General features: G+C 52.8%; 3 protein-coding genes across 6 annotated transcripts in view; all 3 read right to left on the reverse strand.

Moving 5' to 3' along the window:
* Positions 1-16,344: 16,344 nt before the first annotated feature.
* Positions 16,345-19,247, reverse strand: HSPB1 (heat shock protein family B (small) member 1). The gene is made up of 3 exons (XM_004045617.4): positions 17,560-19,247; positions 16,781-16,844; positions 16,345-16,658 (listed from the first exon to the last, which is right to left on the reverse strand). The coding sequence occupies exons 1-3, from the start codon at positions 17,921-17,923 to the stop codon at positions 16,469-16,471; spliced, it is 618 nt and encodes a 205-aa protein (XP_004045665.1). The 5' UTR covers positions 17,924-19,247; the 3' UTR covers positions 16,345-16,468.
* A 13,731-nt stretch (positions 19,248-32,978) lies between these two features.
* On the reverse strand, positions 32,979-118,368 carry SRRM3 (serine/arginine repetitive matrix 3). 4 transcript variants are annotated; one of them, XM_055392825.2, is made up of 16 exons: positions 118,169-118,368; positions 85,126-85,397; positions 72,160-72,261; positions 60,424-60,552; positions 60,261-60,341; positions 59,520-59,549; positions 59,016-59,078; positions 58,849-58,884; positions 55,620-55,670; positions 54,965-55,069; positions 52,886-53,063; positions 38,487-38,848; positions 37,383-37,607; positions 37,154-37,291; positions 36,653-36,731; positions 32,979-34,651 (listed from the first exon to the last, which is right to left on the reverse strand). In XM_055392825.2, exons 2-16 carry the CDS (start codon positions 85,356-85,358, stop codon positions 34,439-34,441), a joined length of 2,025 nt encoding a protein of 674 aa, XP_055248800.1. In that variant the 5' UTR covers positions 85,359-85,397; positions 118,169-118,368; the 3' UTR covers positions 32,979-34,438. The 4 variants fall into 4 exon arrangements, 3 of the variants coding, with proteins under 3 accessions (XP_055248800.1, XP_055248798.1, XP_055248799.1); XM_055392823.2 differs by lacking the exon at positions 118,169-118,368 and adding an exon at positions 88,573-88,592; XR_008681424.2 differs by lacking the exons at positions 36,653-36,731; positions 118,169-118,368 and adding exons at positions 34,766-34,840; positions 88,573-88,593 and having other exon boundaries at positions 34,633-34,651.
* A 2,329-nt stretch (positions 118,369-120,697) lies between these two features.
* LOC115935377 (general transcription factor II-I repeat domain-containing protein 1-like) overlaps positions 120,698-140,080 on the reverse strand; it is a 32,692-nt gene continuing 13,309 nt past the window's right edge. Inside the window, exon 6 of the mRNA XM_031013391.2 lies at positions 120,698-121,313. Within this exon, the coding sequence (XP_030869251.2) occupies positions 121,205-121,313 (109 nt within the window). The 3' untranslated portion in view covers positions 120,698-121,204. The remainder of the gene's footprint in view (positions 121,314-140,080) is intronic.

Genomic DNA, 140,080 nt, shown 5'->3' on the forward strand with positions numbered 1-140,080 from the left:
AGAATTAATGGGCATGAGCCACCACGCCTGGGCCTGATAATGGCTTGAGACCAGGCTACTTTACAGTCTCAAGGCCTCACGTTCTGGGTTTGTCCAGTTGTTTGTGCCTATGTCATTTAGCTTGTTTCCTGCCCTTGTTGGGGTACTTTTTTTGTCTTGTGTTAAGAACTTTGCTTTCTCCTCCATTTAACCTTCTCACTGGTTCACTCTGTGTTTTTTTGTTTTGTTTTGTTTCTGAGATGGAGTCTCGCTGTGTCGCCCAGGCTGGAGTGCAGTGGCGCGATCTCGGCTCACGGCAAGCTCCGCCTCCTGGGTTCACACCATTCTCCTGCCTCAGCCTCCCGAGTAGCTGGGACTACAGGCACCCACCACCACGCTCGGCTAATTTTTTGTATTTTTAGTAGAGACGGGATTGCACCATGTTAGCCAGGATGGTCTCGATCTCCTGACCTTGTGATCCACCCACCTCGGCCTCCCAAAGTGCTGGGATTACAGGCGTGAGCCACCGCGCCCGGCTACTCTGTGCTCTTAAGCAACTACCAGCAGCAGAGCCTGTTACCTAAGCGGACAAGGCCAAAGCCACTGCCCTGAAAGGCCAGAGGGATTGGCCACTACCCATGGGGACCATCTTGTTTTCTGACTGGAGTCTTCTGGGCTCGGGGATTTGCCTCCTCAATCCTCTCCTGCCTCCCCTGGATGGGAAAAGTACAGTATTAGGTGGTTTAATAAGCACTGGCTTTGACTCACATCCTCTCTTGGCCCACTGGGTCCTGGTGGTCTGCAGCTGTTCTGCCCCTATGCCTGGGGGAGGTGGGGAGACAGCACAGCCCACCTTATTCACTAGAGTTAACTCAGGAACCAGAAGCATGCCTGAGACACTTCTTTCATACTGGATCTACACTAGGGGAATCACAATCTTGGTGTTAAATTAGTTCTTCCCACTGTGGTCGGCAAATTGCCCTACCATTGGCTTGTAGGAGCTGAGAAGATAAATGAAAGCCTTTTTTTTTTTTTTTTTTTTTTTTTGAGACGGAGTCTCGCACTATTGCCCGGGGTTGGAGTGCAATGGCGTGATACCAGCTCACTGCAACCTCCGCCTCCTGGGTTCATGTTGATTCTCCTGCCTCAGCCTCCCGAGTAGCTGGGATTACAGGCATCCACCACCATGCCTGGCTAATTTTTTTGTATTTTTAGTAGAAACAGGGTTTCACTATGTTGGCCAGGCTGGTCTTGAACTCCTGACCTCGTGATCCGCCCGCCTTGGCCTCCCAAAGTGCTGGGATTACCAGGCATAAGCCACCGTGCCTGGCCACAAGAAAGCCTCTTTTTACTCACTTAACCTGAAGCCAGATTTTAAGAGATGAGGTTTCATTGGTTGTCAGTTTTTTTGTTTTGTTTTGAGACAGGATCTCGCTCTGTTGACCAGGCTGGAGTGCAGTGGTGCAGTCATAGCTCACTGCAGCCTCCACCTCCTGCACTCAAAGCAATCCTGTTTCAGCGTCCCAAGTAGCTGGGCTATCTGGCCTGGCTAATTTTTAAATTCTTTTTGTAGAGACTGGGTTTTACTATACTATGTTGCCCAGGCTGGTCTTGAACGCCTGGGCTTAAGCAATCCTCCTGCCTCGGTCTCCCAAAGTGTTGGGATTACAGGTGTGAGCCACCATGCCCAGCTGGGTTATGTTCTTTAAAGCCAGATAGCAAACTCACTTTTTATTCCATTAGGTTTATCAAAGCAGACTGCCTTCCAAGAGATGGTATTTTTTAGTGTTAAGTTGACAAGGGGTTTTGCCTGCTAAGTTTGCCGAGTAAATCCTCGGACAAGGATTGTGGGTAGTGGGCAGACCAAGAGTGAGAAATATTCTCTTGCCCTAAATCAGGAGACTACATTAGAAACAGACAAGATAGACTCAGGAAATAAAGGCTAAAAGGTATAAAGGACAAGGCAGCTTGTAGCTGACTGCAAGCATTGTGGGGTGAGTCTTTTTTTCATGTAATCTCCCTAAATACCGTCCAAATCTCCAAGGTCAAACAGATGCCACCTCCCGCTGCTGGGGCGGGGCCACATTGAGTAATAATCATTGCTCCCCGTGGTATGTTAGCACTTCGATTTCTTTCGCCTAGTGGCGACAGAGCCAAAATGAAACTGAGTAAGTACAAAACAGCAAAATAGCATTGGCCGCATCCCTCAGGGCCTCATGCACGCACCAGCCACGGCTGGTCTGGCCGCCCTGCCCCATTCCTTGAGCTACAAAATGCTGCAGTGATGCTGGTTTGCAAAGCCCCAGAGCTAGGTGGGGGGATTCAGCATCCCTCCCGGCCCAGGTCTGGGCCCCCTCCCTACCCCAACCTGGGGGCTCTTGCAGTAGGTACCCTGCCGACCCTTCCCGGCTCTGAAGCTGGCTTTCCCGGGGATCGCCTCTTCCAGACCCCGGACTCCAACAGCGTCCTCGAGCCCAGCCACCCCCGCCTCCAACCCACCTGGGAGCTCCATCCTCGGCCCTATCTCTGAGCACCTCCCCTCCCCAAACGCCCAGACCCCCGGCCAAGGAAGCCGCCTGCCGTCTCCCCGAGGGGCCTCCTTTGCATTGGCGAGCCGTTCGTCCCTGGCCCCGGCGTGCACTGGCGCGCCTCTGTCCCCCGGGTTCCTCGACGTAAGACACGTTTCTGGGACGGTGCAGAGGCCAGGGAGCCCGGACTACGCGGAAGCCCGGATGTGGGCCGGGCGGGACCACGGCTGTGTATGTAGCCCCGCCCCGGGGGGCGGACGCCTTCCCCTCGGGCATGGCAAGAGCCAATCACAGGCCAGCGTGTCCCCGCTCCGCCAATGGTCGGCCTGTTGCTAGGGCCTGGGTCCCTGCCCCGAAATCGGCCCGCTTAGCGGCCCCAGGGCTTCATTTGTTGCAGATCCCGCCCTCCAGCCACTGGGGAGCTTTATCTCCCAACTCCACCCGTTTCTCTCTCCTCCGTCTTCCGCCTCCACCTTTGTTACGTGCTTGGGAGAACGGAGCCTTGGGCTCGTGGTGGGCCCTTGGTCCCACGCCTGCCCTTCAGTTTCTCCATCTGAATAATGACGTGATCTCTCGTGTCCCGGCCCGTACTGGTTGGCTATCCTTTCTTACCTACACATCTCTGCTTCTGAAAACAGCCCTGGGAGGTCTGCGTTGTTCCCAGATTGCAGAAGAGGAAACTCCTGGCCCCTGATGCACACAACAGCTGGGCGGTTTCTGGTGGCGACCTGGGTCTGACGGGTTCCATCACTTTACACGCGGGAGCCATGGTGCAACAGTGAGGGAGGGGGCAGATCTGGTGTCCTGGCGACACTGAGGCCAGGTCCTGCCTCTCTTTGGTATCCCAGGCCCTCCACAGCTAGGTCCCAACCTGCCTGTCCAACCTCCGCTGCCCTCATGCCCCAGGTGTTACAGCCCCATCAGCCTCCTGTGCGCCCTTCAAGGTCCTCTGCTCCAATACCCTTCCCTCCCACGGTCCTGATGATGATAACTGAATCGAACAGTGGCGGCCAGCCAGGGCCAGGGCCCTCCCCCATCGTCAGTCCTGAAAGATGTCAGAAATGGAATAAAGACACCCAGTCTCCCCGCTTCCCATCTCCTGACATAGAGTTGTATAATCCCAGGCCGAGAGGGAGATGAGTTGCCCAAGTCACTATCAAGGCTGGATTTAGGAATTAAAAATCAGCTCCAGTGAGGTTGCTGACTGTTTAGAAAGGTGGGATTTCTGTCGCTCAGCAATGTCTATTTTCTTTTTCTTTCTTTTTTAGAGACAAGGTGTCACTCTGTTGCCCAGGCTGTACTGGAGTGCAGTGGTGCAATCATAGCTCACTGGAGCCTCCAAATCCTGGGCTCCGAGTGGCTGAGACTATAGGTGTGCACCACCATACCCAGCTGATTTCTAAATTTTTTTGTAGAAACAGGGTCTCACTGTGGTGCCCAGACTGGTCTCGAGTACCTGACCTCAAGCCTCAGCCTCCCAAAGTGTTGGAATTACAGGTGAAAACCACTGTGCCCGACCCAATGTTTCATTTTCTGAATAAAGGGCTGTTGGGGGACAAAAGCTTAAGAGCTCAGGATTTGGATTCTCATCCCACCATGTCCTAATTAGGTGACATAACCTCTCAAGGTATTTAGCCTTTTAGAGGATCAGTTTCTACATCTGTAAAATGAGAATAATACAACCTACCTCAAAAATGTCTAGCAGTGACTGAGTGCTTACTATCAGCTCTCAGCAGCCTTCTAAAGACTTCACAGTGGCTGGGTGCAGAGGCTCAAGCCTGTAATCCCAGCACTTTGGGAGGCTGAGGCAGGAGGATCGCTGGAGACCAGGAGTTCCAGACCAGCCTGGGCAACATAGTGAGATCCTATCTCTACCAAAATTACAAAATTAGCCAGGCATATTGACAAATGCTTGTAGTCCCGGCTACTTGGGAGGCTGAGGTAGGAGGGTAGCTGGAGTCCAAGAATTCGAGGCTGTAGTGAGCTGTAATGGTGCCATGGCACTCCAGCCTGGGCAACTGAGCAAGATCCTGTCTCAAAAAAAAAAAAAAAAAAAAAAGCCAGGCATGGTGTCTCATGCCTGTAATCCCAGCACTTTGGGAGGCTGAGACGGGTGGATCACCTGAGGTCGGGAGTTAGAGACCACCCTGACCAACATAAAGAAACCCCATCTCTACTAAAAATACAACATTAGCCAGGTGTGGTGGCAGGTACCTGTAGTCCCAGCTACTCGGGAGGCTGAGGCAGGAGAATCGCTTGAACCCGGGAGGCAGAGGTTGCGGTGAGCCGAGATAGTGCCACTGCACTCCAGCCTGGGCAACAAGAATGAAACTCAGTTTAAAAAAAAAAGAATACTTCTTAGGTATTAATTCATATAGTTGCATCATTTGCAGATGAGGAAACTGAGACTTAGCAACATGCCCAAGGTCCCACAGCTAAAAAGTAAGTGGCCAAGTGGGATTGAACCCAGGCAGTGTGACATGAGTTCCTGCAACCATAACTGCGATCCCGTGCTGCCGCTCAGTGGAGTGGGGTTGCTATGAGGATTTAACAAGCTAACGAGTGATTGGCAGCTAGCAGGTGCCTCCTAAAATGTGCCAGTTCTGATTAGGATCAGAGTGGAAACAGTGGTCAACCCCCCTGCAGCAGAGGGTGTGACAGGGTGGGGCAGGAGCCCGGGCTCAGGCCTTGGCTGCCAGACTCTTCCAAGGCAGAGAGAGCAGGCTGGGTCTTCCAGGAGGGAAATTCAGGGAGGCTTGAAGGCCCTTGGAAACTGAAGCCCAGGGCAGAGAAGAACCGGGCTAAAGGCATGCCGGGTGTGGGGCTGGGGAGAGGGGCAGTGGGGAGGTGTCAGAGTTTTTCAAGACTGGGCCTCTTTTTATTTTTGTTGAGACAGGGTCTCGCTTTGTCACCCAGGCTGGAGTGCAGTGGCACGATCTTAACTTGCTGCAACATCCACCTCCTGGGTTCAAGCAATTCTCCTGCCTCAGCCTCCCGAGTAGCTGGGATTACAAGCGTCCGTCACCACACCTGGCTAATTTTTGTATTTTTAGTGGAGACGGGGTTTCACCATGTTGGCCAGGCTGGTCTTGAACTTCTGACCTCAAGTTATCCACCTGCCTCAGCCTCCCAAAGTGCTGGGATTACAGGCATGAACCACCATGTCCGGCTTGTCTCTTTGCTTTATTTATTTATTTATTTATTTATTTATTTATTTATTTATTTATAAGAAACAGAGTCTCGCTCTGTCTTCCAGGCAGAGGAGTGCAGTGTTGTGATCATATCTCACTGCAGCCTCAAGCTTCTGGGCTCAAGCAATCCTCCCACCTCAGCCTCCCGAGCAGCTGGGGCTGTAGGTGTGCACCTACTGCCATGCCATGTCCGGCTACTTTTTCCTTTTTTTTTTTTTTTTTTGTAGAGAAGAGATCTCACTATGTTGTCCAGGCTGGTCTCACATTCCTAGGCTCAAGCGATCCTCCCGCCTCAGCCTCCCAAAGTGCTGGGATTACAGGTGTGAGACACTGCGTCTGGCCAAGACCAAGTCAATTGCCCCTGTTTGCGCTCTACAGGGCTCAGAACCTGGGCAGAGATTCCTGAAGGTTCTGGACTGGGCGGTGTCGGTGCCAGAGGAATTCATCCTCTCTGGGAGGGCACCAGGGGGCAGTCGCTTACTGTCCTGTCTGGGCCTGGGAGTGGGGCGATGTGGGTCCGCAAACCCCAGGGCGTCCTCTAGGGGGCAGTCTCGGGCCTGCCTGCGCACAGCTCCATCCTCCGTGTGGGGGGTGCTGAGGCTTCCTGCCTGATCTTGACTTGAGCCCGGGTGGGGATTGATTTATCTTTCTCCCACCCAGAGCCCACTACCCCCTGCTGAGGGGATCGGTCTGTGGGGCTGCTCCCAGGGTTCAAGGCTTTCAGGCTGGGCAAACCTGGAGAAGAGGGGTCTTTGGGGCCACGGGAGGAATTACAAAGGGATAGTTTGGGCATCAGGGCTCAGAGACAGGTGGGGTGGAATTCAGAGAGGGGAAGGGCCTCAAACAAGGGAGGGGAGCCTGGGGAAGTGAGGAAGTGCAGTCATGGGGTGGGAGCTCAGAGAAGACGGGTGAACTCCAAGAAAGGCCAGGTGAGGCGGCTCACATCTGTAATCCCAACACTTTGGGAGGTGGAGGCAGGAGGATCACTTGATTCCAGGAGTTCGAGACCTGCCTGGGCAACATAGTGAGACCCGCATCTCTACAAAAAATTAGAAACTTACCAGGTATAGCGGCGCACACCTGTTGTCCCAGCTACTCGGAAGGCTGGACAGGAGGGTTGCTTGAGCCCAGGAGTTGGAGGTTGCAGTGAGCTATGATCTCACCAGTGTACTCCAGCCTGGAGACAGAGTGAGACCTGGTCTCTAAAAAAGAAAACAGAAAAGAAGAGGCCAAGCACGGTGGCTCATGCCTATAATCTCAGCACTTCAGGAGGCCAAGACAGGCGGATCACCTGAGGTCAGGAGTTCAAGACCAGCCTGGCCAACATGGTGAAACCCCGTCTCTACTAAAAATACAAAAATTAGCTGGGTATGGTGGTGCACACCTGTAATCCCAGCTAAACTGGAGGCTGAGGCACAAGTATTACTTGAACCCATTGGGAGGAGGCTGCAGTGAGCCAACATGGTACCACTGCACTCTGGCCTGGGCAACAGAGCGAGACTCTGTCTCAAAAAAAAAAAAAAAAGAAAGAAAAGAAAAAAAAGAAAGAAAGAACGGATTTCCTGTTCGAGGAGGGACTTGGTGTTGGGAGGGGTACAATCAGGTAGTGGAGCTGAGTCAGGGAGGGACAGAATCAGTGGGGCAGATGGGAACTCACGAGGGGTCCAGTGAGGGCATGAGGGCCAAGAGAGGGTAGGTGAACCCAAAGAAGGGAGTGATCTCTTCTTTGTTTTTTGTTTGTTTGTTTGTTTTTGTTTTGAGATGGAGTTTTGCTCTTGTTGCCCAGGCTGGAGTGCAATGGCACTATCTCAGCTCACCACAACCTCCGCCTCCTGGGTTCACGCCATTCTCCTGCCTCAGTCTCCTGAGTAGCTGGGACTATGGGCGCCTACCACCACACCTGGCTAATTTTGTATTTTTAGTAGAGATGGGGTTTCTCCATGTTGGTCATGGCTGGTCTTGAACTCTTGACCTCGTGATCTGCCTGCCTCAGCCTCCCAAAGTGCTGGGATTACAGGCGTGAGCCACTGCGCTGGCTGACCTTTTTTTTTTTTTTTTGAGATGGAGTCTCGCTCTGTCACCCAGGCTGGAGTGCAGTGGCTCAGTCTTGGCTCACTGCAACCTCCACCTCCCGGGCTCAAGTGATTCTCATGCCTCAGCCTCCCGAGTAGCTGGGACTACTGACACCCACCACCATGCCTGGTTAATTTTTTTTGTATTTTGGTAGAGACGGGGTTTCACCATGTTGCCCAGGGTGGTCTTGAACTGCTGAGCTCAAGTGATCCGTCCGCCTCGGCCTCCCAAAGTGCTAGATTACAGGTGTGAGCCACTGCACCCGGCGGGAGTGACCTCTTTGTCATCCATCCACCTGATTAAGTTTTCAACCTCCTTATCCTGTGGTCCCACCAGCCTGAAGACATAGACGCTCCCAGCCATTCCTAAGAGGACTTTGAGGAGCCCATCATATGGAGAGCAGAACGACATAGGGAAAAAAGGGGTTACTTAGTGGGGTCAGGGGCCAGACTGAAGGCCTTTCTCACCCAGGCCCTTGTTGGTCATGCACAGAAATATCCGCATATCCTCAAGTCCCCCTGGGACTTCGGTCTTCCTACGATTGTTAGGGGACCTGGGTAGCTTCCACTATTCATGACTCCCCCTAGATCTTCACCCTGCATGGGACTGACAACACCAACAGACAATCAGAGGTCCCCCAGAAGTGAAGTCTCAGAATGGAAACTGAGCCCAGGGCCAGGCTGCACCCCAGCCCATGTCTCCGCCAGGGTGCAGCGGGCCCAAACCAAGGTCTGGCCCCAGCCCTGGGCTTTTTCCCTTTTTTTTTTTTTTTTGAGATGGAGTCTTGCTCTGCTGCCCAGGCTGGAGTACAATAGCGCTATCTCAGCTCATGGCAATCTCTGCCTCCTGGGTTCAAGCAATTCTCCTGCCTCAGCCTCCAGAGTAGCTGTGATTACAGGTATCCGCCACCATGCCTGGCTAATTTTTTGTATTTTTAAGTAGAGATGGGGTTTCACCCTGTTGGCCAGGCTGGTCTTGAACTCCTGACCTCAGGTGATCCGCCTGCCTCGGCCTCCCACAGTGCTGGGATTACAGGTGTGAGCCACCTCGCCCGGCTGGCTTTTTCCTAAACATGGAGCTACTCCTGCCGCCTCAATCAATTCTTTATTTTTTTTAGAGACAAGGTCTTGCTCTGTCACCCAGGCTGGAGTGCAGTGGCATGTCCATAGCTCACTGTAGCCTCGAACTCCTGGGCTTAAGAGATTCTCCCGCCTTAGCCTCCCAAGTAGATCAGACTGCAGGCACCACCATGCCCAGATAATTTCTTATTTTTAGTAGAGCCAGGGTCTCACTATGTTGCCCAGGCTGGAATGCAGTGGTATGATCATAGCTCACTGCAGCCTCAACCTCCTGGACTCGAGCCATCCTCCTGCCTCAGCCTCCTGAGTAGCTGGGACTATAAACATATGCCACCATGCTCAGAATTTTTTTTTTTTTCTTTGAGATGGAGTTTCCCACTTGTTGCCCAGGTGGAGTGCAATGACACAATCTTGGCTCACTGCAACCTCTGCTTCCCAGTTTCAAGCGATTTTCCTGCCTCAGCCTCCTGAGTAGCTGGGATTACAGGCAAGCACCACCACATCTAGCTAATTTTTGTATTTTTAGTAGAGATAGGGTTTCGCCATGTTGGTTAGGGCTGGTCTTGAACTCCTGACCTCAGATGAACCACCTGCCTCAGCCTCCCAAAGTGCTGGGATTACAGGTGTGAGTCACTGTGTCCAGCCCCAGCTAATTTTTAAAAACGTTTTTGGTAAAGATGGGGACTCACTGTGTTGCTTAGGTTGGTCTTGAACTCCTGGGCTCAAGCGATCTTCCCGATTCAACCTCCCAAAGTGCTGGGATTACAGGCATGAGCCACTGCGCCTGGCCTTGATTCATTCTTTAACCCCAATCCCTCCTGGCAGGCTCTGCCCCCTTGTTCAGTCCTGGGGCGGTGGGCAGGGAGGGGGAAGACTTCCTTCTACCAGAGTCAGCTGCTGATACCATCACTGTCATCTTAGGCAGGGCAGCTGCTGTACCCAGCTGAGAAGAAGGGTGGGAGGGGCTGTTATGCTATAGGAACCCCGCCCAGAGGGAGTCTGTTTTTCCCAGGGTCCCCAGCTGTGCTCTTTTCTCCCTGGGCTGAGAGTCGAGAGCCCTGGCTGGACACTTGCTTTTTGTTTGCAGGCCAGCCAGGGAGGTTCTGCCACCCTCGTGCTCCTGCCCGAGGCCATCCCACGAGTCTGTTATTGATCCAGAGCCGTCCCTTCTCAGCCAAGCCAGGGATTCCCGGCATTTGTCACACTGCCAACTCTCCCAGCACCAACTGGCGGTTGGCAGGGCTGTCTCTTGTAAGTAGCCCATGAAAATATGGCTCGTCCTTGGGAGGCACAGTTAGATGGGCACAGCGAGGTCCAAAGTCACCTGGCGAGTTGGAAAGGGAAAGAGAACCAGAGGTCTCGACCAGGAGGAGCGTGCCAGGAATGGAGTGATCTCTGCTCATGCGTGGGTCTCCATCCCTGGGCTCCTCAGCGCTGGCACCCAGGGCATCAGTTGATGGGTAGAACAGTGCACCCTTTGGGGTGGAGTGCACACACCCTGCTCCTGCCCTGCCCAGACCTGCTGGGTGACCCTGGCCAAATGCAGTCCCAGTCAGGCCTCAAGTTCCCCTCTGTAAGCTGAAGGGTTGGGCCAGCCAGTTTCTGGGAAAGGTACCTGCCCAAACGAATTAGTCCACTGGGGCATGGAGGGGAACACCTTTTCTTTTTCTTTTTTTTTTTTTTTTTGAGACGGAGTCTCGCTCTTTTGCCCAGGCTGGAGTACAGTGGCATAATCTTGGCTCACTGCAACCTCTGCCTCCTGCGTTCAAGCGATTCTTCTGCCTCAGCCTCCCGAGTAGCTGGTGAGAGGTGACAGCGTACTGGCAGTCCTCGCAGCCCTCGCTCGCTCTCGGCGCCTCCTCTGCCTGGGCTCCCACTTTGGCGGCACTTGAGGAGCCCTTCAGCCCGCCGCTGCACTGTGGGAGCCCCTTCCTGGGCTGGCGACGCCGGAGACGGCTCCCTCAGCTTGTGGGGAGGTGTAGAGGGAGAGGCGCAGGCGGGAACCAGGGCTGCGCGTGGCACTTGCGGGCCAGCGCGAGTTCCGGGTGGGCGTGGGCTCCGTGGGCCCCGCACTCGGAGCAGCCGGCCGGCCCCGGGCAGTGAGGGGCTTAGCACCTGGGCCAGCAGCTGCTGTGCTCGACTTCTCGCCGGGCCTTAGCTGCCTCTCAGCAGAGCAGGGCTCGGAGCAGGGTTCGGGACCTGCAGCCCGCCATGCCTGAGCCTCCCCACCCCGCCGTGGGCTCCTGCGCGGCCCTAGCCTCCCTGACGAGCACCGCCCCCTGCTCCACGGCGCCCAGTCCCATCGACCACCCAAGGGCTGAGGAGTGCAGGCGCACAGCACGGGACTGGCAACCAGCTCCACCTGCGGCCCCCATACAGGATTCACTGGGTGAAGCCAACTGGGCTCCTGAGTCTGGTGGAGAAACTTTATGTCAAGCTGAGGGATTGTAAATACACCAATCGGCACTCTGTATCTAGCTCAAGGTTTGTAAACACACCAATCAGCACCCTGTGTCTAGCTCAGGGTTTCTGAATACACCAATCGACACTCTGTACCTAGCTACTCTGGTGGGGACTCGGAGAACCTTTGTGTCCACACTCTCTATCTAGCTAATCTAGTGGGGATGTAGAGAACTTTTGTGTCTAGCTCAGGGATTGTAAACACACCTATCAGCACCCTGTCAAAATGGACCAATCAGCTGTCTGTAAAATGGACCAATCAGCAGGATGTGGGTGGGGCCAGAAAGAGAATAAACGCAGGCTACCCGAACCAGCAGTAGCAAGCCACTTAGGGTCGTCTTCGTCAGTGTGGGAGCTTTGTTCTTTCGCTCTTTGGGTCCACACTGCTTTTAAGAACTGTAACGCTTGACGTGAATGTTTGTAGCTTTACTCTTCAGCCAGTGAGACCACGAACCCACCGGGAGGAACAAACAATTCCAGATGCGCCACCTTAAGAGCTGTAACGCTCAACGGTGAAGGTCTGCAGCTTCGCTTCTGAGCCAGTGAGAGCATGAACCCACCAGAAGGAAAAAACTCCCGACACGCCGCCTTTAAGAACTGTAACACTCACCGTGAAGGTCCTTAGCTTCATTCTTTGAGTCGGTGAGACCAGGAACCCACGAATTCTGGACTCACCGGGACTACAGGCGTGCTACCACGCCTGGCCATATTGGTGAGGCTGGTTTCAAACTCCTGACCTCGTAATCCTCCTGCCTTGGCCTCCCAATGTGCTGGGATTACAGGTGTGAGCTACTGCGCCCAGCCGGAAACACCTTTTCTTTGCTCTTTTTAAATTTATTTATTTTTGAGACGAGGTTTTGCTCTATCACCCAGGCTGGAGTGCAGTGGTGTGATCATAACTCACTGCAGCCTCTAGCTTTTCGGCTTAAGTGATCCTCCTGCAGGTGCGCACCAGCACATGTGGCTAATTTTTTTTTTCTCTTTTTGCAGGGGTGAGTTCTTGCTATGTTGCCCGGGCTGCTCTCTAACTCCTGGTGTCAAGCAAATGTCCTGCCTAGGCCCCCCAAGGTGCTGGGATTACAGGTGTGAGCCCCTGCGCCCAGCCTGCAGTGCCTTTCTATAGTTTCCACTACACATTTACAGATCAGGGACACTTTTTTTTTTTCCTGAAAGTTTTGCTCTGTTGCCCAGGCTGGAGTGCAGTGGCCTGATCTCAGCTCACTGCAACCTCTTGAGTAGCTGGGATTACAGGCGTGCGCCACCACACCCGGCTAATTTTTGTATTTTTAGTAGAGACGGGTTTTGCCATGTTGGCCAGGCTGGTCTTGAACTCCTGACCTCAGCTAATCTGCCCCCTTCAGCCTCCCAAAGTGCTGCGATTACAGGGGTGAGCCACCACGCCCAGCCAGATCAGGGACACTTAGAGCTATGATGCTGTTCACTATCCCCCATGTCTTGATATGCCCTCCAGGCCCCAGGGGAGCTACACTCAGAGGTTCCCCCCATATTCCCTGGGGGCAATTTCCCTGGGAGGGGCAGTGTGACAGTGGGGCTTAGCCCCCATATCAGGGATTCTGAGCTTTGAGGGCCAGTGCCAGACTGTCTGAGACAAGCCCAGCCTCACCGGCATCCCTCTGCTCTTCTGCTTTCTTCCTCCTCTCCCTCCCCTGCCAACCTCTGACCTCTGGCACTGTTGCAACCCCCCAGGTCCTGGTGTATGCATGTGGGAATGGTGGGGAGGTGTTTGGGAGGGCCAGCCTGACCCCTGCCCTGCCCTGGGCTCTGCCAGGGTGGCATAGGGCTTCGGTGGTCTGGGGCTTTGTGCCTGGGCTGGAGGTGGTCTGGGGCTCTGTCCCTGGGCTGGAGCTCCAGTTCCCCCAACCCTCCTATCCCTCGGTGGCTCTCCTCCATCACCAAGAGGCTCTTGGGACCTAGCTCTGGGGTTCCCTGTCGCCTTTCTGTGGGCAGCTTTTGCTTCTGTCTCCACCTTCTCAATAGAGCAGTCGAAAGCTGCACCTGCCAAATCCTGTCGATTCTATAGTCGGAGTGATGATGGCGCCTGGAAATAATTCACTCCTGGGCAGCCAAGGCCCGGGGCTGCCTGATCTTACAGACTGTGAGGTCAGCAAGCCCTAGACAACACCCGTCCTGGGGGGGAGGGGCAGTTCCAGGCCTGTCCTGCCTTTTTGTTTGTTTGAGACCGAGTCTCACTTTGTTGCCCAGGCTGGAGTGCATTGGTGCAATCTCAGCTAACTGCAACCTCCACCTCCTAGGTTCAGGCAATTCTCCTCTCTCAGAATTTGAGACCAGCATGGCCAACATGGAGGAAGCCTGACTCTACTAAAAATACAAAAATTAGCTAGGCGTGGTGACAGGTGCCTGTAATCCCACTTAGGAGGCTGAGGCCTGAGAATCGCTTGTACCCGGGAGGCGGAGCTTGCAGTGAGCTGAGATCATGCCATTGCACTCCAGCCTGGCTGACACAGTGAGACTCCATCTAAAAAAAAAAAAAAAGAAAAGGCAGGACAGGCCTGGAGAGGCCCGGAATTGCCCCACCACCCCAGAAGCAGCACAAAGACTCCACAAATCTAACACCCAGCAGAAACCCCCAGATCTGGGCCAGCCTGTCCTGTCCTGCCAGCCAGAGCCCACTATTCCCAGAGGTGCTGCCCCAAGCTCACATCATCTGAGCTGAGCCCTAGAGCGTGGGCTGGGACCTGCTCTGACTCCCCACCCTGCTCCAGATGTGGGTCTCTGGACAGGGAACTCACGAGGGAGTAGACTGGGCTGGGCGCAGCGGCTCTCCCCCGTAATCCCAGCACTTTGGGAGGTCAACGCAGGAGGATGGCTTGAGCTCAGGAGTTTGAGACCAGCCTGGGCAACATAGCGAGACTCTGTCTACCAAAAAAAAAAAAAAAAAAAAAAAAAATCAGCCAGGCTTGTGGCGCGGTCCTGGAGATGCCTTGAGCCTAGGAGTTCCAGGCTGCAACACTTTGGTATGGTGCACCAAGATCCCACTACTGCATGCCAGCCTGTATGACAGTAGGAGACTGTCCCTAAAAAAGAAGCTGGGGCCGGGCGTGGTGGCTCACGCCTGTAATCCCAGCACTTTGGGAGGCTGAGGCGGGCAGATCGCCTGAGGTTGGGAGTTCGAGACCCACCTGACCAACATAGAAAAACCCTGTCTCTACTAAAAATACAAAAATTAGCTGGGTAGGGTGGCGCACGCCTATAATCCCAGCTACTCTGGAGGCTGAGGCAGGAGAATCGCTTGAACCCGGGAGGCGGAGGTTGCAGTGAGCCGAGATCACGCCATTGCACTCCAGCCTGGGCAACGAGCAAAACTTGGTCTCAAAAAAGCAGCAAGGTGGTGTGGGGTGATATTGGGGGTGGTGTGGACATGCTCCAGGCCCTCGCCTGTAGGGTGCCACCCTTCTTAGGGAACCTGGGAAAGTCAGACTGTGGGCTGAGAAAAGAACATGGGAGTATCTTTTTTTTTTTTTCTGAGACGGAGTCTTCCTCTGTCGCCCAGGCTGGAGTGCAGTGGCACGATCTCGGCTCACTGCATGCTCCGCCTCGAACATGGGAGTATCTTGCTACAGCCTCAGACTCTGGGTCCCTCAAAAATTTGAGGACCTTGGGACTGAGCTCCAAAGCTCCCATATGTTTTTTGTTTTTTTTTTTTTAGATGGAGTTTTGCTCTTGTCCCCCAAGCTGGAGGGCAGTGGCACGGATCTTGGCTCACTGCAACTTCTGCCTCCTGGGTTCAAGCGATTCCCCTGCCTCAGCCTCCTGAGTAGCTGGAATTACAGGCATGCGACACCATGCCCGGCTAATTTTTGTACTTTTAGTAGAGACGGAGTTTCACTGTTGGCCAGGCTGTCTCGAACTCCTGTCCTCAGGTAATCCACCCGCCTCGGCCTCCCAAAGTGCTGGGATTGTAGGTGTGAGCCACCGCGCCCGGTCCCCCATCTGCTTTCTACCTCCACAACTTTCCCTGGGCCTGGTGAGAGGGTGGCAGCTAGGGCAAGGGCAGACAAGGGAGAGGGGAACTGGGCCCTTGGAACTGACTACACCTGGAGGGAGGCCAACTGGAAATAAACACAGGCAACAAGAGCTGCTGGCCCAGCCAGCAGCACAGGTCTGAGCCCGTCGGTTGGCCAGGGCTCTGCCCAATCTCCCCACCCCAAGGATCTGCAGGCTCCGTTCTCACCCCAGTTCGGCTTGCCAGTTCCCTTGTGACTGCCAACAGGGATGCCCTGGCCTCAGGGAGTGTGGCGGTGACAGACAGAGACCTCAAAGCTTGCCAGGTCCACTGTGGTGTCCTTGGGGTATGCTGAAGCCGATGCCAAGCTTTTGACATAGTAATCCTCCCATCAGCTCTCCTCCCATCAGCTCTGAGGTGCAATTATCTCTGTGCCCCTTCACCTGGGACCCAACCTAGGTGCTCCTGAGAACTCAAGCCTCAGGTGCTTCTCTTATTTCCTCCTCCTCCCCCACCTTACAGTTTTAATTGCAATCGTGATCTTGCAATCATGACCTTTTTTCTTTTTCTTTTAAAGATGGGGTCTCACTCTTTCTGTCTGGGCTTTTGTTTTGAGACAGGATCTTGTTCTGTTGTCCAGGCTGGAGTGCAATGGCACGATGTTAGCTCACTGTACCCTTCAACTCCTGGGCTCAAGCAATCCTCCTGCCTCAGCCTCCTGAGTAGCTGGGACTACAGGCGTGCAGTACCACACTGCCTAATTTTTATTTTTTAGAGACAGTCTTACTATGTTGTCCAGGCTGGTCTAGAACTCTTGGCTTCAAGCACTCCTCCTGCCTCAACCCCCCAAAGTGCTGGGATTGTAGGTATGAGCCACTGCGCCCGGCCCTAAGACCTCTGTCTTTATGGATGTGAGTCAGCCTGTGTCCAGCAACCTACACCAGTGTACCCACATGGCCCAGCACGGGCCTGAGCAAAGATGACTCCTGAAAGCCAGCAAATGGTAGGTGCCTGAGGCTTCCTTCCACAAACACCAGGGCCTGGGCCAGTGACAGGTGGTTGCTTCGAACTTTATTTGAGAAAAACAGAAGATAAATGTATCAAAAGAACACACCGGTGGCGGGGGAGGCACAGCCAGTGGCGGCAGCAGGGGTGGGCATCCGGGCTAAGGCTTTACTTGGCGGCAGTCTCATCGGATTTTGCAGCTTCTGGGCCCCCAAGCTGGGCCCGCGACTCGAAGGTGACTGGGATGGTGATCTCGTTGGACTGCGTGGCTAGCTTGGGCATGGGGGCCTCCACGGTCAGTGTGCCCTCAGGGGACAGGGAGGAGGAAACTTGGGTGGGATCCACACCGGGGGGCAGCCTGGACGCGCAGAGAGGAAAGGCAAGCGTTACATTACACACCGGGTGGGTCCCTGTGCCCTCTTCCCTGACCCCACCCCCACGCCACCCACCCACCCACCCCGACCTGGCGCCAGAACTCACGTGTATTTCCGCGTGAAGCACCGGGAGATGTAGCCATGCTCGTCCTGCCGCTCCTCGTGCTTGCCTTTGTGGGGAAGAGGGAAATCAGACTGCGGGGGAGGGGACTGCCTTGCGGCCCCGCTAGGCCAGAGGCCCCACCTCCTGCTTGGAAGCAGCCAGGACTGCAGGCCGGTAGGGATTAACAGAGGGGGTTGGGGATGGGGGCGTGCCCGCCGGTCTGGGCTCTCAGAAACTTCCGGAAAGTTCTTCGATTCAGAGTTTTGGGAGGAACGGAGCAGGGCGCGGAGCTGGGGAGTGAGCAGTACGCAGGCGCACTTGGAGCCGCGCACACGCCCACTCCGCGGCTAGAAACAGGCACCGCGCCAGGGAACTCCCCGCTTATCTGGGGATGGGGCTGTGGGTGGGAAGGGAACTCTGTGGAAAAGCGCATTTTCTCTCTTCATCGATGATATTTAAAAAAGGTTTTTTTTTTTTTGTAATGGCGCGGGGTCGGGGCGCGTCTCGCTATGTTGCCCAGGCTAGTCTTGAACTCCTGGCCTCAAGCGATCCTCCCGTCTCGGCCTCCCAAAGCGCTGGGATTACAGAGCAGAAAGCGCCCTTAGAAGCGACCCACACTCCCAATTCCTGAGCAGGGGAATCAGGAATCCTGTTTTTCCCGGTGCTGGGCCAACGTTTAACTCCCCAGGCCCCCGGGACCCCCGTTTCAATCGCACCGCCCCCCCCGGCCCTGCCCGCCCTGCTAGCCTCCTCCTCTCCCCTGCAGGAGCAGGGGGGCTCACCGGTGATCTCCACCACGCCATCCTTGGTCTTGACCGTCAGCTCGTCCGGGGCGAAGTGGTTGACATCCAGGGACACGCGCCAGCGGTCCGCAGTGTGCCGGATCTCCGAGACTCCGCTGCTGAGTTGCCGGCTGAGCGCGCGGCTGTAGGCGGGCGCGGCCACTGCGGGGCTCTCGATGGCGGCGGGGGGCAGGGGGCGCACGTAGCCTGGCCAGCTGCTGCCGCCTAACCACTGCGACCACTCCTCCGGCAGCCGGGGCAGCCCGAAGGCCTGGTCGAAGAGGCGGCTGTGCGGGTACCAGTCGCGGAAGGGGTCCCAGCTGGGGCCCCGCAGGAGCGAGAAGGGGACGCGGCGCTCGGTCATGCTGGCTGACTCTGCTCTGGACGTCTGCTCAGAAAAGTGCGGGGCGCTGGGCTCGGCTGCGCTTTTATGCTCCTCCAGTCGGGTATTTTTAGCAGGCGGTGTTTGAGGTCTCTATTAATGGCAATGACCCGTTTGAGGGCCGCCCCTCGCCATGCACTCCTCCCCCAGCGTTCAGGGGCCGTGGGCGGGGCGAAGAGGGTTCAGCCCTCATCTGGAAACTTCTCTCGTTAAGGAAAGCAAATGAATTCGAGAGCGCGACGCTGGAGCCGTGCCACGGCAGGGCACTTGCCGGCCCTGGTGCTTAAGCGTTGCTGGCTGTGGCCTGTGGCCAGGGCCGTCCTTCTGTTAAGGAGGACAGAGCCAGACAGGTTGGGTTGGGGCATACAACTGAGAAGTGGCAGAGGCAGGATTGGAACCACACGCGTGTGAGATAGAATGTGATAAAAGGAGTCTGGTGCTTGAGCCCAGGAGTTGAGGCTGCAGTGAGCTATGATCTCACCACTGCACTCCAGCCTAGGCAACAGATCAAAGTCTTGTCTCTCAAAAAAATTTTAAAAAGGGCCTGGGTGCGTGGCTCATGCCTGTAATCTCAGCACTTTGGGAGGCCAAGGCAGAAGGGTCCCTTGAGGCTAGGAGTTTGAGACCAGTCTGGGCAACATAGTGAGACCCTACTTCTACCAAAAAATATTTAAAAATTAGCTGGGCATGGTGGTGCATGCCTGTGGCCCCAGCTACTCCAGAGGCTGAAGCAGGAGGATCCTTTGAACCCCGGTGAGTAGAGGCTGTGGTGAGCTGGATTGCACCACTGCACTTCAGCCTGGGCTACAGAGCAAAACCCTGTCTCAAAATAAGTAAATGAATAAATACAAATACAAAAATAAAGCAGTCTGGGCTGGGCGTGGTGGCTCACGCCTGTAATCCCAGCACTTTGGGAGGCCGAGGTGGGAGGATCACCAGAGGTCAGGAGTTTGAGACCAGCCTGGCCAACATGGTGAAACCCCATCTCTACTAAAAATACAAAAAATTAGCTGGGTGTGGTGGCGGGCGCCTGTAATCGCAGCTGCTGGGGAGGCTGAGGCAGGAGAATTGCTTGAACCCAGAAGGCAGAGGTTGCAGTGAGCCGAGATCTCACCACTGTACTCCAGCCTGGGTGACAGAGTGAGACTCCATCTCAAAAAAAAAAAAAAAAAGAAAAAAGCAATCTAGTAATCTGGTGTGGTTGTTAGGCGTGTGGACTTTGAAGCCGGACTGCCTGAATTCACATCTATGTTCCGTCACTAAGCAGATGAACTTGTGCAAGTTAGATTCTTTGTGCCTCAGTTTCCCCATCTGGAAAATAGAGATGATAATGATGGTAACAGTCATGCATTGCATAAAGATGTGTAGGTCAGCAAGGGACAGCAAATATGAAGGTGGTCCCATAAAATTATATTACTGGCTGGGTGCAGTGGCTCACATCTGTAATCTTAGCACTTTGGGAGGCTGATGTGGGAGGATTACTTGAAGCCAGAAGGCTGAGACAAGCCTGGGCAACACAGTGAGACCCCATCTCTACTAAAATTCAGAACAAATTAGGCAGGCATGGTGGCGTGGACCTGTAGTCCCAGATACTCAGGAGGCTGAGGTGGGAGGAGCACTTGAGCCAAGGAGGTCGAGGCTGCAGTGAGCCTGATGGTGCCACTGCACTCCAGTCCGCATGACAGAACAAGACCCTGTCTCAAAACAAACAAAAACAATTACCGTGTTTTTACTGTACATCTTCTATGTTTATTTTATTTATTTATTTATTTTGAGATGGAGTCTCCCTCTGTCGCCCAGGCTGGAGTGCAGTAGCCTGATCTAGGCTCACTCCAACCTCCACCTCCCAGGTTCAAGTGATTCTTCTGCCTCAGCCTCCTGAGTAGCTGGGACTACAGGCAAGTGCCATGACACTGGCTAATTTTTGTATTTTTAGTACAGATGGGGTTTCACCATGTTCGCCAGGCTGGTCTTGAACTCCTGACCTCAAGTAATCCACCCGCCTGGGCCTCCCAAAGTGCTAGGATTACAGGCGTGAGCCACCGCGCCTGGCCATCTTCTATCTTTAGAAACACTAATACTTACCCTCATGTTGCAGCTGCCTTCAATATTTGGTGCAGTCATATGCTGTAGAGGTTTGTAGCCTAGGAGCAGTAGGCTAGACCATATGGCTTAGGTGTGTAGTAGGCTAGACCATCTAGGTTTGTGTAAGTCCACTCTGAGATGTTCCCACAATGATGAAATTGCCTAACAAGGAATTTGTTGAATGTGTCTGTTATTAAGTGACTCATGACTGTAATGGGTTGGCCTGAGGATTTGGTGACCTAATGCAGGTGATGACTTTGGCCCGGAGCCTGGTACATCATAATTATTGTTACCTGCCTGGGATTGAAGAGAGGGAAAAGGAAGGAGAATAGATGGGGTTTGGCCATTTTCCCCCTTCCCCTAACAGTGCAGCTGGCCCAGATCAGAACCTCCAAGGCACAGTGCTGAGAGGGGCCAGGAGGAAGGTTACTGTCACATCTCCTACTATATGTATCTTTCCTTAAGAAGCACTGGTTGGCCGGGCGTGGTGGCTCCCACCTGTAATCCCAGCACTTTGAGAGTCTGAGGCAGACTTATTGCCTGGGTTCAGGAGTTCAAGACCAGCCTGGCCAACATGCCGAAACCCCGTGTCTACCAAAAATACAAAAAATTAGCCAGGCGTGATGGTGGGTGCCTGTAATCCCGGCTACTGGGGAAGCTGAGGCACGAGGATCATTCCAGGAGGCAGAGGTTGCGGGGAGCTGAGATCGCGCCACTGCACTCCAGCCTGGGTGACAGAACGAGACTCCGTCTCAAACAAAAAAGAAAAAGAAACACTGGCCAGGAACCTCAAATGCAGCAAACTTGAATTAGTCTGGACTTCCTGTGTCATTCTGGGCAAATCCCCTCCTTTCTCTAGGCCTCAGTTTCCCTTTCTGCAGATTTTGATGCCCACATCACAGAGGGAGAGGGGAGCTCCAAGTAGTAGAGTCTGCACAGACATGCTTAGAGCCTGGAGCTTGCCCCTTGACCCTACCTCATCCATCTGAACACCAATGGGATCCTGGCTCCTATCTCCCAGCTTGGAGGGAGGGTGCTGCCCTAGGCTCCTGCCACAACCCTGACATTCCCTCTTTCCTGTCTTTGTAGGCATGGCCATTCCAGCCTTCCTTTTCCCCTGACTTAGGTCCCTGTTTTAGTTGTTGCTGTGGTTTTTTTTTTGTCTTTTTTTTTTTTTTTTTTTTGAGCCAGAGTCTCACTCTATCACTCAGGCTGGAGTGCAGTGGCACAATCTCAGCTCATTGCAACCTCTGCCTCCTGGGTTCAAGCGATCCTCCTGCCTCAGACTCCCAAGTGGCTGGGATTACAGGCATGTGCCACCATACCCGGCTAATTTCTGTATTTTTAGTAGAAACGGGGTTTCGCCATGTTGGTCTCAAACTCCTGACCTCAAGTGAGCCGGCTGCCTTGGCCTCCCAAAGTGCTGGGATTACAGGCATGAGCCACCACACCCGGCTAATTTTTGTATTTTTAGTAGAAACAGGGTTTCGCCATGTTGGTCTCAAACTCCTGACCTCAAGTCAGCCACCTGTCTCGGCCTCCCAAAGTGCTGGGATTACAGGTGTGAGCCACTGCACCCGGCCCTGTTATCCCTGGTTTTTAGACAAGGAAACTGCTGTGCACAGAGATTAAATGGCTTTCTGCTGTCTCCGGTAAAGTGCTCTCAGAGCCAACCTCCTGCCTCTCTAGTACCCAGGGCCTCCCACTTCTTCTGTCCCACTGTACTTGCTGTCCCTATCCTGGGACTGAGGCTCCACTTCTCCTACTTCTATGGGGAGCCAAGGCCACTGAAGTCTTGCCCTGCCCAGGCCCACAATCGGGGCAGACTCCAGGCCACTCACCTTGATGAGCTGGGGGAGCAGCAAGTCCTCATGCCTTCTCTGAGCCTCAGTTTCCTTTTTGAGAGAGAGCTCATAAATGCCTTTCTCTCTCTCCTTTTTTTTTTTTTTTTTTGTTGAGACAGAGTCTCGCTGTGTTGCCCAGGCTGGAGTGCAGTGGAGTGATCATAGCTCATTGCAGTCTTGACCTCCTGGGCTCAAGTGATTCTTCTGCTTCAGCCTCCTGAGTCGCTGGGACTACAGGTGTGTGCCACCACACTTGGCTAATTTTTAAATTTTTTGTAGAGACAGGTGTCGCACCATGTTGCCCAGGCTAGTCTTGAACTCCTGGCCCCAAGAGATCTTTCTGCCTAGGCCTCCCAAAGCACTGGGATCACAGGTGTGAGCCACTGCGCCCGACCTAGATGCCTTTCTTTCTTTCTTTCTTTCTTTCTTTTTTTTTTTTTTTTTTGAGACAGAGTCTCACTCTGTCACCCAGGCTGGAGTGCAGTGGTGCGATCTTGGCTCACTGCAAGCTCCGCCTCCCGGGTTCACGCCATTCTCCTGCCTCAGCCTCCAGAGAGGCTGGGACTACAGGCGCCCACCACCACGCCCGGCTAATTTTTTGTATTTTTTTTTTTTTTAAGTAGAGACGGGGTTTCACTGTGTTAGTCAGGATGGTCTCGATATCCTGGCCTCGTGATCCACCCGCCTCGGCCTCCCAGAGTGCTGGGATTACAGGCGTGAGCCACCGGCCCTAGATGCCTTTCTGTCTTACCCACCTGCTCCCCATCAGGGAAGAGCTGGGGCTGGACCATGAATCTGAGATCACTCCTGGAAAGGCCTCTGAACTCCTGGGGCTCTCGGGAGCCAATGGTGGGAGGCAGACAGGACCCCTGCCTTCTACCTCACCTCCCTGGCTGGGTCATTGTCATGAGCCCAGTGGGTCTCATTTGGGAGCTCCTGGTTGACACCCCACGGGACAGCATCAGAAAGCCCCAGGTTTTTGCTCCCCGGTGCTCCCAGCCCCACCCATCCCCAGCTGTATAAAGTCGAGGTGAGGTCAGGAGCCAGGGAGGGCCCTCATCTGCCTCTGCCTGCTCACCTTGGCCCAGACGGGAGCTGGGGGGTGCCCCACCCCAGAGGGAGCTGTCAGGTGTGGTTATAAACACTTCCAGGTGTGGCTCTATCAGGCCCAGCCATGCTCTGGATGGGAGCTGCCAGCCCTTTGTAGACACAAGCTCCCTTCATCTTGCCTGAAACCAGGACGGACTGGATCTATCCCTGCTGCCTGAGAGATTGTGCAACTCAAGGCACAAAACCCACACACTCTGCTCACTCCCTCGGAATTCACGTTCATCTTCAAGGGCTCAGTTTTTTGTTTTTTTTGAGATGGAGTCTTGCTCTGTTGCGCCGGCTGGAGTGCAGTGGCACAATCTCAGCTCACTACAACCTCTGCTTCCCAGGTTCAAGCAATTCTCCTGCCTCAGCCTCCTGAGTAGGTGGGACTATGGGCGTGCACCACCACGGGCTGGGCGCGGTGGCTCACAGCTGTAATCCCAACACGTTGGGAGGCTGAGGTGGGTGGATTGCCTGAGGTCAGGAGTTTGAGACCAGCCTGGCTAAGGGCTCAGTTCTTGAGGGACGACTTTTAGATCACCCACAAGGGAGAGGAGATGGGTGGTTTCTGGCAGCATGGGGGTGAGGTGGGTGGTAGGGCAGAAACTGGGTTTTGGGGACAGATAGGGCTGGGCTTGAATGTGGGTGCTGCTGTCCTGGTGACCACTCTGAGCCCACACGTCCCTATTTGCAAAGTAGAGCTAGCAACGCCCCTGCCCGTCTGACAGCATTGTGGTCAGTTTCAAGTGTGTGAATGTGTGTAAAGTGCTCGGTGCACAGTAAGCGCTCACGGTGACCGCGAGGGCCTTTAATTGTGGATACTGAGCCTTAGAATAATCAGAATTACCCAGTTCTATGTGGGTTTTTTTTTGGTTTTTTTGGTTTGTTTGTTTGTTTTTGAGTCAGAGTCTTGCTCTGTCACCCAGGCTGGAGTGCAATGGTGTGATCTTGGCTCACTGCAACCTCCACCTCCTAGGTTCAAGCAATTCTCCTTCCTCAGCCTCCTGAGTAGCTGCGATTACAGGCACCTGCCACCACGCCCAGCTAATTTTTGTATTTTTAGTAGAGATGGGGTTTCACCATATTGGCCAGGCTGGTCTCTTAGCCAGGCTGGTCTCAAACTCCTGACCTCGTGATCCACCCACCTTGGCCTCCCAAAGTGCTGGGATTACAGACATGAGCCACCATGCCCGGACATATGTGCTTTATAGAGCGTCAAAGTATCCTATCAGAGTCACTTTTTCTTCCTTTCCTTTTTTATTTATTTATTTTTTGAGACAGAGTCTCGCTCTGTCGCCAGGCTGGAGTGCAGTGGCACCATCTCAGCTCACTGTAACCTCCACCTCCTGGGTTCAAGCGATTCTCCTGCCTCAGCCTCCCGCCACCATGCCCGGCTATTTTTTGTATTTTTAGTAGAGATGGGGTTTCACCATGTTGGCCAGGCTGTTCTCAAACTCCTGACCTCAAATGATCCACCTGAGCCTCCCAAAGTGCTGGGATTACAGGTGTGAGCCACCGCGCCCAACTTCCTTTTTTTTTTTTCTTTTAATAGATAGGGTCCCCACTCTGTTGCCCAGGCTGGAGTGCAGTGATGCAATCATAACCTACTGCAGCCTCAACGTTCCGGGCTCACGTGATCCTCCCTGCTCAGCCTCCTGAGTAGCTGGGACTACAGGCACATGCCAACACACCCAGCCAATTTTACAATTTTTTGTAGAGAGGGGGTCTCACTATGTTACTCAGGCTGGTCTTGAACATCTGGCCTCAAGCAATCCTCCTTAGTCTCCTGACTAGCTGGGCTTACAGGCATGAGCCAAGGCATCCAGCTAGGAGTCCCATTTATTGAGATGAGAAAACTGAGGGTCAGAATGGCCCCAGGGTCACAAAGCTGGTAAGGGTCTCAGACCTCCCTATTCTCCATCCAGCAAGGGGGAGACTTCCCAGACAGTTCAGAGAGGGCTGTGGGCTTCCAGGGCACAGGGGCAGGAGTGCATGTCTTCCAGCCTAACCGGGTGCCTTTTTTCTAGGAGGCTGCACTCTGCCCTCCCCACTGGGCAACCGAGCTGGGCAAGGGGGCCAGGGATGGGTGGCAGCTCCCACATGCCCCCCTTCCCAGCTGTTCTCTGTCAGTCTGTGGCTGGCTCCAGCATCCAGAGCACTGAGATGCCAGGGGTGGTTTTTCTGGGATAGGGAGGAAAATGCAGGCTGGGCGCAGTGGCTCACGCCTGTAATCCCAGTACTTTGGGAGGCCGAGACGGGTGGATCATGAGGTCAGGAGTTCGAGGCCAGCCTGACCAACAGGGTGAAACCCCGTCTTTACTAAAAATACAAAAATTAGCCAGGCGTGGTGGCATGTGCCTGTAATCCCAGCTACTCAGGAGGCTGAGGCAGGAGAATCACTTGAACCCAGGAGGTGGAGGTTGCAGTGAGCCAAGATCGTGCCACTGCACTCCAGCCTGGGCAACAGAGCAAGACTCTGTCTCAAAAAAAAAAAAAAAAAAAAAAAAGGAAAATTCTAGCCCCAGGGATTTCCCAGAAGCCACCGTGGAGTGGGGTTGGGGGAGGGTGAGAGGGCAGGTCACGGCCCTTCCCCTTCTTCATTGCCCACTGCAAGGTCTGGGGAGTCCTTCATTGGACGGTCCCTCCCCTCATCTCTAGCCCCCAAATCTGGGGTGCTCAGCAGCAGCCCCAAGACTAACCCCCTTCCTTTCCCTGAGCCCAAGGCCTTGACCACGCTAGCCACGCCCTCTGCAGGCCTCTGCCAACTGCGGCTGAACCAGCCCCGCCTTCGCTGGCCCCGCCTCAGAGAAAGTGCCAGAGTCTCCAGGCAGCTGCCCGAGCTCCCCGGAGAGGCCTGACAGCTGATGGATGATGCCAGCCCCCGGGCCTGCTGGGAATTGAAAATATGGACGACAGTAATCAGAGCGCCGGGGGTGGGGTAGAGGGGACGCTGGGTCTTTCTGGAAATGTCTAGACACTGTCTCTCTGGGAGTCCGCTTCTAAAAACCCACCTCCAGCCTGCCCCACTCCCTGGACCTCTGGTTTCTGGCTGGACTGGGAGGGGCCATGCCACCCCCATCACCACTGAAGCGGGGGCCACAGAGGGGCCAGGTGGGAGGGCTGGGGATCTGTCCTCCCGCCCCTCCCGCTCTGGCTGTCTAGCTCTGGAGTCTGGGGACCTGGATGTCTTTGACTGCAGCCTTGGCCAAGGGCCGGCATCCGTGACTCATTTTCTTGATCTGTACAATGAAACCATTGGACTGGATGTTCTAAGTCTCCTTCCAGGGCCGTGAATCAACAGTTTCTCCTCCACTCTTCCCCTCCCCTCCAGGTCCCCTGCATTACCCACTCCACAGCCTAAATGCTGCAGGACAGGGCTGTGCACATGGGAAGGGGTGACAAAGATCCCCTGTTTGACCAAACTTTACTCAGACTCTGGAACCTCCTAAGCCCCTCTGCATAAATCCAGTCTTCCCCACCCCCCCCCCCCCACCCACCGCCGACAGAGTCTCGCTCTGTTGCCCAGGCTGGAGTGCAATGGCGCAATCTCAGCTCACTGCAGCCTCTGACTCCTGGGTTCAAGCGATTCTCCTGCCTCACTCAGCCTCCCGAGTAGCTGGGATTACAGGCATGAGCCACCATGCCTGGCTAAGTTTGTATTTTTAGTAGAGATGGGGGATTCACCATGTTGGTCAGGCTGGTCTTGAACTCCTGACCTCAGGTGATCCACCCGCCTTGGCCTCCCAATGTGCTGGGATTACAGGCGTGAGCCACCGCGCCCCGTTCGTAAATCCAGTTTTTGCAAGAAACCTGTGAAGTCTGTTTAGCAAGAGCCGCTCACCCTTGAGATCTGATCACCCTCCAATCAGGTTCCTCATCCTCTACAATCTCCCAGGTGGTGTCTGATCTCCCTGGCTGGCCTTCAGCTAGAATCCTGCTAGGTCAGTTGAGCCAGAACCCCCCAGTATTTCCTCTTAGTAATTTTCCATCCACTCACCCCACCCTGCTCCTGGGCCATAAATTCTCCCTTGCCCATGCTCTCTTCAGAGTTGAGCCCAATCTCTCTTCCTCCACTGCACAATCCCATTGCAGTCCTGCCTAGATATCTCTTGTGATGATCCTGAATAAAATGTTCCTGCTCGTGCTTTAACGAGTATCATAGAATCATTTTTTAAACAGTGGAGGTAGGAGTGAGGGGAGGACAGGAGACACTCACCAGGCCTGAGATGGGAACGTTCCCTCCCTGTTGGCCAGCTAAGCCTGGATATGACCTGCGCTGCTTTAAATCAGAGTGAGATGGAGAAAAGGGGTGAATGAGGCAGGAGTCCTCCCTAAGCCTGCGGGAGAGTGGGATTCCTGTCCCGAGATAGATTTAGATTTCCCCCTTAAGAGAGCCCTAGAAAGTGGGTAGGTGGAGGGGGAGGTAGGAGACCCCCAGGCATCCGGGTCTCTAAGATGCCTCCTTGGGTGAGTGGAGGGGGGCCTGGAGGCCAGCAGGTGCCTGGTGATGGGGCCAGTTTGCTGAGTATTCCCTCAACTGAGAGAGGAAGGCAGGAGGCCTGGGGTCTTCTAGAACGTCTCAAAAAAAGGCAGGCAGGCCGCACGAGGTGGCTTACGCCTGTAATCCCAGCGCTTTGGGAGGCTGAGGCAGGTGGATTGCTTAAGGCCAGGAGTTTGAGACCAGCCTGGCCAACATGGTGAAACCCCGTTCCTACTAAAAATACAAAAACTAGGCCAGGCGCAGTGGCTCACGCCTGTAATCCCAGCACTTTGGGAGGCTGAGGTGGGCAGATCACCTGAGGTCAGGGGTTCGAGACCAGCCTGGCCAACATGGTGAAATCCCATCTCTACTAAAAATACAAAAATTAGCCAGGTGTGGTGGTGCACACCTGTAATCTCAGCTACTCAGGAGACTGAGGCAGGAGAGTCACTTTAACCCGGGAGGTGGAGGTTGCAGTGAGCCGAGATTGCGCCATTGCACTCCAGCCTGGCGACAAGAGTGAAACTCCATCTCAAAAGAAAAAAAAAAAAAAACTACAAAAATTAGCCAGGCATGGTGGTGCAAACCCAAAGTCCCAGCTCTTAGGAGGCTGAAGCTTGAGAATTGCTTGAACCTGGGAGGTGGGGGTTGTAGTGAGCTGAGATTGCACCACTCACTGCACTCCAGCCCGGGTGACACAACGAGACTCTGTCTCAAAAAAAAAAAAAAAAAAAAGTTGGGGGTGGTGAGGGGATGGGGGACAGGCTGGGACAGCCAAGCTGGGCAGGTGCCCTCTGGCCTGTCACCCTGTCTGGGGCTGTAGGAAACTGATTAAGGAGAAAGGGGAAAATACAGTTGTGAAAACAGGAAACAGGAAAGCTCTGTCCGGCCTCCTGGCTGCTGTATGTGTTGGAAGGAAAAACGTGGTATGGAGTGGGGGCTCCCCCTGTGCCTTATCTGAAGAGAGAGAGACCACGAGAGGACCAAGTTTACCCCAAACCAGAAGAGTGCGCCCCAGGCTCAGGACCCTCTGGCGAGAAGTGCCCACATCCTGGGGACGGTCTTCTGCCCGCTGCTCTGGGACTGGAGTTTCCTGTTTTCCTGCCGGCCGTCCTGGTCCTATTCTTCCCTTTCCCCAGGGTATAGAACAGAGTTCGGTCGGCTGACTGAGTTCAGACAGGGTGGGGGCTGGTATGCTCCCCACCCCTTCCCCACGAAGCCAGGGCAGGCATGGAGGACGAAGGCTTGGGGCTTCCAGGCTGGGACGAGCCCTGGCCCAGGCATCTCTCTGCTCCAAGCCTGTTGGTCCTGGCTGCATTTTTTTCCTTACTCTCTGTCGCCCTCTAGTGTCGGCTTTCCGCCACCACGCCTCGCCTTTGGTGCCCAGGCCTCCCCCAAAGTTTCTGCAACCGTTCCTCTCCGGGTTCCTTCCTTCACTCGATGACTCATTCAACAAACATTTCAAAGTGGCCTACTTGGGCGATGCAGAGACAAGGAAGACATGTCCTGGCCTCCAGAAGCTCAGAGCTTTGGGGAGAGATAAACATGCTAGCAAATAAATCACTGGAAGAAGAGACTGGGCCCTAAACACAGGCTCCCAGGGGACCCCAGAGACAGGAGTAGTCACGGCAGCTGCACATCAGGAAGGCTGCATGGAGGAGGAGGTGGCTGAGCTGGGCCTTGGCCTGTGAGCTCACCTGAACCCGTGGAGGCAGAGAGGGCATGACGGGCGCCAGCTGGGCTCAAGGTATTGGAATCAAGGGCAGTGATGGGAGATAAGGTGGGAGGGCGCCCCGGGAGGAGCCAAGGATGGCACGTGCCAGGTGGAATTACTCAGAAGGCCTTCCAAGGCCTGTGAGCTGGTGGATGTGGCCTCAGGAGGCAGGTTCTGCATGGCAAGGAGTTCTGTCTCATTTATTCAGTACTGTGTCCTCAGAGCCAGCCACTCTGCAGGGGACATAGAAATTGTTCAATAAGTATTTGTGGAATGAGTGAATGGGTGTTCAGATCTGCATGTTAGAAATAATGGGAGTGGTCAGGCATGGTGGTTCATGCCTGGAATCCCAGTGCTTTGGGAGACTGAGGCAGGAGGATCGCTCTAGGCCAGGAGTGTGAGACCAGCCTGGGCAACATAGCGAGATCCCATCTGTACAAAAAATAATGGCCGGGTGCAGTGGCTCATGCCTGTAATCCCAGCACTTTGGGAGGTCGAGGTGGGTGGATCACTTGAAGTCAGGAGTTTGAGACCAGCCTGGCCAACATGGTGAAACCTCATCTCTACTAAAAATACAAAAAACTAGCTGGGTGTGGTGGTGCATGCCTATAATCCCAGCTACTCAGGAGGCTGAAGCAGGAGAATTGCTTGAACCCAGGAGGTGAAGGTTGCAGTGAGCCGAGATTGCGCCACTGCACTCCAGCCTGGGTGACAGAGCGAGACTCTGTCTCAAAACAAAAACAAGAAAACAAAAAATAAAAGCAAAAATTAACGGCGTAGTGGAGTGCACTTGTAGTCCCAGCTACTCAGGAGGCTGAGGCAGGAAGATCTCTTGAGACCAGGAGATCAAGGCTGCAGTGAGCCATAATGGTGCCACTGCACTCTAGCCTGAGCGACAGAGTGAGACCCTGTCCCAAAAAAAAAAAAAAAAAAAAAAAAAAAAGGAAAGAAAAGAAAAAAGCAGGAGGGATTGGAGAAGGCAATGAGGCAGGCTGGCCAGTGAGGAGGCCGGTAGGGCCAGGTGCTGAGATGGGGTGGGAAGGAAGCAATTGCAATGGCTGGGAGCAGCCTGGCTGTGGCGTGCAGAAGGCAGTCAGGCTGGGCAGTGACGGAATGGGATGGGAGGTTGGGGGACGGAGCAGCCAGACAGCAGAGTCCCTAGGCCCAGTGCCATGCTCAGTGTGAGACAGGCTGAGTTGCAGGCCAACCTCAACTGTGCTGCCACTCAGATGTGCAGATGTGTTTCAGGCATCTCTAGCACAGGGCCAAGTCTGCTTCCCCGTAGCCCAGCCCCTTGCCTTGAGGCGTTTTGTTGAACTTGTTAGAAAGGGTTACAGAGATCACGAGGGCTTCTTTTTGTTATCTTTTTTCTTTCTTTCTTTGTGTGTGTGTGTGTGTGTGTGAGAGAGAGAGAGAGAGAGAGAGAGACGGAGTTGGAAGAGAGAGAGAGAGAGAGAGAGAGAGAGAGAGAGAGACGGAGTTTCACTCTTATTGCCCAGGCTGGAATGCAATGGCAGGATCTCGGCTCACTGCAACCTCTGCCTTCCAGGTTCAGGCGATTCTCCTGCCTCAGCCTCCAGAGTGGCTGGGATTACAGGTGCCCACCACCACGCCTGGCTAATTTTTTGTATTTTTAGTAGAGACGGGGTTTCACCATGTTGGCCATTCTGGTCTTAAGTGATCCACTTGCCTCGACCCCCCAAAGGCCTGGGATTACAGGCGTGAGCCACCGCACCTGGCCAATCACCAGGGCTTCTGTGAACAGCTTCCGTGGATCGGAAACAGAGCCACTGGTCAGGTGCCCCTTCTAGTTTTGGGGAAAAGAAGCTGGAATGGGGTCATGTCATGACACAGCCCCAGCTCTGGGGACTGGGCCAAGGACACCTATGTCATGGCCCACACAGAAGTGGGAGCAGGGGCCACCTCAGCCGCACCCTCATTGGAGGTGGACCAGGGTTCTTAACCGGTGGGATGCTAAAAGCCTTCAGAGTGAGTATGTGTGTGATAGATCCAGTGTTACAAGCCACACTGCAGGCATGCGCACATTCTTCTGGGAGGGTTCTCAGCCTTCATCAGATTCTCAAAGAAGACCTGATTCAAAACAAGCTTAAAACCCACCATTCTAAGAGAGAGAAATGACGGAGAAGAAGGGGAAGGAGGAGAGAGAGGCTAGAGGCAAGAAAGAGGGGAGGAGGAGGAATTGTGTATTTCTTTAGATCTAATAAAAGAAATACAGGCCAGGAGCGGTGGCTCATGCTTGTAATCTCAGCACTTTGGGAGGATTGCTTGAGCTCAGAAGTTCGAGACCAGCCTGGGCAACATGGTGAAACCCTGTCTCTACCAAAAAAAATTACAAAAATTAGCTGGGTATGGTGGTGCATACCTGTAGTCCCAACTATTAGGGAGGCTGAGGTAGGAGGATTGCTTGAGCCCAGGAGGTCAAGGCTACAGTGAATGGAGATCGTGTCACTGCACTCCATCGTGGGCAACTGAGTGAGACCTGGTCTCCAAGTTTGTTTTTTTTTGAGACAGAGTCTCGCTCTGACACCTAGGCTGGAGTGCAGTGGTGTGATCTTAGCTCGCTGCAATCTCCATCTCCTGGGTTCTAGCGATTCTCCTGCCTCAGCCTCCCAAGTAGCTGGGATTACAGGCATGCACCACCACGCCCAGCTAATTTTTGTATTTTTAGTAGAGACGGGGTTTCTCCATGTTGGTCAGGCTGGTCTTGAACTTCTGACCTCATGATCTGCCCGCCTTGGCCTCCCAAAGTGCTGTGATTACAGGCCAGGAGCCACTGAGCCTGGCCCTCACATTTTTAATAAATAAATAAATAAAAAGGAAATTAACTCCTCTAAACCACTCTTTCCAGGCCCCCTGCTAGTCCCTAGCCAGAGGCAGGCACGGGGTTTTCCCTAAGTGGCCACCATTTCTTTCCTTTCTTTTCTCTTTCTTTTCTTTCTTTGTTTTTTTTCTTTCTTTCCTTTTTTTGTTTTTGTTTTTTTTTTTTGAGCTGGAGTCTTGCTCTGTCACCCAGGCTGGAGTGCAGTGGTGCAATCTCAGCTCACTGCAAGCTCCGCCTCCCGGGTTCACGCCGTTCTCCTGCCTCAGCCTCCCTAGTAGCTGGGACGACAGGTGCCTGCCATTACGCCCGGCTAATTTTTTGTATTTTTAGTAGAGATGGGTTTTCACCGTGTTAGCCAGGACGGTCTTGATCTCCTGACCTGGTGATCCGCCTGCCTCAGCCTCCCAAAGTTCTGGGATTACAGGTGCGAGCCACCGCGCCCGGCTGTGGCCACCTTTTAAATGCTCACTCTATGGCAGTCACAGTCACTGAGCTGAGGACTGTCAGAATATTTCATGCCCACCTTATCTCAGCTGTGTGTCACATGGCTGGGAGGCACAGGAGCCAGGATGCATGCCTGCATGCTGCCTCAGGCTGTGTCCCAACCACTCTGCAACACCCCACCATGTTGTGAGGGTCCCCTGTGCCTATGTCCACCCTGTGTCTCCTCCCTCTACCCCATCCCCACCCACTGCTGAAGGTAGCCTGGGTGTGTGGGCTCAGGCAGCCCACCCCGTGGGATGTTCAAAGTCCACCGGGCCTCCAGGCTGGGAGGAAGGTCTCTTTGGGTCCCTGTTTTAGCCTCAAGCTCAGAGGCAGGGGGATAGACACACTGGCTCCTGGATGCCAGCTCTTCTCTCTGGGGTCCCAAGGAGCAGTCTGAGCCTTTCGCCTCCCTCGGAGGAAGACCCCAGCCCCGCTGCCCTCCTGAATCTCCCGGGATGACAACATGCACAGAGGCCTGGTCTCACCACCTACCATCCGGGAACCAAGGGTTTTATTCGAGTCCAATTTTTATCCGCACTGCGGAGAAAGAGGGAGGGGGGACATAGAGAAAGCGGGGAACCCGGACCAGACCCCAGACCCCTCCCCCGACTGGAGCCTGGGGCATCTGCCTGGTTGGGCCAAGGAAGACTTCATGAGATCCCTGAGGGCCCCAGGAGGAGGGGGCTGGGAGCAGCAGAAGAGGACTGGGGGCCACTGCTTCCCCATCGACGCCCCAGGCCAGGGCCCTCAGTCTCTTTCCTCCCCTCCCTTCTGAGGGCTGTAGCCTCCATCTCTACAGAGGCTCGGCTGGCCATGACCCCATCAGACTCCCAAGGTACTCCCTTGGCAGGTCCAAAGCACATGTTATCCTATGCCTGTGACCCTGGGCTGCCATCCAGCCCACGTCCCAGACCACAGGCACACGCTGCCCTCCTCTTGGGTGGGGCTGGGGGCACTGCTGACCTGTCAGCTGCTCCCTCCCCAGGGACCCGTCTCCACTCCCTGGGGGCTGCTCAGTCAGTGAACGACTTTGCTTTTTCTCTTTCCTACAGATTCCACCTCCCATCTACCCCTTTCCTCTCCCACCTCTTGACCTGAACCCCTTTTAACCTCAGGGTCAAATGTACCTGAGGTCTGTACCCCCCACCTCTTGTCATGCAGAAGTCATGGCTGGTAGGACCTTGGCCCAGGGCATGGGGTGAGGAGAGCCTGGCCTGGAGAGGTCAGACCAAGAGTGAGGTGCCTAGCTCCCCAGGCTGGGATTTTGGGGGCCACCCGTCTGGGCACTCCTGGGTCAGTGGAGGAGCTTGGGGGAGGCTGTGGGGCCAGCCACCAGCCCTCAGCCAGGGTCCTCCTGCAGCCAGCTCAAAAGGATGCAGCTCCCCAGCTTGGATGGGGGTGCACCAAGGGTTAGGCTGTTCTTCCTTCTGTCTAGCTCCGATCCCACGTGCTGTACCACCTCCTTGTCTGCCCAGTGATAAGAGAGGAGTGGAGGGAGCTGTGTAGTGCGGAAGAGGGGCTCCCAGGGCTGGCACCTTGCAAGGTGTCCCTGGCTGCACTGAGCTAAGGTGAAGTGACAGAGCAGATCATGGACTCTGGTACCATCCACCGGCAGCAGTCCCAAGCCTGGTGAGTTGGCATCAGCAGGAAGGGGGATGGGGAGATCCCTGTGTTCGTAACGGCTCTTTGTTCCCTGGGCACAGTGGGTGGACAGGAGGTGGGAGAGGACACCCGTAGAAGCAGCACATCTGGCTTCTCCTTGTCCACTGGATGCCCACCCTCAAAGTCTTCCCCGGTCCCATCTGCCCGTGCACTGGCCCTGAGACCTCTTTGTAGCCTTGGGGGCAAGGAGATATAGCCCCCTCCCCACTGGGGTCCTGGGGCCCGCCCCTCGCCTCTCCCAGTGCCAGGGGGGCACCAAGCTGAGTCTGTCTGGGCTCAGAAGCCCCCGCTCTCAGAGCTGCTCCGGCTGTGGTAGCTGGGACTGGGGGTCCTCGAGGGGCTGCGTGTCCGGCTGCGGGTCCCATGGCTGCGACTGCTGTAGCTCCCGTGGCTGTGGCCAGGGCTGGGGCTGCGGCTGTGGCTCCGGGTCGAGTAGTCGCTGCTCAAGCAGCTGGAGGAGGAAGAGGGGCTGGGCCGGTAATATGGAATAGGACGCTTGCGGGCACTGCCGGGAAGAAAAAGCTGATTACAGGCCATCCCAGGCCCCGAGCCCCATCCCAGCAGCGGCCAGGGCTTCCTGCCTCAGTTTCCCCTGAGCCCTGGCCTTAGAGACACCTGCCTTCTCCAAATGGACTCTGACGGTCATTGGTTACTTGCAAATTCCATGTTGATCATTTTGCTTTTCTTCACCTATCTGCAGGGAAAGGAGACCATGTCTCTGCCCGATCCGAACACCTGCTAATAAATACTTGTTGAGGCTGGGCGCGGTGGCTCACGCCTGTAATCCCAGCACTTTGGGAGGCTGAGGCGGGCGGATCACTTGAGGTCAGAAGTTTGAGACCAGTCTGGCCAACATAATGAAACCCTGTCTCTACTAAAAATACAAACATTTGCCGGGCATGGTGGTGTGCACCTGTAATCCCAGCTACTTGGGAGGCTGAGGTGGGAGGATCGCTTGAACCCCAGAGGCGGAGGCTGCAGTGAGTGGAGATTGTGCCACTGCACTCCAGCCTGGGTGACAGAGTGAGACTCCGTCTCAAAAAAAAAACTTGTTGAATGAATGAAACTTGCAAATGTGGACAGCTCCCATCACCCAAGCTGGCGTGTAAGTGTCTGTGACTACGTCCCAGCCCTGCCTCTCTGTTCCCCTGTCCCCTCTGCAATCAAGGAATTTGTTGCTTTCAGGTCACTCGAAAGGAACAAGGAGGGGAGTCCTGGCCGCTGCTCCCCATGCCCACGGTCCGGTCCAGTCCCGCCGGCCCCACTCCTCACTCAGCTACCTCCCGCTGGCCCAGAGTTAGTTGGAAGCCAGGAGGCTATGACCCAGAGAAGAGAAAAGAGAGGTTAAGGGGCAACACTGCCCCGTCGCAGGGTTAATTCTGAGGAACAAAACAGGTGTACGTTAGTGGAGGAGGAGGCAGCCTGGGAGAGGGGCTGAGTGGGTGCCAGGTGGAAGGTGTGAGGGCCTGGCCTACGGGCAGGGTGTGTGACCTGTCTGGGGACGTCCCTAGCCTGGTGAGTTGGCATCAGAAGGAAGGGGGGACGCAGGAAGATCCCTGGGTTCAAAATGGCTCTTTGTTCCTTGGGCACGGTGGCTGGACAGGAGGTGGGAGAGGACATCCGTTAGAAGTAGGACAATTTGGTCGGGCGCGGGGCCTCACGCCTATAATCCCACCACTTTGGGAGGCCAAGGCAGGTGGATCACCTGAGGTCAGGAGTTTGAGACCAGCCTGACTAACATGGTGAAACCCCGTCTCTACTAAAAATACAAAAAAAATTAGCTGGGCGTGGTGGTGGGTGCCTGTAATGCCAGCTACTTGGGAGGCTGAGGCAGGAGAATCACTTAAACCTGGGAGGTGGAGGTTGCAGTGAGCCGAGATTGCACCATTGCACTCCAGCCTGGGTGACAAGAGCAAAGCTCAGTCTTAAAAAAAAAAAAAAAAAAGAAGCAGTAGCACAATCTGGCTTCTCCTTCAAGGCGGTCTGGCTTTGAGCTCTGGGGTAATGCCCACCCCGTGCTTCTTGGTTACCAAGGACTAGGAGGGACTAGTTTGATAATCATACCCTGTTAGAACTGAAAAGATGCTCACGAAACCCTGGTTATTGTACAGATGTGGCAACCGAGGCCCAGAGAGGCACACCGATCTCCCAAGGCTGCCCAGCAAGGCAGTGGCAGAGTTGGGCTCAGAACTTTTTGCCTGTGTTCCCCCCAACCCCCTGCCAGGGTAATCTAGGGCTTCAGGGTGATTTCCACAAAGGCAGACCATAATGTCACCCGGAGACCCAGGCCCAGACAGTTCCAGTCCTAGCAGAGAAACTGATCATGGCTTCACCAGCCACGCCCTGGGCACAGCCCCACAGCTGTGTAGGGCAAGGGGGTGTGGCTGGCTCCTCTGACAGCTGCCCCAGAGACCAGACTGCTGTGCCGCCTCCTCCAAATCCCCCAGGTTAGTGAGAAAGAGAGAGGCAGACAGACGGACAGCTGACCAGGGCCAGACCAGCTCACTTGGGCATCTCCCAGGCAGCCTGTGCAGAGGGGTCCGCCTGGCCCCCAGGCTGACCACAGGCCACTCAGCAGGCTGGACCTTGAGATAAAGGAGAAAAGGAGACATCATTGTCCGGAGACGGATGCAGGGAGGGCGGGAGGGGCTCCGGAGGGATGGCGGGACTCTTGCAGAGCTGAATTCCATGCCGGCTGCGGCCCACCCAGACCCAAGTACAGAGCCCCTTCCCCTTCATAGGCCCTCAGGCCCCCACCGTGGCCCTTCCTTCTGCGTGGCCTCCTGCACCTGTCTCTCTGATAGACCCCAGCACCTCCAGTTCTAGCCCCCTCCTCCCCTGGCCCCCTACCCTGGCAGAACCCACTCATTGTCCCTTAGCCCCCCCTCCCATCCCCGTGCCAGGTTCAGTGGATCCTCAGAGAAGGTCCCCGGGCCGAGGTCTCTGTCCCTGATCCGGGTCAGCGGCCCCAGCCCTGCGCCACCGGCCCCCCCAAGACCCTCCATACCTGGTGATGCGCCGCGGCTCCATGAAGCTTGGCGAGTCCCGGCGCCGCTTGCGGATGGGCGAGTAGCTGCGGGAGCGGCGCCGGGCGCGGGCGGCCTCGGCCTCAGAGTGCCTTGCGCGGCCCTCGCCGTCCTTGTCCCTGCGGGGCCGGCGCGAGGTAAGTGAGCGACGCGGCCCGGCCGCTCCACCCCGCCGCCCGCCCCGTCGGCCCGGTCCGGGCGGGCACTCACCGGCTGAGGGGCTTCTTGGGCGACGGCGAGCGGCTGGGGCTGCGGGGCCGCTTCTCCGCGGAGCGCGAGCGAGATTTGGAGGGCGAGCGGCTGGAGCTCCAGGAGCGGGGGTGCGGGCCGGGGCTGCGCGACGAGCTCTTCCCTTCTGGGCCGCCGCGCCGGCCGTGCGCGCCCGGGGACGGAGAGGTGCTGGCGGGCCGCGCGCGCGGGGGCCGCTCCTTGGCCCTAGAGGAGGGAGACGTAGCGGGATAGGGCTCAGCGACCCGGAAAGGGGGCTGGGGGCGGGGAGGGTTCCCTGGGGCGGGGCTTAGGGCGGAGGGGCGGGGTCCGTGTAGTTTGTGGTCAGTTCACGCGGAGTGCGCAGTGAACGCGGAGCCTAGTGAGGGGCAGGGGTCAGTTCAGGCGGAGCCCCGTGAGGGGGCGTGTTGGGGGAGATCAGTGGAGGAGATTGTTCTGCGGGATGGGGGGAGAGTGATCAGTAAGCGGGGAGCCTCATGGGAGGAGAGGGGGTTCCCTGGGGGCAGTGATCAGTAAGGGGAGACGGATCAGTTGTGGGGAGGGGTCAGGATAACCGGGGGTAGCTCAGGGTGGGGAGGGAGCTCCCTGGGGGGTTGGCATCAGTGGAGGGAGAACTCCGTCGGGGGGCTGGGATCAGTGTGGGGAGGGAAACTCCCTGGAGTTTGGAGGTCAGTGGAGGGAGGGTAACTCCCTAGAGAGAGTTGGGGTCGTCGAGGGAGGGAGCCCTGTGAGAGGGGAGTTGAGATCAGTGTGCGGAGGAAATCCATGGGAGGATCCATGGGGTCCATAGGGGTTTGGGGTCCGTGGAGAGGGAGGAGAGCTCCGTGGGGGGTTGAGATCCGTGGGGGGTAGTTCAGTGAGGAGGGGTTGGGATCCGTGGGGGCATAGATCAGTGGGGAGGGTGGGATCCGTGGGGGGTAGCTCATGGGGGGGTGGAATCCGTGGGGGTAGCTCGGTGGGAGGGGGTTGGGATCCCTGGGGGGTAGCTCAGCGCGGGGAGGGATCCCGTGGGCAGGGATCCGCTAGTGGAGGGGAGCCCTGTGCGGGGTGGGGGCGGGAGTCCAGCTCCGGGTCCAGCACGCTCACCGTTTCCCGTGTCCGCCGTGGCCTCGCTCAGAGCCGGGCTCGGGCCCGGGGCCGGGGGCGCCGCCGCCGCTGCCGGAGTCGCTGCTGGAGCGGGCCCTGCTGAGCGAGCGCGACGAGCCCCGGGGGGGTGCGGGCCGGGGGCGCCGGCGACCCCTGCGGCGGGGCGCGGACGCCGAGGACCGCGAGCGCCGCCGCCTACGCCGCCGCCGCCGCCGCCTGCCCGCCCCGCCCGCCGCGCGGCCTCCGCGACCTTGGGACGACGGCGCCGAGCGCGGGCTCGGGCTCTCCTTCCCCCGCGCGGGCGGCGTGGGTGCGGCGGCCGCCGCCTTGTCACGGACCCTGGGCGAGGGCGAGCTGGGCTTCTGACGGGGAGAGAGGCAGACAGGGCACGGAGGGGGGAGAGGGAGACGAGAGAGACAGAGACAGAGAGAGAGAAGAGAGGAGACAGACAGACGGGAGAGAGAGAGAGAAAGAGACAGAGACAGAGAGAAAGAGGAAATAGGGAGAGACAGAGACAGAAAGAGAGGAGAGAGAGAGAGAGACAGAGAGACAGAAAGAGAGCGAGAGCCAGAGAAAAAGAGACGGAGAGAGAGAATGAAGAGAGACGGGAGAGAGGGAGAGAGGAGAGACAGAGAGAAGAAAGAGGGAGAGAGGGAGGAGGCAGAGAAGAGAAAGAGGAAGAGAGAAAAAGAGCAGGAGAGAGACAGAGTGAGAGGGAGAGAGATGAGAAAGAGAGAGGGCGAAAGAGCGAGGGTGAGAGAGGAGAGAGCAAGGGAGGAGAGAGGGAGGAGAAGGAAAAAAGGGGGGAAGAGAGAAGGGGACAGAGACAGTGAGAAGAAGAGACAGAGGAGAGACGGGGGTGGGGGAAGAGAAGAGAGAGAGAGGAAGAGAGAAAGAGCCAAGAGAGAGAAGGATGGAAGCCAGGGAGAAGTTCGAGAAACAGAAAAAATCCAGACAGGCAGGGGACAAGAGTGGGGGCAGAGAGAGGACAGAGCAAGAGGAGCGAGAAGTTGGGGTGAGAGAGCGGGCGGGTGGGGTGGGGGGAGAGAAGGAGAGAGGGCTTTCACCGGGCCCGAGCCGGGGGCTGCCAGTCCCGGAGCATCGCACACACGGTTCCCCGCGCCTGCCCTGCCTCTGCCTCTCCTGGGTGTCCACCTTCTGGCCTCAACAGTGCAGCTCATGCAGGGTTCTTGGCATGCAAAACACAAGAGGGACGGAGCGGTGGGGGGCGGGGGCCAAAGGGGGAGGGGCTCCAGGACAGGCATCGGGGCTGGCATTGCCCCCCGATGGGACGGACGATTCCCGGCAGAGAGAAGAGAGAGCGGCACCGGGAGCGGGGCCAGGGCCAGCCCACCAGGCCGGACCCCCAGCGCTTGGGGGTGGGCGAGGGGATGGAGGGGGTGGGGGCGTCACACGGCACACAGATGGGGGAGGGGGCGAGGGGGACAACTGAACTCAAAACTGAACCGAAGAAAGGGAGGAAAAACAGAAATAAAAAAACAAAATCCACAAATGTCATTAGATACCGAAAATCAAAAACAATATCTGATCCTGGGGAACCTGACATTTTTCTGTTAATATTTTTCTTTGTTTTCCGGCCCTGCAGAGAGCTTTGGAGCTGTCAGTAGCACCCGACTGTCTTTCTGTTTCTCTCTTTTCTTTTTCTTTTTCTTTTTTTTTTTTTTAAGTTCTGATTTTTAAGTCCCTCTTGGTTAACGTCCACTTACCAATAAAGTGGCACTTCCTCCTTTAGTAGGTAAGGTGTGTAAGAGAAGGGAAAAGTGTGGTAGTATAAGTTCATCATTAGATTCACAAAAATGCAAGAGAGAGATAGAGAGAGAGAGAGAAACGCAACCACCCCATTCTAGGCCTGAGAAGAGGCCACGCCGCCTCTGGAGGAAGGGCTGGCAGCGCCCGGCTCCTGAGTGGGCAACTCTTAGGTGACCGCTGGATAGAGATGGCAAATGTTTTTCCAAAAGTGGAGTTAGGACACAAGGATTGGGACACAGAAAACCAGGAAGGGCATCTGGCACCATCAAAAGGGCCCTGGTTGGGATTCAGGAGTCTGAGAGCCTGCCTCTATCTCACCAAGCGACCCTGGCCACGTCACTTCCCCAGTCTGGGCCTCAATTTCCCCATCCACAAAATGAGAGGGTTGGCTTTTGCTTCCTGATGTCCCTTCCAGGGCAAAGATTCCAGGATTCTCTGCATGCCCCCTGCCCGCCCTCCCTGTCTCCCTCCCTACACAGAGCTGATCCCTTCTCCTGTCCTTGGCCCTCCATCTAGTAGCAGTTGACTGTCCTTGTCTGTTTGTAGGTCTGTTCCTCCCCGAAAATCCTCCGATCACCACTACCAACTTGACTTTTAGCACCTCCAGGGCAGATGTGGTATCTGATTCACCTCTGTAACATCACTTTTTATCACCGAACTTGGCGCCTAGTAAAACTTTGATTCTGTTTGCTAAGGAAGGAAGAGAGTCCTAGAAGCCAGGTGGTGCCTGGACCAAGCTCTTTTGGCAGGCTGTTTCTTTTTTCTTTCTTTTTGAGAAGGCGTCTCACTCTGTCTCTCAGGCTGGAGTGCACTGGCGTGATCTGGGCTCACTGCAACCTCTGCCTCCCGAGTTCAAGCAATTCTCCTTCCTCAGCCTCCCAAATAGCTGGAACTACAGGCGTCTGTCACCACATCTGGCTAATTTTTGTATTTTTAGGAGAGACGGGGTTTCACCGTGTTGGCCAGGCTGGTGCTGGTCTCGAACTCCTGACCTCAAGTGATCCTCTGTCCTCAGCCTCCCAAAGTGCTGGGATTACAGGCGTGAGCCACCGAGCCCGGCCACTGGCAGACTGTTTGGATGAGAAGACAAAAGATGCTGCCACCTCTCAGGGCACCTTGCTGCTAGGGACTGGAAGGAGCACGGTTTCCTTGGCATGGCCCTGGGTGTTTCCTGCAGAGGGCAAGGTGCTGTCCAAGCCTTTCCCTGCAGGGCTGGAGCTGAGCTGAACATGGAGGTAGACCCAGGAGGTTAGCCTCATTGGTGAAAAGGCACAGATGGCTCCTGATTGGTGCCTGAAGCAGCCAATGAACACTAGCCATAGCTGCCCAAAGCCAATCAGGCCATGAAGACCTCTCCTGGGAGAGCTTAATGTCTCCATTTGGGGCAGAGACAGGCATAAGTGGGCACAATGGATATTTCCTGGTTTTGGGGTGCCCCTCTGAGCACCCCTGACTCTCCTGATCACAAGCTCACCCCTCACCCTAGGCTAGGAGAGTTGGAGGCTGGATTGGCCCCTCTTTCATTTTTATTTTTTTATTATTTTTGAGACAGAGTCTCGCTCTGTTGCCCAGGCTTGAGTGCAGTGGCACGACCTCAGCTCACTGCAACCTCTGCTTCCCAGGTTCAAGCGATTCTTCTGCTTCAGCCTCACAAGTAGCTGGGATTACAGGTGCCCGCCACCACGCCTGGCTAATTTTTATATTTTTAGTAGAGACAGGGTTTCGCCAAGTTGGCCAGGCTGGTCTTGAGCCCCTGACCTCAGGTGATCCACCTGCCTCGGCCTCCCAAAGTGCTGGGATTACAGGTGTGAGCCATCGTGCCCGGCCTTGGGTTGGCCCCTCTGAGATGGCAGTTGTGTTCTCAACAGGAGACCATCAGCTCCCCTAACACATACTCCCCCCACTCCAGGAGGCAGCCAGGCAGCCAGTGCCCCAGCACTTTCAAGCGCCCCCAGCCCACCATTCTTTTCCCTCAACAGGAGGCAAATGAGAACTTCTCTGGGATTTTTATATTTGCAGTTTCTGTCCTATACCCTGGGTCGTCAAAGAGTGCAAAGTGAACACATATGAGGTGGGGGAAGCTTGGGAGTCAATTCACAGTAGTGCATAACTCAAGCTGACACTAGTCTCCTTCTTTAAGAAATCTTTGCTTGCTACTTTGGTTAGGGGAGGCAGCACAGCAGGGCAGAGTACGGAACTTAGGAATCAGCCTGGCTGTGAACCCTGGCTCCAACTCTGGAGTTTGAACCTGAGCCAGCTACTTCTTCTTTTTCTTTTCTTTCTTTTTTCTTTCTTTCTTTCTTTTTTTTTTTTTTTTGTTGTTGTTTATTTGTTTTGAGACAGAGTCTCACTCTATTGCCCAGGCTGGAGTGCAATGGCGCGATCTTGGCTCACTGTAACCTCCACCTCCCAGGTTCAAGTGATTCTCCTGCCTCAGCCTCCTGAGTAGCTAAGGGATTACAGGCGTGAGCCACCATGTCAAGCTAATTTTTTTTGTATTTTTAGTAGAGATGGGGTTTCACCACGTTGGCCAGGCTGGTCTCGAATTCCTGGCCTCAAGCGATCCACCTGCCTTGGCCTCCTAAAGTGCTGGAATTACAGGCGTGAGCCACCCCGCCTGGCCTGAGCCAGCTGCTTCTGACTCAAAGAAAGGAGCCAACGGTAGGCGAGGAAGACCACAGGCCGTGATGGGTCCTTCCCACAGATACTGCAGAACCCTCCTGACTTCCCACTACATTATGCTGAGAGTGGGATGGGAGTGTTAGGAGCAAAAAGGGTCTAGGTTGGATGGCTGTTCACCCCCATCATGGTCCTGTCCCCTACCATCAAGGTCCAAGCCCCCAAGTCCAATCCCCTGTGCTGATCCGGATCCTTCCTGCCTGCTATTTTTGAAGACCAAGTTCTTCCCCACTTCCTTCTCATCTCCTCCAAGTCACGGGCCTGCCATGGCCCAAGATGATAGTCACTGGAAAAGTGGAACACCCTGGAATCAGCCCTGGTGTGAGTTTGTTGTGAGACCTTAAGGCAGTCACCTGACGGTGGGGAGCCTCAGTTTCCCCATTGGTAAAATGGGGATAAGCGGAGTCTTTGCTGGGTCAGCCTATATTGGGGTTGGGAGACTTTTCAGAGTACAACCAACTCATGGTCCTTTCACAGGGTCAGAGCAGTGCAGGAAGGACTGGGGGACCCTATGGGGTGTCCACCAAGTACCAAGATGGCAGAGGATGGGAGGAAGGCACCTCTCATGTCCTTCTCCACCCATCCCTCTGGAAGTCCTCAGGAAGGGGTCACCATGCGCCTGCCAGAGTCTGAGCCTCGTCCTCAGCTTGGCTGGGTCTCATGCTTCCTGGGAAGATCCAAGGCCAAGCACTATGGGATTTCATAGGATGCTCAGAGACCTCTGAACCTCCCCTCCAGGAAGCTGCTTTTTGTGCCTTGGTGCCTCTTGCAGGGATCACCTCTCCCCACCTCCCACCCACAGCCTGGCTAATGCCTACTGGCATCCCTACCCTCAGCTCCAGGGCGCCTTTTCCAGGCTGCATCACGTCCGCTCCTCTATGATCCCATAGAACCTGGTTCCTTCCTTCTGTATGGACTCTGCCAGGCCGTGCTAGCCAGGGGGCTGCCGTGGTGAGCAGGAGCTTCCCGCTCACATTTCAGCTTTTCCCCTCTCATCATGCTCAGTGGTCTTCGTCCGTCCTCCATCCTGGGAGGCCCAGGTCTGCCTGCCTCTCTCCTGGCATGGACATCCAGATGGGGCCTGGCACAAAGGAGGTGCTGGGCACATGTCTGCTTAGTGTGTGTGGGAACGAATGAATGAGTGAGTGAGTGAGTGAATCAGGAACCTCGCCTGCCTCTGAGCCCTGTTCCCAGGAGCCCCTCCTCTCCTTTTTACGACTTGCTACCTGACATGTTTTCTTTTGCTTGTGTAATATATATATATATATATATATTTTGAGATGGGGGTCTGGCTCTGCTGCCCAGACTGGAGTACAATGGTGCAATCATAGCTCACTGCAGCCTCCAACTCCTGAGCTCAAGTGATCCCCCCACCTCAGCCTCCTCAGTAGCTGGGTCTACAGGTACACACCGCCATGTCTGGCTATTTATTTTATCTTATTTTTAGTAGAGATGGGGTCTTGCTGTGTTGCTCAGGCTGGTCTCAAACTCCTGGCCTCAAGTGATCCTCCTGCCTCGGCCTCCTAAAGCATTGGGATTACAGGCATGAGCCACTGGGCCCAACCTTTGGGTAAGAAATTTCTGAGGGTCAAGTGGAAAAGATGGTGGAAGGGAGTAGCAAGGGGCAGTGTGTTCACCTGGTCCTGGTACTCTGAAGGACAAGAACAGGTAAGCACCTGAGATGTTTTACTCTTGCTTCCTTTGAGGACTTAGACGACCACCCAACTCGTGGGTCCCTGGTCATATCAGAAACTCCTCAAGGACGGACCCTCCTCTTCCTCATGGGGCTTCAACACAGTTTCTCCTGTCAGATCACCAGCACTTTCCTTCTTTTCTTTTCTTTTTCTTTTTTTTTTTTTTTTTGAGGGAGCAGGGACTGAGTCTCGCTCTGTTGCCCAGGCTGGAGTGCAGTGGTGCAATCATGGTTCACTGTAGCCTCAAATTGCTGGGCTCAAGCGATACCCCTGCCTTAGCCTCCTGAGTAGCTGGGACTACAGGTGGTACCACCTCCCCTAGCTTGCCCTTTCTTCCTTTCCAAGAGCCACTTGCTGTCTGCCCTCCTGGCACCACCCAGTGTTGAGGAGGATGCTCTGAGTGGGTGAGCTCCCTGACACCTGCCTCCGGGATAAACATGGGGTGGGGTAGGGATGAGTGGCTGGGCCTTCTCTTTTCAAAGCTGAAGATGGAAGCCCGTGGAGGCCTCATAATGGTTGGAATGCTGAATGTCTTTTTCTTTTTCTTTTCTTTTTTTTTTTTTTTGAGACTGAGTCTTGTTCTGTCACCCATGCTGGAGTGCAGTGGCACGATCTAGGCTCACTGCAGCCTCTGCCTCCCGGGTTCAAACGATCCTCCTGCCTCAGCCTCCCAAGTAGCTGGGATTACAGGCATGTAACACCATGCCCGGCTAATTTTTGTATTTTTAGTAGAGATGGGGTTTTGCCATGTTGGCCAGGCTGGTCTCAAACTCCAGACCTCAAGTGATCCACCCACCTCAGCCTCCCAGAGTGCTGGGATTACAGGCGTGAGCCACCGCACCTGGCCAGAATGCCAAATTTCTGTAGCTGCTCCCAGGTGGGAAAGGAAACAGTTTAAAGGGCAGGGGTGCGGAGGTGGGGTCCCCTAGGGTCCACCTCTGACTCTAGTACCCTCAGTGTGGCTGGATGAGCCCTGGGCTGGGAGTCACAAGTCCCAGGACCTAGTCCTGGTTCTGCCGCTGCACCCTGTGGGCCCCTAGTCCCTGCTGGCTGTTCTTTTGGAATCGTTCTGCTCTGAGGGTTCACATTAAGCTGCTCAAATTCAGAAGATGGAAGGATGCTGAGGGTAGAAGGAGCCCCTGTCTGGGTTGGATCATGGACCAGGCAGTGGGCAGGTAAATTACCTGTAAATTACCTCACAGAGACTTTGCTAAGTAGGCCTTCTAGGTCTCAAACCTGCTCCTGGCCAGCTCACTGCCCTGCCCACTGCCACCCCAAATGAATCTACTATTGCACCCAATAGATGGAAGCTGGAAGCTCAGTCCTGGTGCCCGTTGCTCCTCCAGAGCCCTGCAGCTCCCACCCCAAAGCTCCATCCTGCAGCCAGGGAAGGACTTGAGGAAGCCCAGAGTTCCGTTTGGCCCAGTAGGCCCCCGAGGATGGGATGGGGCTTTTCCCTTGTGCCTGACCTTGGCCAGAACTTCCTCCAGGATCTGAAGGCCGGGAGGCCCCGCACTGGCTCCTCTGTCACTGCCTTTTGCCCGAAAGGGCCCTGAAGGCCAGCGGGGTGACTGAAGTCCCAGGGGCTGGCAGGGATGAAGGGTGAGGAGGGGCTTCGCAGCTACTCCAGACAACAGAAATCAAATTGGCTTCACTGCAGCATACAGTTCAGGAAAGAAACACAAACTTGGAATGCTAAACCACACAGAAATGCATTCGGACAACAGAATGAGAAAGAAGGCGTGAAGGAGGATTTAGGGGTGGAAGTCAGGGATGGAGAGGAAGAAGGAGGGAACAAGGAAGGTGGAGAAGGAGGGGAGATGGGCTAGAAAAGTTGGTCGGGGAAAGTCAAGAAAACCAAATGACAAACCAGGAAACATAGCTTTGTAGCTCATTTGAAGAAAGTGCAAGTTACAAATGAGTAGTCACTAAAATAAAGAAAGAAAAGGGAGGAATATGAAACCAACCAGGGCAAGATTGAGAGAAAGAGAGAGAAAGAAAACCACATTCAAACCAAGCAAAGTGGCAGGGCTTATCTGGAGATGGGAGCGAGAGCGCACAGCGGAGCTGGGATACCTACCTTCTCAGTGCTCAGGGACAGGAATGCAATAATAAAAAAGAAAAGAAGGTCTCCGCATTGGGAATGCAGAATGGGGGAAAGACAGTGACCCTAAACTGTGCTCCCCCTCTGAGCCAGTAGATGGGTGGCCAATGTGGCTTTTGTCTCATCCCAGGGATGGGAGGGGGCTCTTGCACGGCCATTTCTGTTTGCTCTTTTTTTTTCCTCCTTTTTAAACAATGGGTTCCACTAGCCAAGCTTTCTTTATTGTTCAAACAACAGAAAACCTCCATAGAGCATGCAGGAAGCAGCTGATGGAAGAGAACCACAGGGTGGGCTACAGAGGGGCTGGCGGCATGGGAGAGAGGCCCATGCGGGGGGAGAGGGATGGAAAGGAAGAGAGAGAGAGACAGGAGGCAGACAGACAGAGAGACAGACGAACAGACAAAGTCAGGCAGAGATAGAAATGGGAAGAGAAGGAGAAAGAGAAACAGAAAGACAGAAACAATGACAGAAGCAAACAGAAACAGAGAGTCAGGAAGAGAGAAAGGCGCCCCCAGACAGAAAGAGGAGACAAGCACTGTTTAAACAAGGCCAGTCGGAGTGGACAGATGGGTGAAGGGAAAACGCGCATTTAAAAGGGAAGGCAACCACAGAGCCGATCTGGAGGAGTGACCCTGCCTCAGGTCAGTCCCACTCCTTTCCCTCTGGCTTTGGCATCCTTTTAGCAAAATTCATCCCTTTTGCCTTTTTCTGTTCCTGGATAAGGCAGGTCAGGGGGTGCCTTGGCACCTCTTCTTGGGGGTCACCCGAGGCTGCCCATTACATGATAAAATTTGGACCACAGGGAGAAGCCAGAGAGAGCCCCAAGGCCATGATCCTGAGCCTTCTCTGCCACCCTCACCTAAGGGTGTCACCTTCCAGGCAGCCCCGGACACTGTAGGGTTTTTTGTTTTTTGGGGGTTTTTTTTTGAGATGGAGTCTCGCTCTGTCACCCAGGCTGGAGTGCAGTGGTGCGATCTCAACTTACTGCAACCTCTGCCTCCTGGGTTCAAGTGATTCTCCTGACTCAGCCTCCCGAGTAGCTGGGACTACAGACAGGAAGATAGCTCACTGTAGCCTCCAACTCCTGGGCTCAAGTGATCCTCCCACCTCAGCTTTCCAAGTAGCTGGGATTGTAGGCATGCACCATCACATCTGGCTAATTAAAAAAAATTTTTTTTTTTGTAGAGATAGGGGTCTTGCTATGTTGCCCAGGCTGATTTCAAACTCCTGGTCTCAAGCGATCTTCCTGCCTCGCCCTTCCAAAGTACTGGCATTACCGGCATAAGTCACTGTGCCTGCCCCATCCCCTGAAACTTCTAACGCTAGAGACTTCTAAGGTGAGCAGGTGGCCCCTGGGACAGGAATGCAATAATAAAAAAGAAAAGACGGCAAACTCTGTATACTCTTTCTGGGCCTTGGGAGGGTGAGCCTAGCACCAGGTTGTGCTGGTGGGGGCTGGAGAGAGGCCAGTGAAGGCACCAGGTAAGACTGGACAGGAGGGCTTGTCCCAGGAGGTCTCCTGATCAGTATCTTCCTCTTTCATCCTACATTGTGTGACCTTGAGTGACTCTCTTCCCTCTCTGTGCCTCGATATTTATTTCCCCACATGTATGAACTGTGAGGGTTTAAGGTTCCCTGAGTCACAGAAGCAACAATCATATGAGTTTCTGTAATGTGGGGGCCACCTGCACCCGGGTCTCTCAGTGTAGGCAGACCTTGGTCTAGGGACATGAGAGAGCAGGAAGCTGATTTCTGGATGGGTCTGATGGGGGAAAGCAGGAGCTGAGACAACCAGCAACCACCTCCCAAATCCTCCTTCTGCTCAGGGCTCCTGGACTGTGCTTCCCATTTTCCACCCTCTCCACAGCTTAGCTGGAGTCTAGAGGTCAGAGTCAGAGGGCTGGAGTCTATTTTTTGTTGTTGCTGTTGTTTGTTTTGAGACAGGGTCTTGCCCTGTTGCCCAAGCTGGAGTACAGTGGCGCAATCATGGCTCACTGCAGCCTCAAACTTCTGGGTTCAAGCAATCCTCCTGTCTCAGCCTCCTGAGTAGCTGGGATTACAGGTGTATTCCACCATGCCCAGCTTTTTCTTTTAAATTTTTGTAGTGACAGGGTCTTGCAGTGTTGCCCAGGCTGGAGTACAGTGGTGCAATCATGGCTTACTGCAGCCTTGGACTCCTGAGCTCAAGTGATTCTCCTCCCTCATCTCCCTCAGTAGATGAGACTATAGGCACATGCCACCATGCCTGGCTGATTAAAAAATATATATATATTTTTTGTAGAGATACAGTCTTGTTCTGTTGACCAGTCAGTCTGGAACTGCAGGCCTCAAGTGATCCTCCTGCCTCAGCCTCCCAAAGTGCTGGGATTACAGGTGTGAGCCACTGCGCCCTGCCTGGGGTCTACTTTTGGATCTACCTCTAAATAGCTGTGTGACCTTGAGCCAGTCACTTGACCTCTCAGAGCTGCAGTTTCTCCTGTAAGCATCAGAACCCAGAAAGTCCTGTGGGGTTCAACCATCACCTGGGATGGGCCAACAAAGGGGTTTGTTGGGAGTAACCACATCACTGGCCTCAGTCTCGAGATCAAGATGGATTTTTTTTTTTTTTTGAGACAGAGTCTCGCTCTTGTCATCCAGGCTGGAGTGCAATGGCACAATCTCAGCTCACTGCAACCTCTGCCTCCTGGGTTCAAGCGATCCTCCTGCCTCAGCCTCCCAAGTAGCTGGGATTACAGGTGCCCACCACGCCTGGCTATTTTTTTTTTTTTTTTTTTTTCCCGAGACGGAGTCTCACTCTGTCACCTAGGCTGGAGTGCAGTGGTATGATCTCCGCTCACTGCAACCTCTGCCTCCCAGGTTCAAGTGATTTTCCTGCCTCAGCTTCCCGAGTAGCTGAGATTACAGGCATGCACCACCATGCCTGGCTAATTTTTTTGTATTTTTAGTAGAGACGGGGGTTTGCCATGTTAGCCAGGCTGGTCTCGAACTCCTGACCTCAGGTGATCTGCCCGCCTCAGCCTCCCGAAGTGCTGGGATTACAGGTGTGAGCCACCATGGCGGGCCGAATTTTTGTATTTTTAGTAGAGCTGGGGTTTCACCATGTTGGTCAGGCTGGTCTTGAGCTCCTGACCTCAGGTGATCCGCACCCCTCGGCCTCCCAAAGTGCTAGGATTACAGGTGTGAGCCACTGTGCCCAGCCCAAGATGGAATTTTTTGCTTGCCTGAAGTGTCTCAGCTAAACTCTGCCAGGTGCCTTCAGACCTCTCCTTCCTCTACAGTTTCCTAAGGATCTGAGTCTGAGGTCTGACACTGATGGTCCTGAACAGCCTGTCCTGCTCCCTGTCCCCTGTGTCCAGCCCATTATACTAAACTGAACCGAGGAGTAGCAGCAAGCTCCAAGAAGCTCCCTGGGCAACCCAGGACAAGTCTCTTCCCCTCCCTGGGTCTCCCGCTTCTCTCCAGCTTCCTGGGGAACGCAGCAGCACAGGCTGCACCACTGTAGTTAATTTAAAATCTGCGGCAGCTCCAGCCTGTGCCTGGAGTTGAAAGGAGGATTTGCTGCCGCTGCTGACTTGGCAGGAGCTGTTGGTGTGGGAGTGATTTTTTTTTTAGAGTTATCTTCCCTTTTAAATTCAGATTACAAAGGAAAAAAAAGTATATAGAGATGTGTATATGATTAATGTTCACTTAAAATTCAAAAGCCATCTCTGCATTAAGAGGAAAGGTTCCCACAGTAACACACACAAAAAGAAAATTCTAGAACATAGAAGATAGAAAAAAAAAAACCCAGAGAGATAGTTTGCATTTCTGTACATTAAAATAGGGGGGAAAAAAAGAAAGGAAAAGGAAATAAAAACAAAACAACAGAAAAAGTTACATAAACTTGCCCACCCTCTTCCCTCACCAGCTAAACAAGAAATGGAATCACAGTATTACCACGTTTCAAATGGGAGGCTAAAAAACAAACAAAAACATAGACGGGGTTAAAAAATGTTGAGCTTTCCTTTTTTTCCGTTTGTTTCTCTCTCTCTTTTTTTTCTTTTCTTTTTTTTTAAAGGTATCGTCCAAGAATACCACCCCCAGTATTTTTTCCCGAAGACGGTTTCGTTCATGGTAAAGTCTGGGACCCCTCTCCCATCCCCCATCTCACTTTTCTGCATATGAGCGAGAACTAGCCTCTTTTGACTCCTCAGGGGTCTTTTTAAGGCAGAGAGGCAGGGATCTGAATGCAGGTTTGAGACCCGGGATGCTCTGAAGTCCCAGATCTCCCAGGGCCCCAAGGGTGAGGGATAGGATTTGGGGACCATGCTTGGTGAAAGGAGTCACAAAATGCCGTCTCCAAGAAAACTCCCAGGGCTGTGCCAAACTAGAGTCCCATGCTGGGAGGGAGACAAGATGTGGGTACTTCAGAAGCTCCCGCCCCAAGGCTGGTGGCTGGGTCCCCTTCCCCGACTGCCCTATCCTGGGGATGCCTAGATGCTGTGGCCATTTTGTCTGCATTGGGGAGGGGGTGGAGGTGGGATCATTGCTCAGGACTCCAGGGCTGGAGAGAGGACCAGAGGTACGAAGGGACCCACTTCCAGCCCTGACTTCAGAGAACCTGCATCTCTGTGTCTCTTGGGAGGCCCCAGAAGGGTGGATGAGAAGCTGGCAAAAAGGTGTTTCGGGTCCTGTGCTCTTGGGACTCCATGCCCACAGGGGTGGGGGATGGTGGGTGCCCCTCTTGTGGGTTGTTAATCCTCTCCAGCCTCTGCCATGCTACCCTCAGCTACCTCTGCCTGCCCTCAACCCCCTCCCAAGACAGATCCGGGGACATCAGTGTCATCCTCCCTGCGCGGCCCAACCAAAATCCCCAGAGCCCAGGAGCCTGGTGCCTGGTCCAGGTGGGACAGTCTAGAGACAGGTAAATGTCCTTCAATAAAACTTAACCTTGAGACCAAGAGCCTTCAGTCAGCTGCCCTTGACTTTCCTCTCTGAGGCCGTGGGAGTAAAGGGTGTTTGAGAAAAGAAAGGGAGTGAAAGGAAACAGCCAAAAATCAAAATGAAACTGACCAACACGTACATGTTTGCTGCTGAGACCTGAGGTCTGGGGAGGGGCAGCTCTCCCACTCCCAGCTGAGGCTTTGGGGTTGGGTGGGGGGCAGTCTGCGGGTCTGGGAAGGAACCTGCAGGCCTCCCCACCCCAAGCCACCCCCCCACCCACCCCAGTGCCCCTGCCAGCACTGCAGCCCCCTCTCTCTGAGGGGTCTCAACTGTGTACTCTATAATCAACAGACCAGAAGGGGATGTGGACCTTCCCTGGGGTCTGGGAGAAGCCCCAACCCAGGCCCAGCCCATCCATCTGGGGACAGGCTGAGACGTCTCTCTCCTCTGCCAGCTCCCCCATTGCACCTGCCTGTAGGTCTTCGGGCATCTGTGCCCCTCTTGGAGGAAGGGTGGGGACAGTTTTGGGGGTGTTGGTGTGGGGTCTCTGAGGCACCCTGGCAGGTGCCTCAGGAGGGTGGCCGTGGGAAGAGGAGCCGGCAGGTTTGAGACACCTGTCCAAGTGTGGGCGGTGCCTGGAAAAGGGCAGAGTCTCCTCAGAGCAGGGACTTTAGAGGGCAGAGGGACTGAGATGGGGGAGGGGGCTGAGGGAGGGAGGGGCTGGGGAGAAGATTGAGGGAGGGGGAGGGGGGGTGCTCAGAGGTGGGGCCAGGGCTTGGTGGGAAGAGGGAGACTCAGGGCCCAGGTGGTGCCCAGTAGGGGGTCCTGTCTCTCGAATCCTGCTCCTGCCTGGGACTCCTATCAATGTCCATGCCCCTCCCACCCTAATATGCCTGGGGAGGGCACGAGACCCTGAATCCTCCCCAGCCCTGTACCCAACTCAGTGCCCCGCCGTCAACCCCCCTCTGGCCTTCAGTTTGCCAAGCGCAAGGGTGGCCCAAGACCGCAGGCGCCCCTCACCCTGACACCAGGGCCAGGTGGGCGCAACGGCCTAGCACTCCCGGCGGCTCCCGAGCCAGGACGCCCCCAGCGGGGAGCCGAGGAGGGAGGAAGCGGCCGCCCCCGCCCCCATGCCACACTTATCGCCCCCTGCCCCGCTGGCTACCGGCCCGACCACGCACGGCGCAGCCCGCGGCGCGGGAACCCTCCGCAAAGCGAAGCGTACGTACATCGGGCGGGCTGTGCGCCGAGCCGGGGCGGCCCCCGTGCGCTCCGCTCCGCTGCCCGCTACCGCCGTTCCGCTGGGGCGACCCCCATCCGCTGCCGCCCGACGGGGAAGGCGACCGGCTTCCGCTGGACCGCTGGCTGCCCGTCTTTCGCCCTTCGTCTCGGTGCTTGGGGCTCAGCCTGGGGTTAGGCGCCAGGAAGAATGGGGGAGTCGGCGTGGGACACCCGCTTTGCAAGCAGCGCCTCCTCTTTCCCCCTTCCCCAGCACGGGGAAAGAGAGCAGCCCCCCACCTGCCTTTTCACCGTGCTGGGAACCTTTCCACTTAGAGAGGGCTTGACCAGGGTGAGCCAGCGAGGCTGTGCCTCGATTTCCAATTCAGGCGGAGGCTTAGGGGCCTTAGGGCAGCTCTTCCTCAAGTTATCACTCCCCCGGTAAATTTCTCTTTTTAAAAATTATTATTAGGCTGGGCTTGGTGGCTCACGCCTGTAATCCCAGCACTTTGGGAGGCCGAGACAGGCGGATCGCTTGAGGTCAGGAATTCGAGACCAGGCTGTTCGAAATGGCGAAATCCCATCTCCACTAAAAATACAAAAATTAGTCGGGCATGGTGGTGCACGCCTGTAATCTCAGCTACTCGGGTGGCTGAGGCTGGAGAATTGCTTGAATCCCGGAGGCGGAGGTTGTAGTGAGCCAAGATTGCACCACTGCTCTCCAGCCTGGGCAACACAGCAATACTCGTCTCAAAATATATATTATATATATAAATATATATAATATATAAATATATTAAATATATATTAATATATAACATAATTAAATATAAATATATAAAATATATAAATATTTATATATTAAATATAAAATATATAAATATTTATATATTAAATATAAAATATATAAATATTTATATATTAAATATAAAATATATAAATATTTATATATATTTTATATTTAATATATAAATATTTATATATTAAATATATAATATATAAATATTTATATATTAAATATATAATATATAAATATTTATATATTAAATATATAATATATAAATATTTATATATTAAATATATAATATATAAATATTTATATATTAAATATATAATATATAAATATTTATATATTAAATATATAATATATAAATATTTATATATTAAATATATAATATATAAATATTTATATATTAAATATATAATATATAAATATTTATATATTAAATATATAATATATAAATATTTATATATTAAATATATAATATATAAATATTTATATATTAAATATATAATATATAAATATTTATATATTAAATATATAATATATAAATATTTATATATTAAATATATAATATATAAATATATAAAAATATAAATATATAAAATATATAAATATTTATAATATGTATATATAAATATAGAAATATATTAAATATATTATATATAAATATTAAAATATATATCTATATTTATATAGATATATATATATAAATTAAAATATATACATATATTAAAATATATATTAATATATATTAATATTTATATTACAATATATTAATATTTATATTAATATATTAATTAATATTTATAGCAATGTATATTAATATTTATATTAAATATGTTAATACTTATATTAAAATATATATTAATATTTATATTAAATATATTAATATTTATATTAAATATATTAATATTTATATTAAAACATATATTAATATTTATATTAAAATATATATTAAATATATAAAAATATAAATATTAAATATATAAATATATATAAAATTAAATATATATAATTATATATATAATAAAAGTAATAATAATTATTATTACTTTTAATTAAAGAAAGAAGTCTATGTTGCCCAGGCTGGTCTCGAACTCCTGGCCTTAAGCGATCCTTCTGCCTTGGCCTCCCAAAGTGCTGAGATTACAGCAGTGAGCCACCACACCTGACCACCCCTGATAAACTTCTACCCACCGATGAATTGACATTCTGTCCACCAGCCCTGCTCCCCAGCCCTTGGGGGTGTTTAATCTGCAACCCTCATCCCCCACCAGGAGAAAGCCTCCCAGAGGCCCAGGCCTACCTGCTGGGAGATCTGGAATCACTGTAGTGGGAGGAGAGAGAGGGGCTGTGGGAGCTGCCACTGCTATGGCGATGAGACTTCCGGCCTGGGGACTCTGTGTGAGGCCTGGCGTGGATGAGGGAAATCAGCCTGTACCTCAATTCTGCCCCCCGTGATCCCCCCAGCCCCCAAGTTGCCCAGCCTCCCACCAGGATCCCAGTGGAACCCTACTGAAAGCCAGTGTTCATCAGTCCCCTAAAGTCTCCTATAAAAGGTACATTAGCAGTGTTGGTGCTGGCTGCAGAGCCTATCTGGTCCATATGGGTCATCTGTGAGAATTAGGAAAAGGCCCCCTTTTCTCTAGACAACCCCAGCCTCCCAAGACCCCCCTCAGCCCTCACCAGGTGATCCTGGGACTTGTGGGGTGGGAGGAAGGAGGGTGGAGGAGTCACGAGGACTGGGCTTGGAAGGACCCTGGATTGGAAGGCAAGAGGCCTGGGTTTCGGTTCAAGCTCTGACTCAGCAAGAGCCCTTGGCTTCCTTTCTAGATCTTAATTTTTCCATCTGGACAAAATGAGCTACCTTTAATGGCCTGATTCTGTGATTCTAAAAGGCCTCGTTTGCAGGGGCGGGAGGGAGAACGAATGGGGGGCTGGAGAGTAGGGAGGGCGCTTACCTCTTCTTCTCTTTGTTCTTCTCTTTTCTTTTGCACTTGGAGCTTCGAGATCTGCAGAGAGCAGAGACCACAGTGATGGTGTGGCCCGGGGAGGGTGTGGCCTTCGTGCCCTGGAGCCTGGGTATACTCAGGTGTGGATCTGAGATTTGTTCCACTCTAGGACCTAAGCCCCATGGCTGGCGGGGACTTTTCCATCCTACTCCACCCCTTTGTCCCTTTCACTCAGCCAAAGCTCCGGCCTTCCTCCTCCTGGAAGTCCTGGCCCGTGAACACCTCCCTGGGTCACAAATGCTGCCCAGTCTGGGAGGGCCACAGAAGTGTGGCTGGCCCCAGATAAAGTGGGGTGCTATAGCCGGGCGCGGTGGCTCACACCTTTAATCTCAGCACTTTGGGAGGCTGAGGCCAGTGGATCACTTGAAGTCAGGAGTTTGAGACCAGCCTGACCAACATGGAGAAACCCAGTCTCTACTAAAAATACAAAATTAGCCAGGCGTGGTGGTGTGTGCCTGTAATCCCAGCTACTAGGGAGGCTGAGGCAAGAGAATCACTTGAACCTGGGAGGCGGAGGTTGCGTGAGCTGAGATCGCGCCTTTGCACTCCAGCCTGGGCAATAAGAGTGAAACTCCATCTCAAGAAAAAAAAAAAAAAAAAAAAAAAAAAAAGGCAGGGGTTGCTGTTTGCAGGTGTGGCAGCCTCAAGCCTTAGGTCTGGGCCAGATAGAAATGGTGATTTGCTCTTGTCTTTTGGTACTGGACTTGGGACATGCCCAATACTCATTCCCTTGAGTATTGGGGTGTGGCCTGATAATCATACCTCCTGTGCCCCCTTCCTCCGTGTGCTCCCAGACTGGCCCAGCCCTAGGCCAGCTCACCAGGGGTTTAGGAAAGAAATGCTTTCCCAAGGGCATGATGTCCCTGCCTTTTTTTTTTTTTTTTTTGTCTTGAGACGGAGTCCCGCTCTGTTGCCCAGGCTGGTGTGCAGTGGCACAATCTCAGCTCACTGCAACCTCCATCTTGCAGGTTCAAGCAATTCTCATGCCTCAGCCTCCCAAGTAGCTGGGATTACAGTTGCCTGCCACCACATCTGGCTATTTTTTGTTTGTTTGTTTGTTGTTTTAGTAGAAACAGGATTTCACCATGTTGGCCAGGCTGGTCTCGAACTCCTGGCCTCAAGTGATCTGCCCACCTCAGCCCTCCAAAGTGCTGGGATTACAGATGGGAGCCACCGTGCCTGGCCAATCTCCCTGCTTTTGAATGACATCTCTGGATCCACCTCCAGGGCTGCCCCCTCCCAACTCCCACAGCTTCCTGTCACATCCCATCCAGCCCTCTGGGGCAAGCCCCCCAACCCAGCACCCTCTACCTTTGATGAAAGGCCTGAGAAGCTTCTGGTTAGCCCTCAAAGGTCTCACCCAGCCCCAATCCTCAGCCCCATCCTCCCTGGTGCCAGCAGATCCCTTCAGTCCTTCTGACCCCAAAACAAAGCCATACTAAGGAACACAGAAATGTGCTCCCACAGGAGCAGAGTGACTGCGGGGAAGGCCCGGAGGCTATGGGTTTGGGTGCTGGAGCCTGCTTTGGGCTTCAGTCTCCCCATTGGAAGCTGGTCTATTCCTAGTTCACTTTTAGGACCTGTCCAGGAAGGATGGGAGCTGGCCAGAGGGTGTGTGTAAGCTAATGGTGGCCACTTGGGGGCAGTAGGGACCCACACTGATCCATAGACACTGGGAGGCCAGGGGAAGATGAAAAATTGGGGACATTGGAGGGGCAGGATTAGGTGTTTATGTAGGCTCCTCCCCTACTTGGCAAATTCCCATTACAAAGAAGGAACTCCAGACTCTGCCCTTCCTCTGGGCTGCTGGAAGGGGGTCTGGCTCTGATGCCACCTCTGGAATGTGACTGCCCCACAACTTCCTTCCGAGCTCTCCTCTCCTCTTCTTTCCCTTTTCCCTTCTTTTCCTTTTCTTTTCTTTCTTTCTTTCTTTATTTTTTTTTGAGACGGAGTCTTGCTCTGTTGCCCAGACTGGAGTGCAGTGGTGCGATCTCAGCTCCCTGTAATTTCCTCCTCCCAGTATCAAGTGATTCTCCTACCTCAGCCTCCCAAGTAGCTGGGATTACAGGCACCCGCCACCATGCCCAGATAATTTTTGTATTTTCAGTAGAGACTAACTATGTTGGCCAAGCTGGTCTCAAAGTCCTGACTTCAAATGATCCAGCCACCTCGGCCTCCCAAAGTGCTGGGATTACAGGCATGAGCCACCACACCCAGACTTTTTTTTTTTTTTTTTTTTTTTCTGAGACAGAGTCTCGCTGTGTCACCCAGGCTGGAGTGCTGTGCACTCCACTGCAATCTCTTGGCTCACTGCAACCTCCGCCACCCGGGTTCAAGTGATTCTCCTGCCTCAGCCTCCCGAGTAGCTGGGATTACAGGCGCTTGCCACCACACCCAGCTAATTTTCGTATTTTTAGTAGAGACAGGATTTCACCATGTTGACCAGGCTGGTCTCAAACTCCTGGCCTCAAGCGATCCACCTGCCTCAGCCTCCCACAGTGCTGGGATTATAGGTGTGAGCCACCGTGCCTGGCTCAAGCTGTTTTCTGCTTTCTCAGCAACCCTCTTCTCCTGCACCACTCTGCCTCCACCTGGACTCCTGCCTTTCACTTCCTCTCCCCTCCTCCAGTCCACCCTGAACAAGCCACTGCCCTGCTCAGAGCTCCCCCACACTAACCCCCAGCCCTCCTGGGTGGAGGATGGCTCCATAACCTGGCAGTCAAACCTGTTGGGAGGCTAGCACCTGTCCCCAAGAAACTCTACCTCTAGCCACAGCTCCCCGACCCTGCCTCCTATCCATGGAGCCCTCCCAGCTCACAGAGGTCCTCCTGCCTCGCGAGCTGTTTCCCTGCAAATTCAGGGTCTCGGTGTTTCTGCTTGTCTAACCGGCACCTCCACAGACAGACACACCCCTTGGGCATTGGACCTGCCATGTTGTCTAGAAATTCTTGGGGTCACCATGTCATGGCTGATGCATGGGGCAGGCAAGGGTTGCAAACAGTTGGTTTTCATGCTCCTTCTCCACTGCCCTGTCCCCGCAGCCTGGCTCTGGGAAGGAACCCTGGAGCTGAAGGATGGAGCCCTGTGGGATCCTCAAAACCCCCTCCCATCATTGTGTCCTTTGGGCTTTGGTCCCTTAAGGGACCACTGACCATGTCCTCTGCAAAGCGCCGCTCACCTGTGCCGTCTCTTCCTCCGGGACCCAGAATCAGACCTGTAGGGTGATAAAGGAGTTCTCTTGAGCCTGCCTGGGGTGGCCCAGGGGAGACCTATGGAGGGCCACAGCCCTGGCCCTGGGCCCCACGGGAGGAAGAGGAGGCCCCAGGGTGGGGGCAGCAAGGGTACCTGTCTCGGCGATGCTTCTTCACACTCTTCTTCTTCTTGCGGAGGGGTGAGGAGCTCCCACAGCTGTGGACACAGGGAGGTGGGCTCTAGTGAGCTGGGGTGGGGGGTGGGGGGCTGGAAATGGCCGGAGAGACCTGGGTGCTTGGGACATTGAAGCTGGAAAGGGAATTCCAGGCCAGGAAGCCCAAGGTCACTTGTACAGAGTGACCCGAGGCCCCAAGGGTCGCCAAGGTCCCTCAGGGTAGTTGATGGCGCTGCCTATGTTGTCCCCAAGTCACCCTTCCAGCCCCCCTGGCATTGTGGGCAAAGATAGTTTCAAACCCAGAGGTCAGAGGCTCCAACGGTGGGATTCATGGCCTCTGTAGGGGCAAAACTTGCACCTTGGCAGTGTCCAGGTGCAGGCCCTGAGGGTCCAGGCCTCCGGCCTCTGGGGGATGGCCTTGGAATCTCTCCCACCCACAGACATCCCCCGCCCCGGCCCCAGCCAGCTCTGTCCCCACTGACCTGCATTCGGACTCCAGTCTCCTCTTTTTGCTGAGGGCAGATGCCAGGAAGAAAGGACAGACGGATGGATGGGGTTAGTTGGGGCCCCAGACACTTGCCAGGGTCTCACGCAGGACAGGGGAGGGTGGACAGAGAGATTCGGGGATGGCAGATGAGGCCCCTCCTCCCCAGGGCCACTCGCACTAGTGTTGGGGGGCACGGGACCCCTGGGAGGGCAGAGGCGGACTGGGAGCAGGTGCTGGTAACACACAGGCCCGGTCAGTGAGTCTGGCTCTGGGGGATTCAGTGAGAGGCAGGTGCTAGAGAAGGGCTCAGTGAAGGGCGGATCCCAGATAAGGGGAGGGGCTCGATGAGGGGTGGGGCCTAGTGGGGAGAGGACCTCGATGAGGGGCGGGTCCTAGAGAAGGGGAGGGGCTCGGTGAGGGGTGGGCCCCAGAGAAGGGGAGGGGCTCCTTGGGGGGCGGAACCTAGCGAAGGGGAGGGGGTTGTTGGGGGGCGGAACCTAGCGAAGGGGAGGGGGTTGTTGAGGGGCGGGGCCTAGCGAGGGGAGGAGCTTGAGGCCTGGGGTGGGTTCAGTTACCCGGAGGGCACCTAGTCGGGGGACGGCACGGGGAGGGCGAGGGAGGGGCTCAGAGAGGGGCGGGGCTCACAAATGCTGCATGGTTGTGAGCCAGGGACGGGCATCCGGGGAGAGACCCCACCTCCTCCTCCCTTCCCGCTCCGGTCAGGCGCGGTTCTCACCGGCTTCTCCGGTGGCCGCCTTTCTTTTTCTTCTTTTTCTTGGGAGGGGGCGATGCCGAGCTGCTAGACCAATGCTTGGTCCTGGGGGAGAAGGGGAGGGGGTGGGGGCGGTGAGGGGGGGCAGCCCCGCGCGCCCCCCACCCCCGCCGCGGCGGCCGCTGACCTGTACCCGCGGTGGCCGCGGTAGCAGGCGGCCGGGCAGTCACAGTCCACTGGGCCGTCGTCATCGTCAAAGGGCGCGTACTCCAGGCCCGGCTCAGCGCCCTCGGTCAGCCGCGGGGTCTCCGCCACACTGCCGGCGACAGGGACGCTCACCACCAGTCTCGGGACGGCTTTTCTCCACCCCTTTTCTCGGCGCAGGGGGCCTGACCTAGCCCCGCAAGTCTGCGGGCTGCTACCCGGCTGGGGGAGGGGCGAGGGGTACCTGCGGCCCCTGGCCTTACAGGGCTAGGCTGAGATTTGGGGAACCCAACGGGGCACATCCCCTACAGGTCCCCGACCTCACGGTACAATCTTTTGCAAAAAAGAAAGAGGATAACCAAGCCCCTTATTTAGCCCGCACCCCTTCTGAGTTCTCACCATCTCAGTAAGCCCCCTCCTCTTTTTTTTTTTTAATTTTGGAGATAGGGTCTTGCTCTGTTGCTCAGGCTGGGTTGCAGCGGTGGGATCACAGCTCACTGCAGCCTTGAACTTCTGGGCCCAAGTGATCCTTCCTCCTCAGCCTCTTGAGTAGCTGGGACTACAGGCGTGGACCCCCACCCTGGCTAATTTGAAAAATTTTGCAGTGACGGGGTCTCACTATGTTGCTCAGGCTGGTTTCGAACTCCTGGCCTCAAGCGATCCTCCCGTTTGATCTCTCAAAGTGCTGGAATTCCAGGCATGAGCCACCCTGCAGTCGTGGGTGGGGTGTGTGTGTGGCTACTCCTTAGATGAGGCTCCTCTTCCTCACTGAATCCCCTCCATATCCTAGCCCCATTCATTGAAGCCCTCCCCCTCAGTGAACCCCCCATTTGATCCCTGTGCCCCTAACCCTACTGTCCTATTCTGGAAACCCCATCCCCACCCCTCCTTTCTCTCACTGAACCCTAATTTCTCTTTTCTTTTCTTTCTTTTTTTTTTTCAGTCTCACTCTGTTGTCCTGGCTGGAGTGCAGGGGCCCGATCTCGCCTCACTGCAACCTCTGCCTGCTGCAATCTCCTGCAATCTCACCTCACTGCAACCTCCGCTTCCTGGGTTCAAGTGATTCTCCTGCCTCAGCCTCCCGAGTAGCTGGGATTACAGGTGCCCGCTAATTTTTGTATTTTTAGTAGAGACGGGGTTTCTCCATGTTAGTCAGGCTGGTATGGAACTCCCGATCTCAGATGATCTGCCAGCCTTGGCCTCCCAAAGTGCTGGGATTACAGGCGTGAGCCACTGCGCACGGCGAACTCTAATTTCTTTCTTTTTTTTTTTTTTTGAGATGGAGTCTCACTCTGTCGACTAGGCTGGAGTGCAGTGGCATGATCTCAGCTCACTGCATCCTCCGCCTGCTGGGTTCAAGCAATTCTCCTGCCTCAGCCTCCCGAGTAGCTGGGACTACAGGCATGCACCACCACGCCCAGCTAATTTTTTGTATTTTTAGTAGAGACGGGGTTTCACCATGCTGGCCAGGCTGATCTTGAACTCCTGACCTCGTGATCCACCCACCTTGGCCTCCCAACGTGCTGGGATTACAGGCGTGAGCCACCGCGCCCGGCGAACTCTAATTTCTTAAAGAGCCCCTTCCTCCTGGCCTATCTCCGCCCTCCCCGAGCCCTGGCTCAATGATGTGGGTCTTTCCTCACCTGGGTGTCCTAGTCCCTGAGCCCCCTCCCGCTGGCTGAGTGCCTCCCTGCCCCCGTTCCCCTCCTTTCCTCCAGCCCGGCCTCTGTCGCTGAAATATTCATAGCCTCTCCTCGCCCTCCCCTCTGCAGCCTCCAGGGGGCCCCCCTGCTCATCTCCGGCAGCAGGACTGTGCTCATCAATCAAGCCTGGTGGCAGAGGGTGGGGGCCTCCGATACTCCCTATCCATCTTACAGAACTCTCCTTTTCGCTCAGCAGGGACCAGGCGCCTCCTGTCCCTGCTCCCGGAGCCCCAGCCAGCCTCTACCACAGATGTTGGCTCCCTACAGGCTCTTCTCAGAGCGCTTCTTTTTTTCTAGAGGTAGCTGGGCTGGAGGCAAGAGCATGAGATTTGAAGCTCCAGACAAGGGCTCATCCTGCACTGTCCTGAGCCGCCTTGTGACCTGGAGCCTGCCGTGTACCTCTGTGAGCCTCTTCTCGAAGGTGAGAGTGATAACTCCATTCCAGGGCTGTTGGGAGAATTTGCTGAGGTCATAGATGCTGTGCAGTTTATTTTTTATTTTTTATTTTATTTTTTGAGACAGAGTCTCACCCTGTCGCGAGGCTGGAGTGCAGTTGTGCCATCACAGCTCACTGCAGACTTGAACTCCTGGCCTCAAGCGATCCTCCCACTCCAGCCTCCAGAGTAGCTGGGACTGCAGGAGCACACCACTACTCCCAACTAATTAAAAAAAACTTTTTTTGTAGAGATGGGGTCTCACTATGTTGCCCAGGCTGGTCTTGACCTCCTGGCCTCAACCCAGGAGGATTGCTCAAGAAACTATCTTGCCTTGGCCTCCCAAAGTACTAGGATTACAGGTGTGAGCCACCGTGCCTGGCCTTCTTTTTTTTTTTTTAATTGAACAAGCCTGGAAGTGACCCTCCAGAGGCCTGTCTCTAGGGGGGTGGCCCCGACCTTCCATTTTTTATCCAAGCTGTCTCAGACAGTGCCCTCCCCCACCAAGACGGAGGCTTAGCCCTGGTTTCAGCAGAGCTCCCCTTACTCCTGGGTGCTGTCCACCTGGCTCACCCCTTCCCCTCCTACAGCAATAGGGAAAAGGGCTTGGATCGGCAGAGCATTAAGAACATGAGTTTTGGATTTGTCAGAGGCATGTGAACCAGAGCAACTCCATCTTGAATAGGAGCTGTATAAAATGAGGCTGAGACCTACTGGTCTGCATTCCCAGGAGGTTAGGCATTCTGAGTCGCAGGATGAGATAGGAGGTCAGCACAAAATACAGGTCATAAAGCCCTCGCTGATAAAACACGTTGCAGTAAAGAAGCCTGCCAAGGGCCTGGCGGGTGGCTCACGTCTGTAATCCCAGCACTTTGGGAGGCTGAGGCGGGTGGATCACCAGAGGTCGGGAGTTCAAGACCAGCCTGACCAACATGGAGAAACCCTGTCTCTACTAAAAACACAAAATTACAGGTGGCGCACACCTGTAATCTCAGCTACTCGGGAGGCTGAGGCAGGAGAATCGCTTGAACCCAGGAGGCGGAGGTTGCAGTGAGCCGAGATCATGCCATTGTACTCCAGCCTGGGCAAAAAGGATGAAACTCCAAAAAAAAAAAAAAAGAAAAAGAAGCCGGCCAAAACCCACCAAAACCAAGATGGTGATGAGAGTGACATGGCAATGTCAGGAAGTTACCCTTTGTAGTCTAGAAAGGGGAGGCACGAATAATCCACCCCTTGTTTAGCATATCATCAAGAAATAACCATATAAATGGGCAACCAGCAGCCCTCGGGGCTGCTCTGTCTATGAAGTAGCCATTCTTTTTTTTTTTGAAACAGAGTCTTGCTCTTGTCGCCCAGGCTGGAGTGCAGTGGCGTGATCTCGGCTCACTGCAACCTCCACCTCCAGGGTTCAAGCGATTCTCCTGCCTCATTCTCCCAAGTAGCTGGGATTATAGGCACCTGCCACCACGCCCAGCCAATTTTTTGTATTTTTAGTAGAGACGGGGTTTCACCATGTTGGCCAGGCTGGTCTCGAACTCCTGACCTCAGGTGATCTACCTGCCTCGGCCTCCCAAAGTGCTGGGATTACAGACATGAGCCACCGTGCCCTGCCTGAGTGGCCATTCTTTTGTTCCTTTACTCTCTTAATAAACTTGCTTTTGCTTTGCACTGTGGACTCCCTCTGAAGTCTTTCTTGAGTGAGATTCAAGAACCCTCTCTTGGGGTTTAGATCAAATCCCTTTCCTGTAACAGATTCACAGAGACAGGTTTGAATCCAGGCATGACTAAGTTCTCGGTCATATCTATACATCGAGGGAAAGAACAGACCACCTTTGAGGAAAGGATTAAGTAAAATGCTGTCTATGAGGCCTGGCCTGTGACTGTCATCCGGGGAGGGGTAGCCACCGTTAAACAGAGGGGCCATTGCTGCTACTTACACACCAACATCTCTTCCGGGGAGAAAAGACACTGCAACACAGAAAATGAAACAGAGGGAAGGGAGGCAGGCCACAGCTACAGGGTAAAAGACAGATTTTTAGGGAACCCACTAATTGACTCTTTGAAGCCTGATTTTGTATTTTAAAAAATGTAACCAGGCCGGGTGTGATGGCTCATGCCTGTAATCCCAACACATCAGGAGGCCAAGGTGGGAGGATCCCTTGAGGCCAGGAATTTGAGACCAGCATAGATCTCAACATAGTGAGACTCCTGTCTTTACAAAAATAAAAATAAAAAGCAGGGCACAGTGGCATGCACCTGTGGAGTCCCAGCTACCTGGGAGGCTGGGGCCAGAGGATGGCTTGAGCCCAGGAGTTTGAGGCTGCAGTGAGCTATGATGATGCCACTGCACTCCAGCTTGAGTGACACAGCGAGACCCCATCTTTAAGAAAAAATAGCTGGGCGTGGTGGCTCATGCCTATAATCCCAGCACTTTGGGAGGCGAAGGCAGGCGGATCACCTGAGGTCGGGAGTTCGAGACCAGCCTGACCAGCATGGAGAAAACCCGTCTCTACTAAAAATACAAAATTAGCTGGGTATGGTGGCACATGCCTGTAATCCCAGCTTCTTGAGGGGCTGAGGCAGGAGAATCGCTTGAACCCAGGAGGCGGAGGTTGCAGTGAGCCAAGACGCACCACTGTACTCCAGCCTGGGTGAAAGAGCTAGATTCCATCTCAAAAAAAAAAAAAGAAAGAAAGAAAAGAAAAAATAATGTTACCCAAACATGACAGGGGTAGCTAGCCTTGAGGCCATTCTCAAGAACTTCATTCAATTCCCGAACAAGTCCCGATTCCCAAGCTGTGTGATGCCTTGATGTCACACAGCACGTAGCGAGGTTTTTCTGGGGTGACAGAGGAGAGGCTCATGTCATCCCCCAGCTTATGCAGAGCCAAACACCCCCACATTCCTTTGTTTAAACTTCTCTTTTCTTTTCCATGCTCCTCTTCCTGAGGCCAGTGGCGTCCTGCCTCCTGTCCTTGTCCCTAAAATTCCCAGCACCCTCAGCTCATCAAGCCCCATCCTTCCAGGGCCCATTACCCCTACACAGGTCCTCACCCGCAAAAGTGCCTGCCTGACACATAAAACATAGTCTTTAGCAAAACTTAAGCTCACATTGAGTATTGTGTGGGTGAGCTGGTAGGAGCAGGGAGCTTCAGCTGATACTGACACAAAAATGATGAAGGTTATTTACAAAATAAAATAGCCCAGGCTGGGTGCGGTGGCTCGTGCCTGTAATCCCAGCACTTTGGGAGGCTGAAGCAACTGGATCATTTGAAGTGAGGAGTTCGAGACAAGCCTTACCAACATGGTGAAACCCCATCTCTACTAAAAATACAAAATTAGCCAGGCATGGTAGGACATGCTTGTAATCCCAGCTACTCGGGAGGCTGAGGCAGGAGAATCACTTGATTCTGGGAGGCGGAGGTTGCAGTGAGCCAAGATCGTGCCATTGCACTCCAGCCTGGGCAATAAGAGCGAAACTCCATCTCAAAACAGCCCAGTTTAGCCAGGCACAGTGGCCCATGCCTATCATCCCAGCAACCTGGGAGGCTTAAGTGGGAGTATCACTTGAGATCAGGAGTTTAAAACCAGCCTGGGCAAGAAAGCAAGACCCCCGTCTGTACAAAAAAAAAAACCCAAAAAACAAAAAACATGTAGATTAGCTGGATGTGGTGGTGCATGCCTGTAGTCCTGGTGGGATGACTACTTGAGCCCAGGAGTTCAAGGCAGCAATGAGCTGTGATTGTGTCACTGCACTCCAGCCTGGGTGACAGTGAGACTCCATCTCAAAAATAAATAAATAAATAAATAAAGATGAGCACAGGGTAGAGGAGCAGACACAAGGTCTTGGAACCTCCTGATACAACCTGTCCTGAGAGTCCCAGGGATAAGCATGGACCTGGGCTGAGGCTTCCTTTACTGGCTTTGTGCTGTGTGGGAACTCCCAGGGTTAGAATCCTAGACTCTCCTATCCTGCTTCTCCTAGATGACACTATCACTAAGAACAATGTCCTTGTTTTTTTTTTGAAACAGAGTTTCGCTCTTGTTGCCCAGGCTGGCGGGATCTCGGCTCACTGCAACCTCCGTCTCCTGCCTCAGCCTCCCGAGAAGCTGGGATGACAGGCCTGTGCCACCACGCCCAGTTAATTTTGTATTTTTATTTTTATTTTTATTTTATTTTTTTGATTTTTTTGAGACGGAGTCTCGCTCTGTCACCCAGGCTGGAGTGCAGTGGCGCGATCTCGGTTCACTGCAAGCTCCACCTCCCGGGTTCACGCCATTCTCCTGCCTCAGCTTCCCGAGTAGCTGAGACTACAGGTGCCCGCCACCACGCCCGGCTAATTTTTTGTATTTTTAGTAGAGATGGGGTTTCACCGTGTTAGCCAGGATGGTCTCGAACTCCTGACCTCATGATCCACCTGCCTCGGCCTCCCAAAGTGCTAGGATTACAGGCTTGAGCCACCGTGCCCAGCCTAATTTTGTATTTTTAGTAGAAATGAGGTTTCTCCATGTTGGTCAGGCTGGTCTCAAACTCCCAAACTCAGGTGATCCACCCACCTCGGCCTCCCAAAGTGCTGGGATTACGGGCGTGAGCCACTGTGCCTGGCCAAGAACAGTGTTCTTTAATGTTATTTATGTATTTATTTGAGATGGAGTCTTGCTCTGTCACCCAGGCTAGAATGCAGTGGCATGATCTTGGCTCACTGCAACAACTTCCACCTCATGGGTTCAAGCCATTCTTGTGCCTCAGCCTCCTGAGTAGCTGGGATTACAGGTGCCCCCCACCATGCCCGGCTAACTATTGTATTTTTAGTAGAGTCGGGGTTTCACCATGTTGGCCAGGCTGGTCTCGAACTCCTGACCTCAAGTGATCCACTCACATTGGCCTCCCAAAGTGCTGGGATTACAGGCGTGAGCCACCGCGCCTGGCCTGTTCTTTAATATTTAAAGAGTGCTTCATAGTTCACAATCCCATTCATAGCCCCTTAATGATTTACAGAAATTGCACCCCTTTCCATTTTGCAGATGAGAAAACTGAGGTGCAGAGAAGAAAAGCAACATTCCCTATGATGTCAAGACCTTTTAGTAAAGCATATACATTGAGGCTAAGGTGAGAGGATCACTTGAGGCTGGGAGTTTGAGAGCAGCCTGGGCAACATAGTAAGATCCCATTTCTACAAATCAAATTACGTGAGGCCAGGCCCGGTGGCTCACGCCTGTAATCTCAGCACTTTGGGCCAAGGTGGGCAGATCACTTGAGGTCAGGAGTTCGAGACCAGCCTGGCCAACATGGCAAAACCCCATCTCTACTAAAAATACAAAAATTTGCTGGGCATGGTGGCACATGCCTATAATCCCAGCTACTTGGGAGGCTGACGCAGGAGAATCACTTGAACCTGGGAAGCGTAGGTTACAGTGAGCAGAGATCATACAGCTGCACTCCAGCCTGGATGACAGAGTGAGACTCTGTCTCAAAAACAAACAAGCAAACACCTATATAAGTTCATCTAGCAACTGGCTTTGAGAATTCATGTGCAAATGACACAGCCCTTGAATGCGCTGGCTGACCTTCCCTGCTGGAGATGTAAGCCAGCATGAGGTCTTCCAGCTCACTCATCCTCTTCCGACTCGATAGATACTGTTGTGGGTGTGTGCTCTCTGAGTCCTAGATTTGTTTAATGTTTTATGCGCTTAAATTTTCATGTTTTCTTTTTCAATTTATTTTTGTTTTTATTTAATTTTTGAGACAGAGCCTTATTCTGTTGCCAAGGCTGTAGTGTGGTTGCGTGATCTTGGCTCAGTGCAAACTCCACCTCCTGGGTTCAAGAAATTTTCCCACCTCAGCTCCCAGCTCCAGAGTAGCTGGGATTACAGGCGTGTGCCACCATGCTCAGCTAATTTTTTGTATTTTTAGTAGAGATGGGGGTCTCACCGTGTTGGCCAGGCTGGTCTTGAACTCCTGACCTCAAGTGATCCAACCTCCTCAGCCTCCCGAAATGCTGGGATTACAGGTATGAACCACAGCTCCCAGCATTTTTTTTTTTAAATAGAGATGGGGGTCTTGCTCTGTTGCCCAGGCTGGTCTGGAACTCCTGGGCTCAAGTGATCCTCCCACCTCAGCCTTCCAAAGTGCTGCTGGGGGCCGGGCGCGGTGGCTCACGCCTGTAATCCCAACACTTTGGGAGGCCAAGGCAGGCGGATCACAAAGTCAGGAGATCGGGACCATCCTGGCTAACACCGTGAAACCCCGTCTCTACTGAAAATACAAAAAATTAGCCGGGCGTGGCAGCGTGCGCCTGTAGTCCCAGCTGTTGGGGAGGCTGAGGCAGGAGAATGGCATGAACCCGGGAGGCGGAGCTTGCAGTGAGCCGAGATTGTGCCACTGCACTCCAGCCTGAGTGACAGAGCGAGACTCCGTCTCAAAAAAAAAAAAAAAAACAAAAGTGCTGCTGGGGTTACAGGTGTGATCCACCGTACCCAGCCTTAAATTCATGTTTGCTAACTAGTTTGCTCCTGATCATGTCTGTGGAGTAGGCAGGGGAAGTTTTATCCCCTTGTGAAAACAAACTGAGCCGCACAGAGCTGATCAAAGTGGACCCAGACAGAGTCTGCTACAAAAGGGCAAAGAGCATGTGGAAGTGGAACACAGCCCCACAGAGGACAGGCGTCGGGCTGACCGCCATGGGCAGGGCTCTGCCCCGGGTAGAGACTGCCGGCGGCACGCTCTTCCTCATGCCAGCACTTTCGCCAATTAACTGGTCCTGTTTCCCATTAGCCAGGAACACAATGGCCCACTGACAGATGAAAGGGCCCAGATGTGGGAGGAGGGCGGGGAGTCCAGGCAAAGGGTCCACCCTCTCCGCTCATCACTCAGCCAGGCTGCCAGGCCTGCCAGGGGCCCTGGGTGGGGGTAGTGATGATAGAAACAGAGATGAATCCGGTCTCGAGCTTTTTCCTTCACTTCTCAGACTGTGGGGCAACAATATGACACGGTGCATATTATGATAATTACTGACCCAGGTGTCAGGTACGATGAGCACTTTACATGTATTAGTCTTATTTATTTATTTATTTGATGGAGTCTTCCTTCGTCACCCAGGCTGGAGCCTGTCTCTGTTCCTGTTTTGCTCCTACTCTGGCCAGAGAGATGAGGATTAAGTGGGGTAAGGTGGGAAATACTTTACCCCTCACTACCCAGCAATACAGAAAGTCTGCAAGAAGGGTTTCCCCGTTTCCTATTGAGGTCTGTCTGTTCCTACAGTGCTGCCAGCCTTTACGATGACTAAGACTGGGTGTGGTGGCTCATGCCTGTAATCCCAGCACTTTGGGAGGCCGAGGCGGGTGGATCACCTGAGGTCACGAGTTCGAGACCAGCCTGGCCAATGTGGCGAAACCCCATCTCTACTAAAAATACAAAAAAATTAGCGGGGCGTCGTGGTGGGCGCCTGCAATCCCAGCTACTCGGGAGGCTGAGGCAGGAGAATTGCTTGAACCCGGGGGGCAGAGGTTGCAGTGAGCTGAGATCACACCACTGCACTCCAGCCTGAGTGATAAGAGCGAAACTCTGTCTCAAACAAAACAAAACAAAACAAAAAAACAAAAATTAGCTGGGCCATGGTGGCATGCATCTGTAGTCCCAGCTACTCAGGAGGCTGAAGCAGGAGAATAGCTTGAACCTGGGAGGCGGAGGTTGCAGTGACCCGAGAGCACGCCACTGCACTCCAGCCTGGGCAACAGAGCAAAACCCTGTGTCAAAAAATAAATAAATAAAAATAAATAAATAAATAAATAAAGATGACTGCAACAGGAGAATCACTCAGAAGGTGCTGCTGGGATAGCGGAACAGCAAATGAATGAATATAATTAACTCCATTTTTGTTTAAGAGACCTTTACCCATTCCTGCATGTAGGCTAAGATTTATTACTATTATTATTTTATTATTATTTTTTGAAACAGAATCTCACTCTGTCGCCCAGGCTGGAGTGCAGTGGTGCGATCTCGGCTCACTGAAACCTCTGCCTCCTGGGTTCAAGTGATCCTCCCGCCTCAGCTTCCCAAGTAGCTGAGATTACAGGCATGTACCACATAGCCCAGCTAATTTTACTTCTAGCCAGAGAAGCATGAGATGTTGGTGCTGGGCGGGGAAACTGAGGGTGAACAAGGGGAAGGCCCATCTGAGTGGATTCAGCAACGCTCCCTAAGCACATGGTGCCTGCCAGGCATGGAGCTCGGCCAGCAATGGCTGGACAATCCCAGGCACAGGCTGTTCCCACCCTCATAATGCAGCCTCCTCCAGTGTTTGTATGGTTTTGAGTGGTTCACAGTTCGCCTCTGATCTGAGACAATATTTGCCTTGCTATAACTTGCCCGTTTGATCCAAGGCCCACCCAGAGGCCCACGGCAAACCGGTGTGCCTCCTATCCTGTGACAGGTGGCAGAGGCGTGACCTCAGCAAAGCCATACACCCTTTTTTTTTTTTGAGACAGAGTCTTGCTCTGTCACCCAGGCTGGAGTGCAGTGGCGCGGCTCACTGCAACCTCCGCCTCCCAGGTTCAAGTGATTCTCGTGTCTCAGCTCCCTGAGTAGCTGGGATTACAGGCCCAGGCCACCATGCCTGGCTAATTTTTGTGTATTTTGTAGAGATTGAGTTTCACCATGTTGCTCAGGGTGGTCTCGAACTCCTGAGCTCAAGCAATCCTCCCACCTTGGCCTCCCAAAGTACTAGGATTACAGGTGTGAGCCACCATGCCCAGTCTTACACCCTCTTTAGCCACCAAGCCATTGGTCATGGTAGCAGTGGGATTTGGTGTGTGGGCTCTTACATCCCAGAGTGTGTGCTTACTCTGAATTTTATTTTATTTCATTCTATTTTATTTTTTGAGATGGAATCTCGCTCTGTTGACCAGGCTGGAGTACAGTGGCAGGATCTCGGCTCACTGCAACCTCTGCCTTCCGGGTTCAAGCGATTCTCCTGCCTCGGCCTCCCAAGTAGCTGGGATTACAGGCATGCGCCACCATGCCCGGATAATTTTTCTATTTTTAGTAGAGACAGGGTTTCGACGTGTTGGCCAAGGCTGGTCTCGAACTCCTGACCTCAAGCGATCTGCCTGACTTGGCCTCCCGAAGTGCTGGGATTACAGGCTTGAGCCACTGTACCCTGCCCAAATTTCATTTCTATAGGAGGGAATCATCAGGGCTTGCCTGGGGTCACTTTGTCAGCCAGAGACAATGTTGGGTTCAGGGCATATCTGAGGTCTTCCGATTTGCAGCTCAGAATCCCCTGAGCTGAGATCTGGGCTGCCTTCCCCATGCCTCCCACTGCTGAGCCATAGGTAGGACCCAGGGTGGGTAGGAGGAGGCCCTCTGTGATGTCCAGATGTCTGTGGGCCAGGCCAGCATTTCCAGTGGGCAGAGACCATGCTCTCCTCTCCTTCTCCTTCTCTTCTTCCTCTCCACCCCCTCACCTGAGCCCCAACCAGACCAAGCCACCTGAGGGAGCACCTGGACAGGCCCCTTTAGTACCCAGCTGCTGCCTGAGCCTGCACCCCCTCTCCCTCATCCCCACACAGGTAAGCACTCACATGTGGCCCCCAGGCCGGTCCTCCCTGGTGAGCACTCCCTCCTTCTCCATCAGCATCTGCCGGAATGTCCCCACTTTCTGCCGAATCTCCTCCTCCGAATACCTGCAGGGGCACAGAGAGGGTGAAGGGGCTGGTCTCCCAGATTTGGTTCCCTCTTTTCTGCCGCGCACTCAGCCCAGCTCCCCCCAACCCCTGGGTCACAAGTGCACACTCCGGCTTGCAATAACCTATCCAAGGTCACAGATCAAGCCAGGCCTTCAGCACTGAGGAAGCTCAAGTTCACTGTACACAAGCCTGGCCAGGCGCAGTGGCTCTCGCCTGTAATCCCAGCACTTTGGGTGTCCGAGGCAGGCAGATCACCTGAGCTCAGGAGTGCGAAACCAGCCTGGCCAACATGGCGAAACCCTGTCTCTACTAAAAATACAAAAATTAGCCGGGTGTGGTGGTGGGCACCTGCAATCCCCGCTACTCAGGAGGCTGAGGTAGGAGAATCACCTGAAACTGGGAGGCAGAGGTTGCAGTAGGCCAAGATCACGCCACTGCACACCAGCCTAGGTGACCCAGAGACTCCATCTCAAAAAACAAACAACAGCAACAAAACATTATATACCAGCCCAATCAACCAACCAAATAACCAACAAACAGACAAAAGAAAAACTTGTTCCCAGAGGTGGGGAGAGACGACCCCCTCGCCCCTCAGGTGAGGCTGAGCCCCTCCTCCGTACCCTCCTCCACCCACCAGGGCAGGCCTCCCTCCCACATCCAGACTGCAGTCGCTCTTTCGAGAATTTTAGGGGAAGAGTGAGAATTCTGGCTTTGAGACATACACAGCCTTTTCTGCCTTCCTGGCCTCCATGACATCCCATCCTCATATAGCCATGGGAGGTCGTCAAAGCACCCCCATTTCTGCAAGGGTAAGGCTGCCAAGTGGCATGTGGGAGGGTTATCGGGGGGCAAGGGGTAGTTTCATTGCTTCTTTCTGCTGCTGGCTTGGGGTAGGGGGTGGCTGATATCTGGGCCTCAAATGGAAGCCCCTGACGTCTCTACTCCCCTCCCTCTCCCACCCTAAGCCCAGTCTCAGTTTAGGGACCAAAGTCTGGTTATCTACTCCTTATCCCTGCTCCCACTCCTGGGGTCAGTGGTCATTCTCTCTCACTGCTCCTCTGTGACAGCCACTACCTGGCCTCCCAGTTCCTCTGGAGTCTCTCCCTCCAGCCTGTGTCCACACTGCCCCTGGAGGTCTTTGATCATGCAGCCCTGGCTCCGTGCCTGGCATACAGCAGGTGTCCAGCAGCTGTTACTGAAGGGATCCTCTGGCAACCTCGAAAGGCTGGTCACATTCCCATTTCACAGATGTAGAAGCTAAGGCAAAGTGAATTGACTTGCCCAACCTCATAGAGCTGGGAAATGGGAGGTGCCAGGATTCAAAACAGGACTGCTGCACTCTTGGGGCTCTCCTTTTCAGCACTGGCCCCCGTGGCTCAGCTAAGAGAGTTGACCTAGAAAAATATGAGAGCAGGGGATGCTCAGAGTTGGTGGTCAACTTGAGGCCTCTTTGTCCAGTAGCCAGATGTCATCCCGGGGTCCCCAGCTTCTCCCAGCAAGATGCCCTGGGCATGGAGGGACACTCCCTAGGCCTCCAAGTTGGTTCAACTCAACATTTCTATACACTTGTGTACACCTATACAACTTTTCTTTTCTCTTTTTTTTTTAATTTTTATTTTTTGAGACGGAGTTTCGCTCTGTCGCCTGGGCTGGAGTGCAGTGGTGCGATCTCAGCTCACTGCAACCTCCACCTCCCGGGTTCAAGTGATTCTCCTGCCTCAGCCACCCAAATAGCTGGGATTACAGGAACCTGCCACCATGCCTGGCTAATTTTTGTATTTTTAGTAGAGATGGGGTTTCACCATGTTGGCCAGGCTGGTCATGAACTCCTGACCTCAGATGATCCACCCAGCTCAGCCTCCCAAAGTGCTGGGATTACAGGCGTGAGACAACGCACCCGGCCACTATACAACTTTTCTAGCCTTAGCTTCTACATCTGTGAAATGGGAACACAATCTGCCTTTCAAGATTGTCAGAGGATTCATGGAGGTGATGTCATTATAGCACTTTGCAGTGCCTGGCTTAGAGTAGGTGCCCAATAAATGGTAACGACTAAGGCTTATTTGTCCCAAACCTTTCTCTCTGCTCTCCCTGGGCTGCAGGTCGTTGTCTAGGACAGAGAACATGGTGAGGGGGAGGTAGGGATGATTAATGGATACAAAAAAATAGAATGAATAGGACCTACTGGCCAGCTGCAGTGGCTCACGTCTGTAATCCCAGCACTTTGGGAGGCCGAGGTGGGCAGATCACCTGAGGTCAGGAGTTCGAGACCAGCCTGGCCAACATAGTGAAACCCTGTCTGTACCAAAAATATAAAAAAATTAGCTGAGTGTGGTGGTGCACACCTGTAATCCCAGCTACCCACGAGGCCGAGGCAGCAGAATCGCTTGAACCCGGGAGGTGGAGATTGTGGTGAGCTGAGATTGCGCCCCTGCACTCCAGCCTGGGTGACAGAGTGAGACTCCGTCTCAAAAAACAACAAAACAAAACAAACAAACAAACAAAAAACCAACAAGAAAACCTACTGTTTGATAGCCCAACAGGGTGACTACAGTGAATAATTGTATATTTTTGAATAACTTAATGTAATTGGATTATTTGTAACTCAAAGGATAAATGCTTGAGGGGATGGATACTATATTCTCCATGATGTGCTTATTTCACATTGCATGCCTGTATCAAAGCATCTCATGTACCCTATAAATATGTATAACTACTATGTATATTAAATTTTTAAAAAATTATTTAAAAAAATTTTTGGACCCAGCGAAGTTTTAAAAAATAATTTAAAAAAAATTAAAAAAGAAGACATGGTGGCAGCATGGGTCCAGCCCTCCCCACTCAGCCATCCATGAAAATGGTATGTTTTGTTTTTTCCTTTCAGAGATCCCATCTCTCTACTCCCTGCTTCCCTCTGCTCCTTTAACAAATATTTGCAGGACAGCAATTTGACAATTATCTTCAAAAGCCTTTAAAAAAAATGAACACGTGCTTTGACTCGTACATTAACTTCCAGGTCTACCCTGTGGAAATAATCATGGCAAAGATTTGACTCCTTGGATGTTTACAGTAAGATGGATGCCTCCCCCCATCGCAGGTTCAATGCTAGCGTTTGCATGTCCATAGCAACCCATACATCCCAACTCCTGGCAGTGGTTCAGGCTCCAGTAATTATCTGTTGGCTGGTCTGTATCCAATGCTGGCCTGGAGTTCCCTGAGGGCAGGGGCTTTGTCTGGTTCCCAGAGGCAGTCCCAGCACCTGGCCCCATGCCTGCCACACTGTGGCATCCAAAAATGTGTGCTAAATGAGTGACTGGTGATAGAGGCATGGAGAGTTTGAAGACTGGATTTTCCTTTTGAAAAAATGGCTCTGGTGAATTCATGGCTGGAGAAGAGAGAACTGGAGGCAGAAAGCTGGTGTTGCGCTACCATAGGGGTTCAGGAGGAGACAGTGACTCCAGAGCAGGGAGAGAGGTCTTGAGGATGAAGGGCGAGAAATGGACAAAAAGCCCTCTAGGAGGGAGATGGCTTGGGGACCAATCGGTTGAGTCAGAGGGATGGGACTTGGGGACCAATTGAATGAGTCAGGGGGTCTGGTTGGGTAAGAAGCATCACCTACTTCTTCTTCTTCTTCAACTTTTTTTTTTTTTTTGAGATGGAGTCTTGCTCTGTCGCCCAGGCTAGAGTGCAGTGGCACAATCTCGGCTCACTGCAACCTCTGCCTCCCAGGTTCAAGCAATTCTCCTCCTTAGCTTCCCGGGTAGCTGGGACTACAGGCATCCGCCACCATGCCCAGCTAATTTTTGTATTTTTAGTAGAGATGGGGTTTCACCACAGTGGCCAGGATGGTCTCAAACTCCTGACCTCAGATGATCCACCCACCTCGGCCTCCCAAAGTGCTGGGATTACAGGCATGTTCCACTGTGCCCGGTCACCACCTACTTCTTAAGCAGGTGTCCCCTGACCCCCAGCTAGGGTCGGAGTCTGTGTGGGTTCAGCCTGCTGTGTCGCTCACCATGGGGAGGGCTGGGTCCTGGCCTGGTTAGGGGTGGGGGGCTTTTCTTCTAACCCCCCATCCCCTCGTGGCTCAGGCCACCCTGCACTGCTGCCACCAACCTAGCTCCACCAAGTTCAGGGCCCTGGCTCCTCAGTGTCCACCTCAGTCCCTGTGTGGCCCTCAGACTCGGGCATTCACCTGGAGGTCCCTTGTCTGGGCATGTGAGTTGGGCAGTGCAGAGCCTGGCACCCAGGAAGAAAGGGTGGTGCCCCACCCCCCCAGCAGAAGCAGAGAGCAATTGCTCCCACATCACCTTCTCTTGCAGAGACTAGCTTGTCACTGTCACCAGCACAGAGACAAACACAGCACAGGCCCTCCAACACTGCTTAGCCCCTGATTTATAGGCCCCAGGGAGGGAGACAGAGACTGGCATGGGACCCTGGGCCAGGTGGGTGGGAGGAGATGGCCTAAGGGCGAGGGTGGGCCATTCCCCAGCTGCTTGTGGGGGGGCTGGCAGGGGGTTTCAGGCCAGGATCCAAGCCCCCTTTCCTGGGGGTCTTTGGCACATGGAAGGCTGGGAAATGGGCACAAATGGGTTTCATGGAGACCTGCAGCAGCACATATGCAGGGCTGGGGGTCATCCTGGAGTCAGTGGGTTGGAGGCAAGTTGATGAACTCCAGCACCTGTCTGTTGAGGATGGGCTGCTGGATTGAACCAACTCAGAGGCTTGGGGAGGGTCCCTCTGTGCCCCAGGGCATCTTGTTGGGAGAAGCTGGGGACACAAGGATGACACCTGGTGACTGGTCTCATGTGACCACCACCTCTGAGTGTCCTTTCCCCTCTTATCTCTTGGAATCAATCTTCTCAGCTGAGCCACTTGGGACAGTGATGATGGGGAGAGAGAGAGGAGCCCAACAGTCCTGCTTTTGAATCCTGGCACCTCTCACTTCCCAGTTCTGTGGCCTTGGGCAAGTCCATGTGCTTCTCCCAGCCTTAGCTTCTAATCTGTGAAATGGGAACACGACCCACCTTTCAAGGTTGTCATCTGGATATTAGTCCCCTCCCAATCTCATGTTGAAATGTGATCCTCAGTGTTGGAGGTGGGGTCTGGTGGGAGGTGTTTGGGTCATGGGGGTGGATCCCTCAAGAATGGCTTGGTGCCCTCCCCATGGTCATGAGTGAGTTCTCACTCTATTACAGAGGTTGCTGATACCTCAGGTTGGGGTACCACTCTGTGGCCTATTAGGAACCAGGCTGCACAGCAGGAGGTGAGGAGCAGGCAAGGGGGCAAAGCTTCACCTGTATTTATAGCTGCTCCCTATCACTCCCATTACCACCTGAGCTCCACCTCCTATCAGATCAGTGGTGGCATTAGATTCTCATAGGAGTGGGAACCCTGTTGTGAACTGTGCATGTGAGGGATGTAGGTTGCACGCTCCTTGTGAGAATCTAATGCCTGATGATCTTTCACTGTCTCCCATCACCCCAGATGGGACTGTCTAGCTGCAGGAAAACAAGCTCAGGGCTCCCACGGACTCTACATGATGGTGAGTTGTAGAATTATTTCATTACATAATACAGTCTAATAATAATAGAAATAAAGTGCACAATAAATGCAATGTGCTCGAATCATCCTGAAACCATCCCCCCACCCCCCCGCCTAGTCCATGGAAAAATTTTCTTTTTTTTTTTTGGGAAACAGAGTTTCATTCCTGTTGCCCAGGCTGGAGTGCAAAGGTGCAATCTCGGCTCACCACAACCTCCATCTCCCCGGTTCAAGCGATTCTCCTGCCTCAGCCTCCCAAGCAGCTGGGACTACAGGCATGTGCCCCCACGCCCGGCTAATTTTTGTATTTTTACTAGAAATGGAGTTTCTCCATGTTGGTCAGGCTGGTCTCGAACTCCCGACCTCAGGTGATCCATCCACCTCGGCCTCCCAAAGTGCTGGGATTACAGGCGTGAGCCACCTCGCCCAGCCAGAAAAATTTTCTTCCACAAAACTGGTATCTGGTGCCGAAAAGGTTGGAGACTGAAGCTCTATTAGTTTAGGAAAGAGCTGATTGTTTTAAGGAGTCTTGGGTGTCTCTCCTCTCCCTCTTTCTCCTTCTGGTGCCATGTGAGACATGCTGGCTCCCCTTCTTTTCCATCATGACTAAAAGCTTCCTGAGGCCTCACCAGAAGCCAATTGGATGCCAGCGGCATGCTTCTGTACAAGCCTCTAGAACCATGAGACAAGTAAACTTATTTTCTTTATAAGTTACCTAGCCTCAAGTTTTCCTTTAGAGCAATGCAAAGTGGGCTAACACAGACGTGATGTATTTACATCACTTTGCACAGTGCCTGGCATATAGTAGGTGCTCAATGAATGGTAGCAACTGGCCAGACACAGTGGCTCATGCCTGTAATCCCAGCACTTTGGGAGGCCAAGGTGGGTGGATCACTTGAAGTCAGGAGTTTGACCCCAGCCTGGCAAACATGATGAAACCTTGCATCTGCTAAAAATACAGAAATCAGCTGGGCGTGGTGGTGCGTGCCTGTAGTCCCAGCTACTCGGGAGGCCAAGGCAGGAGAATCACTTGAACCGAGGAGACAGAGGTTGCAGTGAGCTGAGATTGCGCCATTGCACTCCAGCCTGGGCAATGGAGTGAGACTCTGTCTCAAAAATAAATAAATAAATAAATAAATAGTAGCAACTGAAGCTTATCTGTCCCAGAGCAGTGGGGACAGAGTGTACAGTCATCCCAGGCTCCCTGCCCTTTTCCATCTGAGACCCCTGCCAGGTTGGCATGGCACCAGCTCCGAGAATTGCCTGGGCCTCTTCTCTGTCTGTTCTGCCAGGAGGCAAAGGCCGGGATAAAGGGGGAGGCTGCTACCCAAACCACTTGCTCCCTGTGGAGGTGGCAGAGCCGGCCAGCCTAGGGCCATGCAGGAAGGCTGGCTAGCATGGCCAAAGCTTCAAACTCAAAGTCAAGGGTTTCTAGGCCAGGCACAGTGGCTCATGCCTGCAATCTCAGTACTTTGGGAGACCGAGGCGGGCAGATCACTTGAGGTCAGGAGTTTGAGACCAGCCTGGCCAACATGGTGAAACCCCATCTCTACTAAAAATACAAAATTAGCTGGGCATGGTGGCATACACCTGTAATCCCAGCTACTTGGCAGGCTGAGGCAGGACGAATCGCTTGAACCTGGGAGGCGGAGGTTGCAGTGAGCCAAGATGGCGCCATTGCACTCCAGCCTGGGTGACAGAGGGAGACTCTGTCTCGAAAAAAACAAAAAACCAAAAAAACAACGTCAAGGGCTTGTGTGTGGGTGGGGAAGGGGGAATAGGGGGCAGTGATGTCTGTCCCGGGGTCCCCAGCCTCTTGGCCCACGTGTTCCCCCAGCCAGTCTGGCTCCCTTAGTCCTCATGCCATTCTATGGGCCATAAGGGAAGGGCATGCCAAATGCATTGTGGCTTTGGGGATTTCCTGGGTCGCTCTCTGGGACAGGAGTAGGGTGAGGGGACACTGAATTTTAAGAGTTCCTCAGAGTGAAAAATGTTTTTTTTTTTTTTGAGACGGAGTCTTGCTCTGTTGCCCAGGCTGGAGTGCAGTGGTGCAATCTCGGCTCACTGCAAGCTCCGCCTCCCGGGTTCACACCATTCTGCTGCCTCAGCCTCCTGAGTAGCTGGGACTACAGGCACCTGCCACCACACCCGGCTAATTTTTTGTATTATTAGTAGAGAAGGGGTTTCACCGTGTTAGCCAGGATGGCCTCGATCTCCTGACCTCGTGATCTGCCCGCCTCAGCCTCCCAAAGTGCTGGGATTACAGGCGTGAGCCAATGCACCCAGCCTATTTTTAATTTTTAAAAGTAGAAATGGAGTCTTGCTATGTTACACAGGCTGGTCTCAAACTCTTGGCCTCAAGCAATTCTCTCACGTCAGCCTCCCAAAGTGCTGGGATTACAGGAGTGTGCCACTATGCCCAGCTAATTATTATTATTATTATTATTATTTGAGACGGAGTTTCGCTCTTGTTGCCCAGGCTGGATTGCAATGGCGTGATCTCAGCTCACTACAATCTCCACCTCCTGGGTTCAAGCGATTCTCCTGCCTCAGCCTCCTGAGTAGCTGGAATTACAGGCGTCCACCACCACACCTGGCTAATTGTTTTGTATTTTTAGTAGAGACGGGGTTTCATCATGTTGGCCAGGCTGGTCTCGAACTCCTGACCTCAGGTGATCCACCTACCTTGGCCTCCCAAAGTGCTGGGATTACAGGCATGAGCCACCACGCCCAGCAATTTTTTATCTTTTGGTACAGACAGGGTCTCCCTATGTTGCCCAGGCCTCCTGGCCTTAAGAAAACCTCCTGCCTTGGCCTGCCAAAGTACTGGGATTACAGGCATGAATTCCTACATTAGGCCAGACAGTGACCTTTTGTTTTGTTTTGTTTTTGTTTTTGTTTTTTGTTTTTAGATGGGGTCTTGCTCTGCCACCCAGTCTGGAGTGCAGTGGTGCAATCATAGCTCGCTGCAGCCTCGACTTCTCAGGCTTAAGTAATCCTCTCACCTCAGCCTTCTGAGTAGCTGGGACCACAGGCATGTGCCACCACACCTAGCTAGTTAAAAAAAATTTTTTTTGTAGGTGGATTGGCGGGGGGCTCACTATGTTGCCATGCTGGTCTCAAACTCCTGGGCTCAAGTGCTCCCTCCTCAGCCTCCCAGAGTGCTGGGATTATAGGCATGAGCCACAGTGACTGGAATGGTAGCCTTTTGATTCCCATTTTATAGATGAGCAAACAGAACAGGGAGAGGGGAGGGAGGGCTCAAAACTCCAAGCCTAGGCTGGGTGCGGTGGTTCACACCTGTAATCCCAGCACTTTGGGAGGCCGAGGTGGGTGGATCATCTGAGGTCAGGAGTTCGAGACCAGCCTGGCCAACATGGTGAAACCCCGTTTCTACTAAAAATACAAAGAATTAGCTGGGTGTGGTGGCATGCTCCTATAGTCCCAGCTACTCAGAAGGCTGAGGCAGGAGAATGGCTTGAACCTGGGAGGTGGAGGTTACAGTAAGCCGAGATCGTGCCATTTCACTCCAGCCTGGGCAACAAGAGCGAAACTCCACCTAAGTGAAAAAAAGAAAAGCTCCAAGACTAGCTAGGGATGGAGCTGTGCTCTGTCGCCTCACCCAAGTCCTTACAAGAAGAGGTATGGCGTCTGGGCATGGTGGCTCATGCCTGTAATCCCAGCACTTTGGGAGGCTAAGGCAGGTGGCTTACTTGAGGTCAGGAGTTCGAGACCAGCCTGGCCAACATGGTGAAATCCCGTCTCTACTAAAAAATACAAAAATTAGCCAGGTGTGGTGGCATGTGCCTGTAATCCCATCTACTCAGGAGGCTGAGGCAGGAGAATCACTTGAACCCAGGAGGCGGAGGTTGCAGTGAGCAGAGAACATGCCACTTCACTCCAGCCTGGGTGACACAGCGAGAATCCATCTCAAACAAAACAAACAAACTAAAAAAGAGGCATGGCAAGAAGATAAACAGGGTGGCAGGGAGGATGCTGGGGGCTGGGGTGGGAGCATCTCATCAGAAAGGCTGGAGGCTCCGTCCCGCCCCGCAGTGATTGCAGACTGCAAGCCAAGGCTGTCTGGGAAGGTGACTCCAAGTACGCCATCAATCACCAGTGGATTAGCCAGCCAGCCATCAATATTAAGGAAAAGGATTGCTTTTTAATGAGGCCAAAGAGTGTGTGTTCCTGTGACTGATGTGAATATTTGTCAAATGCCCGAGAACCCGGTAAATAAACGGGACTGAACCAGTGTTTCTAGAAATGGATATTAATGACTCGATTTGATAAAAGAGCAGGGGTGCCTGGTGTTTGTTGGCACTTTGTGAGGACTGGCTGGGGGCTGGGCAGTCCCATGTGTGTCTTCAACGGAGGACTCTCAGAACAGCTCCAGAACACAGGTGCCCCTATTTTCCAGGTGAGTAAACCGTGGCTTGCTCAAGGTCAAGATAGGGCCGGAAGCCTGGATTTGGGAGTCTCAGAATGCCTGTCCCTGCCATGATCAAATGCCCTGCTGAGGATGGGGAGGGCAGGGGGAGGGCCACTCAAGAGCTGGTTTTTCGGAGGTGGCTCCAGGATAAGGACCACCTCAAGTGAGAGCTTAGGTGGGGGAAGGGACCCTGACTGAGCAAGTGGGGACATAGTGGGTGCTTCCCAGGGAAGCAAGGATCCTTGATGCTGGGGGTCTTACACCCAGGACATGGCCAAATGCCATCACCTTTTGCTTGGGGAGGGGCTCAGTGAGAGAACGTTCCTTGAAAGGGTGAAGGTCTTTGACGGGGAGGGCTTTCAGGATGGGAAAGTACAGAGAAGAGGAGGGGACTTAGTGAAGGGGGAGGGGCTGAGGATGGGGATGGGTTCATCAAGGAGGTGGAGTTCTGGGAGGAGGAGGAGCAGGAAAGTGCAGGGAACACCTTGTCTGTCCCTGTCAACCGTCTTGTCCTCTGCCCACACTCCCCTCCCTCCTTGACTCTCCAGACAGAATTTGGCAGAATTTGCAGGTTTTGTTTGTGTGTTTGTTTTGAGATGGAGTCTCCCTCCGTTGCCCAGGCTGAAGTGCAGAGGCGCAATCTTGGCTCACTGCAACCTCTGCTTCGCGGGTTCAAGCGATTCTCCTGCTTCAGCCTCCCGAGTAGCTGGGACTACAGGCGCTTGTCACCATGCCTGGCTAATTTATTTTTATTTTTATTTTGAGACGGAGTCTTGCTCTGTCACCCAGGCTGGAGTGCAGTGGCACAATCTCGGCTCACTGCAACCTCCGCCTCCGGGTTCAAGCGATTCTCCTGCCTCAGCCTCCTGAGTAGCTGGGACTAGAGGTGCATGCCACCATGCCCGGCTAATTTTTTGTATTTTTAGTAGCGATGGGGTTTCACCGTGTTTGCCAGGATGATCTCGATCTCCTGACCTCACGATCTGCCCGCCTTGTCCTCCCATAGTGCTGTGATTACAGGCATGAGCCACCGCACCCGGCCTTTTTAATTTTTTTGTATTACTAGTAGAGATGGGGTTTCACCATGTTGGCAAGGCTGGTCTCGATCTCCTGACCTCAAGCGATCTGCCCACCTCGGCCTCCCAAAGTGCCAGGAGCCACGTGAGCTGGTACAGCCGTGAGCCACCGCATCTGGCTGGATTTGCCGGTTTAATTCACGACCTGAGGTTCTCACTGTGTAGGAGATGCTCCCCACCTCGCCCCTCCTTGCCCCTGCCCCTTGAGGTCTCATTCCCTCTTCCGGTACCCACAGCTCATCAACATGTTCCCTTGCCAGCTGGAACCTCCTTTGTGTGTGTCCTCAGCATCCTGCCATCCATCCATCTATCCCTCTCTGCAAGGGGCCTCCTCCCCGCTACCTGGTCCTCTGGGTGAGGTAAGCACCAGGTCCCCGTTACCCCTTCTTCTCCCTACAAGCAGCCTTGCCTGGCAGTCAGCAGGGCTCTTGATCCTGGCTCCGCCTTGGCCCCCCGCCTTCCGGATGGCCTTCAGCAACTCGCTGTCTCTGCCTAAGCCTGGGGGTCTTCCTAAGCTCCTCAGAGATGGTGGCCCCTGTCTAAGGGAGCCCAGGAGGCCTGGGGTGGACAAAGGTGTGGCTTAGAAGGACTGCAGGACACAGGCTGTGTCTGGCCCCATGTGGCTCCAGGCTGCAGCTCCCCGCCCACCCCACCCCGTGTAGGGAATTTCTGATTTCTCAGCTCACTGACAGTGCAAGTCTGATGGGCAGTCCCTGCTCCTGACTTTGACCCCTTCAGCAGCCAGCCCACTAGTTTCTTTCTTTCTTTTCTTTTCTTTTTTTTTTTTTTTTTTTTTTGAGACGGAGTTTTGCTCTTGTTGCCCAGGCTGGAGTGCAATGTCTCGATCTCAGCTCACTGCAACCTCCGCCTCCCGGTTCAAGCGATTCTCCTGCTTCAGTCTCCCAAGTAGCTGGGATTACAGGCATGTGCCACTACGCCAGGCTAATTTTGCATTTTCAGTAGAGACGGGGTTTCTCCATGTTGGTCAGGCTGGTCTCGAATTCCCAACCTCGGGTGATCCACCCGCCTCGGCCTCCCAAAGTGCTGAGATTACAGGCGTGAGCCACCGCACCGCGCCCGGCCTTTTTTTTTTTTTTTTTTTTGAGACAGAGTCTCGATCTGTTGCCTGGGCTGGAGTGCAATGGTGCGATCTCGGCTCACTGCAACCTCCGCCTCCTGGGTTCAAGCGATTCTCCTGCCTCAGCTTACCGAGTAGCTGGGATTACAGGCACGCGTCACCACGCCTGGCTAATTTTTGTATTTTTAGTAGAGACGGATTTTCACCATGTTGGCCAGGCTGATCTCAAACTCCTGACCTCAGGTGATCCACCTGCCTAGGCCCCCCAAAGTTCTGGGATTACAGGTGTGAGACACCGCGCCCAGCTAAATTTTTTTTTGTATTTTTCATAGAGACGGGGTTTCACCATGTTAGGCAGGCTGATCTCGAATTCCTGACCTCAAATAATCCGCTCGCCTCGGCCTTTCAAAGTGCTGGAATCACAGGTGTGAGCCATCACTTTGCCATTAAAGGTAATGGCAGAAACTGTGATTACTTTTGCAACAACCTAATACATAAATGAAAGATGAGCTGGACTTGCCATGGCTTCACCCCAACTGGTCTGAACTCTGGCCTCTTGTCTGGACAAGGCTCTTGGATTCCCACAGTCGCCCGACTCCGCCCTAATAGCCCCTAGCCCCGCCCTTCTCCCCGCCCACGACGTTCGCCACGCCCACGAGCAGCATCACTCGCTTCTCCCACCCTCGCCCCGCCTATCTCCCCACCCCAGTCCCGCCCCGCGGCCTGCTCACCCCTGCTCCTCCATCATCTCCTGCAGCTCCATGCACTTGAGCTCCACCCGCCGCTTGCGCTCGTGGTCCAGGATCTCGCGGTGCGCGCGCTTCACCAGGCCCGGCTCCGCGGCGCGCAGCTCCTCTTCCGCCCGCGGCCAGGTCCCCGAGGAGGCGCTGGGCTGCGGGAAGCCGTTCGCGGCGTCGGGTGTGGACGGCATGCTGGCCGCCCCGTTGTTCACGGTGGAGGACATCGTGGCTGGCCCTGGAGCCGCTGGCCTGGGCCGCTGGCCCTGAGGGACAGACACAGACACGAGGCGGGATGGTCACTTCTTCGCCACCTGTTAAGCTCCTCTGCTGGAGTTAATCCTGGAGATTTAAGGGCCCACTCATGGCTCTAATCCGCTTCCTTTCCTGGTGCAGAGGGAGGCGGACGGCTGGTTTGCACCTTTGGGTCACACCTCAGGGCACGAGTGGGTTGGACACAGGGCTTTTTCCATCTGTAAGGTGGGTGGATGCAGGCCAGACTGGATGGCCTCTAAGAGCCATTGGCTGGGAATCGTGTCACCTCCAGGAACTACCGAGGACCATCCTCTCTGGCTTGCACGAATGCTTGGGCCAGACATCCCAGCGCCCACTTGCACACATCATTAACTCCCCAGTCATATTTCTCCTTTAGGCTCAGTTGAAACTGTTTACGCACACACCAGGCCCACTATCCTGGCTCTGTCCAGTGGGACACAGATTACATGTGTTCCTACCTCCCAGTCTGCTCCCAGGGCAGCCCTACAGAGAGGGGAAGATGGAAGCCTACTCTATTCCCACCCCAGAGGCAGATTTTAGCTCTCTGTTTGATCTGGCCAACTTCTCCAAAGCCAACATTCCAGATAAGCGGGGCTCCCCCAGATTGGGCCCACAAGACTATCCCCTCCTTTGTTCTGGAAACACTGCTTCTGATGACGTGACCAAAGCTGACACTGACATTAGCTTTCCAGGCAGCCACGTCCTCCTGTAGGCTCGGGGTGGGGTGGGAGTCAACTTGGCTTGGAGCTAAGAATCCCTGACTCCATGCTAGGCCCTCCAAAGTAGAGCGCACACACACACACACACACATACACACACACACACACACACACACACACACTCCAAGGACTTCTATCTTAACAGAGGGGAGGCACCTCCTGAGCTATTTCCATTTCCTTTCTCCAAGGATCTGCTAGTTGCTAAGCAACAGGGAGGCCTCATTCCCAGGGAGTGGGGTGGGAGGGAGGGAAAGGAAGGAGGGAGGGAGGAAAAGAAGGGATTGGGCATGCCTGGACATCTTGGATCGGGCCTTCCCTGTGACACTTCTCCCCCAACACACCCTCCCCTCTCTGGCCTCAGAGTGATGGGATGGGGGTGGGAGCGTTCAGAGCCACAGAAACTGGAAGGCAGAGAAGAGATAGGGACTGTGACAGCTACAGGAGGCTCTGAAGGGGACAGAGTGACAGGAGGCAACAGCGGTGATGAAAACATAAGCTCTTCTCATATGTCCTTCCCCCTGAGTCCCAAGTGCATGGGTTCTAGGCTGCGCTTCTCCACTCCTTGCTGTGTGACCCTGAAGATGTCACTACCCCTCTCTGAGCCTCTGATTTCCACCTGTTCCTGGGAGCATCTGCCAGAGTCTTCTGGAGAGGGGAGTGCCTGGGGACTCAGAGACCAAAGCTGTTCTTCTAACCCCTTTTTTCCACTCCCACACCTGCTGGCTTCCTGCCTCTGTCCCGAGACCAGCCCTATACCCCAGTTCCACCAGGGGTTTTCCCAGGACACTCCACAAGCATCACCCACCATGCCCCAAACAGAGCTCCAGGTGCCCTGCTCCCCACCCACCTTGGCTGCAGTGCTTGGCTCATGGGTGACCCCTCTATCTGTTGGTCATCTGAGCCAGGGACATGTGTGGAGCTTGGAGACCCCTATTGACCTGACCCACAACAGTTCACCTGTCATCAAGTTGGGTCCCTCATCCCTTCTTTGTTCGCTTTTTGAGACAGGGTCTCACTCTATCACCCAGGCTGGAGTGCAGTGGCACAGTCATAGCTCACTGCAGCCTTGAACTCCTGAGCTCAAGCCATATCCTCCCACCTCAGTCTCCCCAGTAGCTGGAACTATAGGCATGTGCCACCATACCCAGCTAATTAAAACAAAGAATTTTTTTTTGTAGAGTCACGTTCTTGTTATTTTGCCCAGGGTGGTCTTGAATTCCTGGCTTCAAACAATCCTTCCACTTTGGCCTCCCAAAGTACTGAGATTACAGGCGTGAGCCACCGCGCCCAGCCCCATCCCTTCTTCTCAACATCGCTCACATTTATCCACTTCCTCTCCTCCCCTGTTACCACGTGGACCCAAGCTCCTCCCTCCATGCAGGTCCACTGCCTCTCTGTGGTTGCCTGGCCTCCCTGCTCCCAGACCTTCATCCTCCATTGGCAACTTGGCAGATGGGTCCAGGAGCAAATTAGACCATGTCATGCCCTGGTTAGCAGCCTCCCGTGACTCTTGTTACCTTGGCTTAAAGCCATAACATGGCCCTGCCTCCTGGTCCAGCCCCGTCTCCATCACTCCGCACCACACACATCCTCCTCCACCTCTCTTGGCTCCAGGCCCTTTCCTGGGATACTCTTCATTCCTAGTTGTCCTCAAAGTCACCGCTCATAGGCACTATCACCTTCCGGAAGCCTTCCTTTCCCCTCTGGCTGGTGTCACCCTCCCAGAGCTCTTTTTTCTTTGGAGAAGGAGTCTCACTCTGTCACCCAGGCTGGAGTGCAGTGGTGCAATCTTGACTCACTGCAACTTCCACCTCCTGGGTTCAAGTGATTCTCCCGCCTCAGCCTCCTGAGTAGCTGGGATTACAGGCGCCTGCCACCTTGCCCGGCTAATTTTTGTATTTTTAGTAGAAATGGGGTTTCACCATGTTGCCCAGGCTGGTCTTGAACTCCTGACCTCAGGCGATCTGCCCTCCCAAAGTGCTGGGATTACAGGCATGAGCCACCACTCCTGGCCTTACCTCCCAGAGTTCTCGCTGTTGTTTCTGTGGGTTCAAAGGTCTGGTTCCCCCTGGGCTGAGGGCAGCTTAGCTTTCAACTCCTAGCTCCAGCTAAGCGCCTAGTGCATGTGAAGCTCAAGGCGCCCGGGGCTGAACAAAGACGTGGCAACAGGAGGCAAGAGAGAGGAATACATGGCATGGTCCTTGATACGGCCTGCAAGACCCCTTTGCATTCTGTCGAATGCTATCTTGCAACTTCATCCCATGCTGCACCCCATCCTGCAACCAACACCCAGCCTCTTAGCCTTGGTCCTCATCTCCCAAATGCATGCCCTTACTTCCTCCTTTGTGCCTTTGCCTATGTGTTTCCCCTCCGCTGGAGTCCTGTTTCCCCTTTTCTTCACCTAGGGAACTTCAACTCATCCCTCAGGGCCCAGCCCAAAAATCACCTCCTCTGGGAATCTTCCGCTCTTCCAGGAAGGATGAGTCATTCCTTCTTTGTGCTTCCGCATCTTTTGTCCACACTTTTTAAATGCGATATTTAGATACCGAGATTCGGTTGGCTGTTTGCTTGTAACTCCTATTCTAAACTGTGAGCCCTTTTAGGGGAGGGGACCATCCTTTCATTCTGGCTCATTAGAGCCTACCCCAGCACCAGGCAATGCAAGAGGCGCGCTGAAGGTGTGGAGAGAGAGCGCGAAGGCGCCGGTGAGAGCCCTGGGAGCCATGCTGTTCCGCACATCTTCCCTCTGACCTGGGCAAGGCTCCCCAGCCTAGAACTTGGCCTGAGCTCCTGGAGGATAGAGGAGGAAAGCTGGTGAGAGTCGTTCTGAATGCACTCAGATCTCCAAACCCTGAGAAAATCTAGCCCCAGTGCTAGGAGAACGCCTGGGTAGCAGTGCTAGGTTGCCCAGGGTAATCGTTGCAGAAATGATTGAGGAGGAAAGGAGAGCTATGTGAAGAGGGGCGTGGCAGATGCAGTCTGGATTTTCACTAGAACAGATGGTAGATTTGACCAATTTCACCTGGTGAGTTGGAGAGGCACCAGGTGGGAATCTGCAGCAGGTCATTAATAGAATGACCCAAATCATTGCACACTAAGCCCATTTCCTTCCAAGTCAGGTTTGCTGGGCCAGCAGACCAGGGGGTGACTGCAGGACTGCAGGCACAGGGTCCCTCTGTGAGCCATGTGACATTATATTTTATGAAATCGTTGTGAGGCTGGGCGCAGTGGCTCACACCTGTAATCCCAGCGCTTTGGGAAGCTGAGGTGAGTGGATCACCTGAGGTCAGGAGTTCAAGACCAGCCTGGACAACATGGTGAAACCCCGTTTCTACTAAAAATACAAAAATTAGCCAGGCATGATGGTGGGCGCCTGTAATCCCAGCTACTCAGCAGGCTGAGGCACGAGAATCACTTGAACCTGGGAGGCAGAGGTTGCAGTGAGCCGAGATTGCGCCATTGTATTTCAGCCTGGGCGACAGAGTGAGACAGAGTGAGACTCTGTCTTGAAAAAAAAAAAAAAAGTAAGTAAAAGAAATTATTGTGAGATTTATTCTTCCTTCCTTCCTTCCTTCCTTCCTTCCTTCCTTCCTTCCTTCCTTCCTTCCCTTCCTTACCTTACCTTTCTCCCTTCCCTTCCATTCCCTTACCTTCCCTTCCCTTCCTGACTCTCAATCTGTTGCCCAGGCTGGAGTGCAGTGGCGTGACTATAGCTCACTGCAGCCTTGACCTCCTGGGCTTCAGTGATCTTCCTGATTCAGCCTCCAAGTAGATGAAACTACAGGTGCACCACCATGCCCAGACAATTTTTAATTTTTTTTTGTAGAGATGGGATCTTGCTATGTTGTCCAGGCTGCTCTCAAGCTCCTGGGCTCAAGTGATCTTCCTTCTTCGGCCTCCCAAAGTGTTGGGATTATGGGCATGAGTCACTGAGCCTGGCCTCACTGTGAGATTTCATAAGGTGACACTGTCCTGGTGGGTGCTAATATCCCATTTTGTTGTAACTGGTTGATTGATTGACCTATACTCAAAAGGAGCTGGTTAATGGATCAATGTCATGTTAGATGTAGGTATTTAGTGGAGAATCACAGGGCTCTATTCTCACCACATCTGATCCAATATGTTCACTATTGACTGGATAGAACATTGGTAGTCTGACAATCAAATTCACTGAGGACACAGCCTGAGAGGGCTCATGGATATACAGTCAGAATCTAAAAGGACTCAGTAGCCGGAGACATTGGAAGAATCTAAGAAGGTGAAACAGGGCCAGGTGCAGTGGCTCACATCTGTAATCCCAGCACTTCGGGAGGCTGAGGCGGGCAGATCACGAGGTCAGGAGTTCGAGACCAGCCTGGCCAACATGGTGAAACCCCGTCTCCACTAAAAGTACAAAAATTAGCCAGTCATGGTGGTGCATGCCTGCAATCTAAGCTATTCGGGAGGCTGAGGCAGAAGAATCACTTGAACCTGGGAGGCAGAGATTGCAGTGAGCCAAGATCGCACCACTGCACTCCAGCCTGGGCAATTGAGTGAGACTCCGTCTCAAAAAAAAAAAAAAAGAAGAAGAAGAAGAAGAAAGTGAAACAGGATAGTGAAAAGTGCCACATTTTGAAGCTGGGTCCCAAACTAAAATTGGAATGGGGTAGACATAGTTCAGAAGCAGAATATTTGGGAAGGATTATAGGGATTTTCAATGATCACAGACTCAATTTGAGTCAATATCACAATGTGGATGCCAAAAATGCATGTTATCTTAGGATATATCAACAAAAATAGGATGCCAAGGAGGGGGAAGATTATAAGAATATACAGGTGGTCAGAATGCCTAGCTTCAAATATATGAAGGATTGTAGAGGATTTAGGTCAAACCTGGCTGAATCGACTGAGAGGCTTGTTAGAAGTAGTGATGTTTAGCTAGCATTGCCAGATTTGCCAAATAGGAACACAGGATACCCAGTTAAATTAAATTTGAATTTTATATTTGGAACATAATTCTACTAAGAAATTATCCGTTGTTTATCTGAAATTCAAATTTAACTGAGTGTCCTATATTTCATATGTCAGTTCTACCTGGAATCCAACCCAGATCTACTGAATCAAAGTCTCGGCTGGGCGCGGTGGCTCATGCCTGTAATCTCAGCATTTTGGGAGGACGAGGCAGGTGGATCACGAGGTCAGGAGATCGAGACCATCCTGGCTAACATGGTGAAACCCTGTCTCTACTAAATATACAAAAAATTAGCCGGGTGTAGTGGCAGGTGCCTGTAGTCCCAGCTACTCCGGAGGCTGAGGCAGGAGAATGGCGTGAACCCAGGGGGCAGAGCTTGCAGTGAGCAGAGATCATGCCACTGCACTGCAGCCTGGGTGACAGAGTGAGACTCTGTCTCAAAAAAAAAAAAAAAAAAAAAGTCTCTGGGGATGAAATTGCTCATGTCCCCCAGGTTCTCCTGATATAGCCCAAGTATGGACCACAAATTAGGGGGAGGTGGGCAGTGGTCTAGAAATAGCCATTTTCAAATTTTATTGCGCATCAGAATCACCAGGAAGACTTGTTAAGACACAGATTTGTTTTGTTTTGTTTTGTTTGAGATGGCATCTCGCACTGTTGCCTGGGCTGGAGTGCAATGGTGCGATCTCAGCTCACTGCAACCTCTGCCTCTCAGGTTCACATGATTCTCCTTTCTTAGCCTCCCGAGTAGCTGGGATTACAGGTGCACACCACTACACCCGGCTAACTTTTTGTATTTTTAGTAGAGACAGGGTTTCACTATGTTGGCCAGACTGGTCTTGAACTTCTGACCTCATGATCCGCCCGCCTCGGCCTCCCAAAGTGCTGGAATTACAGGCTTGAGCCACCGCGCCCAGCAAGACACAGATTGTTGACTTCGCCCCCAGAGTTTCTGATTTGATAGATCTGGAGTGGGGCTTGAGAATTTGCATTTCTAACAAGTAACACCAATACTACTGGTCCTTAGAATTCCCTAAGAGGAGCAAGGCCCTAGCCAATCTGCAAAACAGAGCCCCAAGATTCTCACAGGCAAGTCATCTAATGTTGATTTCAGCTCAGTTCAAAAAAGAGTCTTGTCTTGTTTTGTTTTTATTTTATAATAATCAAAACTCTTTAAAAACGAAGCAGTTCTGCCCAGGTGTGGTGGCTTGCACCTGTAATCCCAGCACTTTGGGAGGCAGAGGCGGGTGGATCACTTGAGGTCAGGAATTCGAGACCAGCCTAGCCAATATAGTGAGACACTGTCTCTACTAAAAATACAAAAATTAGCTGAATGTGGTGGTGCGTGCCTATAATCCCAGCTACTTGGGAAGATGAGGCATGAGAATAGCTTGAACCCAGGAGGCGGAGGTTGCAGTGACCTGAGTTTGCACCACTGCACTTCAGCCTGGGTGACAGAGTGAGATTTCGTCTCAAAAAACAAACAGAAAAACAAAAAACAAAACTAAGCAGTTTGTCGTAGGATGAATGAGGTCCCTATTACAGGAATTGTTCAAACATGAGATAGAAACGATATTCAAGCATTCACTCAACAAACACTCACCCAGCATCTACTCTTGGCCTCACATTATTAAAGGCTGTGGGTATAGAGATGAACATGACCCCATCATGGCCCTGTAGAAGCTCACAGGCTGGTTCAGGAGACTGACAGGTAAACAGCAGCATAGTGTGATAAAAGAGAACTGGGGAAGTGTCTGTAGCCCTGCTTGGTTCGTCAAGGCAGGCTTCCCAGCAAGGCTGGGAGGGAGCAGGAGGCAGGGCTGCCAGAGCCAGTGAGGACAACCGGGATTCAAGAAATAAATGGGCCAATCTGGCAGGGTTTGTAATTGACTGGATGTGGGATGGGGGAGGCAGCTTAGATGACACCGGGTCTCTGGCCTGGGTGACCAGGTGGATGGTGCAGCCATTTATTGTGATGGGGAACATGGAGAACAAATTGGAGGTGCTTGAGGGTGAGGGGTTTGCAGGGGCAAGCAGGCAGATATGGAGTCTAGAGCTATAATCTGAACCCTAACTCTAACTTGTTCTGGTCTTTGGGGGCATTGACACTGTCCTTCTTTGGAGGCAGAGCAGCACATGGGAAGTCTTTACCCTACCACTGATTGGCTGAGAGCAGCACATGGGAAGTCTTTACCCTACCACTGATTGGCTGAGAGCAGCACATGGGAAGTCTTTACCCTACCACTGATTGGCTGTGAGACCATGAACAAGTCCCTTCCCCTCTCTGCACCCTTGTTTCTCCCACTGAACAATGACTCAAAGACCCCAAGGGTCCTTTCCTACTCTGGAAGTCTGGGTAATACTAACTCTAAATGTGTGGCACCAGGCTGGGTGTGGTGGCTTATGCCTGTAATCTCAGCACTTTGGGAGGCCGAAGCAGGTGGATCACCTGAGGCCAGGAGTTCGAGACCAGCCTGACCAACATGGTGAAATCCTGTCTCTACTAAAAATACAAAAATGAGCTGGGTGTGGTGGCGCATGCCTGTAATCCCAGCTACTTGGGAGGCTGAGGCAGAAGAATTGCTTGAACTCAGGAGGCGGAGGTTGCAGTGAGCTGAGATCACACTGTTGTACTCCAGCCTGAGGAACAAGAGCAAAACTCCATCTCAAAAAATAAATAAATAAATAAATAACACCAGACCTTCAGCCCACTTCCTTTCTGCTGATACAGCCAGGAGCCGGGGCCCCACCGGCCACCCTTAGAGTTCAACTGAGGCTGTCCCCAGCACTGGGTCAGCTCCCAAGGGCAAGCCCAGATGCTGAAGCCAGCCAAACCCATGTGTAGATTAAGTCATGAAGCCCTAGTTTAATGCTTGCCAAAGGGGCACACTCCCTCTTCTACAAGCCAGGAAGTGGTTAAAAGCCTAGAGGCCTGATTTCCCAGCCTCCTGGCTGGGTCCCTGGACTTGCCTCCCTCCCACAAGCCCAAGCCTGGGTTTCCTGAGCAAGGCTGGGTGTGGACACAGTGGGCCACAAACTGGATGCTGCTACCTGCAAGTGATTAATTGAAGGTGAAACAGCTCATCTGTACTGCAGGGTCCAGCCTGTTCCGGAAAGTCAGCTGCTGACAGGCACAGAGGCCTCTTAGCTAATGAGGTCAGCACTCACCCTGGGGCTCAGAGGGAGAAGATGCTCAGATTGTAGTGATCTGGTCAGGTCTGGGGGAGAGGGAACGGGCTTTAGTGAGAAGTGGACCACAGATGAGTCTGGGAAGAGGCCCAGCCCTGCCCTGGGGACCCCTGATTTGAGAGGGAGACAGGAGAGTGATCTTTGGGAATTCATAAGCTGAGAGACCTAGGACACGTGACTTCAACTCTCTGGGTCTCAGTTTCCTTGCCTGTAAAATGAAACTATTTGATAATAGCATCTTCCTCGTAGGTTTGTTGTAAAGGACTAATGCATGGGAAATGCCCTCACAGTACCTAGTGTGCAATGAATGTCTCGTAAAAGGCACTGGAGATTAATTATTATTATTATTATTGTAGAGACAGGGTCTCACGATGTTGCCCAGGCTGGTCTCAAACTCTTGGCCTCAAGTGATCCCCCCCGCCTTGGCTTCCCAAAGCACTGGGATTACAGGAGTGAGCAAACTCCTCCCTGCTCCCCTTGTCTCTGGCAGCGTCGCAGTCCTCCAGCACCACGGACAGCACCCCCATCACCAATTCAGGGGGCCCCATTTGCTGCCGGGGCTGAGAAGCCTCTTTTGCCGGGGAAAGGGGCGGGGGGGGGGGGGGGGGGAGGGGGGCAGCACCATTCCTCTAGGGGCTTTTTTTTCCTGGCCTTGCCAGCCAGAGGCATGCCTCCCCAGAGGTAATGTCAGGACTCAGAGCCTCCACACGCTCAAAGGTACAGATTCCCACAGCTTCAAGTGAGCACTTGAGCACTTCGTCTGTGGTCACACAATTTAACCACCTTCTTACTTCTAAGATCTTTCTGCTGTCTTCTACTAGGGCCAGGAAAAAGAGTGTTAGACCAGGACAAGGACTTGGAGTCAGAAGACTTTAGCTTAAATTCTGGCTCCACTACTTCTGCCTGGGTGATCAGGAAAAGTCATTAAACTTCTCCGAGCCTGTTTCCTCATCTGTAAAATGGAGTGTTGGGATTCGGTCAGGCTGGTGGAAAAAATATTAGTTATGATAGCCACAAAACCCTTTCGGAAGGCCTGAGGGTTTTCACATGACTTCGGTAATAGACCGGGGCGAAGGTGGGCTGGTCCCATTACCTTCAGTTAAATAGATTCGAGTAGTAAATAACGGGATGTGGGGAAGTTATCTAGTTAACTTGTTTACTCATGTGGTCTCAAGACGAGCCTTTGATGTGTGCTTTTTACTTGGGAAGTCCTCAATGTCAATTACCTCTAATGGCGCTGACTCAAGCTTTTGTTAACTAATCTTAATGAATAAATGTGAGTCTCCCTAGCTGATCGGGGCGGCCACAGTGACAAACCTTTCTTGGTGTGTAGGCGGTCACTCAGCAGGACTGGCAAAACAGAATCTCTGTGTATCAGTGTACGTTTTATTCATCATTTGGGTCAGGGTCTGTGGGCAGACCCTCGTAGCTAATACCCTCTTGTGAGGAGCAATACCTCGACGGAGACAATATTCCCTAGTCTTGTAGCTTGTAGCTTAGTGGGATCATTCATTCATTCTTTCTTGCGGTAACAGGCTTGTTATGAAGACAGATCCTGATGCCATTCTCCCACCCACCCACCCAGTCCTGCAGGAGCAAAAAAGAGACCAGGGAGGCTCTACCTTTGCCTAGGATGGTCAGGGAAGGTTTCATGAAGAGAATGATGTTAGAAATGTGCCTTTGAAAGATGTGTCTTTGGCTGGGCGGGGTGGCTCATGCCTGTAATCCTAGCATTTTGGGAGGCCAAGGTGGGCAGATTGCCTGAGCTCAGGAGTTTGAGACCAGCCTGGGCAACATGGTGAAACCCGGTCTCTACTAAAATACAAAAAATTAGCCAGGACTGGCAGTGTGTGCCTGTACTCCCAGCTACTCAGGAGGCTGTGGCAGGGGAATCGCTTGAACCCGGGAGGCGGAGCTTGCAGTGAGCTGTGATCGTGTCACTGCACTCCAGCCTAGGGGACAGAACAAGACTCTGTCTCAAAAAAAAAAAAAAAAAAAAAAAAAGAGGGAAGGGAAGAGAAGGGAGAGGGGGAGAGGGGAAGTGGGGGCAGGGGAGGGGAGGGAAGGGGAGGGGAGGGAAGGGAAGGGAAGGGAAGGGAAGGGAAGGGAAGTGAAGGGAAGGCAAAAGCCAAGGGCATGTTAAGATCCAGGGACCCTTGACTAAGAGGGCTACAGTGGAATGGAATTTATGATCCAAGAAACTGCATTCCTGTGAAGGTGGTGGCTGCAAATGCAGGATGAGACCTTCCAGAGACAAAGCCCAGTGTGGGGACAGCAGGTGGGCAAGGATGTGCCTCCTGAGGAAAAAGATTCTTTCCAACTGTCAGAAACGAGACAGAACTGATAAATACCCATGAAACCAGGTCCTTAAGTTGTGAAACTCATTCTGGGTCTTGTTAAAAATAAGTGTGTGCAACAATTGTTTGTCAAGATACTTTATCAAGCTGGAAAAGAAAAGCCATCTGCATCGTGTCCAAGGAATCTAGGTGTGTCCCCACTCCAAATCCTGGCATTGAAGCCAGGTGCAGCCATGACAGGGACATATTCCCTGGAGCACTCTCCTGCTGACCCTTCCCTTCCCTGTGTAAGGACCCTTCTGCAGACCTCCAGCCTTGAACACTTTATATTGAAAGCTTCCCCTGTGCTCACTGCCCAAGAGCGTGGGGCTGGGGGAGTAAGGACCAGAGGACCAAGAGACACCCCATCAACTTCAGGGTTGGGTCATTCATTCAGGTCACAGCTATTTGTGAGTGGCTACTCTGGGGTTCACCAGAGGACAAGAGAGAAATGCAGAAGGAGAAGCACTGGTGCTTATCATGCTGGGGATGATGGATGCATGGCAGAGACATCTAACAGCTGGGGTGCGTCAGGAGAGGAGCATAGCTAGGAGGTCTCCCTGGAGGAGAGATCTTGAAGCATAAGTAGGAGTTGGCGGCACAAAGGAGGAGGAGAAGGATGTCCTGGTCAGGGTGTGGGGGTGAGCAGGAAGAAGGCATGGAGAGGAAAGAGGGAAAAGCATGGACTTGAAGCTGGGCGTGGTGGCTCAATCCTGTAATTCCAGCACTTTGGGAGGCTGAGCCAGGAGGATCATTGGAGGTCAGGAGTTCGAGACCAGCCTGGCCAGCCTGGCCTGTCTCCACTAAAAATACAAAAATTAGCCAGGCATGGTGACGGGTGCCTGTAATCCCAGCTACTTGGGAGGCTGAGGCAGGAGGATTGCTTGAACCCAGGAGGCAGAGGTTTCAGTGAGTCAAGATCATGCCACTGCACTCCAGCCTGAGAGACAGAGGGAGACTCCATCTCAAAAAATTTAAAAAATTAAAAAAAAAAAAAAAAAACATGGGCTTGTCTTGCTGAGCCCACTAAGCCAGGCGGGGAGGGAGGGCCAGGTCCCCAGGGCCTTCAGACTCAGGCTGAGGACCTAGGACCACACCCTGCAGGCAATAGGGAGCCAGTGAAGGGTATTGAGCTGGGGAGGTCAGATTTGCATTTTGGAAAGATCTCTCTTGCAACTTTTTTTTTTTTTTTTTGAGACGGGGTCTCCTATCACCCAGGCTGGAGTGTAGTAGTAAAATTATGGCTCACTGCAGCCTCTACCTCTTGGGCTCAAGTGATCCTCCCACCTCAGCCTCCCAAGTAGCTGGCCACTACTACACACAGGTGCATACAGCCATGTCCAGCTAGTTTTTAAAAGTTTTGTAGAGACAGGGTCTCACTAGTTTGTCTCTAACTCCTGGACTCAAGCAACCCTCCTGCCTTGGCCTCCCAAAGCTCTGGGATTGCAGGTGTGAGCCACTGTGCTCAACTCTCTCTTGCAACCTGATGCCCTCAGGCCCTTAAAGGATAACTGATAACCCAGTCCACATGAACCAAGACAGACCCGTGCCGATCAGCCAGTAGCAGATGGGTTCAAATCACTTACTATGTGTGCGTAGTGACTTAACCTCTTCCTTATCTGTAAAATGGGGTTAATATAAGTACCCCCACCTCAGGGTAAGGAGTAAAGGAATAACGTGTGTACAGTGCCTGGGTAGGCGATAAGCTCTGTGCATTGTTAGCTGTTATCAGCCATGAACTATGCCAATCAGTCTAAACCATTACAGGCATGAGTTAGACCAGGAGGAAATATAGATCCATATAAATCAGAACAGATCAGGTCAATAATTACCATTTTAAATCATTACAAACACTCATAGCCCAATCATGGTACTTTTCACAGATACAAACCCACATAGACCAGTAGAGACCAGTAGAGATGGGTAAGAAGAGGGCAGGTGTGGGGCGCGGTGGCTCACGCCTGTAATCCCAGCACTTTGGGAGGCCGAGGCGGGTGGATCACGAGGTCAGGAAATCGAGACCATTCTGGCTAATACGGTGAAACCCCGTCTCTACTAAAAATATGAAAAATTAGCTGGGCGTGGTGGTGGGCGCCTGTAGTCCCAGTTAGTAGGGAGGCTGAGGCAGGAGAATGGTGTGAACCTGGGAGGCAGAGCTTGCAGTGAGCTGAGATCATGCCACTGCACTCCAGCCTGGGCGACAGAGCGAGACTCCGTCTCAAAAAAAAAAAAAAAAAGAAGAAGAGGGCAGGCCCAGTGGCTCAAACCTGTAATCCCAGCAATTTGGGAGGCTGAGGCGCGTGGATCACCTGAGGTCAGGAGTTCGAGACCAGCCTGGCCAACATGGCAAAACTCTTACTAAAAATACAAAAATTAACTGGGTGTGGTGGTGGGCACCTGTGAACCCAGCTACTCGGGAGGCTGAGGCAGGAGAATCGCTTGTACCCAGGAGGCAGAGGTTGCGGTGAACTGAGATTGCGCCACTGCACTCCAGCCTGGGCAACAAAGTGAGACCTTGTCTGGAAAAAAAAAAAAAAAGACGGGTAAGAAGACACTGCAGGGAGAGGCCTGGGAGGAGGCGGCTCAGGGAGCGGGCAGAGCCCAGTGAGCTTCCTCCATGACTCCCTTGGAGTCTCTCTGGAGAGGCGCTGGTGCTGGCACGGCTGTTTGTTACCCAACCATCCAGAAGATGCGGTGGGGGGAGGGGAACTGCTGAAAGCCTTGCTTTCAATAATTCAGCAGCTGGAGCTTCCTGCTGCCCCTGCTGGAGCTAGAGGAAAATCTTGGCCAGAGCCCCCAGGCTGGGGCTGGCTGGGGGTGGGAGGGCTGGTTCCTGGAGGGGCAGGCAGCCTGGCTTGCAAGGGTGCGGGCACTGCAGCTCTGTGTTTTGACCATAGCCCTTGTGGTCCCTCTTCTGCCCTCCCCTTTTCAGTCTAGGGCTGGGTCCAGCCATGCCTGGGCAGGACTCGGGCTGACCCTTTCCCTGCCGTCTCAGTCTGTGCTGGGCAATGGAGGTGGCTGGGCTGGCAAAGTTTCCAGGGCCAAGATGGGGTGTCCGGGGCCGGTGAGGCAGAGAGGGCGAGCCTGCAGACCACAGGAGAAAGCCCTGGTGGCTTAGCTGGCAATGTGCCCAGTCCTACGCTATCCCTGTCCAGCTCCACACCATATTCCACTCCACCCAAGAACGCACTGACCCATGCTGTTCCTCATGCCTGGAAGGTTCTTCCTCATCTACCTATCCTGCAAGACTGCTCAAGCATCACCTCCTCCGTGAAGCCTTCCCTGACTGCCTGGAAGGACTCCCTGGGGGACGTGCCTCTGCTGTCACCCTGTGGCTACTACTCGCAATCTAGCATGACTGTTGCTCCCTGGCTGACTGAGGGCTGTCCAAGGGCAGAGACTGGACCAATCCACATCTGTATCCCTAGTGCTCAGCACAGGGCTTGGCACAGAGCAGCCACCTGGGACTGTTTGCTGAGACCCTGCCTGTGTTTGCACCGATGGGAGCTCACTACTTATTGTTTTACCACCATCATCTCTGGGAACTACAGAGGGAGAGGTCCTTGGTCACTGCTCTCACTATGCCTAGACTATGTGCATGCTGACATTTGCATGGGCCTCATGGTCATCTACTTTGTAAGCCCTCGAGTCCAGCCTTGTCTTTGTTTGTTTGTTTGTTTTTGAGACAGTGTCTTGCTGTGTTGTCCAGGCTGGAGTGCAGTGGTGTGATCTCGGCTCACTGCAACCTCCACCTTCTGGGTTCCAGCCATTCTCGTGCCTTAGCCACCCAAGTAGCTGGGATTACAGGCGTGTGCCACCATGCCTGGCTAATTTTTTGTATTTTTAGTAGAGACGGGGTTTCACTATGTTGGCCAGGCTGGTCTCGAACTCCTGACCTCAAGTGATCCACCCACCTTGGCTTTCCAGAGTGCTGGGATGACAGGTGTGAGCCACCGCACCCGGCCCCAGCCCTGTCTTTGAATAGATAGGAAGGACTTCTCTGGTCAAGGCTCCTGTCTTTGTTGGCTCTGATTTGGGTTCCTGGAGCAAAGATTTGGGTGGCAACCAAGCAGGCTGCCCAGGGCATCCCCTCAGGCTTCTGCTGGGCTGGCTGAGATCAAAGAGAAAGCCGGCTGGGGGCTGGAGCATCACTGACAAGGGACAAGGAGAGAAAAGGAGGCCTCCACTGTCTGCTGCCTCCAGAGGAGTCCACAGTACAGGTAATGCAGCCCAGGTGAGAACAGGTAACAATGCTCAGGTGAGATCAGTGCAGATTGATGTAGCCCAGGACAGGTCATACAGAGCCTTGTAAATGGGACAGACCCAGCCAAGCCAGGAGCTCAGACCGACTGATCAACAGAGGACAGTGGGGACACTGCACACCAGCATGACAGACAGCTGGAAGGTATCAGAACAAGCAACACTAGCTACTGAAAGCAATACAGTCCAGGTATGGTGGCTCACGCCTGTAATCCCAACACTTTGGGAGGCTGAGGCAGGTGGATCACTTGAGGCCAGGAGTTCAAAACCAGCCTAGCCAACATGGCCATCTCTACTAAAAATACAAAAATTAGCCAGGCATGGTGGCTGGTGCCTGTAATCCCAGCTACTTGGGAGGCTGAGGCAGGAGAATCGCTTGAACCTGGGAGGTGGAAGTGGCAATGAGCCAAGATCACGCCACTGCACCCCAGCCTGGGCAACAAGAGCGACACTCTGTCTCAAAAAAACAAAAAACAAACAAACAAAAAGGCCAGGTGTGATGGTGCATGCCTATAGTCCCAGCTACTTGGGAAGATGAGGCAGGAGAATCTCTTGAACCCGGGAAGCAGAGGTTGTAGTGAGCTGAGATTTCACCACTGCAATCCAGCCTGGGCAACAGAGTGAGACCTTGCCAAAAAAAAAAAAAAAAGAAAAGAAAAGAAAAGAAAGCAACACAGACGAGTTCAACCTAGTAGACAGATCTGTAGAGGCCAGAACTGATATGAAATAAGCAAGTAGTGGTTTGGTCTCTTCTCCCCTGCATTCTAGAGGAACAAAAGAATCCCTGCCTTACTCAGTCTTCCTGCTCTCTGTCAGGGCCCTCAGCGGCCTTGTGGGAGGCTGAAGCCTTGCCACCAAGAGCAGACAGCTTCCCTGGGGCTGCTGAGCAAGAATGGAGATGGGGGTGGGGTGGAGGGTGGGGAGAATGTTCTACAGAAACAGCTTCAGCTTAGCCCAAGAAAGAACAGTCTTATGACTGAGCTGTCACCGATGGCAGGTGGCGGTCTCTGTGTCCCGGGAGGGTGCAAATCAGATGGCCTTGGTGGAGATATGGAGGGAGAGCCACCTGTGTGTCAGAAGCCCATGCTCTCTGAGGACCCTCCCAAGCTGGCCTTGAGGACTGACCCTGCAGTGAAATCGGAGAAGCCTGTGTGCTTTACCCAGTTTTCATCACCTCCTTCTCCTTCCCCCAGGATCAGATCCCAACCCCCGCTCCAGGCTCACACCTGGGAGCTAGGCAGAGGAAGGCACGATGGGCTAGAAGTTGTATAACCAGATCCCTTTTCCTTTCTGAGCCTCAGTTTCTCTTATCTGGACCAAGTGTCAGGGGCCTGGATACTGGCAGGGCTTGGGTAGTGTTAGTCTAAACTGCACCATTTTGTAAGCTCCCTGCTATTTTGCAGACCTTAGTCAAAGTGAAACACTTCACAGTGGTTCGGGTCGTGAGAAACATCCTACCTAACCACCTGACCATGAGGTGGACAAAGGCCTGACTGAAGAAACAGCCTTCCTCTTACGATATTCTGCTGGGAGAAAATGCAAGGAGTACCACATTCTGCTGGAACAAGGGCCAGAACTGCCTCATTATTGGGACATCTTATCAATATCCTACTGGGCAAGCCATACTGCCCAGACCCCTCCTGCCCATACCTATAAATTGTGCCAGCCTGTAAGCAGTGGTGGGCTCTGACATTAGGTTGGTCCCCCACTTCTGAAGGTTTTATGCTGGACGTAAAACCTGCATTTGCGCCCAGGGGTGGTGGCTCACGCCTGTAATCCCAGCGTGATTGGGAGGCCGAGGTGGGTGGATCACCTGAGGTCAGCAATTTGAGAACAGCCTGGCCAATATGGGGGAAACCCAGTCTCTACTGAAAATACAAAACTTAGCCGGGCGTGGTGGCGGACGCCTGTAATCCCAGCTACTCGGGAAGTTGAGGCAGGAGAATCGCTTGAACTTGGGGGAAGGAGGTTGCAGTGGGCAGAGATTGCACCATTGCACTCCAGCCTGGGGGACAAGAGCAAAACTTCATCTCAAAAAACAGAACAAAACAAAAGCTGCATTTGCTTTTCAGCCGCACTCTTTCTGTGTGTGTCTTTCTATAATCCTCGCCTTCCCTTCAAAACCTAACAGGGGGAGCTGGGCTCTGAGTCCCTGGCAGTGCAAGACTGACAAGAATCAAAATTGGATGGTGATGTGCACCCCTACCCTACCCCTACCCAGGCCAGAGCTATCAGCAGGAAGGGTGTGTGCTGGACAGACAGTCCAGCCCCTTCCACCTGCTGAGGAGGGTGACAGGAGAAGCCACAGGCAGCTGCCTCCACTGCCCATACAATCTCATTATGGAACATTCCCTCTATTGACTCAGCTCCAATCAAGCCGGCTGCCTGGGGGGCATCCCCTCAGGTTTCTGCTGGGCCGGCTGAGATCAAAGAGAGAGTCGGACTGGGGGCTGGAGCATCACTGACTTTCCCATCGATCCAGATGCGCCTCTCGTTGCTAGGCAACAGCCTCCAGTCTCTCCCGGTCTTTCCTCCCCCGAGGGGCTGCAGAATTGGACAGTAAAAGGGGAGAGAGGGAGAGACCCCACATTCACTCTCCATGTCATCCCCTCCCAAGCTAGAAACCTCTGTCACCAACCTGGGAACTTCTCCTCCCCAGAAAGCAATTCCCCGTCCATGTTGAGAGCCTGACCCTCCCACCAAAATGAACCTCTTCTCTCTCCTCACATTTGTATGCACCTCCAGTGTACTGGAAATCCATTCCTCCTCTGCTCCATGTAAGCATTCTCTCAGGAAGACAGGACAGGGACTCGCCATTGAAGAAATCAAGGCTCAGAGAAGGGAAGGGACCCTCAAGGACTCAGTGGAAAAGTCAAGATAAGACTGCAGGCTCCCTGTCCAGGCTCAGTGGCTCATGCATGTAATCCCAGCACTTTGTGAAGCCAAGGTGGGAAGACTGCTTGAACCCAGTTCAAGACCAGCCTGGGGGCAGGCACGGTGGCTCACGCCTGTAATCCCAGCACTTTGGGAGGCCGAGGTGGGAAGACTGCTTGAACCCAGGAGTTCAAGACCAGCCTGGGGGCAGGCATGGTGGCTCATGCCTGTAATCCCAACACTTTGGGAGGTCGAGGCTGGGGGATCACCTGAGGTCAGAAGTTCACGACCAGCCTGGCCAACATTGTGAATCCCCATCTCTACTAAAAAGACAAAAAATTAGCCAGGTGTGGGCCGGGCGCGGTGGCTCACGCCTGTAATCCCAGCACTTTGGGAGGCCAAGCTGGGCAGATCACGAGGTCAGGAGATCGAGACCATCCTGACTAACACGGTGAAACCCCTGTCTCTACTAAAAATACAAAAAAAAAAAAAAAATTAGCTGGGCGTGGTGGTGGGCGCCTGTAGTCCCAGCTACTGGGGAGGCTGAGGCAGGAGACTGGCATGAACCCGGGAGGCGGAGCTTGCAGTGAGCCAAGATCGCACCACTGCACTCCAGCCTGGGCGACAGAGTGAGACTCCGTCTCAAAAAAAAAAAAAAAAAAAAATTAGCCAGGTGTGGTGGCACATGCCTGTTGTTCCAGCCACTCAGGAGGCTGAGACAGGAGAACATTTGAACCTGGGAGGTGGAGGTTGCAGTGAGCTGAGATCATGCCATTGCACTCCAGCCTGGGTGACAAGAGTGAAACTCTGTCTCAAAAAAAAAAAAAAAACCCAGACTGGGCAACATAGCAAGACCCTGACTCTACACAAAATAATAATAATAAAAAAATTAGCCAGTGTAGTAGTGCACGCCTGTAGTCCCAGCTACTCGGGAGGCTGAGGTGGGAGGATCATTTGGGCCTAGAAGGTTGAGGCTGTAGTAAGCTATGATTACACTACTGCACTCCATTCTGGGCAACAGAGCCAGACCCTGTCTAAAAAAAAAAAAAAAAAAAAAAACTGCGGGCTCCTAACTCCCAGCCCAGTATTGGACTAAATATGGGAGCCATTTAATCTTCAGAGAATGTCTCTAAAGACAAATGCACACTCCCATTTTTCAGTGGGTTGGCTTTTTTTTTTCTCTCTTCCCAAAATGTAGGATGCATTTCATAGTAGTTTTTTTTGTTGTTGTTTCAAGTGCTATAATTTAAAACTGTTAGTTGTGCTTTAAAACAGGCATAAAAATGTACTGTGGGTTTTGGGGGCTGTAATTGACTAAATAATGCAAATCTGATCATTTTATCACAGTTTAATATTTTGCATATTTTATCTACCCTATACTGCTCATCTTTCCTGGTTTTTTTTTTTTTGAGTGAATATATGCACGTCATCCTAGCAGTTGTTGTGTGGTGACCTACTTATTTCATGACTTATTTAGAATTTTAAGATCTCTCTCCCTCTGAGGTCTTTACAGCCCTTGGGGATGGAGGAGGGAAAGTCTCCCGGCCGGGCACAGTGGCTCATGTCTGTAATCCCAGAACTTTGAGAGGCTGAGGTAAGAGGATCACTTAAGATCAAGAGTTCTAGACCAGCCTGGGCAACATAGCAAGACCCCATCTCTATTTTTTTTTTTTCTTTTTACAAAAAGGAAAGTTTCTCAGTCTTCCCACTGGTCCCTGCCAAACCTTTCCTTAAACAACTAAGGGAGAGGAAGAGGTGATGTGTTTCCCAAGGTGTGAGGGGCCAGAACTCAGAAGTTGGGGCTCCCTGAGAGGTGCCAGGAGGTGCACAGTCCCTGAGCAGCGGTCCTGGTGGCCTTGGAACTGCCACTGCCTGCCACCTGCACACTCCCAGCTGTTAGCATGGTGACAGCTCCTCCCCGACTCCTCTGCCCGGCACCAGTCACACACTTCAACTCTGAGGAGCACAGCTTTTCAAGGTCCTTGACAAATGGTAACCAATTAATGTCAATTAATCTGATTAGCCTAAATAGTTAATTAAGCAGCTAATTTACAACATCATTGACAACAACCCATGGCTCCTGAGGGATGGTGGGTGGGAGGTAGGAATGGCAGGGGTGCTGAAGGGAGGTCTTCCTTGCCCTGGGAACAGGTGAGCCCCTTAATGTCGGATCGGGAGTGGGAGCTCCCGGTGCAGCAGTGGCCTCTCCAAGTCTCCACTCTGCTCTGCCATCATCCGAGAATCTCCATCAGGGTACCCAGCCCCAGGCCAGGCTCAAAGGGGCTGATTTCTGCGGGACAGGGTGAACCACAGCATGGTGGAGGAGGGAAAAGGCCTCCTGTCTGGGAAACTATTCCACCCTAAAATCCCAGAGAGGGCTGGGTGCAGTGGTTTACGCCTGTAATCCCAACACTTTGGGAGGCTGAGATGGAAGGATCACTTAGTCCAGGAGTTCAAGACCAGCCTGGGCTACGTGGTGAGACACCCCATCTCTACTAAAAATTAAGAAAAAAAAATTAGCCAGGCATGGTGACATGCACCTGTAGTCCCAGCTACTTGGGAGGCTGAGGCAGGAGGATCGCTTAAGCCTGGGAGTTCGAGGCTGCAGTGAGCTATGATTGTGCCACTGCATTCCAGCTTGGGTGACAGAGCAAAACCCTGTTAAAAAACAAACAAACAAACAAAAAAACCAAAAACCCAGAGAGGAGCCTCTGCCACCACTTCCCATCCACACCAAGCACCTTAGAGCTCATAACCCCTTTCAAGTCCCCAAGCTACAGAGAAACCCTGAGAGAGAATTCCCATCCTTCAGCCCATCCTACAGATGAGGAAACCGAGTACCTCCTAGATGCCAGGCCCCATGCTTGCACTGACAACCTGCAACAATGAATCCCACGAGGTCCCTGCCCTTAAAGAACAGCCACCCTGGGGCCTCACAGTACCTTGGTGCAACCTCTGTGGGTCAACCACTTCTTAGCTGGGCGATGTTATTTACCTCTCCGTGCCTCCATTTCCCCAACTAGGACCGACCTACATCATTGGATGTTGTGAGGACTAAATAAGTTAATACACGCAACAGTGCCGGCACACAGAAAATACCAAATGAGTTGGAAAGGTAAACCACCAGTGTGAATGGGGTGTAAAGCCGGGCACGGTGGCTCACGCCTCTAATCCTAGCACTGTGGGAGGCTGAGGCGGGTGGATTGCCTGAGGTCAGGAGTTCGAGACCAGCCTGGCCAACATAGTGAAACCCCGTTTCTACTAAAAATTCAAAAAATTAGCTGGGCGTGGTGGCAGTCCCCTGTAATCCCAGCTACTAGGGAGGCTGAGGCAGGAGAATTGCTTGAACCTGAGAGGTGGAGGTTGTAGTGAGCTGAGATCATGCCATTGCACTCCAGCCTGGGTGACAGAGTGAGACTCCGTCTCAAAAAAAAAAAAAAAAAGGAATGGGATGTAAAGTGGGCCAGGGAAGAAGCAGCACCGGGCCCTTGAGGGCACCCAGATTGGAACAGGACATCACGCAGAAGATGTCTGAGCAGAGCCTGAAGCTCAGGGAGGTAGAGGAAGAGGGAGGAAGGGCATTCCAGGTGAAGGGAACCACATGTGCAAAGTGATGAGGCACTGGTTCTCAACTCTAGTGTGTACGGTCACCTTGGAACTTTAAAAAATGCAGACCTTGGCCAGGCGCAGTGGCTCACGCCTGTAATCCCTGCACTTTGGGAGGCCAAGGTGGGAGGATCACTTGAGGCCAGGAGTTTGAGAACAACCTGGCCAACATGGCAAAACCCTGTCTCTGCTAAAAAGACAAAAATTAGCCGGGCATGGTGGCGGGTGCCTGTAATCCCAGCTACTTGGGAGGCTGAGGCAGGAGAATCGCTTGAACCTGGGAGGTGGAGGTTGCAGTGAACAGAGATTGCACCACTGCACTCCAGCCTGGGCAACAGAGCAACACTCCATCTAAAAAAAAAAAAAAAAAAAAAGCAGACTTTGCTGGGTGCAGTGACTCATGGTGGTAATCCCAGCACTTTGGGAGGCCGAGGTGGGAGGATCAGTTGAGGCCAGGAGTTCAAGACTAGCCTGGGCAACATAGCAAAACACTGTCTTTAAAAAAAATACAAAATTAGCAAAATTAGCCAGGCATGGTGGAGTGCACCTGTGGTCCCAGCTACCTGGGAAGATCATCTGAGCTGGGGGAGGTCAAGACTCCAGTGAGCCACGATTGTGCCACTGCACTCCAACCCGAGTAACAGTTTGAGACCCTGTCAAAAAAAAAAAAAAAAAAAAAAAAGCAGACCTCAGCTGGGTGCAGTGGCTCACAGTTGTAATCCCAGCACTTCGGGAGGTCAAGGTGGGAGAATCACTTGAGGACAGGAGTTCAAGACCAGCCTGGGCAACAGGCTGAGTTTTGTAGAGACTCTGTCTCTACAAAAAACATTTAAAAAAATTATCTGGGCATGGTGGCATGTGCCTGTAGTGCCAGCTACTCAGGAGGCCAAGGCAGGAGCATTGCTTGAGCCTAGGAGGTGGAAGCTGCAGTGAGCCGTGATTGCGCCACTGCACTCCAGCCTGGACAAGAGAGTGAGACCTAGTCTCTAATAATAATAATAATAATAATAATAATAATAATAGTAATAATAATAAAATTCAGGCCCCACACTCAGATTTGGAATCAGTTGTTTTGGATGGGTCCTGGGAATCTGCTTCTCATGGACTGTTCTAGAAATACTGGGGCAGGTACCTCTGCACCTAGGGACCATGGCTGCAGCGGTTCTGGGTGTCCAGGTTGGGCTGAGCCGCAGAGAGGAGAGGAAAGGCCCCAGGCCATATGACCTATGTCCTGAAAACACACCGCAGGCCCCCTGTTGTTTCCATCTGTCCAAATCAAAACCGCTCTTCAGGGTGACCTTCCTGGAACAGCTCTGGCCATGCACTTACCTACTGGGAACATTCCTGGCGTTCTCTGCTGTCCACGGAAAAAAGGCTAGGCTGCCTCGCCTGGCAATAAGTACCCCCCGCCCCCCAACAGTGAGGCCCCTGTCTCCAACCCGAGCTTTCACTCCTCCGCCCAGACCCTGGCACTCCAGCCACGCTGTTCCCCAAGCGCCTGGTGCTCTTACCTCCTCCTCTCTGCTCCTGCCAAAATCACCCTGCCTCCTTGTGCCTCCGCCTGGCAAACCTGCATTCATTCTACGAGCTCCATCTGTGAGGCCAGCTCAAAAGTTAACCAAAGTCAACCAGGTCAGGGAGTCTTTCCCCACACCGGTGTCCTGGTAGCCCTTGGAATGCTGCTACATAACCCCTAGTCCATCTAAAAAACATTCTTGGCTGGGCGCAGTGGCTCACGCCTGTAATCCCAGCACTTTGGGAGGCTGAGGTGGGCAGATTACAAGGTCAGGAGTTTGAGACCAGCCTACCCAATATGTTGAAACCCCGTCTCTACTAAAAATACAAAAAAAAAAAAAAAAAATTAGCCGGGTGTAGTGGCAGGTGCCTGTGGTCCCAGCTACTCGGGAGGCTAAGGCAAGAGAATCGCTTGAACCTGGGAGGCAGAGGTTGCAGTGAGCGGAGATTGCCCCACTGCACTCCAGCCTGGGCAACAGTGTGAGACTCCATCTCAAAAAAAAAAAAAAATTATCCAGGGCTGCTGGGGCTCAAGGACTGTCCTGCTCCTCCCATTTTTTTAGAGACGGGATCTCACTATGTTGCCCAGGCTGGAGTGCAGGGGCTATTTACAGGTGTGATCATAGTGCACTACCCGCCCCCCCAAGACTCCTGGACTCAAGCAATCCTCATGTCCCAGCCTCCCAAGTAGCTAGGACCACAGGTGTGTGCTACCGTGCCCAACTCCTGCTTCTCCTCTCTTTACCTAATGCCTAGCACAGGGCTTGGGGATGACAATGTGTTCATGCAGCTTTTAAGTGGGGAAGAGCTACTGCTGTGTGATGAATGAATGAGTGAATCAAGGACCATCTCTGCTTTCTGATGTCTGAGGAGCAGGAGAGAGAAGAAGACAGCATTTGAGAGGCAGGGAAGAGAGAGGTTTCTGGGGAGAATGACATATGTGTCAGATAGGGCCTGACAGAGAGGGAAGACAGGCCTTCCCCCAGGAAGGACCCACTGAATGTTCCAGCTTTCCTGCCTCCCCAGAAGCCCCCTCTGGGGCCCTGATGAGAGAAGGGGTGGCTTGGAGGTTCTGCCAGTCTTGAAGCCCACTCCTCTAACCTGGGGCTCTCTGTCTGATACCAAGGGCTGTGCCATCAGCTGGAGACTGGTGTAGGGGGCAGGTTGCCCAGCTCCCAGAGGCACGTCTCTGGTATCCTGTACCCCCTTTCAGTGGTACCATCACCTCCTGCCCACATGAATAGGCAGACAGACACCTCCCTGACCTCTCTGCTCTAGGTCTCTTCCTTTCCCTCTCTGCCTCCTACCCCATTGCAGGCAGAGGGGCCTTCCTGAAGTGCAAACCTGAGCATTTGATGGCATTGCTCCAGAGCTTATGATTGTCATTGCTTTCTGAATAAATTTCCAGCTCTTGACTGGGTGCAGCGGCTCATGCCTGTAATCTCAGCACTTTGAGAGCCCGAGATGGGAGGATCGCTTGAGGCCAGGCATTTGAGACCAGCCTGGGCAACATAGCAAGACCCCATCTCTAAAAAAACATTAAAAAATTAGTTGGGTGTGGTGGCACATGCCTGTCATCCCAGCCACTTGGAAGGCTGAGGCAAGAGAATATCTTGAGCCCAGGAGTTGGAGGCTGCAGTGAGCTATGATCTCACTATTGCACTCCAGCCTAGCAGATGGTGAGACCCTGTATCAAAAAAAAAAAAAAAAGAAAAAGAAAAAAAAAATTCCAACTCTTCAAGGCCAACCACTCCCACTGGGCTGCCTATTATCAGCCCTGCCCTCTGTCCTGTCCTATGGCCACATTAGGTAACTATCCCCTGAATCCAGCCAGGAGGTTTCATACCTCTGTGCCATTGCCCATGATGCTCTCTGGAGTGCCAATCCTCTGCCCTCTCTGTCTGGCACCTCCCCTGTCATTCTTTGAGGCCCAACTGAAATGTCACCTCTCCCAGAAGCCTCCTCTGATGCTCCATATCACTTTGGACGACTTAGTTCTAGCAGAACCTCAGTGGATCATCAGTTTTCATGAACTGCCTTCCTTTCCACTGGTCCAGAAGCTCCTCAAGGTCAGAGGCAGAGTCTGATTCACCTCTGTGTCCTCGGGCCTCGTGCTGTGCCCAGAAAACAGGAGGCCCTCATTAAATGTCAATTGTATAGTCTAACCCCCTCAAAGGGTGACCTCCACCTAGCAGAAGTTCACTGGATTTTACCCTTCCTGGGGTGCTTTTTTGGAGACAGGATCTTGCTCTGTCACCCAGGCTGGAGTATAGTGGTGAAATCATAGCTCGTTGCAGCCTTGACTTTCTGGGCTCAAGTGATCCTCTTGCCTCAGCCTCCTGAGTAGCTGGGTCTACAGGTGCACACCACCATGCTCGGCTAATGTTTTCTTTTTCTTTCTTCCTTCCTTCCTTTCTCCCTCTCTCCCTCCCTCCCTCCCTTCCTCCCTTCCTTCCTTTCTTCTTTCTTTTTTCTTTCTTTTTTTTTTTTTCAGGGTCTTCTTGCTCTACACTCACTCAGGCTGGAGTGCAGTGGCGCAATCTCAGCTCACTGCAATTTCCACCTCCCGGGTTCAAGTGATTCTCGTGCCTCAGCCTCCTGAGTAGCTGGGATTACAGTCACCCTCCACCAGGCCTGGCTAATTTTTGTATTTTTAGTGGAGATGGGGTTTCTCCATGATGGCCAGGCTGGTCTCGAACTCCTGATGTCAAGTGATCTGCCCACCTCAGCCTCCTAAACTGCTAGGATTACAGGCGTGAGCCACCGTGCCTGGCTTAATTTTTTCTTTTTCTTTCTTTCTTCTTCTTCTTCTTTTTTTTTGTAGAGATAGGGTCTTATTATGTTGCCCAGATTGGTCTTCAACTCCTGGGCTCAAGTGATCCTCCCACCGCAGCCTCCCAAAGTTCTGGGATTATAGGCATGAGCCACCATACCTGGCTCCGGGGTGCTTTCAAACTCAGGACCTGAGTCACTTCTAGTATCATCTGGAGGCAAGTATCATTATATCCATTTTACAGAAGAGAAAAAGGGTTGGAGGTTGGAGGCCAGCTGAAATCAGGGCTCAAGAGATTGGGAACCACCTGATTCCAGTTCTGGGTGCTTTCTTCTGGGGTCTTGTTGGATCCAAGCCCTCACCGCCCCCTAAGCCCACCCCGCCAGGGATATATGATGCTCTCATGTCCTCCTTCCCTAGCAGTTCTGGCAAATCCTTACCTTGATCCCTGGCAGAGGGGCTTGCCTTACTTTCTGTCTGACCTATCCCAGGCCATAAAGTTATTTTCACCGGGGGAAATCCACACACGCAGACCCCAAAGCTGTGCCACCCAAGAGGGGCAGGGCAGGGGCAGGGGAGAGACTCTCTCTGCTGCTCTCAGCTCCACCCATGCCCAGCCTTTATAAGGCCATTAAAAATATGCTTTTGGAAGAATATTTATTTATTTCTTTATTGAGACAGAGTCCCCCGCTCTGTTGCTCAGGCTGGAGTGCAGTGGTGCGATCTCAGCTCACTGCAGCCTTGAACTCCTGAGCTCAAGCGATCCTCCCACCTCAGCCTCCTGAGTAGCTGGGGCTACATGCATGCACCACCAAGTCTGGATAATTTTTATTTATTTATTTATTTATTTATTTATTTATTTATTTATTTATTGGTAGAGATGGGGTTTCACTGTTTCCCAGGCTGGTCTCAAACTGCTGGGCTCAAGCGATCCTCCTGCCTTGGCTTCCCAAAGTGCTGGGATTACAGGGTGAGCCACCAAACCTGGCCCTAAAGAGTCCTTAAAGACATCAGAGAATGCTCATGATAGAGTAAAAACAGCAACAGACCTCCTCCAGCAGCATGTTCCTGGTTATTTAACTCTATGTACCTACGGACACATGGAAAAAAGCCTGCAAGGAAATACCATACCGTGTTCAAAGTGGTTGTCTTTGGGTGGTGGAACTACTGATAGTTTCTATTTTCTCCTTGGTTTCTGTATTTCCCAAGACTTGTACAATGAAAATATGCCATTCTCTCTCTCTCTCTCTTTCTCTGTGTTTTCTTCTTTTGAGATGGAGTCCCACTCTGTCGCCCAGGCTGGAGTGTAGTTGTGCAATTATAGTTCACTAGATCCTTGAACTCCTAGACTCAAGCAGTCCTCCCACCTCAGCCTCCCGAGTAGCTGGGACTACAGGCACGTGCCACCACACATGGCTAATTTTTTATTTTTATTTTTTTTAGTGAGCCGAGGTCTTGCTATGCTGCCTAGGCTGAAGATACGCCATTCTTACAATCAGAACGATTCAGTACAACTTGCTTTTACCTGTCTCTGTCCTGGGAAGTCCTGGGAAATGGTGGTGGGGAGGGAGTGCTGGACTAGGAGGGGGCTCAGCTGAGGAAGTCACCTGGACCCTGGGGTCTGAGTAACTGGGTTAGGCCTCCTCACAGCCCTCAGAGGCCCTGGCAGGATGCTAAGGGAGCCGTGGCACCGTCCGTCAGCTTCCGCCGGCACAGCAGCCTCTGCAGTGGGCAGGAGGCCAGGGCGGGGGCGGCAGGAGGCTGAGGCCAGGCTGGCTGCCGAGGAAGCAGCGCTGCAGAAGGACAGGCCAGAGGCTTTAGGCTCTGAAGGAGTCCTTGGGGGGCGAGGACTGCTCTGGAGCCAATGTGCACATGGCCCCAGGGGCCTGTCTTCTAGGCTAACAGTCAGTGAGGCAGCCTGAACCCGACTCACCCACCCAGGCCCTCTGAGAGCCCTATTCTAGATGACATGGGGCCAACAGGGCTGAGCCTCCGGGATGGAGATGTCGCCCTCCTGCGCTCATGACCCAGAAGAGGGCAGAGGGACAGCACCCCAGAGGTATCAGCAGGTGCTAAGCCACAGTGAAGGCCCAGGCTGGGCCAGGCTGGGTTTGTAATTGTTGGTAACAAGCGCTTCCCTGTCATAATCCCCTCTGTTCTCCTGGGCATCCCACTCCTCCTGCTCTGTCTCTCTCTGTCTCTCTCTCTCTCTCTCTCTCTCTCCAATCCCTTTCTCCTCTCTGAACCCACTCTCCCTCATTCTGCCCCCCAAACACCTTCCCTTCCCTTCCCCTCATCCGACTCTTCTCCATTCATCAAAAGCTGTTCTTGCATGGATGTGGTGGCTCACGCCACATTCTAGCACTTTTGGAAGCTAAAGCAACATAGTGAGACCCCATCTCTAAAAGAAATAATAATAATCGCTTGGTGTGGTGGTACATGCCTGCAGTCCTAGCTATTCGGGAGGCTGAGGCGGGAGGATCACTAGAGTCCAGGAGGTCGAGGCTGCAGTGAGCTGTGATTGTGCCACTGCACTCCAGCCTGAGCAACAGATTGAGCCTCTCTCTCAAAAAAATTTAAAAAATGGGTTTTGACCAGATGACCCCCCACCCACGAAGGCCCTGTCAGTCCCAAGATTTAAACATCTCTCTGTCCTATAAATCTGTATGTCAGGAAGCCTGCAGTTCCATCATTAGAGGTTGAAGTCACCTCCAGTGTTTCAAGCTTTGATTTATTGGAGCTGAGATTTCAAATTCACCTGTCCCAAGTCACTTACAGACTTGGGTCTTAATTAAAGGGGGAAAATAGGGCTTAGACAGGCCCAGTGGCCCACCTACAGATCCCAGGACTCTTTGGCTGAACCAAGGTTAGAGTCCTTTCTGGCCCAGAATTTGAGGTGAGCTGCAGGGACACTGAAGATGCCTTCCACACCCTCTCAGGGTTGTTCACCAGAGCCCAGGAGGCCCCCAAGGACCACAGGCATGGGACTAGGGAAGCAACAGAGGTGAGGTGATTGAGGCTTATTCATGGAATTTTGGGGAAAATAGGAGAGTTTGCAGCTGGTGTTGTAAAGAGAGGAGGCATGGCTGGGCGTGGTGGCTCACGCCTGTAATCCTAACACTTGGGGAGGCCGAGGCAGGAGGATCACCTGAGGTCAGGAGTTTGAGAGCAGCTTGGCCAACATCACAAAACCCCATCTCTACTAAAAATATAAAAATTAGCCAGGCGTGGTGGCACACGCCTGTAGTCCCAGCTACTTGGGAGGCTGAGGCAGGAGAATCATTTGAACCGAGGAGGCAGAGGTTGCAGTGAGCTGAGATTGCACCAATGCACTCCAGCCTGGGCGACAGAGAGAGACTCTGTCTCAAAAGAAAACAAAACAAAAAAGAGAGAGAGAGAGAGAGAGAGAGAGAGAGAGAGAGAGGAGGCAAGCCCCGCAGAGGCACTGGGTCAGTGTGGAAATGAGTCTAGGCTGAATGGGAGGGACTGCAAGAAATGGAGGTGAATTTCCTTCTCAGTTCCAACAGCTTGGCTCAGTGAAGGAGTTGCAGGGGGGAGCGGATCAGAGCTGGGGGAGGGTTCAATGAGGAGAGAGGGGATCAGGAGGGGGAACTCACTGAGGGGCAGGAGGCTGAGTGAGGAGAAAGGAGCTGGGAGAAGCGGTGTTCAGAGGAGAATAGCTTTCTTTTTATAATTTTTTGTAGAGATGGGGTCTCACTATGTTGCCCAGGCTGGTCTTGAACTCCTGGCCTCAAGGGAGCCTCCTGCCTTGGCCTCCCAAAGTGTTAGGATTACAGGTGTGAGCCACTGCACCTGGCATTAAACCCCATCATTTTAGGGTTGGGGACACTGAGGCCAAGAGGTGGGAAGGGACCCGTTCAAGGTCATACAGGGAGCCAGGATCAGAGATAGGGCCAGAAAGAAGGTCCTTGGACTCATGTTCAAGAGTCCTTCAGTTGCCTTCACCACATGCCACCCACCTCTCCAACGCTCACTGGCCTACAGTGCCTGGGTTGATTCTCGCCCTGGGGAGCCTGGAGAATCGGGGGCAGAGTGGTGTTGTGGAAGTCACCCTGGGGTCCTGAGGCAATGGGGTTGGGTTGCACCAAGACCTTGCTCTGTGACTTTGGGAAAGTCCCATCACACCTTCAGGCCTTGTTTTTCTCCTATGTGAAAGGGAGACAGCAGCACCTTTGGGTCCAGGTTATGTGAGGATGAGATGAGATCATGTATACGAAGTTACAGGACCATGGGCAGAGGCTCAGTGTATGTGTAGGAGTGAAGAAAGAGGGGCTGGGCTTCTCTAACCTCCCTATCGGTGCCCCTGGCAGGCTTCTGAGACAGGAAGAGCTATGATTTTGTCCCTGGGGGACAATAAAATATGGGCAGGGGAGGGAGAAAAGTCAGGAAGGGAGGCTGACCCCAGCAGCGCTAGTAGCTGCTCCTGGCCATGGACCATCTCAGGAGGTGAGGGTGAACCACTAAGAAAGGAAGGAGCAGTCACTGGCTGGCAGAGGTCAGCAAGAGGTTGGGAGGCAGAGGAGGTGCAGAACGGGTGCAGCAGTGAGCAGATGGGACTGTCAGACCCAGACCCCCCCTTTGGCAGGTGTGACGGGGTAGAGGCACCCCGCTGGCAGGTTCAAGGCACATTCTACCTCTAAGTATCCCAGTGACCTTGTGGGAGTCACCTCCTTACTGCACTGTATGCCCTCACCCACCTGCCTCAGGCTCCCCACCTGTAAAGCCGGCATCATAAATCACTGGCATTGAACTGGGCCTTGATAATCAGAGGATGGGACAGGTCATCAGTAACTCTCCTGCCTCCAGGAGGATAGCACGAGTGGCTTCATGACCTTGGGAAAGTCACTCAAGCTTCATTTCTCAGCTATGAAATAGGGACAATGATGCCTTCCTCATGAAGCTTCCGTGAGGATTAGCTGAGTCAACCGTTGCATTGTGCCCAGCATGGAGCTGGGCATGAGGCTCTCAACCACTGTTCATCTCCTCTAGGAACAGAAAAATGTGCTTCAAATATCACTGAACACTATTCCACATTTATCCAGCTCTTCTTTAAGAAATTCTTACTTGTCTCCTATTTACTAACACTCACCCAGCATTTTATACCGTAAAAGTAGTCTCCCATCTCCTTATCCAGATTATTTCTTTCAACAGCAAAGTAGACATTGCTAACACTACACCTGTTTTACAGATTGAAAACAGACTCAGAAAGGTCAATGGCTTACCTGAGGTCACATAACCTAGATTTGATCCCATGTCTTTCTGACATCAGAGTCCGTGACTCCCAACCCACATACCCCTACCTCTTAAAACCCAGTTGACTCTTTAGTCAGTCTTCAAGAATACCTCCTCCACCCCACAGAAGAGTGGGATGGGGCATAAAGTTAAGGAACCAGAAAGCTAGTGCTGTGTGGGAACAATTTCCTAGCCAGCTGGGTCCTATTTTTGGCTGAGGAAGAAGCTGGCACAAACTGGGGCCATGACCTTAAGATGCCCCCTGGACAGAGGAACTTGTGCACGTCTCTCCATCAGAGCCCAGCACCCGCCGTTTCTCTTGCCATGGGACAAAAGACCAGCCCAAGCCCCCGATGCTAGGGTGAGTGAGGTCTTAGGACAGCGAGAAGTTATGGCTGGGATAGGGCACAGGCATTGAAGTACCACGTCAGACCTTGGTACAACCTTCCCTTCCTCCCCCTAAATCTCTCCCCACAATGGATCTGCTGTCAGGAGTAGGAACTGCAGGAGGCTTCAACACTGTCCAGGCAGGAGCCCTGGGAGGGAGGGGGAGGCGGAGGCAAGGCAGAGGCTGCGTCTTTTCTCAGCTCTCTTCTTTACCAGGAATTCACTCTGGCGCAGGGCTAACTCTGGGCTAGAAACTCTCTCTGGGCGTCCGTGGTTGGGGTGGGGGGTGTGCACAGAGAACCCCCTCCCAAATTCCTAGTAGCTATTTTCTCTTCTGTGTCCTCCATCCTCTTCCCAGTGCAAGAGTAAATGCCATCCTGTGAGACCCAGTTCTCCTTGCCAGCTCCTGCCTCCCTAGGGGCATTTGGGCAGCCGGGAAAGGGGCCAGGCTGTCCCCTGGGCCGGCACCTCCTGCTGGACAGAGGCCCAGCATCCAGGTGGGGGCCTGCTCCCTTCACCAGGGCCAGTGACCAGCATCTCCACAGGGTTACTGCATTGGTCCTCCCTTCCCTGGGGAGCAGGTCCTTCTCCTCAGTGGGACTGCGGTTGGGGGGCCTCCCTGGCACCCTCATGGACCAGGCCATGGTCATTTATGCCCAGGGGAGTCCTGCCCATGACCCCAAAGGGTCTCCACTGTCTCCATCCCTCTCAGTGAAATGAATGTTCCTCATCTCTGCTCCCCGGGCGCCTGGCACCCCCGGACAGACGCCCTCGCCGACCCCCCACACTGCCCCTCTGCTCGGGGGAGCCTGCAGACCACGGGGGTGCCGGGGAGGCCCGAGCTTCCACCCAGCCCCAGCCCCTCGGGGAGATGCCCCCGCCCCACAGGCGCTCTCACCTCACCGCTGATCGCCGCGATCTACCGGGCGCTGGGGCCAGGCCCTCGGGTCCCGCCGGTCCGGGCTGCCGCCTAGTCTGGGCTGAGTTGGGCAGGGCAGCTCCGCGGCCCCCACGGCCCCGCACCCTCCGCCTCCCCGCGGGTGCTGCCGCCGCTTGCTGAAATGCTGGACAGCGCACCGCCACCGAGGCGCCTCTCTGCTCGCCCGCCAGCCAGAGCGGCCCAGCCCCGCGCCCGCAGCGCCCTCCGCAGGCCTGGAGGAACGCCCGCAGCGGAGGCAACAGCCCCGGCGGCTGGGCCGGGCCGTCTCCCGGCCGGCTCCCCCTCCTCCCCGCCCCCTTCGCCCCCCTCCCTCCCTTCGCCCCCCTCCCCCCCTTCCCCTCGCCCCTCACCTCCCCACACCCCCGCCACTATCCCCAGCCCCCGGGGACATCTGTTTCCCCCACTTGCGAGAGGAGGCATGTCAGTCCTGGAAGGCGCCTGGGGCAAGGGAGGTTATTAGTTTGGGTCTGGGAAATGCAGTCGGTGTGCAGAGGCCTCGCCAGGACACTCTCTTCCCACCCAGTGTTAAAGAAGGCACCAGGGGCTGGGCGCGGTGGCTCACGCCTATAATCCCAGCACTTTGGGAGACTGAGGCGGGAGGATCACTTGAGGCCAGGAATTCGAGACCAGCCTGGCCAATATGGTGAAACCCAGTCTCTACTAAAAACACAAAAATTAGCCAGGCGTGGTCGCAGGCACCTGTAATCCCAACTACTCAGCTACTTGGGAGGCTGAGGCAGGAGAATCGCTTGAACCTGGGAGGCGGAGTTGCAGTGAGCCGAGATCGCACCATTGCACTCCAGACTGGGCGACAAGAGCAAAACTTAAGGTCAAAAATAAAATAAAATAAAAGGCACCAGGGAGGTGAGGTGGGAGGATCGCTGGAGCCCAGGAATTTGAGGCTGCAGTGACCTATGGTCGCGCCACTGCACTCCAGCCTGAATGACAGAGGCTGTCATTTTTTGACACCATCTCAAAAATTAAAAAAAAAAAAAAAAAAAGGAGGGTGTAGTGTGAGAGACATCCTAATGGAGACAGGAGATTTTAAATTATTTTTTAAAATTTTAAAATTTTGGCTGGATGCAGTGGCTCACATTTGTAATCCTAACACTTTAGGAGGCTGAGGTGGGAAATCACTGAGCTCAGGAGTTTGAGACCAGCCAGGCCCACATGAGGAAACCCTGTCTCTATGAAAAATACAAAAATTTGCCAGATGTGGTGGCATGCATGCACCTGTGGTCCCAGCTACTTGGGAGGCTGAAGTGGGAGGAAGGCTTGAGCCTGAGAATCGAAGGCTGCAGTGAACCAAGATTGCTCCATTGCACTCCATCCTAGGTGACAGAGCCTCATTTTGTCTCAAAAACAAAAACAAAACAAAAAAACAAAAACAACAACAAAAAAACTTTAAATTTTTGATAGAGATAGGGTTTGATTATGTTGCCCAGGCTGTCCTTGAACTCCTGGACTCAAGCAATCCTCCTGCCTTGGCCTCCCAAAGTATTGGGATTACAGGCATGAGCTGCTACACCAGACCTTTTTTTTTTTTTGAGACAGGGTCTCGCTCTGTTGCCCAGGCTGGACTGCAGTGGTGTGATCATATCTTACTGCAACCTCAAACTCCTGGGCTGAAGCCATCCTCCTTCCCTTCCTCAGCTTCTCAGAGTGCTGAGATTACAAGCATGAACCACTGTGCCTGGCCAGGGGGAGAGGATTTTGAGAATGGAAATGCTGAGCCTTTGATGTTGCTGGGTTGGGAGTCTGGGTTCCACAGTTCAAGTCACCATTGGGTTACTCTCTGTGTGACCTTGGTCTGTTCCTCCCACAGCTCCTGGCCCCCTTTCAGTGAGCAGGCTAAGTGAAGGAAATTCAGAGTTGGAGACGTTGGGAGACCAGAGACCTTCCCTAAATAGAGACATTAGAAACCAGGAACATGGAGTCCCCTGTTTCAAGCTCACCATTGGTGTCTCCATGGCTTTGTCAGGAGGCAGGACTGGAAGTGCCACAGCAGCCCTGACTTGAGGGAACAGTGGTGAGGCACATCAGGTGCCTGGGGTGTAGATTTTAGGAAGCATTTGCATGACACCAAGAGGCATCCCTTGGTCTGAGTGTATGTTTGTTGTGAGTCTTTGTATGGGTTTATGTGTGTATGTGCCCCTGTGGGTTTGTGTCTGTGCATCTGTTTTTATTTTTTTGAGATGGAGTTTCACTCTTGTCACCCAGGCTGGAATGCAATGGTGCGATCTCGGCTCACTGCAACCTCCGCTTTCTGGGTTCAAGCATTTCTCCTGCCTCAACCTCCAGGGTAGCTGAGATTACAAGTGCCCGCCACCACTCCTGGCTAATTTTTTTTTTTTTTTTTTTAAGTAGAGACGGGTGTTTCACCGTGTTGGCCAGGCTGGTTTTGAACTCCTGACCTCAGGTGATCCACCCGCCTCAGCCTCTCAAAGTGCTGTGATTACAGGTGTGAGCCACCGCACCTGGCCTGTGCATCTGTTTTTGGATTCATGTCTTTCTGGGGTCTGTGTCTGTGTGTGCCCTCCTGTAACTGTCCCATGGATTCTCCTTGCCTGCTGCCCAGATAGAGCCAATTTATCAAGACAGGGGAATTGCAATATGCAAGGAGTTTAATGCACATAGAGCCGACTAAATGGGAGACCAGAGTTTTATTATTACTCAAATCAGCCTCTCCAGAAATTCAGAGGCTAGAGTTTTTCAAGGATAGTTTGGTGGGTCGATGGGGGAGGTGACTAGGGAATGGGAGCTGCTGATTGGTTGGGGATGCATTCCTTTTTTTTGAAATGGAGTTTCATTCTTCTTGCGCAGGCTGGAGTACAATGGTGCGATCTCAGCTCACTGCAACCTCCACCTCCCAGGTTCAAGCGATTCTCCTGCCTCAGCCTCCCGATAACTGGGATTACAGGCATGTGCCACCACACTCGGCTAATTTTGCATTCTTAGTAGGGACGGGGTTTCTCCATGTTGGTCAGGCTGGTCTCAAACTTTGGTTGGGGATGCATTCCTGTGGATGTGGAAAATGGTCCTCTTGCATTGAGTCCACTTCTGGATAGGGCCACAGAGGAGTAGCTGGTCTGAGTGGAATAATCTGACAGGAATGCAAAAGCCTGGTCAGGCGCGGTAGCTCACGCCTGTAATCCCAGCACTTTGGAGGCTGAGGTGGACGGATCACCTGAGTTCAGAAGTTCGAGACCAGCCTGGCCAACATGGCAAAACCCTGTCTCTACGGCCCTCATTCTTTTTTTTTTTTTTTTCTTTAGTAGAGGCAGGTGTTTCACCATGTTGGCCAGGCTGGTTTCGAACTCCTGACCTCAGGTGATCCGCCTGCCTCCGCCTCCCAAAGTCTTGGGATTACAGGCATGAGCCACCACGCCTGGCCCTCTCTTATAATTTTTGCAAAGGCGGTTTCACTCTTCCCCTCCCCTCTTCCTTTGCCCAGGTTTCCTTACCTACCAGAATCTTTGGAGTGTGTGTGTGTGTTTAAGATCCTTGAACTGCAGGCCCTTGCACTATTTGCAGAACAAAGATCGAGGGTGAGGGAGAGGGGTGGGCTACAGCTGCTGCCACCAGTACTGCAGCTCCACAGCCCCAGGGGGCAAGTCCTCTGCTGATCTCCTGCCTTCTGGCTGCATGAATATTTCATTTGCTGAGACTTTGGGCTGGCCTAGCACCAGTCAGCTTGGTTGCTCCTTCTTCCTGAGAGGAGCTGCCCCCTCTGTGCCTGGCTGGGACTTCCCAGGCAGGTCAAGGTCTGGGAGAAGGCCCTGGGAGTGGGGGGTTGGGGCTGGCGGCTGCAGGCCTTTCCTTGACTGAAGAACCATGGCTGGGTGTGTGGAGAGGAGTGGAGGAAACTTACAGGAGGTGTGGAGACGCGGCATCATCTCAGAGTGAAATGCATGCCTTAAATGAAGCTGGTCTTTTTTTTTTTTTTTTTTTTTTTGAGATGGAGCATTGCTCTGTTGCCCAGGCTGGAGTACAGTGGCACGATCTCGGCTCACTGCAACCTCTACCTCCCGGGTTCAAGCAATTCTCCTAACTTAGCCTCCTGAGTAGCTGGGACTACAGGCGCATGTCACCACGCCCAGCTAATTTTTGTATTTTTAGTAGAGATGGGGTTTTACCATGTTGGCCGGGCTGGTCTCAAACTCCTGGCCTCAGGTGATCCATCCGCCCACCGTGGCCTCCCAAAGTGCTGGGGTTACAGGCGTGAGCCACCGTGCCCAGCCAAAGTTGGCTTTATGAAACTTCACCACATTGCTTTGGTTCCTGACCGACCCTGGCCTCAACTCCGGAATTAGCACCTGGGAACACTGCCCCAGCTGGGCACACCTTCTCTTGCCCTCCCCTGGTCTGTCTCTGCAGTACCTGCCTCCCTGGTTTCGCGATGGGAGCAGCTTCAGGGGAGAAGGGGATTTGGGCCTATAAAAGCTGACTGCAACCAGAGGCGGTGGCTCACACCTGTAATCCCAGCACTTTGGGAGGTCGAAGCAGGCAGATTACTTGAGGCCAGAAGTTCGAGACCAGCCTGGCCAACATGGTGAAACCCTGTCTCTACTAAACATACAAAAATTAGCTGGATGTGGTGGCGGGCTCCTGTAGTCCCAGCTACTTGGGAGGCTGAGGTGGGAGGATTGCTTGAACCAGGGAGGCGGAGGTTGCAGTGAGCTGACATCACGCCACTGCACTTCAGCCTGGTTGACAGCGTGAAACTCTATCTCAGAAAAAAAAAAAAAAAGCTGGCTGCAAGCAAACTTCTCCAGCTGCCTGGAACTCTGCATTCTACCAGTCTTGGAATCCCAGGCCACCTCTCCATCCCAATATTCCCCCCTCTCCCTTCGCGCTCCCTTCTCCTGGCTCATAGGGATAGACTCCGCCTTGGTTTCCCCACCCAGCCTGCTAATTTCCCCAAAACGCGCTCCTCCCCTTGTGCGACTTGTTTCAAAAAATGGCACCGCCATCTGTGCTGCCTTTTCTCTGTGTGATCCTCTGGCTCTGGCTCTGCCCTGCTCTAGGCCTTGGAGGGAGGCTGGCCTCTGTGGGCCGATTACCCAGGCTCCCTCGCTCTTGGCGTCCAGTTGGGTTCATCTAAGGGGAGGCATCACCAGGAGAAGCCAGATCCAGGAGAAGGGGAGGAGAGATAAGTTAGGGATTTATTCCCCTACTGAGTTCCACTCCTGCCCCTCTTCTCCACCTCCTGTTCTTCTGGCCAAGTTCTGGCTTTCAGCTTCCTCCCTACAGCCTAGGAGTGGTAACGGCTTCCCAGTAATTTAAGTCCTCGGCCGCTTCTCTATGTCTTGTCGGTTCATTCTCATATCCTCATCTGCACCTGTGTGCAGGGTCCCTTCATCAAGCTCTCGTCAATGGGACCTTTGTACAGGGATGTCTGTTTCATTCTAGATCCCTGACCCAAGAAACTTCCCTGCCCCAAGTCCGGTCTCTAAGTCAGAGACCTGTGAGTCTGTGGGATTCTCCAGTTCCTCCCTTCGCCCTTTAGACCTTCCATCTCCTGGGACTGTCCCCACTTCTTTTTTTTTTTTTTGAGATGGAGTTTCACTCTTTCTCCCAGACTGGAGTGCTGTGGCATGATCTTAGCTCACTGCAACCTCTTCCTCCCGTGTTCAAGCGATTCTCCTGCCTCAGCCTCCTGAGTAGCTGGGACTACAGGTACCCACCACCATGCCCGGCTAATTTTTAATTTTTTAATTTTTTAATTTTTGCATTTTTAGTAGAGATGGGGTTTCACTATGTTGGCCAGGCTGATCTCGAACTCCTGACCTCAGGTGATCTGCCCGCCTCGGCCTCCCAAAGTGCTGGGATTACAGGCGTGAGCCACCATGCCCAGCCCTGTCCCCATTTCTGCAGCCTCAGAATGTCTGCCTGGGCCAGGCCTTGATACCAGACCCCTGCCCTGTGTCCTCCCCCTCCCCAGTCACTCTCCCTCTGAACAGGCAATCTCTGCTCAGATGGCACTTGGTCAATGAACCTTTCAAAGACATCTGCATATAAAACAGTGTCTCACCAGCCTGGACAACATAGTGAGTATCCGTTTCTTTAAAAAAAATAAAATAAAAATGAGCTGGGCTTGGTGGTGTACAGCTGTAGTCCAAGCTACTTAGAGGCAGAGGCAGGAGGATCGCTTGATCCAGGAGGTTGAGGCTGCAGTGAGCTGTGATCATGCCACTGCACTCCAGCCTGGGCGACAAACTGAAACTTTGTCTCTGAAAATGAAAAACAAAATAAATAAAACAGTGTCTCCCTGTCCAGCACTAGTTTCCCCTCTTTCTTTATTTAAAATTGTGGTAGCCTGGCCAACATGGTGAAACCCCATTTAGCTGGGAGGTATTACTGGAGGGAGAGTCTCAAGCCAGGCACAAAAGGTGGGGAGGATGTGGCTGACTCCATGGGATGAGTGGGATCTGGAATCAGACCCAGGACCTGAGCCAGATTTGCTGCTTTGTAGCCATGTGGACTTGGGAAAGTCTCCTGGAGCCTCAGTTTCTTCATCTGTAAAATGGGGCTAATAACACTTGTCTCTGAGGGTTGCTATGAGTTCTATTGTTAGAAATCTTCTCGGTTGGGCATGGTGGCTCACGCCTGTGATCCCAGCACTTTGGGAGGCTGTGGCTGGTGGATCACCTGAGGTCAAGAGTTCGAGACCAGCCTGGCCAACATGATGAAACCCCGTCTCTACTAAAAATACAAAATGTAGCTGGGTCTGGTGGCATGTGCCTGTAATCCCAGCAACTCGGGAGGCTGAGGTAGGAGAATCACTTGAATCTGGGAGGCGGAGGTTGCAGTGAGCTGAGATCATGCCACTGCACTCCAGCCTGGGAGACAGAGGTGGACTCGATCTCAAAAAAAAAAAAAAAAAAAGAAAAGAAAGAAAGAAATTTCATGGTTATAGCCTAGAGGGATTTGATGATGCATGTGGCGCCTTTTATCTGGAGAATGACAAAACCTTGGCTGGATATGGGGTCTCACGCCTATAATCCCAGCACTTTGGGAGGCCAAGGCAGGAGGAATGCTTGAGACCAGGAGTTCAAGACCAGCCTGGGAAACATGGCAAAACCCCATCTCTACAAAAAATACAAAAATTAAGGCCGGGCACGGTGGCTCACACCCAGCACTTTGGGAGGCCAAGGCGGGTGGATCACAAGGTCAGGAGTTCGAGACCAGCCTGACCAACATGGTGAAACCCCATCTCTACTAAAAATACAAAAATTAGCCAGGCATGGTGGCAGGCACCTGTAATCCCAACTATTCAGGAGGCTGAGGCAGGAGAATCGCTTGAACCCAGGAGGCGGAGGTTGCAGTGAGCCTAGATAGCGCCGCTGCACTCCAGCCTGGGTGACAGAGCAAGACTGTCTCAAAAAAAAAAAAAAAAAAAGAAAAAAGAAAAAAAAATTAGCCAAGCATGATGGCATGCACCTGTGGTCCCAGCTACTTGGGAGGCTGAGCTGGGAGGATCACTTGAGCCCAGGAGGTTGAGGCTGTAGTGAGCTGAGAACACATCACTGCACTCCAGCCTGGGCAACAGAGCAAGGCCCCGTCTCAAACAAAACAAAACAAAAAACAAAACCTGGTCCCTCTGCTGTCCCAATACCTTAAATACCCACTCTTTTCTGCTGGCCCAGTCCATCAACATTCCCATGCTATCGGCCTCCTTTTTCTCTCCTCACTCCTCCGGCACCTCCCTGATGCACCCCCCATGTCCAGCACTTTGCTGGATCATACTGGGGGACCCCTGTGGACCATGCAGGCTCCTTCTCTTCTCTTTGTGCCCCTCTGCCTAGCCCATCCAGATCTCTTTCTCTCCATCTCCCTCCCCTCCCCCAGCACATCTCCCTCTCTGTCTGCAGAGCCTGGGAAATTGAGGAGTCCCTTGTGGCAGGGCTGACCTTGAAGCAGATCTTTAATAAAAAATGAGCAGAGGCAGCAGCCTCCCCTGCTTGCCCCTCCTCCCTCCCAGCCTTCTACTCTCCTCACCATTGCTCGTAAATCCACCATCAGGGGCCATTGCTCTGGGGTAAGCATTGCCCTCATTAGGGTCTTTTAAAAGCTGCTCATTCTTGGGACGTGGGGATGTGAAGGAAGAAAGCTTTTGTTGAGATCTGGGGATGTGATGTAGAAGGGGAGGGGGCTACACTTTGAGGCTGTGGCCTCTGCTGCTTCTGCCTAGAGCTTCACATGTGCCCCCCAGCCCTAGGACCCCCTCTCACCACCAAGGTGTTACACAGTCCTAATGGTCCAGCCCCCATCCCAGCCTGAGGTCATCCTAGTCTGGGAAGCGATGGCTCTCAGCAGTAGCCTATGCCTCACCCACTTGCAGGAGCTTCAAATCAAGTCTCCTGCAGATCCAGGTCTGCTCTCAGCCTGAGCCCAGGAGTGACAGTGACGCACATCTTTGAAAACTGCACTAATCTGGCTGAGCACGGTGGCTCACACATGTAATTCCAGCACTTTGGGAGGCTAAGGTGGGAGGATCACTTGAGCCAAGGAGTTCAAGACCAGCCTAGGCGACATAGTGAGACCCTGTCTCTACTAAAAAAAATAAAAATTAGCTGAGTGCAGTGCACACACCTTCAAGCTACTTGGAAGGCTGGGGCAGGAGGAACCCTTGAGGCCAGCAGTTCGAGGTTGCTGTGAGCTATGATTGCATAACTGTACTCCAGCCAGGGTGACAGAGTAAGACCCTGTCTCTAAAAATAAATAAATAAGGCTGGGTGCGGTGGCTTATGCCTGTAATCCCAGCACTTTGGGAGGTCGAGGCGGGCTGATCATTTGAGGCCAGGAGTTCGAGACCAGCCTGGCCAACATGGCGAAACCCCGTCTCTACCGAAATTACAAAAATTAGCTGGGCGTGGTGGTGCCTGTAATCCCAGCTACTCAGGAGGCTGAGGCAAGAGAATCACTTGAACCTGGGAGGCGGAGTTTGCAGTGAGCTGAATCAGGCCACTGCACTCCAGCCTGGGCTAAAAATGAGACCCTGTCTCAAAAATAAATAAATAAATAATAAAAATAAAATTTAAAAATGGAAACTGCTGTATTCCAGTGATTGTACTTCCTGCTGATTACCTCTAATCCCACAATGAGACTGTGAGCAAAGGACCAGCGTCCCATCTTACAGATGAGAACACTGAGGATCAGGGCAGTTCACAGCTTGGCCACAGCCATTCAGTCCATAAGCATCCTGGGCAATGATTTGAGCCAGGATTTGTCTGACCCAAAGCCAGGCCTGCCCCTGGGCCAGTGGCCTTGGGGTTGTGCCCCATCTCATCTCTCTTCCTTGGGTCTGCGGCCCAGGCCCCTGCCCTGAGCAGGGCACACAGCTCTTCCCCCTTCCTGATCCCGGAACCTACCCAGGCCCTTGACGGCAGGCCGTGCTGGAGGGACAGCCCTCTCAGAACCAGGCTGTCAATTTCCTGACTCCTCAGCATGTTCCCCTCTTCCCTTGGACCTCTTGGGACTCTAGAGTCTGAAACCCCCTGAACTGTCCACACAGTGAGTGTGACCCTGGCTGGCCCAGCTACCCTGCCCAGGCCCCTAGGCCTTGAATAGGTCTTACAGGAGGTGCAGCTGTGTGTATGAATGCATATGCACAGATGAGTGTGTGCATGAGACCTGGGGGAAAAAAACGAATGAATGAATTCATGAATGATTTTGCAAATGAATGAATGAATGAATGAGGATGCATTCCAATGAATAAGTGAATGAGGTATTGAGTCAGTGAACTCTGCTTTCCAGGCAAGGCTGAGGCAGGGGCAGAGACTTCATGCTCACTGCGTTCTCTCTCCCCACGACCCCCACTGTGACCACCAAGTGTTCATGCTTGCCTTCCGGAAAGGAGAGTTGTCAGCGAGACAAGAATGCCAATCTGGGGACTACATCTCCCAGCATTCCTTGTTGGTATGGAGATGGACCATGTGACTAATTCTCACCCATGGAATGCAAGCAGATGTGACCACTTCCTGGAATAGTCCCTAGAAAGTAGATGTGCCCTCTCTGCTCTCTCCTTCCCCGTTGCATTGGCTGCTGGCAGAATGCCCAGGATTCCAAGGCCCTGGGTTGGGTGGGGAGCCACAAGATGGAAGGAGCCTGGGTCCCTGAATCACCACATGGAGGAGAGCTGCCTGCTGACCACAAACATCAACTTAGGATTGTCACTTTGGGAGGCTGAGGCAGGAGGCTTGCTTGAGGCCAGGAGTTCGAGACCAGCCTCGGCAACATAGTAAGACTCTGCCTCTATTTCTCTAAAATTAAGTAAAAAATTAAAACAAAAAACAAAAACAAAACCTTAGGACTACCAGAGAATGAGAAATAGTAAGTAGTGAGAAGCTCCTGAAATGCTGGAGTTTAACTGTTACAGCAGCATTGCCTGAACACACTAGCACAAGCAAATTATTTGTCATCAAGCTATGTTTAGGCAGAGGTCCCCTGTAGGCTTGAGCCAAGGAACTTAGCCCAGAAATCTGGCTGGGCACAGTGGCTCATGCCTGTAATCTTAGCACTTTGGGAGGCCAAGGCAGGTGGATCACATAAGGTCAGGAGTTCGAGACCAGCCTGGCCAACATGGTGAAACCCTGTCTCCACTAAAAATACAAAAATTAGCCAGGCATGGTGGCAGGCACCTGTAATCCCAGCTACTCAGGAGGCTGAGGCAGGAGAATCACTTGAACCCGGGAGGCGGAGGTTGCAGTGAGCTGAGATCACGCCATTGCACTCTAGCCTGGCGACAGAGCCAGACTTCATCTCAAATAATAATAAAATAATAATAATAATAATAATCTCCCAGGCAGGGACTTGGAGATCCATGACAGGCATCTGTGACCGGGACCAGGCAGGACCTTCATCCTTTTCCTGTCAGCGGTAAGGACAGACAGCATCCCCTCCCAGCTTTCTCTTCACCTCTCATGATGCAGAAAGGAGCTAATGTCTCTGTTGAGTTAGGGGAGGGATTCAGGTGTTGCGGTTAAACATCATGGCTGACAAAACTCCTCTGTGGTGTCTAAAGTCAAGAGAGTAGTTATTGGCAGGAGATGCTGACCAGAAGGGGGCACAAGGAAGGTTGAGAATGTTCTGTTTCTTGAGCTGGGTGCTGGATGCATGGATATGTTCAATTTGTGAAAATGCACTGGGCTCTGTGTGTACAATTTCTATACTTTCTTTTCTTTTAGAGACAAAGTCTTGCTCTGTCGCCCAGGCTGGAATGCAGTGGCACCATAATAGTTCACTGCAGCCTCGAACTCCTGGGCTCAAGTGATCCTCCTGCCTCAGCCTCCTGGGTAGCTGGGACTACAGGTGCACACCACCATGCCCGGTTCATTTTTTAAGTTTTTTTTTTTTTTTTTTCTTTTTTTTAGAAATGAGGTCCTGCCATGTTGCCCAGGCCGATCTTGAACTCCTGACCTCAAATGATCCTCCTGCTTCAGCCTCCCAAATTGCTGGTATTACAGACATGGGCCACCATGCCCAGCCAGATTTCTATACTTTCTGCAGTAAAAGTTTTTTAAAATGCCCAGTAGCTGGGTGTGGTGTCTCACTGTAATCCTAGCACTTTGGGAGTCCGAGGCGGGTGGATCACCTGAGGTCAAGAGTTTGAGACTAGCCTGGCCAACATGGTGAAACCCCATCTCTACTAAAAATACAAAAAATTAGCCAGGTGTGGTGGCGCATGCCTGTAGTCCCAGCTACCCAGGAGGCTGAGGCAGGAGAATCACTAGAACCCAGGAGGCAGAGGCTGCAGTGAGCCGAGATCGCGCCAGTGCACTCTAGCCTGGATGACAGAGTGAAACTCTGTCTCAACAACAACAAAAAAAATTGCCCAGCCCAATAGAGGGAAGGTTAGGATGAGGAGAGAATGGGGTGATGATGTGGGCAGTGGTAGAGGGCAGAGGACAATGGTGGCCTGAGGTGCAGCTCCTCTCTCTCTTTTTTTTTCTTTTCTTTCTTTTTTCTTTTCTTTTCTTTTTTTTTTTTTTTTTTGAGAGACGGAGTCTCACTCTGTTGCCCAGGCTGGAGTGCAATGGCAAGATCTCAGCTCACTGCAACCTCCCTCCGCCTCCCGGGTTCAAGTGATTATCCTGCCTCAGCCTCCTGAGTAGCTGGGATTACAGGTGCCTGCCACCATGCCTGGCTAATTTTTGTATTTTTAGTGGAGACAGGGTTTCACCATATTGGCCAGGCTGGTCTCGAACTCCTGACCTTATGTGATCCACCTGCCTCAGCCTCCCAAAGTGCTAAGATTACAGGCGTGAGCCACTGTGCCAGGCCCCCCGCCTCTTTCCTTGGCCATCACCTACTCATCATAGTCCCTTCATCCCATACTGGGGACCTGTGTCCAGGTCCACTGGGCAGGTGCCCGGCCCAAGGACCCTCACCCCCAAGGATTGTGCAGTGGGCTCTCTCTCCTTGGAGGCTGGGAGCACTGAACCTGGGTCCCCATGTTCTGACTGGGGGCAAGATGCCAGCAGAGACAGCAGCTGAGGCTACCTTGGACAATGTGACCCAGTTTCATCTGATCTGTCTGCCAGAAGAACAGATTCAGTCACCTGAATGTATTGCACACATCCACACCCACATGCCAGACTCACACACATCTACCATGTATTGTATATCATATATACATGCCACACACGCACAGCCATGCATCCCCCACGCTTTTCTACACGCCCCCCTCACACCCCATGATGTGCTCCATGCACTGGCTGTATCTACATACCTCTTTCACCCCGTGAGAATCAAACTTCAGGCACACCCCACACCCACGCAGCTCCCAACATGCACAACACACACACTCCCTTATAACTAGACTGGCCAACATGGGGAAACCCCGTCTCTACTAAAAATACAAAAATTAGCCGGGCGTGGTGGCACATGCCTATAATCCCAGCTACTCGGGAGGCTGAGGCAGGAGAATCGCTTGAACCCAGGAGGCAGAGGTTGCAGTAAGCCGAGATTGTACCACCACACTCCAGCCTGGGAGATAGAGCGAGACCCTGTCTCAAAACAAAAACGAAAACAAAAACACATGGGCACCCATGCCTGTGCACCCATGCCTAATATACCTGCCAATGCATTGGACCCTGGCCCGCCAAACTATCCTCAAAAAACACCCTGGCCTCCGAATTTTCGGGGAGATTGATTTGAGTAATAATTCCGTCTCCCACGTGGCATGGCTAGCCTCATGTCAATTACACTCTTTCTTTATTACAATGCTGTGGTCTCAGGGAATTGGTTTTATCTGTGCAGTGGGCAGGAAGAACCCATCGGGCAGCTACAACCCCCAGCCAGGCACAGTCCCAGAGTGAGCCCAGGGCAGCTATTGTCTTTATGGGATGGCCATCCTGTGCCAGGCGCCTCCTGGGCCTGGATGTGGAGTGGGGGAAGTTAGCAAGCTGAGGCTGAGAGTAGAAAATGTAGCCTGCAGAGGTGGCTGTCCGAAGGAAAAGCACACCCACACTGACTTGGAGCCCCAGCTACCCAGAGACAGGAGGAGATGGACTGAAGTTTCCTTCATGAGGTCCTAGCCCGAGGCCCCATCTCTTCCACAAGGCCTTTCCTGGTTGTCCAAGGGGCCCCAGACTCCAGAGAAGCCCAGGCAGCAGAAGTCTTTTTTTACTTTTTTTTTTTTTAGAGACAGGGTCTCGCTCTGTCGCTTAGGCTGGAGTGCAGTGGTGCGATCATAGCTCACTGCAGCCTCAACCTCCTAGGCTCAAGTGATCCTCCTGCGTCAGCCTCCCTGGTAGCTGGGACCACAAGTGTGCTAATTTTTATTTTATTTTATTTTGTTTTATTTTATTTTTTAGTAGAGATGGGGGTCTCACTATGTTGCCCAGGCTGGTCTTGGACTCCTGAGCTCAAGCAATCCTTCTGCCTTGGCCTCCCAGAGTGCTGGGATGACAGGCGTGAGGCACCTCACCTGGCTGTAATTCATGTTTTGTTTTTTTTTGTTTTTGTTTTTTGTTTTGAGACAGAGTCTTCCTCTGTCACCCAGGCTGGAGTGCAGTGGTGCGATCTCAGCTCACTGTAACCTCTGCCTCCCGGGTTCAAGTGATCCTCCTGCCTTAGCCTCCCGAGTAGCTGGAATTGCAGGTGCCCATCACCACGCCTGGCCAATTTTTGTATTTTTAGTAGAGACGGGGTTTTACCACGTTGGCCAGTCTGGTCTCAAACTCCTGACCTCAAATGATCCACCCACCTCTGCCTCAAAGTGCTGGGATTACAGGCGTGAGCCACCGTGCCTGGCCTATAATTCATATTTTATGTCCACATTCTCGCTCCACTCCTCCTGCAGGGCTATTTCCTTTATCCCTTTCTTTAAGTCTACTCATATTTGTACTAAGCTGTGTTCTAGGCAGCGCCGCCCAGGATGTGCTAGGCTCAATGCACTGGTTTCTAGCATTTCTGATACCCATATTCGCATATGTGAATTATTCATTATCCACAAAATGAACGTGTCTAAGTCATATTGGCACCCCTTGGAGATGCCTGGCTTGGCTCCCAGCACCAGGCCCTGCCCAGAGCTCCTGAGACAGTCTCACTCCCTCCCACAGCCAGGCTGATGACCACAGCCAGGTCAATGACCCCACTCCCTTACCCAGGAGAAGCACTTTGGGGTAGGGTCTGCTGGGGCTCAGAGGATTCAGGTGCCACCCACCCATCAACGTGCTGTGTGACCGCAGGCTAGGTCTTCTACTCTGAGTCTGAGCTTGCTAATTTCCCCCACCCCACATCCATGCCCAGCAGGGCACAGGGTGCCCATCCCATAAAGACAGCAATAGCTGTCTTGGGCTCACTCCAGGACCGTGCCTGGCTGGGGGCTGTAGTCGCCCAATGCGTTCTTCCTGCCCACTCCACAGACAAAACCAATTCCCTGGGACCACAGCATTACAATAAAGAAAGAGCGTAGGCCAGACGCGGTGGCCCACAGCTGTAATCCCAGCACTTCGGGAGGCCTAGGCGGGTGGATCGCCTGAGGTCAGGAGTTCAAGACCAGCCTGGCCAACATGGCAAAACCCCATTTCTACTAAAACAAAACAAAACAAAAATTAGCCAGGCATGGGGGTGGGTGCCTGTAATTCCAGCTACTCAGGAGGCTGAGGCAGGAGAATGGCTTGAACCCGGGAGGTGGAGGTTGCAGTGAGCCGAAATCGTGCCATTGTATTCCAGCCCAGGCAACAACAGTGAAACTCCATCTTAAAAAAAAAAAGAAAGAGTGTAATTGACATGAGGCTGGCCACCCCACGTAGGAGATGGAATTACTACTCAAATCAATCTCCCCAAAAATTTGGAGGCCAGGGTTTTTTGAGGATAGTTTGGGGGGCCAGGAAGTGCACATCTGGGTGGGGACACATGGCCAGTTGGTGGGTCTGGAGGAAGCAATCAGTCGTCAGAAATGCAAAAACCTGGCCAGGCGCAGTGGCTTATGCCTGTAATTCCAGTAGTTTGGGAGGCTGAGGCGGGAGAATTGCTTGAGCCCAGGAGTTTTTGACCAGCCTGGGCAACATAGCGAGACCCCACCTCTACAAAACTCAGCTGGGCATGGTGGCACATACCTGTGTTCCCAGCTACTCGGGAGGCTGAGGTGGGAGGATCACTTGAGCCCAGGAGGTCAAGGCTGCAGTGAGCCATAATTGTGCCACTGCACTGCAGCCCAGGCAACAGAATGAGACCCTGTCTTAAAAAAAAATAAAAAAAAATAAAAAAAAAAAAAGGCAAGATGGGGGTTGGTTAGATCAGATCTCCTTCACTGTCATAATTTTCTCACTGTGGTAATTTTTGCAAAGGCGGTTTCAGGGCAGCGCCTCTCTGCCTCTCCATGTGTAATGTGGGGTGAACAGCCTCCCTCAGAGGCCTCCTGGGACTCTGTGAGATGGCAGATGGAAGATTCCAGGCGACAAGATGCTCTGCGTGCAGACATTTCCAGGGTTTGCTCTAGGGTTTGCAGCAGGAGCTGGGAGGGTCCCACTGCGCCCCTCTTTCCTGAGCCAGACATTTTAGCCGAGCTCAGCCCAGCCTGGGGTATATCTGCCATCAGTCACCACTGTCAAAGCTTACCGTACCCAGCCCCCGACACATACACACCCATGCACATGTCACTGCCTTCCCCCAACACAGAATCAGGCCCCAGCCCGTGGAGGGAGCATTTTCAGTACCTGCAACCACGGCCCCAAACAGGTGACCTCCCTCCAGGGCTGCAGCGGAGTTAACCTAATTCCGGGCCTGCGGTCCGCCTGGCACACTGGCGCCGGCTCACAGCACACAGCCGGCTGGGAGAATACAAACCAGAAGGAGCCCGGGGCGGGGAGGGATTGGGGAGCCAGCAGGACGCGGAGGTGTTATTTTTAGGCAGCAAGGTGGGGCTTGAGGTGGATCTGGCGGCTTAGGGAGGAGGGGGCTCCACACAGTGATGGGAGGCTCCAGTCAGAGGGACAGGGTGGCATGCATGTGGCTTCTCCTTAGAGGTACCAGGCCGGCCTGGGGCTTCCAGGAAGGTGGGGAGGGGTCCGAGAATCGGAAAGAGGATTACCGTGGCTTCCTGCCAGAGCTGTCCCTGCTGGGCCTGGGAGAGACACAAAGCACACGCAGGGGTTTTTGGGACAAAGAGGCCAGCTAGGGGGAGTGAAATGGCTCTAAAGTGGGCAGAAGGTTGGGCATCGTGGCTCACACTTGAAATGCCAACACTTTGGGAGGCCAAGGCAGGAGGACTGCTTGAGCCTAGGAGTTTAAAACCAGCCTGGGGAACATAGCAAAGCCCTATCTCGACAAAAAAATAAAATGTTTAGCTGGGTATGGTGGCACATGCCTGCAATCCCAGCTGCTTGGGAGGCTGAGGTGGGAGGATTGCTTGAGCCTAGGAGGTCCAGGCTGCAGTGAGCTATGATTGTACCCCTGCACTCTAGCCTGGGAGGCAGAGCAAGACCTTATTTCAAAAATAAAATAAAATAAAATATAAAAATAGTGGGCATGGCTGGGCGCAGTGGCTTACGCCTGTAATCCCAGCACTTTGGGAGGCCAAGATGGGCGTATCATGAGGTCAGGAGATTGAGACCATCCTGGCTAACACGATGAAACCCCGTCTCTACTAAAAATACAAAAAAATTAGCTGGGCGTGGTGGCGGGCGCCTGTAGTCCCAGTTACTCGGGAGGCTGAGGCAGAAGAATGGCGTGAACCCGGGAGGTGGAGGTTGCAGTGAGCCGAGATCGCACCACTGCACTCCAGCCTGGGCAACAGAGTGAGACTCCGTCTCAAAAAAAAGAAATAAAAAATAAAAATAAATAAAATAAAAATAGTGGGCAGCCCAGGCGCAGTGGCTCATGCCTGTAATCCCAGCACTTTGGGAGGCCAAGGTAGGCGGATCACGAGGTCAGGGGTTCGAAACCAGCCTGACCAACATGGTGAAATCCTGTCTCTACTAAAAATAAAAAATTAGCTGGGCGTGGTGGCGCACGCCTGTAATCCCAGCTACTCAGGAGGCTGAGGCAGAAGAATTGCTTGAACCCGGGAGGCGGAGGTTGCAGTAAGTTGAGATCGCACGACTGCACTCCAGCCTGGGTGACAGAGTGAGAGTCTGTCTCAAAATAAATAAAAAATAAAATAAAATAAATACCAAGGTGTCTGTGGGCTGTGTTCCTTCTGGAGGCTGTCGCAGAGAGCTCTTTTCCTTCCCTTTTCCAGCTCCTAGAGGCTGGCTGCATCCCTCAGCTCATGGTTCCCTCCTCCATCTTCAGAGCTAGCACTGCAGCATCCTCAAATCTCTCTCTCTCTGTCTCTCTCTCTCTCTCTCTGGCCTGCATCCAGGGTCACATCTCCTTCTCTGAGTCTGACCCTCCTGCGCACTTTTAGGAGAACCTTTATGATTACATTGGGCCCACTGGGATTTGTAGGAGAACCTTCCCATCTCAAAATCCTTAAATGGCCACGCATGGTGGCTCATGCCTGTGATCCCAGCACTTTGGGATGCCGAAGCAGGAGGATCGCTTGAGCCTAGGAGTTCAAGACCAGCCTGAGTAACATAGTGAGACCCTGTCTCTACAAGACATTTTTTAAAAAATTAGCCAGGTGTGGTGGTGTGTGGCTGTAGTCTCAGCTACTTGGGAGGCTGAGGTGAGAGGACCACTTGAGGCCAAGAGTTCGAGGCTGCAGTGAGCTATGATTGTACCACTGCACTCCAGCCTGGTCAACAGATTGAGACCCTGTCTCTAGAAAACAAACAAACAGACAAACAAAAACCAGGGTAATCATAAGGGGTTGCTGCATTAAATGCCAAGACCCACACACAAGTCCGGGAGCCGTGTTAGAGTGAGGGGTTGACTTGATGACATGCTTTTTATTTTTAAATTTTTAAAAAATATTTATTTATTTATTGTTATTATTATGTGAGACAGAGTCTTGCTCTGTTGCCCAGGCTGGAGTGCAGTGGCATGATCTTGGCTCACTGCAACCTCCACTTCCTGGGTTTAAGCAATTCCCCTGTCTCAGCCACCCAAATAGCTGGGATTACAGGCGTGTGCCACCATGCCCGGCTTTATTTTTTTGAGATGGAGTCTTGCTCTGTCACTCAGGCTGGAGAGCAGCGGCACAATCTTGGCTCACTGCAACCTCTGCCTACCGGGTTCAAGTAATTCTCCTGTCTCAGCCTCCCGAGTAGCTGGGACTACAGGTGCCCACCACCACACCTGGCTAATTTTTGTATTTTTAGTAGAGCCGGGGTTTCGCCATGTTGGCCGGGCTGGTCTCGATATCCTGATCTCAGGTGATCCGCCCGCCTTGGCCTCCCAAAGTGTTGGGATTACAGGCGTGAGCCAACGTGCCTAGCCGCATATTTGAATTCTAATTTCACAAGGAATACTTCTTGTATATTCTGATCCTTATTAGGAGGGACTTCTCACTGTGCAATATTTCACCGTACAAAGTGTATTCGTGTGCTGGGGCTGGCAGAACAATGTACCATGAACGGAGCAGCTTAAACAACAGAAATTTACTGTCGCACAGCTCCAGAGCCTGGAAGTCTGAAATCCAGGTGCCAGCAGGGTTGCTTCCTATTGAGGGCTGTGAGGGAGGATCTTTTCCAGGCCTTTCCCAGAGCTTCTGGTGTTTGCTGGCAGTCTTTGGTGTGGCTTGGCTTGCAAAAGCATCACTGCATCTCTGCCTGTATTATCACATGGCCATCTTCTCCCTGGGTGTTGTGTCACTGTCGCTGTCTCTGTCTCTTCTCTCTCTCTCTCTCTTTTTTTTAATTTTTTTTTTTCAAAGCATCGTACTCTGTTGCCCAGGCTAGAGTGCAGTGATACAATCATAGCTCACTGCAGCCTTGACCTCCTGGGCTCAAGCAATCCTCCCACATCAGCCTCCTGAATAGCTGGGACTACAGGTGTGCATCACTGCACTTGGCTATTTTTTAGAGATGGGGTCTTGCTATGTTGCCCAGGCTGGCCTCAAACTCCTGGCCTCAAGTGATCCTCCCACCTCAGCCTCCCAAAGGGCTGGAATTACAGGTGTGAGCCACCACACCACACCACACCATGCCAGCCCTCTGTTTCCTTTTTTTTTTTTTTTTAATTTTGAGACAGAGTCTTGCTCTGTCACTGTCACCCAGGCTGGAGTGCACTGGCACGATCTTGGCTTACTGCAACCTCCACCTCCTGGGTTCAAGCAATTCTCCTGCCTCAGCCTCCCAAGTAGCTGGGATTACAGGCATGCACCACCATGCCCCGCTAATTTTTGTATTTTTAGTAGAGATGGGGTTTTGCCATGTTGGCCAGGCTGACCTCAAGTGATTCACCCTCCTTGGCCTCCCAAAGTGCGGGGATTACAGGTGTGAGCCACCGTGCCTGGCCCCTCTTCTCTTCTTATAAGGACACCAGTCACATTGGATTAGGGGCCCACGCCACGCCAGCACGACCTCATCTTAACAAATGACATCTGCAAAGACCCTGTTTCCAAATAAGGCCATATTCTAAGGAATTGGGGGTTAGGACTTCAACGTATGACTTTTTAGGGACAAAATTCAACCCATCCCACTAAATATATGGAGTAAAAAGTTGACAGTACACAATACACATTCCAAAGGCAATTTCCATCTCCACTCTAGAAGTTTGTCCTTCAAGACCTTTTTCTATTTGTTGATTCATTTATTTATTCGAGACAGGATCTTGCTCTGTCGCCCAGGCTGGAGTGCAGTGGCTCAATCATAGCTCCCTGCAACCCCAGCTCCTCAGCTCAAGTGATCCTCCCATCTTAGCCTCCCAAGTAGCTGGGACTACAGGCACATACCACCACACCTGGCAAAATTTTTTTAGTTCTGATAGAGACGAGGTCTCACCATGTTGACCAGGCTGGTTTCGAACTCCTGGGCTCAAGCAATCTTCCTGCCTTGGCCTCCCAAAGTACTGGGATTACAGGCACGAGCCACCGTGCCCAGCCTCTATGCTTTTATATTCAACTGCAAATACATTTTACCCCCATATATGGAATCCTACAATACACATCTGTTGTCATCTAATAGGCTGGGGAGAGGCTTTGGAGGCAGATCAGCACTTCGTTTATTAGCTTTGGCCTTGGGGAGAGAATAGGGAATAGTGAACCCACTGGGAAACCACTCCAAAGCCCGGCATTGGGACCCTCCCCTTGGGCCAAAGCTTGGTTGGGGAGGGGGCAGCTCTGTGGGTGTGTGCTGGGGGTCAGCACCTTATTCTCGGGCCCTTCGATCTCCTGCTCATCTGCAGGGAGGACGCTGGTTTTTTTGTTTGTTTGTTTTTGTTTTTGAGACGGAGTCTCGCTCTGTCGCCCAGGCTAGAGTGCAATGGTGCAATCTCGGTTCACTGCAACCTGCATCTCCCGGGTTCAAGCAATTCTCCTGCCTCAACCTCCTGAGTAGCTGGGACTACAGGTGCACGCCACCACGCCCGGCTAATTTTTTTTTTGTATTTTTAGTAAAGACGGGGTTTCACCGTGTTAGCCAGGATGGTCTCGATCTCCTGACCTCGAGATCCGCCCACCTCGGCCTTCCAAAGTGCTGGGATTACAGGTGTGAGCCATGGCGCCTGGCCTACTGTGCTATTAAAATAATTACTCACTAGGCCACGTGAGGTGGCTCATGTCTGTAATCCCAACACTTTGGTAGGCTGAGATGGGTGGATCACCTGAGGTCAGGAGTTCGAGGCCAGCCTGGCCAACAATGTGAAACCCCATCTCTACTAAAAATACAAAAAATAGCGTGGCATGGTGGCGCATCCCTGTAATCCCAGCCACTCCGGAGGCCGAGGCAGGAGAATCACTTGAACCCGGGCGGCAGAGGTTGCAGTGAGCCGAGATCGCGCCACTGCACTCCAGCCTGGGCGACAGAGCAAGATCCTGTCTCAAATAAATAAACAAATCAATGAATAGAAAAAGGTCTCGAAGGACAAACTTCTAGAATGAAGATGGAAATTGCCTTTGGAATGTGTATTGTGTGTAGGGTGCTCTCAACTTTTTACTCCATATATTTAGTGGGATGGGTTGAATTTTATTCCTAAAAATTCATGTATTGAAGTCCTAAGTCCCAGTTTCTCACAATATGGCCTTATTTGGAAACAAGGCCTTTGCAAATGTCATTTGTTAAGATTACTGTTTTCCATGGGTGGGGTGGGGTTGGGGGGCTCCCAGGGGGGTCGCAGGGGAGGATCTGCAGACTGGGGCCACCACTGTTGATGAGTCAGTTCAGACATTTCCCCATCTCACAATCATATCTGCTGTGCTGGTACAAACCAGCCCCAGATCAGCCCACCTGGTCCTATCTCTCAGCATCTTGTTCTGCCTGACCCAGGGTGACCCCCTTAGACTTTGCGAGGAAACTTAAGCAACTAGAAGAAAAT

Source organism: Gorilla gorilla, chromosome 6, assembly GCF_029281585.2.
Source record: "Gorilla gorilla gorilla isolate KB3781 chromosome 6, NHGRI_mGorGor1-v2.1_pri, whole genome shotgun sequence".
Classification (NCBI taxonomy): Eukaryota; Metazoa; Chordata; class Mammalia; order Primates; family Hominidae; genus Gorilla; species Gorilla gorilla.

Bases quoted from the DNA above. Each gene is read 5' to 3' on its own strand.
- HSPB1 (XM_004045617.4), bottom strand. From the start codon at position 17,923: ATGACCGAGCGCCGCGTCCCCTTCTCGCTCCTGCGGGGCCCCAGCTGG. The intron at 16,845-17,559 runs GTGAGCCCCCCT...TTCCCCACAAAG, and splicing joins TGGCGTGGTGGAGATCACCG to GCAAGCACGAGGAGCGGCAG. The intron at 16,659-16,780 runs GTGAGTTCTGGC...CTGCGCGTCCAG, and splicing joins TGCTTCACGCGGAAATACAC to GCTGCCCCCCGGTGTGGATC.
- SRRM3 (XM_055392825.2), bottom strand. From the start codon at position 85,358: ATGTCCTCCACCGTGAACAACGGGGCGGCCAGCATGCCGTCCACACCC. The intron at 59,079-59,519 runs GTCAGTGGGGAC...CTGTGTCCACAG, and splicing joins AGACTGGAGTCCGAATGCAG to CTGTGGGAGCTCCTCACCCC. The intron at 53,064-54,964 runs GTAGGCCTGGGC...GCCTAACCCCAG, and splicing joins GATTCCAGATCTCCCAGCAG to GCTGAGCCCCAAGCACCGAG.